Raw genomic sequence first — 144,179 nt, 5'->3', positions numbered from 1 at the left:
ACCTTTAGGACATGCCTTGCTCTTGCTTTGCACATATCAGATGAAACCATCTATAATTCTCCCTGCAAAGGTCACCCAGTTGCACAGGCACTGCCTGAAGTGTGGGGACGGGGTGGGAGGGAGGGTGTTGTACCAATAAGGAAGGGAAACTCTTCCACAAAGGAAAAGCACTGGGCTCAAGACCTTGCACCCCTGACACTTCCTTCCCCAAGCTCACAAACATCTTCCTGTCACAGCGTTACTGGTCTCTCACCAGCTCTGCTCTCTTTCCTCTGAAATACTCCCATGGTGTCCCTACCCAGCCATCTTATCTTGAATGGCATCTAAAAGCTCTTCCCTTCCCCTTCCCTTTCTCCTTCCCCTTCCCCTCAGCCTCTTCATTTCCAACACCACCTACTCTCTAACTTTGCATTTTCTCTGCTTAGCATGGGGATTCTCGGAGATGCCACACAATACATGACATGTCTTCACAGTGTGTGAGAGCCCAAAGGTGCCTCTGGTGTCACAGCTACGCAAGCAGGTGCTGGGATAAGGCACCAAGAACCAAACAAGTCGATCACCCATGTGTGTATATGCCTCTTGGTTTGCATCTTTGCTTAGTATTTTACAGGGAAAAAAGCAAACAGGCTGCCCCTTGCTAATGGTTCCTAAAAAGAGGCTTAAATCACCACCTGAGCCTGTCTCCTTCGCACCAGCACAGGCATTAGGTCATCAGCCTTGTCCTGCCAGTAATGGTTAACTGCCCACGAGCCCCTGCCAAAACAGGTTGGGGAGCTTTAGGAGCTAAATCCTCCACCAGGGTTTCAAACTAGTTTCACAAGACAGTTCAAAGCCTCAGCAGCTGGAACAGTGATACGGTGTCATGTGCTGCAGATGAAGTGCTAATACTTGTCCATAATGGATTTCCTGGGATGTGTTTCACGTTTCCTCCACCTGTTGCCCCTCTCTCATGGAGTCCTCCCTTCCCTGGGCTTTTGTGGGGGTTTTTGTGGGAGTTACATCATAACTCAAGATGTCTGTTTGTGGGGAAGCAGAGCTTGGTTGACCTCGCTTTTTCACCTTATCTTCTTGTCTCATCCTGATACGAGAGCTCAGCAGTTCCCAGGAGTGGGAGGCATGGTCTGGGGAGAAGGAAAACAGCCACAGCCTCCTCTAAGGCTGTTAAGCTACCCAGCTAATTAATGATTGCTGATCACGTTCTTAAAAGAAGTACAGTTAAAGGAGGACACACAGCATATATTTTCTTTGCCTTAAGAGATGGTTGTAAATTAATTTACATATCACAAAGAGGGATTATTTGGCTTGATATGTTATATAATTACCCAGACCAGCCGGTGGGGTAAATCACACCCAAAATTGAGCTCCTGCTCCACTGCACAGATGGGATCTCTCTCCCCATACCCACACGATCAGTCTTGGTCCTGACGTTTTTCTATGTACACAAAGTGGGTATCTTAAATGACATGACCTTCCTGCCAAATACATATGACCTGCTAAAAGTTTACACTTGCAAGGAGAGCAGAATAAAGGTCTGTACCGTATCTAAACAGGAATCCTTCCAAGCATGTGCTCTCAGACAGGCTTGGGGGTGTGGAAGAAAGGTTAAATGGTAGGAACTCAGGAAACCTGGGTCCTCTATTCTGCTTGGGCCACAAATTTCCCAAGAAAGTTTGGCTCCTGACCTCAATTTTTTCCCCTAAGAGCGCGAAAAGGTATCTGACGCTTTGTTCAAAGTGCCCATGTACCACTAAAAACTGTCTGGGATCCTAGGTCCTTAGATTAACTCAGAGTTTGGTACCTGAAACCATATGTAGTCACTTCAGACCAGATTAAAAACCAAACACACACATGTAAGCGATGTGACAAAGCATGTCTCTGGTCAAGTAAGGATCTAAACCCAGGGCTCTAGTTAATGGCCAACTTATTTCTAAAAGGGTCTGTCTGTGCCTACATTTCCCAAGCTATCAAGTGGTGTGAAAAGGACTCTGCCCTCTGACAGGCACGAAGCCAAGCTACACACGCTCAGATATTGCATTGATGTGTCCAGGACCAGGCACTGGTAGCAGTAACAAGAATCACAAATTAGTAATTAAAACTACTTTTAATAGCATAGTAAGCCACAGTACAAGCAGGGCCAAATCTCTTCCAAGTTCAGCTCCGTCACGGCCTGGGTTGCAGTAAGGGCTGCAATAGGAAGGCTTTGGGGACAATTCATTACGGCAGCCAGCAGTGAAATGCAAACAGAACTGGCTCCCACATCAGAGCTGAAGGCCAGCAGACTGCCGGATCACTTAGTCTGACCTCCTGCATGGTGTCAGCTTTAATCTGTCACCCAGTGTTTCCTCTCAAGCCTCACAGCTTGAGACTGACTAAAGCACAACCTCCAGAAAGTCTCAGCTTAATCGGCTGAAGGAGACCCTGCCACCGGCCCCAAAGGTCAGCCCCCCTTCCTGCGGGCGGGGAGGAGGCCTGGCTCAGGTCACCGCACTTGTCACTTGTCACCGGAGGTGGAGGAGGAGGCGAGTGCCTCCACTTTCCAGAGGAAGTCCCACGCTGGGTTTTGCAGCCCGGCTCACATCAGCACCTACGTCGTCTTTGTCACGGCGATGGCAGGGGAGATCCGCCAGCCAGGCGTGTGCAGAAGGCTCCCGACCACAGCATCCCGCATCCCGCAGCATCCCGCATCCCGCAGCATCCCGCAGCGTGGTCAAGGCAGCAGCGTGGCCAAGGCAGCAGCGTGGCCAAGGCAGCACGGCTGGGACTGGTCCAGGAGGATGCACCCACTGCGTCAGACCCTGCGGCTGGTGGAGGGAAACCACATACAGCCCCCGTGAGAGAGGGGCAAGGAAGGCTGCACGCTTCTGTGGCAGGAAAGTGGTCTGTATGATACTACTGACTGATGGGGGGGCTGAGGAATCCGCCTGCCTTTCCTGGCAGCTCAGCACCCCCCTTGCCAGCTCACTGCCTCCCCCTTTGGTTCCCCATCCCCAAAGCACTTTGCTGGGGCAGCTGCAAGCGGTGGTGGGGTCTTGCCCTGAAGCTGATCTGGGTTTGCACACACAAAATTCCATCCAAACCCAAACCAAAGCCTAGGTTTTTTTAGCAGGGCTATGTTCAACCCCCAATGGCACAACAGAGGGTGAAATGACATGCCATGGTGGAGCTGCTGCGACCAAAAGTGGGAAATGCTCTTCCCCTTCCCACCCCTGCTCATCCCTCTCCCTGTTGCTGCTCCTGGGAGAAGTTCCCATCCATCCTTTGTGCTGGCTTTGGGGCTCCTAAGACCTGTTTCAGCTCATTAATCCAGCAGCAAATGATCTGTTTTGACTTGCTAGGTTCTTTCTCTCACTGAGACACTCTGTGAACCCAGGTTAAACCACTCTTCGTAACGTCCTAAAAGAACCCTCCAGTGATTTCAGTGGTTGGGTTCACAGCACAGGCCACCCATGGCTGCCCTGTGTGGGGCAGGGGGACAGCACGCAGCGGGTGGGCAGGATGAGAGCAGGGCTCAGGGCAGCGGGACCCTCTCAAACCAGCTTCATCTCCAAAGGAAAACAGTGGAAACAGCAGCTGGACACAGCACCAGCTGTAATAATTCCAAACAAGGCTGCATGTTCTGCAGTAAATAAGGTGTGTTTGTTTTTTAACAACAGAATAAAACCAGCCAGACCTAGAAGAGCACAGACACAGCAAAGCAACCTGATTCCTAAAAGCCTGCTTAAATTATTCCTAAATGTGTGCATTTAGGTGCTGCATGTGGCTCTCCTGGTAAGTCAGTGATTCTGTCGCTATTTGACCCTAGGGACCTTTGCCAACCTCCAAATTTTCACCAAAACAGACCCCCTTTTCACTTCTAAGTCACTTCTGTGAAAGATCAGAGTCAATGGCGAAAATGCCTGAAAACCTTAATGTTTGAGAGTGGGGTTAAATAATTTGACAAAATTATCTACAGGGAGACTTGCAATGCTGGGAGAAAAGAGGACCTACATTTTCCACAGTTCCCAATGCAACAGTAACATACAGTTTTTCAGAAAGGTCAAGGATAAAGTTCAGACTGACAGTTCAATAACTGACCAGGCCCAGTGCTCTTCACAGCTTGCTCCAGCGGTGAAGTAGTACTGCACACACAGCTGGCATTTGTGCCCTGGCTGTTTTGCACAGAGGAAGCACCAACTGCCCCGATTTCCCTGCTCTGGTGCCCACAGATACCCTGTGGCCCAGCTCAGTTGCCAGAGCAATTACGTCTCCTAATCGTCTGATCATCTCTCTTCGTTATTTCTGAACTGGAGAGCTAAATGTACTCAGCCTTTACGACACATTCACCTGGTTGTCGTATCTCTGCTTGCCCCAGCAGAGCACGTGGCACATACCTGCACTGGAGCACTGCTAGCAGGAAGGCCTGGGCATGGGACCACCCTGGGGGTACCACGCTGGGATGCCCACCGATGCACATTTCAATCTGCTGTAGGTGCCTCCAGGCATTTGGTTTCTGAAAAAAAGGCTAAAATTAGCTGTCCAGGTGAAAGCCCTATTTTTCCACAGATCTTGGTAGTTGATTCTTACTTTGGCTTCTTCTGCACTACAGGGGTCCGTTTGCCCTCCTCCCCCAAACACCATAACGCTTTCTCCATTATGAAGCTGAAACCCCTCTGCGAAACCCTGGTGTTAAGTGCGCTTTAGTTCCATTGATAATTACTGAATAATTAAAAGATAAACCTAAAGAATGTTGAGTACTTTTTTACAACACATTGATAAGATTATTAGCAATCATTTAACATCTGATTTTTGTGTTTATTGTTGCTGTTGCTGTAATATTTTTGCCTTTTAAAATTCCAGTACTTGGCTTTTCAAAAGGTTGTGTGGGAGAGAAGTCTGCATCCTTGCCAGGGCCCCAAGGATACGCTTTATATCTGGACTACTTAAAATCTCCCTAGCTGTCAGGGCTTCTGTTGCAGCTTCCATAATTTCTGTTTTGTCATTGTGTATGACCTTAGTCCAGAAATGTCACTTTAAGACAAGAGTGGTACCGCTTTCTTTCTTTTCCTGTTGGAAAACTTTGTTTAGTAACTTTACTTCAAAGGTATCTTTCTGCATTTGAGAAGTGTGAACTGGGACCAAATTTCCTACGTGAGTCAGACCAGAAAATTTCACCAAGTGGCTAATAACAAAATAAGAAGAGAGGATATAGGATGCACATTGCTGTGACTTTGAGGAGCTCCTGCTTGCGCTTTATTCTAAACACTGGGAAACAGGTTTCCAAGTGCCTGGGCACTGCAGCAACAGCACTCTTCACCCTGCTGCTGCAGAGCATGCCTGGAGTGGTGCTGAACATGATTTGCTGTTCTGAAGGTGCCTTAATGCAAAACAAGAGTATGTTGAGAATCAGCATCTATATATACACCAGACATCAACAGCAAACGCAAGTGTTCAGGCATGATCCTGTCTGAATTCTGTGCTGGGGTGCCCACCTGTCAGTGTCATACTTGGATCATCTGATGACTCACTGAGGTCTTCTTCACACAACAATACCAACTGTCTTTAAGCTCTGTGACGGTCTTTGCTGACGCAGCCACTGCCCAGATGTCTTGGAGACAGACTGCATCGCAGAAAAGCTGCAGAAACTCCAACACCCCCCCTCAAAAACCTGACTGAAAGTCATCTAAAAGCTTGGTACAAGCACAGAGCCTTCCCAGGAATCTGTTCAGGACAGCAATCCTTCTCAGGAGGATTACACTAAACCACTTACTCAGCTATACCAGACTTCATGGCACAGCGCTGTGCTAATCCTCAGAAGACAAACACCTCATGCGATGGGAAGTCACTGTGGTGTAAGTACTCGCATGTAATAAAACCTGCAGTGAAATGATGCTACCAATGCGTTCGTTACAAAGTCCTGTTATGGGGATCAGTCCTACCGCTGCCGCTCAGGTAGACCTGTTAACTAAGGGTGTCGACTTACATTTGAACAAGCTGCCATCAGACACCCGCAGAAGACCAGCTCAGGAACTTTTTTGTTTTTGAAACAGATCCTTCTCTATCTATGCATGGCCAGCATTCACAGAAGTCCTCCACTGCTGTCACTTATTGGCATGTGACGATCTGAAGAGTCCCAGCTATGATGTCCCCAGTGGCGCTGCCCAGGTGATGCAGAGATCCAGTCCCTCTTCATCGTAGTGGGGAGGACTCATGCTGTTCCCCCAGCCAAGCCTGAAAAATCTCACCTTTCATTTTATTATTCAAAACATTTTCAGTTTTGCGGAGGAGGGTTTGCTGATATTTCAGAAATGAGAAGACAACTGCTTCGTGATCTTGTAACTAGGGAGCAAACGAGAGCTTGTTAGAAAATGGGAAAGGATTGCGGGGGAGTTGCACTTTTTCCACCTAACTCCTGTGGTTTTTTGCATTACAATTCAGTAGCTTAAACAAGGCTTCTACTAAAGATCTTGTGATGTATTTTCCAGGAAGCCCATTTTCTCGGGAGTCATAGCAATACCTAAGACCCTCAAGAGTTAATACCAAAAGTAAAAGCACGGGTTTCTAGTTCATAGGACTAAAAAATGTGGGGACTAGGAAGCCTCAAAATTTAGAGCCAGGTCACCCATCAAAAACAACGCACCCTGAAATCTCAGCTTTTTGTTGTTGTTTTTGGAGGGTGTAGCTAAGGGCTTTTTATTGCTTGTGCTTTAACTCCCAAGCACAGTGAGCAGTGTTACTGTGAGTACTAATCAGTTTCCCTGCATGCTGCCTTGGGAAAGAAAACCAGAAATGGTTGTCCCATGTGGGATAAATCAGCATGTACCTCTAAAGATAATGCTTCCTGGTCCGTATATTGTAAGGCCAGACACAAGCATAAAATTCCTGTAGCCATTCTGGCCGAGCTGCGGTTGAGGTATCCAAGTGCTAGCAGACCAGAGAGCCTGCCCACTTCTCCTGCTAACATCAGTGCTTTGCCTGAGCAGCAGTCACAGGGCTCTTTCTCAGGCAGTGGCATCTCCTCCAGGGAAATCCCACTCAACTCTTTATCCTGTTCCTTGCCAAGTGCTGGGTTTTGCTTTGCAGTCCCTCCATCAGCTGAGGGGCCAGCACTTTTGCTGGACCCATTTGGTCTCTTTCAGCTGGGCATAAGGCAGAGTAACAAATAAGTATGCAGATGACATTTTGTGCTAGAATTTAGAGTCTCCTTTCCTCCCCCTTCTCTCAGCATTTTGTATGGAGAAAAGCTGTCAAAGATAGGTACTAGAATCTGGTCACTCCATCCAGCATGTATGGCTCTTTTCTGTTGTAATATTGCTACATTTCATCTACTCAGGGGCTTTGGAAGAACAGGGTGCCTAAAATACTTATTTACACTTGTGGAGCAACAAAAATAAAGTTAAAACCCCAGCTGTAGACAGTTCTCTATGAAGTTTGCTATTGATGCTGCATGTGCTCTTTGCTAGGGAGTTATTTTCCTCTTAAGGGAAGTGTAAGAGAAGCACAAGGCCTGTTAAAGAAACCTTTTGTATCCAACTGTTAAATTGTCTGGGATTTCTCCTAGTGACAAAGCTGCACTAGACTGGTTACAAACTCCATTATAAGGAGACAATTGTGAAGAGTCACCTTGAAAGTAATTAATCTTATCTAAGTCTTTAATTGTAAATGCATGAAATTATAATATGCAAAGCTTAAGGGCGCTTAATTTGCTGCTGAATATTGGTAATAGGCTAGGATTTGTGTCACCTTACTGATCTGTGTTTACACAACACCACCGAGCAGACAGGCTTAAGGAAAGGATCACATTTCCTTTGATAAGGGATATGCCAACTATCTCCTAACAGCCTGACAACAGGGAGGAAGGGAATGAACTTGCTCCCTTCGATTCAGAGGTGTGGGCTGTGCACAGGTCTCCATCCCATTTAAGACAGAAGATTTGCAGGCAATATCCTCCTCTCTGATCTTCTCCCTCAAGAATATCTGGAGGGTGAGAGCCCATCTGAGCAGAGGAGACATGGGTGCCATCTTTTCCTTAGCCCTGGCCACACCTAGCCGTGTTCCTCCCTTCCTCCAGAAGGCAAGCGTATAGGGAATTAATCACCTTTTCCTCATAGCATTACCTCTTTCCCAGCTGTTTCCCAAACTGACTCGCTTTCCAGCCACACCAATGCTAGTGTTGGCTCGAAGGAGGGAGCAAGACCACAGCAACCCTGACTTACATCCACATGCAGTTGCTGTGATGCTGCATGTCCCGTTGCTGTGTCTGTTAAGGCTGTGCCCATTTCAGGTACCCAGATGCCCCAGGACAGATATGAGGAGCTCCTCAGGAGGAAGGGTCTCATTGCCTTACGTGCTTGCATGAGCCAAGTACACTGCAAGCGGCCCAGAAATACGCAACAGAAGCCATCGTTGCTCTGGCTAGCAAACTACGTGCAGAGAGCCAGCCAGTAATTTTTAACTGAACAGTGGGGAGGACCTGCAGTGTAAGCCCATTCATCCACACACACATTCTCCCTCTCCCCCCTCCCTCTCCCAAGAATGTAAATGCCACATCTTTTGTATTTCTTAAAATATCCCTTGTTAACATAATGAAGCCATTGACAGTAACCTCAAGTCAGCATCCTACTGCAGTTCTGACAGTTCAGCAGCATCCTCACTGCTCCAAGGAATTGGAAAACACAAGCAGTGCGGAAAACACAAACATCAATGTGCAAAACAAACACATCTGATGTATCAAAGCAGCAAAAAAAGCCTCCAGAGGCTGCAGGGAAAGCACCAATTTGTTGGGGAGAGCAAACCCAGGGGACATAATGAGCTGGTGAGGCACGGTTCAGCTTCTGGGGATTCAGAAGGTAATTAAAGAAGGCAGAAGTCAGCAGAACAGCATATTACACCGTGACTTTGTTAAAGTCATCAGCACTTACCCCCTACTGAGAAGTCTTCTTTCCCTCTCCCCCCGCCCCCGGCACATTTTATTACCAAAACCCAGGGTGATATCACATAAATAGAGAAGTTAATTTTTAAACTTTCTCAAAATGCAACTTGGAATCTTAGACTTTCTGTGCGGGAAATGCATAGAGGAAATAAAAGAAAATCAAGTAAGAAGGTTCTGAGTCAGACAGTGAAATGAAGTGAAACTTCAGCTGCAAAACTTCATGGATTTGTATGGCTGGGGGAGCCCACAGCAGCATTTTGGTCTCTTGCCAGCATAGGCAGCAGCACGAAACCCACCACCATAGGGTTAGATCAGTTCGTATCGGCCACAAGCTCTGCTGAAAGCAGACCTGATACCTGGCGACTATACAGCTCTGTCCTGAGTTCAAAACAAGTGTTTATTTTAAACATCAATAAAACAAATACCTGTCTACAGTTGCTTGCCACAATATACCGATTGGAATGGAATATACCCGACACTGAAGAGTACGCAAGGCTAAAGGGCTGCTTTCAAGCTAGTATGGTTGTATACTTCCACGTTTTAAGGTCCTTGGAGATGGAGCTTTGGTAGGAGACCTGTTCTCTCTCATTTGCTTTTTCATTTTCACTCATAGCTAAATATCCTGGCCAAAACTGGACAAAAGCCCATCGTTATGAGAAGGAGTGATGTCATGGCATTTCTGAGCAGGCAGGGTACTTGGGCATTGCAGCAGTGTGTTGCCATTACTGCAGTAACCAGAATATTAGGAGACTTTTCCAGAACGATGCAATAAAGAGAACAGCAGGCTTCCCTATGCTGCTTTCCAAGGCCAGCACCACATGGCCCAATACATCATCCCAGATGAGGCCAGACCCTCTTTGCAAGCCTACACTTCCAGAAAAAAGATCAAAGCTGTGGGAGTACTTTTATATATAGACAGAACTGCCTCACTCCATTCTGCTGCATGAGAGAGGGTCTTTGTTGGAGAATTGCTTTTATGTCAAGAGAGTAACCTTCCACTGCCTCCACCCCATTCCCAGCCACGCTGACCTTCGTTACACCTTGACTCTTTCAGCCCATCTGGCTATAAATTAGGACAGACAGGTTACACCCTTTTCTTTTCCTGCAACGCACACGAACATCTCAGCAGTGCTGTTGGCACATAAAAGCTTTTGCCCTTTCTGTTTCCCTCCCTAGATAATGAGCCATCTATTAAGGAGGCAAATGCAGTTTTAGCTGGTGATATCTTATGTAATTATGTGGGTGAACAACACAGACAGAGAGAACAGAAGGTGGTGGAAACCAAGAAAAGCCAAACGGGCAGAATTTCCAGAGCCTCCAAGAACTGTAATGTCACCAGGGCTCTTCCCCTTTGTTATATCCCACCACTCCAAAAAAAGGTTTGCTCCCCACAACTCCAAAGCAGTTTTCTCCTGCACCTGTACCGTATCAGAATAATTTTAAATGATCCTCAAAGTCCAGCCTATCCCACCAGCGTCACATTCTCACATCAACCAGCTTAGGACAGCTGGACATCAACCAGTCCAGTCTTAGACCTCAAATCCCAGAGGAACAGGGGCTTGTCTGAGATCTATGTGTCTCATCAATCTCCCACTCTTAACTGTCAGCCAAATAATAACTTTCCACTCACTTGATTTCTTTGGTATAATGTCCACCATGTGTTTGCGTGCTGTTCCTTAGCTTGTGCCTATACTCACCTGGACTTCCAGATGCACTCTGGTCAAAACTGGTGCGACCAAGGCTTCCACCCTTACTCGGCCAGGAAATATTGCAGAGGCAGTCTTCTGAACAGGAAAACAGTAATCCTGGTAACAAACACAGAACAAGCGTATAAGAAACACAAGAAGTTACAACATTTTTCAGAGCTAGGGAAGTACGAATAGAATGAACATTCACAGTTGGCAGCTGGATTTGGGTCCCAAACATTGCTTTGCCTCAGTGCAGAACTGTGATTTGCTCTAGATGTGGGTGCAAATTTACCCCAAGTCTTATATTTCTGAGGGTAACTGTAAGTTTGGCCTCGGGATGAAAAGAAAAGGTTTTGGGTTAAGTTTTGGGCAAACTGCTACTGATCTTACCACTTTGTTATTTTTACTCCACTTACTCATCCATCCCTACCCTAAAACTGACATAAGCTTGGCTCACAGTCCACTCCTGTGAGATCCACTTGTAGCTGCCAGCCCTGCATGCACACACACATTAAATCTTACCTAATGAATAATTACCAGGGGCCTGGGACATTTCATTCGCCTGATAACAGCACACACCTCGGGGAATGAAATAACGTTTCGAGGCTGGACACAAATGCACGTAACACAGAGATGTCACAGTTTACCCTACATGACAGTCATTGCAAAGCCCAGACACAACATGAGGAAACAGGTAGGAGAAAAAGTGTCCTATGGGGCTGTACTCTGTGTATTAACCTGGGAACAGGCATTTTTTCCTTGGAAGATTTTATAATTTAGGACAACAGTGCATAGATGAGATGAAGTATTGCTATCCTCACCTCACAGATTGGAAATAGATGCACAGAGATGAGAAATTATTTGCACAAGATTGCGCAAGAACTCGGTGGCAGAGCCACAGACCCTTCCTCCTTTGCACCCATTTCTCGATGCTTTACCTACAACATTTTCCCTCTTTCTAGTTGTGTGTGAACCAAAGAAAGTTCAGAGTGGGGAGTTTTGCACAGCAGGAGCACCCAGACTTTCAAACGGAAGCTGGAAATCCTGCATGGATGTGCTGTCTTAGGTCTGGGGCTATGTCCTGGGGCACCCAGCCCCAAGAAAATAGGTGCTTTCCTGGGATGTTCACTCCAGAGAGCTGTTACACTGCCTCCTCTTCTGCAGCAGGAGCGGATACGATCACCTGCCCATTACATAGCCACAGCCTTTACATCCAGTCTGGCTGTCTTCCTCGTTTTTATTTCATGGTGCTGAAAAATATTTGGCTGATGGCACTGGACTCCACTTACCAACATGCTGGAGTGATGCGACCTCTCCTTCACCTCGCCCAGCCAATGCAGGTGCACCAGGATGTCCTGGGACCAGCTTGAGGGCTAGGGAGGCAGTTCGGTTTCCATTGTACACTCCTGTAACAGCCTCTCAGACAAAAATGCAAAGAAAAGGCTGCCAAGTGGAAGAGGGCAGGGAGGCAGGCGCACACTTGTCTAACCGGATTTGCAGTGACCCCGCGTTGCTCACCCACAGGCCAACAAGCACTCTGCTGCTGGTACAGGGTTGGTTTCCCTCCTGCCAAGCGGACCTAGATTTGTGCTGGTAACAGATTTGCATCCAGTAACACGCTGTAGTCTTTGCTTCTAATTTCTTGCATGGCTGACTCCTTCGCCCACCATGTTAGAAGGCAATTTGAGTGCAAAATGTGAAAAAGCATCATGCAGGAGGCAGAATGATACTGGGGAAAATAGCACAGGATCCTGTTAATAAAGACTACATGGGAAGGAGCATTCAGAGAAGGTACTGAATTAATGTTATGGACAGCTTTAACTTTGGATGCAATGTAAATAGGTACACAGAATACAGCAGTGAATATGTTTTCCAATCTCTAAAAGGCATAGTCTATAAATAGACTTAAGTCTACTAAAATATCTTTTAAGACCCATGAAAGCATTCAGTAAAGACATCAAATCGTATTTATCCCCCAAACTCATCACAAAATGGCTACAGCCTTTCCCTTTTTTTCTCCCCCCTTTGAAAAACAATAGGAAACAAACTGGTTTATCTTCCCGTACCTGCTGTAAATACCTCTATGGCAAGGTAATTGCTAAGTGCATTGTGTTGAACAATTCGTTACTTTGTTAGAGGAACATTTGTCATGCCTTTTGGAGATGGCAGAAGATAATTGTCCTGTGACCTTTGGAAAATGAAATCAGTGGCATTACTCAGAAGCCAAAGTCGAGAAGTTTAAAAACAGATTTAAGAAGGGTTCCCATGCCTCCTGAAAAAGACACAATCTGCACTCCCACCGAAGCCAAGCTAGCCTATTCCAGCTCTTTTAGACCATTAATGATTTGTGCCTAACTAGCACTCAGGGTAGGTGATTCACCCATGCAAGCGCTGCAGGGCTCCCTGTCCTGTGCACAGCCCAGCTCTCCTCATTGCAGCAGTACAGGACACAACACCGTGGGCTGCCCGTACTGGAGAGAAGATCATGAGCTCGATTGTGTGCTACAAACAAAAGGAGAGCCATTATCAGACGCTGCCTTGCCAGGCTGCATAAAAAAAACGCCTCTGCAAATTGCATAATGCCCCTGGATGTTCCCAGCAGTGCCATGGCAGGCCCACGGGGCTGGCGCTCGGACAGGGAGGAAGCCGGATCTCCTCCCTCCCTCCCTCCCAGCATGGGAAAGCTCAGGAGAGCTGTTGTGCAGGCAATCCCCCCCCTCACTTATCTCCTGGGAAAGAGCTGTGCGGCTCTGGAGTGACGTCTGATGCACAGAGTTGTCACGGATCAGAGGGAGCCTGGCATGGCAGCAAGATGCAGCACCGAGCTTTGGGGAGCACCGGGCAGGGGAAACAGGAGAGATGCCACATTCATTCTCCTTGTGTGTCTACCACGTCCCTGTCCCTCAGCCTGCGCTCGTCTTGTTCACTGAGACAGCGTACCCCAGTACGATTAGTCCCTCTGTATTACGATGGGAAACTGACTGAAGGACAGGCAAGCACTAAATACAAAGCCTGTGTCGACTGAAGACCCTGTCTCACACTCGGCATGGAAGAGGGGTCGTCTAACAACACAGTAAGGCCGATGCGATACCTTGTTCTTTGCTGTTCAGGAGTCGGATGACTGTGCCTGCACCAAGGAGGGACGGGAAGGAAAGCACAGCTTGGGCAGAGGGAGGGGGCTGCTCAGCTGCCTCAGAGGGACTGTCAAAATGCAGCGTGCGGCTGAAATCTCCAAGGGGCACAAAATTCCCAACGGAATGCCAAATGCCAACATTACCAGCCAATGCTGAGTGGGCAAGATTTCACCATGAGCGACTGTGACTGTGATAAGCAGTGTGTGTGACCTACCTGGCTTCATCTCACTTGCCTGACAGTCCATATGCTTGGAATGCCTCCTTCTCCTTCTCCTCCTCCTCCTCCTCCTCCTCCTCCTCCTCCTCCTCCTCTGCTGTTACTGGTGGCACCAGGGATTTATGAGGCAGCAGGGAGCATTTCCTAATATTGGTTGGGTGTAACTTTCCAGCATGACTGATGGTGCTATTAAATGTGGCAAAGGGAAGAGCACAAGTGGGAAGGCAAGAGAGAGTACTTCAAACCCTGAAGATGAACGATAAGTGATATTAAATAGTTCTATGTATGCAAAATAAATGTTTGAAGCTTGCAAGGCTATTGTTACAGACATTGCTGGCTTATTAGAAAAGGGGAAAGCTATTTGGAAAAGTGGTGCCTATGTAGAAAAAATGATATCTATGTAAACAAGACAGAAAGGAGCTGGGACTTAATGGAGTTAGAGTTGCAGGAGAGTTTTAAATTAAAGACTAAGGGTAAGGGAGAGGTATGGAAGAACACACAGTTTGGATGAAGCTGTCAGATCTCTCTGTTAAGAAAAAGGATAGGACAGAAGGCAATGAAGATAAGTGGTAGCTAGCCCACAACCACATTTAAAACCCTCTCTGTACAAATGGCAGCGATCTGAAAATAAAGGAAGATGAACTAGAATGTCTGGCTGCAAATAGGGATATTGACAACACACGTATCTGGGAAACTTTCTAGAAAGAACTAATTAGTAAAATACTATTATACCAGGTTTAAACAGTATAAATGTCATAACAGTTCATGCCAGGGAGGGAAAGACAATTAAGTGACTCAAGTTCTCAGAAGATCTACATAGATTGAATGTACCAAATTAAATGTTTACCTTTAAAAAGGAGAATCACATAAAAGTGAGGAAATTTCTTGAAATCAGCAGCTAAAACCAGTAAAGCACTTGTTGATGATATAAGATTGTTTAAAGACACTCTACAGCAGGCTCAGCATCAAAGAGAAAATATTCAAAGGAAAAGAAAAAGTAAGCCAACATGATTAAACCATGTAACACTTCTGAGATGTAAAAATTCTTAAAAAAATAGGGAGTAAAGAAAGATGGAAAAGAACATAAAGTCTGACAAAGTGGATGTGAAACTACAATAAAGTACAAGAAAATGAAAAGCAACTTGCTAAATGTGTAAAACGTAATGATAAGACTTTTCCTAGCACAGCAAAAGCGGGAGGCTGCCAGAGAGCTCGTGGGGTACACGGATGATCCATATGTAAAAGGAGCACTTGAGAGAGACAGGCCATAGTAGAAAATCAAAACTAACTCATTGTGTTAGTGTTCCCGGTGGAACTCCCACGCTGGATCACTCATTACGGAGGATCAGTCTTTGGGGGTAGTTTCATGACATCTTCAACAGGACCAGGCTGAGGCCTCCCTTCTCCTTGGTCAGGGTCTCCTGCCCCGTTCCTTGTGTCAGCGCTGGTCATTGCCTAATCGCATGGTGAGCCAGCTCAGGCAGTGAAGGCAGACCAAGGGTATGGGTGATACTGCACGCAGCCTGGGATGCCAGGTAGCAGAGAGAGGCTCCAGCAGCAGGGACTCCCTGCCTTGGTGTCATGAATTACCAGCTTTCCCAGGGAGAAGTTTGATGTGGGACTTCCAAGACTGGGGGATGCAGAAGGAAAAGCCGTCAGCTGGAAGCTCAGCCCAGCACACAACAAAAATACATTCTGAAGGAGCTGTGGGAGAGGCTGAGACCTTGGATATTAATCTAAATATGTTTCTGGGTCTTCTCCTTGCCAGAAAATGAGCATGTGTTGGAGGAACCCTAGGACTATGCCATAGACACATCTGGGTCCCCTGCTGCACCCAGGAGCCAACTGCTCACCCCGCTGAGCGCAGAGCCAGCGCAGCCCATCAGGTTCCTCACCACACTGGGTCTGGGGAGCACCCAGCTGGCAAGGAGGGGTGATGTCTTGAGGATGCCAATATGACATTTCTGAGCTGTGTGGTTCAGAGACAAAGCGGGTGGATGTCAGTCAGCCCGCTGAGGCGATTCATGGCAGCTGCTAAGGGCTGGTATTCTTTACCTGACACAGAACTGACACAAAGCAAAACATTCACTCCATGCCTCATTGAACTCCTACATAAATAAGGAGAAGACCCACCTCATGAGGTTGCTTCAAGAATTGATATGGCCAAAGCTTTGAGATTCTTAAATGCAGGCACAAATTATTTAAACAGCTTTTAAGCAGTTCTTTTTAAATGTGAAACAGACATGGTTACGTCAAGGTCCTTTCAATTGGATATGTGACCAAGATGAAAGTGAGGGTCTGGAGCTGATCATCTTCAAAGTGGAAGCACCTGGGGTGGCTGCTCTGTGAGGATGCCAAGCACTGCACAGGCACTGGAAATTCAAAACATTCCAGCTGGTGATTTGTTACACCAATCTTTTTCATCTAAGCTAGATCGGGCTGTGAATCAACATGGCACAGACTTCCTGCGATGGACAGAACCATGCTGCAGTCATTTAAAGCAGAGACATGCAAAAGTTGTATCCTTTTCCTTTCTGAGCATTTCTGCTTATCCAATAATTAAGCAATTTAAAGCTCCCAGTTTTCCCATAAACATTTGCCACGAGCAGTTACGTTTAGCCATGTCTCGGCAGGTCTTAGTTCCATGAGCAGATTTTTTATGATAATTTCTGTTTTTTTCACGGTAGCTCTCCAAGACTGTATTTGGGACCACGTTGTGCTATCTGAGGGAGAGAGACTTTGTACTTTTTCCAGACACAAGAATAGCTTTCTCTGAAACCAAGCACAGCCAGAAATGCAAATAAATGACTGTCACAGTATCTGACATGGTAACACTAATTAAAACAAAATTAAATGAAGATAACGAGTCTTTGATGATTGCCTCTTTTCCTTAAATTTGGTAATTTGGAATTTCCTAGCCACGTGGATCTTCCAAAATGAATATTCAAGTGTTCCTTTTCCTCTCCAAGTGTCAGCATGCTCTATCTGAGGGCACTAGAGACTTTTCAGGGAGGTGTGGTTGGAAACACTGTCTCCTATCTGTCCCAGCCAAGCTCCTGAGTCACGCTGGTACAGAGGGCAGGAGAGGTTGGTGTTCGGATTCTTCTGAGTGAAGCTGGAAATCTTGGCAAATGCTTTGGATGTGCTTGGTGCTTTACTCCTAACATCCCTCCTGAAACATCACACAGTCCAGGCATGCCATATGGCCCAACAAACAAGCTTAAGGTTTAGGTTGTTGCTGCTTTTTCAATCAGACCTTAGGTCACCATCCATTAGGCCTTAGGCACTTTGAAGCTCATGCATGTAATTAAATCCAGTTAAATAAAAGATAAAATCCATCTTGTCTTTATACTGTCTTGAATGCTGACCTGAAATAAGCCGATGTTGTGTTTGCACTTTTCAGCACTCCACAGTGGAGATCAAACACATCCCATTTCTCATGTTGGGATTAATAAGTGACTCCCAGCTAATTGAACCTCTCAGCTTCCATGATACCAACACATACAACACTCTCATTTCCAAATATTTTAGCCACTTTTGTGGTTGCCATTACTGTGGTCTCTGGTCAGCGTCATAGTCTTGAATGCATATATACCCATCACATCTCTGTGACTGACAGCTGCTCTTTTACCAACAGTACAGATGGACATCTCTGGGCCAGAGAACAGAACATGTCCCACGCTATGACAGACACCTTCCAGCTCCTTGGAGCTCAGCAGGCAGCACAATCACTGCACCAACTTTTCTCTCCCGTTTTGTTTCAAAAGGCACAGGCCAAATCCCACTGGCATCTACAAGCATCTTACCATGGACTTCACAGACCTTCTACTGACTTCAGCAAACTTGGCTCGAACGTAATTGCTCCTGCCAGCCTTCCTGTGCTCCTGGACTTCGCAGGGCAACTGCTAAGGACAGAAATAAATCCTTTGTTTACTCTGGTAACTGGAGAGCTGCTTTAACCTCTGGCTAAAAACAGGTGCCTTTTCCTATCAGGTTTATGAGTCACTCATCCCAGGAAAGACTAGTGAACTTGGAAAGCCCAGGGCTCACTGAACAACAGGAAAGGATGACTTTTTAATTGAGTGGTGGCAAATTTCATCATCTGGTTTTCCTGGGTGGCTTTTTTCTTTTTATGTTATGTTAAGTCATTGGTTTAACACAGCTCAGGCTTGTTCCTCGCAAATTCCTTTTCTGTGTGGTATTTCAGCATCATATCCAGTTTGGGATGGAAAACACTACTGGTGTTAGACTCTTACGGGAAACAGCAGGTGTAATGTGTGACTACATAAAGAGTACAGGCAATTAATACATCTGTAATAGATTTTGTGCTTGGTCTAGAATAGTCAGACCTTTTAGCACAGGGACTTGTATTTCTTTTTTGCTTTTTTTTTTCTTTTTCTCCTTTTTTTCCTTTCTTCCTTTCTTTTTTTTTTTTTTTATGTGAAGTCAAAGTGCTCACTTTCTACAGAGCTGTTTTCAGAGAAAACCACATTGCTTCTCACATACTGTCTGGCCAGGAACAGCTAAGGAATTCTTAAAAGGTGACCTTCAAAGGTGACTTCTTTTTGAAGAATTAAAAAACCCCAACCTGCAATACCTTTCCTCTCCAATATTAACACTAGAAATTCAGGTCTTATCACCCTGTTTTTCCACAACTGAAGAGTTATGACAACATCCTGAGAAGTTGCTCTGGGGGTATTTCTCCACTGTACAGTTAACTCATATTCTGATCCAAATTAAAATCAGTGGCTCTTGTAATACACAGAGGACAAACCTCTGACTGGACCAGGGTGTGCTCCCAGTCCAGACCAGCTTACCTGGCTGGCTGTAGAGGGCAGAACCTGGGACTGGACCTTACCTGTTTTGCACTGTGACTGCAGACAGGAAAATGAAATAAAAATCACTTGAATTGTGGTGGTTCTCCAGTGCATGTTCTTTAGCTCTCCTATGGCAGCCAAGGGGCTGCAAAAAAATCGTACAGCCTTTAAACACCAGAAAAGTCTGGCTTGGTGACCAGATACACACAGATTAGCACAGCATCAGCAAGGTCATAGGAGTACAGGCAGATCTGTGCTTGTAATTGGGCTGGGTCAACTATGCAGTGAAAACAAAGCTTGGTAGGGGAACTGATTTTTGTGTAAAATCTCTGATAGTTTTGCTAGCACCTCACTAAGTTAAGCAGAAGTCACCTGGTCTCTGCGTGGCAGAGATGTTCAAAAGAGCCCTCTCCTCATGTCTGTGTCCTTTGTGGAAGATCAGTGCATAAATGGTGAAGAGAAGGCTTGACATTCTTGGCACTGCAAACGAAGCAGATAACTGTATCTTTGGTGTAATGGAGGAAAACATATATAAACCCTCCTCAACAGAGCTATACAGAGGAACATGTGCAAAGTATCTCCCCCTTGACAAAAATCAAAGGCTTTCTACATTGTTTGATATAATAAACCACAAATATTTCCAGTTCCTGCCTATACCCACCCTGTTCCCTGTACCCCCTGCCCTGCACCGCTTTAGGTTGCTTTGAATGACACTGGCCCTACTTACAAAACCAGCAGAAAGTAAATTACCCACATGTATTATTGCAGGGTTAATTTTTAACCTCTTCCAGCTGCACAGTCAGCTGGCTTGGTGAGACTGTTCCTGCAACCAGTGATCAAGTGACAGCTTTCCATTCCTGTCATGCATGGTTTGGAGGATTCCGAACAGAGTGCTGCAGAGTTGCACCACATCCTGAGCCCACACCACGACCAAAGAACAGGGCCAAAGGGCTGCAGAAGCCACATGTGCCCAGAAGGCTGCAGGGATGGACATAAGAGAGAAGATGAGATGAGTGAGACACATGCATCTGAGAAAAGTGATGTTAATTTGGGTCACTATGAGACTTAGAGGTCTACAGGAAGGGTATCAGTATCACAGCCAGTGCTTATTCACCGTGACCAGCACTGTGTCAACAGGCCTATGGGGAGCAGAGCACTGGCCAGTATCTGTCCACGAGCTCTCGGGGGGCCACAGACCACAGACTTGGTGGAGCAGACAGCAGCACACACTATATACTCGCTCCTTGCTGTCAAAGAGAGGATCTGCAAAGCATAACTAAACCCTGGTGGGCTACCTACCTGAACCAGTTGTTGCTTGGCTCCCGCAGGGACCCACAGCCTCACAGCTGTAGCAGCACAGAGACTGCCACCCACCCAGCTAGGGAGAGGCATGGGGATGAGCATCACGTGGGGCCCCACAACATGGGGCGAGCCCAGACTGAAAGGTTCCTGCTCCTCTCTGCCACATCCTGCAGCTGCAGTGCCCAGCCATATGCTCCAGCTGAACCAGCTTGCTAGCCCCCTGAGACACCCAGCTCAGAAAAATGTGAAATAAAGAATACAGAAAAATATAAAATAAAAAAGATGAGCAGATCATTTCTAGCATAGCAAATTTAACCTACTCATCCAAAGCATTCAAGGAGCACCAGAGCCGTTGTAAATGGTGGGAGAAGGTGGCAAGGAGCAGGATTGTGGGGGAAATAAGATTTTCTCTCTGGTGATGGGTAGCCGCTAAAATGCCTTGCACCATGGCAAGAGCGAGACCTTCGGGCTACGTTGAGGGAACGGCTGCTTGAAACTGCAGATGTCCAAGCTGAAGCAAGACAGGGAGTGTCTGCCTGGCTCCTTCCTTCAGCAGTACCCTGTGTGTCCACGGCCACAGGGCTGCACCAGGACTAGTGCTGGCATGGGGCAGAACAGTCCTACACCAGAGGCAACTGCCTGTGTGGTTATGGCAGGAGTCTAACAGCAACAAGAAAGAAAGATTTACATCTTGCTGAGAAACGTACTATAAAGTCTGCGAAGCTCTGTCAAGCCTCTTCCTGGAGCTACATCCAAGGACTTTTCAATTGAAAAGCTATTTTCTGCTTTTAAATTGAAGAAAAGGTATGACCAGCTCTGTGAAACACCCCTAACTGAGGAAAGCCCCAAGTGCAAATACTTTCCTATAGGCATAGTCTGGAATAGAATAGGATCAGAAAGGCATATGAAAAAACAACCAGGTTGGTGATGCCTGCACAGGCACCGAAGCCTCAGCCTCCAGCCCCGCTTCCAGTGGCCAAGCTTATGCATGACAGTAACGCTCCCAGCTAGATAAGGCTGCAAGGGGAGATTTTAGCAATTAACCTGCCTAAACAACAGTCCCAGCACCGCTAGCCCAAACTGTGTGAGAAGTCAAGAGCAAAATTCAGTAGAGTGGTGAAACACAAGTGGTGAGGGAACCATGCTCAGACATAAAAGTGACCATCTACTTAAAAATAATTATTCTGATCTCAGCTGTCCTTAATACCACTAGTAAGAAAGCTGGTTATGTTAGGCTTTTACTAAAAAAAAAAAAAAAAGTACTACTATACTGAAAATACCTCTACCTCTGTGACAATCCAATCAAGGCTTCTCAACTGTCCTCCACACTCCTGAGCCCTACAGGATTAGACCACCTTTAGGGCAGCCAGTGCAACATGCTATGCAAGCACAAACACAATTATTTCTAGTTGTCTGCTTTGGGACCACTGTACTGAGAAGGCAGATCAGCCTGCTCTGAGTCTGTCCACCACAGAGGACGTAAATCAGGTGTGAGAATCCACTTCTGCTTCCATCACCCTCCCTGTTAAGCCAGCACCATCTCTCCTAATGGCAGAGAAAAGGGTACTGGTCAAAAGCAGGGTGAAAGACAATTTTTCTGCCCTGTCAGCATTACAGGTTGGAAGCACCAGAGAATGGGAAGGTGATGGTTTGGTATGTTTTCATAGCAGAGAGGGGAAGCATGTCAATAATACAGAAAAATGTGCCCTGTAGCTCTCATGGTACCAGTGCTATATCATGTGTGCACTTCTGGGCCACCTAATAATAGCAGAATATTGGTAAACAGAGGGCTGGGACTAGGGTGAAGAGTGAGTGGGGAAAACGATGACGACAAAGGAAAAGCTGTTAGGGGAGGAGGCAGGAATATGAGAATATTAGGAGCACATAGTTAGCTCCACTATCAGCAAGGTGAAGGACATAAGTGGGCAGGCTGGCCAAGGTGACAGCCTGGCTGCAGTGGGGTGGGTACGGAGAGTTCATCACAAGGGAGGGGATACGTCAGGTGAGGGATTGCAGTCTGCTGGGACGCAATGGCTTTTGTTTCTACACTGCTCAGTTTAACCCAAATCAGCCCAAAACAGTGCAGCCCCATGCACCCATCAGATGCTGGGCTGCAATGCAGACCAACCTGATGCTCTGTGGTCCAGCCTCCAGCGGACAGAGAGAGAGAAAACAGTTTTCTCACTGTCACATGCCACCCTCTGCCCCCAACTCTGCATGATAGCCAGGGCCAGGCTTTTACACAAGTATTGATTTAATGGGATTCTCCACCGTTTGCAGGATCTGGTCCTTCAGGGGTCCGCAGGGTGAGGCCATGACATAAGGCAGGACTTTCCAGTGAGAAAGAGAAAATCAGTGATGGGGAATCCGCTTCCCCCCACCCCGCCCCCAACGCAGGAGAAGCAGCATGCCCTCTCTGCATGCCTGTAAGTGCTTCTTCCTAGGAAGTAAATTGCTAGTAAATAAACCAACACGTCTCTCAAGGCTTGGTTTGGTTTTTCCCAATCTTGTCAAGTGCTTGGCAGCTATGAAAAGGGATGGGAAGATATAGTTTTGGTAAGGAGTTAATGAAACTTCGTAGTTCTTGTTTACGTGTCAGGCTTTGAGAAGCCAGAACGGAGCCCAGGCTGTGTCCAGCCATCAGCTGGCCACGAGCAAGCTGTGACTTAACCACCACAGGGGAGAGTGAGCTGGAAAAAATCCCTCATGGATTCCCAAAACAGCTACTGGCTGATCTGGTCCTGAGGTGACTAATAACAAATTGGACTGATTTGACACTCTGTGGCTTTACTGGAAAGTTAATTTTTTTCTTTTTTTTGTCATCCCCACAGCATAAAAAAGCTCCTTCCCCTTGCTGGGTTCCAGGGAAACACAGAGGAAGCTCAAATAAAGTAACAATTTACTTTGATGCTGTAAATGTTACAGCAATGCTTATTTGGGAATTGGGAAATTTCATTTGGTCTGTGCTAAAATGTCCTAACTAAATTGTGTTCAGATCTAGCATCAATAAGAGGCCCCACAATAAAGAGGGCCAAGAGCAGAGAACAAAAACACACATTGAAAAAGAGAAGTTTAAGCCAGTCTCTCTTAAAACATAGTATGAGCTGGGCCTCAGCGCACCTTGCTCTTGTTCAGTTTTGCTAATTATCCTTCCTGGGTCAGTTCGTTGTTTGCTTGGCTTTAAAATATTATTTCCCTGGTCTCTGGTTGAAACTTACTACGCCTGCTCTCCAGGCTTCTCAGAAGCATTATCAGCCTTCAAAACCTCCTGCATTCCTCCTTCGTGCTCCTGTTCCTGCATCCCATCATCCTCGCCAGCCCAGAGGTATCAATTAGAGGATGATCCCAGGGCACTCACACAATGCCATCAAAAAGCCACTGTGTCACCTCCTCACACCACTTCCTCAGCACTCGTTCCTATGATTCCCATGTTGCTGGAAGGGAGAGGCATGAAAACAAACGTGACCTGTGCTTCTCCAGGACACAGTCCCAGCAGCTCTTTCTGTCAAATTAGCAAAAGGAACTGGCAGAAAGGAGCCTGTTATTCTGGTTCTGCTGACCACCTGATGACAGAAGCAATTAATCCCAAATGAAAATAAAAATGTTATGAAATGCATAAGTCAGTTGTCCTTAAAAAAAAATTGCAAGCAGAAAACTGCATTTTTCTTTCCTTAGTAACAAGTTTGGAAACAGAAATAAATTTGTCAGTTGAATCATCTGGAGGTGCTTAGTCTGCAGGTTTCTCGAAACAACACACAGGATGAGATTTTTAAAAGTTGGAGAAGGATATAACCAAGTTGTCCCCTTCTTCCCCTTTTCTAAGCATCCTTACTTGCATTATCAGCAGAGGTACAGAAAACATAACAGAGGGAATTCAAGAAGCTCATAAATGTTACTTTTTTCTATCAAGTTCTGAGTTTTCCAACATGAGACTTTTCAAGTGGGATGAAGAGAAATTTCTATGTTTTTCTTAAGAAACAAATAAACAAAGAAGCCACCCACAAAGCATAACACCAGAAGTCATCCAAGTCGTGGTTTCAAAGTGAGCATTTCGCGTAAACCTAATGTCTAGTTTTGTGAAATTGCTCCTGAGAAAAGCTCTAAGCCTCAAATGTAACTTCTTCAGACCTGAAGTTCTAAGGATTCATACTGCTTTGGGGCATTTGCATTTTCCTCCTCCCTCACTTCTTACTTTGCTACAACAAACATTTCAGGGAAGTGTTTAAGTGCAAGTAAAAATCTGCTTGCAGTGCTGACTTTAATTTTCAAGTACACAGTATTGAATAGGGAGGGCAGGAGAATCTGTCTTGATTTTTTTGTGGCTTTGTCCTGAATCACAAAGACCAGATGGGTAATTTCAAGCAGAATGACTTTTATATCTGAACGGGAAACACACAGAACAAATGACAGCAAAAGTCAAGCCTCCTGTGTAGCAGGTACCTTCTACGGCACTCCTCAGAATGAAACATGAAAAGCACCCCTGCCCCTGCAGACCTCTCAGGGATGGACAGCTTCAAAGCACTGCAACACCTTTTTAGAAGACGCTTCATTTACACCGAATTTATAAAACTGTCTATTCCTTCACAGATGATAAAGGATGGATGCACAGTGAAAAGCAAAGCTCTTTTTCACTCTGTTAGTAGAAACGTGGCCAATTCTTTTCTTACTGTGCAGAGACTCTTGTGTGCATGTACTTTGTGTGCAAATAAGACAGTGCAACATTATTCTGACTTGGTCTTTATCTCTTGCCAAATGGCTGTAACAAAGAATAAACATTTCTGAGTGTATCTTGCTCCGCTCTTGAGTACTTCTTCCCATCCCTTTGCTATGACTTACTTAAACAATTATTTCGACACTTATACAATCCTGATGCGAACTGACTCACCTATACCGATTAAACCATTGTAAAGGGATTATCTCCATTTAATCCTTGTTGTCCTATAGATACAAATTAGAGCAGCATTTGAAATGCACACAAGTGCTCTCAACCTTTGTGTTTAACTTCGTCTTCTTGCTTTTGACTGTCTGTGGCCTCCCTTGCCTTGCCGAATATGTTCCTATTGCTTCTTTTTCCCAAACTCAGACATCACACCCACACCTATACAAGTAATCTCTTCTTGAACTGTGCCACTCCATATTCCCTTCTCCATCTGTGTTTGCTCTTTGACCAGCTCTACAGACTCCACCACCCTTTCAATGTGCAAATACCCCTGCGTATCTCACACACTGAACCCCGGCTGGGTTTGTGCATATCCCTTCAGCATAGCCTGAAGAGCATCCCCGCTCCACAAGCTGCTGCTCTGCTGAACACCCACTCCAGTCAGGGCATAGAGAGGAAACAATCAGCCCACAATGGCAAGGCCTCTTCTGAGTTAAAATTTCTTGCAAATTTACATATTTAGGAAATAGAGACAAGCTTGAAGCTGTATGACATGGCCCCCTCTTCTGTAGCTCTTCCTCTTTAATGTGTTATATGTCATGTATTAGCTTACAAACTCTTTGCTCCTATTATTTGCCCGTAATAAATTTCCACATGCTTACTGGGTATATCTGAAGGATGTAAGCTGCACAACAGCATCCTTGTGATTGCTTGAAACCATCGGGTCTAATGCTCCCAGACTTCTCTAAGCCTGGAAGTAAACAACCTCTCTATGGCACCACCCCATGCTCCACCCACCAACTCTACTTTCCAAAAATAATGGGCAGTGAGTGAAAATGAAAGGGTTAATTTCTCTCTGTCTCTGGTTAACCTTTCCAGGCTATTCAGTTTCCTTTCAGACTCCAGCCCATCAGAGGCATGCAAGTTGAGGGATAGAATTACACACTGGGCATGTTTCCTGTACTTAGTGGGTGGATAGAGCACAACTTCCGTACTAATAATGTCAAGGTAATTAGGACATCCTGCAAAACCTGTAACAGGGAAGAAATAACTATTGTTTATTGTCATTTTCCATTGTTGAGGTGTTGGGCTCCCCTCACAACTCTTCTTGTCTTTCGTTTTGAGCCCATCTCTACATTTGCAGAGACACAACTGAGCCAAATACAAGAACCCCAGGATTTGCAATATGGACTTGGGTTAAAATCTTTTTCTTTTTTTTCCAGCCCCACCAGTCCTCCCAGCCCTGTCTAAGGGCCTGTAGCAATCAGTGAAACCAGCACCTCTGTCCCTCACATAAGCCTCTGAGCCACCGGGCTGCAGAAGCCCATCTCTGGCTCAGCAGTGAATTAGTTTATGCAGTGTGACACACTTCCAACAAGATGGATCAAGAGCACCTCTCACACACCTCCTTCTTCCACAAAGCAGACTCTAGTCTGATGGTTAGGAGAACCCTTGGGCAGATGAGGCAGAGCTCTAGAAAGGCATCTCCCCTCTCGAGAAGAGCCCAGTGTGCAACAGCTGCTTACTGGAGTCACTTCTGGCTCTGCTGGGAAGAAATGCTTCTTGTTCAGCCTTCAAAAGAAAAGGCACCAGCACGGACCTTCAAGCATCATGAAGCCCAGCAGCCTCCTCCCAGGCCACAGGAGCCACAGAATGGGGTAAGATTTAAATAATTATGCTCAGTGTTTCGTACTGGCTCCCTTAAAAAGCTCCTTTCTTTGATGTATGCTTTGGTGGATGCCATCTAGAGGAGTGGAGCTCTTCTTTTGCCCTTCGGGAAGCCAGATTTTGGAGAGAAGCAACACACTTTCCTTGGGGCCAGTGAACGTAGCTGGAAAAAATGTAAACAAGCTGGTAACTGAACCTTTTTTTAGATCTCTGTTTCACAAGATTTTTAGCAGCAGACAACTAACGCTACAGGTTTGCTATGAGCTGCCTCTCCCCTCACTAAAAATATACCAAGGATGATACAGTTGCATGGGCACAATACTGGGAACCAGTTGGACGTGCAGCCCAGGGCTGCACATTCACTGAGGGGGATGGATGAGAAATGAGACAACTGCGAGGCAACACGCAAGCCTCTCAAAAAGAAAAAAGATCCTTCGCTGGTCTTTTCGGGTTGCAGCCATCGCAGCCTGCGCCTGCACACAGATGCCAGCACCACCTGTCCCATATCAGAGGGAGCACCTCCATGGTCAGGTGCAGACAGCTCAGCCTGGCTGGAGAGCTGGGGCCTGCTGGGCTCCAAAGCCATTTAGATGCATTAGCAAGGACCATCTCTTAAGCCTTGGCGAGGGAACGTGACTGTGCAGACATACTCTTGACTGGGGCCGCTAGGTACTAATTCGTGCGTGTGCTGCCCAGCTAAACGGGCTTTATGTCCATAATGGAACACAGATAATGATCTGTTAAATTATTGCTCTTCCCTTTCTAAGGTTTCCTGGCTGCTGGCTGCTGATGTTCATAAGCACTTCAAGGAAACCAACACCGACTTTTCCTCAGGTGGAGGTTTTCAGGATGCCGTGTGTCTCTTGTTTGCTCTGCCAAACATATTTCCGAGAGTCATGGTTTTGCATACATTGCAAGCACAGCCTGCATCAATATCCTGGGGGGAATTGTGATTCTAATTAATGACGGAGTCCTCCTAAAGGTGTCTCTATTAAGCTTGTACATAAGGGTATTCTGCTAGGAAATTTCCCTTCCCTCTCACATGGCACAAGCTGTTGCCATCTGCAAAAGATATTGACAACAATGCTGAGCCTAAATTGTTAAGTGTACTGCTGCCGGGCTTGTGGGGAGATCCACATGTTGTACAAGCCCTGTCTGAAGGGGCTTGTGTGTAATGAAATTCTGCACTTGCTTTTCAGAACTGCCAGGTTTTCACACTGCACTTGCGACTGTCATCAAATTCAGCCTGTAAAAGAAAACTATGCATTTCAGATGTGAGGGAGAGGCAGAGAAAACGGATCTCAGGTCCTGAAATAATTAAAGATGATTCTGAAAGAGTTTGAAAAAATGAAATTGTGAAAGTAAGTTACAGCATAAGTCAACAGAAGACTGCTAGCAATCAGAAGGTCATGGTTGTCTGTAACAATACTTTTAACCCTATAAAATAACACCTGTGTCTGAAGGCTGCTCTCCACTCAAAATTTACTAGCATAATCATACTGCTAAGAACACGCTCTGTTTGGACACACTTCTTTCGAAATAAGAATGTTCATATAGGCTGGAAATATGGGTGTAACATAAAGTATAATTATTCTGGTAAACTTCCCTTCCCTAAGGAAAAAAACCACCTTGTCTGGTTCATTGTGTGCACTGATTTTAGAAGCAACAACTGACCCACAGATGAAAGAGCACACCCACCCAAAAGACAGGTCCCACAGCCCACGTGCTTCCCTATCTGCCAGGCTAGAATCAAAAAGCTGAGACTTACAGAAAAATCCACCTTTCCACAAAAGTCTGGAAGGAGGAGGTTGGTGGCTGAAGTGACTAAGTAACAGCAATGCCTTTGGTCTAGCTCACTGTTTCCTCTTCACTGCTACAACGTGGGAACGAAGCTGTGGGATAACTGGGGGTGGGAGAGCTGCAATGGTTGGTCTGGGCAGTGCCTTTCCCTCAGAGACTGGGAATTTCGTACACAAAGCAGCCTGTGCCTCTCAGCCTCCTGGAGGAGTGCGGGCCAGCAGAGGTTAACAATTGACCCTAACCCTTCTGTGTGGGAGTGGGTTGAACTGAGGCAGAGGCAGCAGAAATTCCTGCTGACGGGTCCAGAAGGGTCACCTAGTGATAGGCTTCAGCTCTACCCAAACTCTGAAGAATGTCCCCGCTTGCCAGTCTCGCTAGGCCACTGAAAAGGTGGGGATTTCATGGGACTGCTCAGCTGCAGGACTTTCCACTCGGTTTTCTTCTGAAAAGGAAGATCCCAGCCATTGGACTTGGACACTGTAATCCTGAAGGTCGTCCTGTGAGCAGCCCATGAGCATTCCCTGCCTCAGCGCTTTGCTCAACCCAGCCTGCAGTGACACAGGTTTTATGGGTTTCAACCACTTCCTTTGCAACGCTGCCTCAGATATCCCACGAGGAATGCCATTTCCTTTTGCTAAGCTTTTCATGCCATTCCTAGTCATGCCCAAGTAGCTATTCTCCTGTCTGACTTACTCAGCCTTTGAAGACACACAGCTCCTAAGAGATGCAGGTGCTAGAAAGTGCTCTTAGGAGTCCAGCATTAGGACATGGACAGTTAACTGCTGCAGGCCTTCAAGTCCTGAGCAAATCCTCTAGTGACTATTAACAGCAATGAAAGAAATTCTGCCTTTTGCCCTAGAGACTCTCTGGTATTTTTGAAAGCAAGCAGAGCTGCCAGGCCAGAGTCAGTTCTGCTCATTGACTGCCTTCTGTTCCTCTTCCTCCCTCGGTCAGCTTTCTAACAGAGACAAGCAGCTGCCCAAGCCTCGGAGTTCTTCAGATGTTGATCTAAACAGTGCCCAGAGCTGTGTCTGCCCACAGGAACTTGGTGATGTCAGATAGGTATAAGGAAGAGCATCTGGTGGAGGGAGTTTGAAGCAGCTCTGCTGTCTGCCCACAGCTGCTGGAAAACAGTGGGGCAGGACACAGTGGGCAAAAGCCTACAAAATAATACTAGTCAGAGTCACTTTGAAGAAAATGTTGTGAATTTACCAGTTCAAACTCTTCAGGAGAGAGATGTATCACCAGAGAGCCTCACAGCAGGCTACAGACATCACCCAGCTCTCAGGGAGGAAGCAAATTCCTTTCACAATGTGGTGCTGTGCAACCAGCACATCTGTATCTGGGCACAAGCATCATGTCAGGAAAGAGCATCCAGAAGGGATCACTGGTGACAAGCAAAGACACTGAGACACCTTGCAAAGACCCTTCTTTAGAGACCATCTCACATTTTGCATGGTTTTATAAAATCCTGAATGGAGCATGTTGCCTCACATGATGCTGTCTGATGGAGAAGAGCAGCTGGAGCACTCAGAAACTACATGGGGGCCTCACTGTGTGGCTGAGGCCAGTGTAGATAACCTGTGCTGGAGTTCCACTGCCAGATGGCATTGGGACTTTCATCAGGCAATCAAAGGTCACAAAATACACGTACATATTTTAAAACAATCATTTGACACTCTCAGAATAGAGGTGAAGAGTCTTCTTTACACACTTACTACAGCTTTGCATACCGCCAGGTGGTAAGAAAACCTTAAAAGTGCTCTCCTCATAAAAGCAACCACAGAAGAAATATTTCTGATCTTAGTTATCAGTCCGCAAACATCATAGAGTTCAGACATTGCTTATGAGACACCCTGGGTGTCAGGAGTGAGGTAAGTCTACCAATTCCACTAAATCATGCCTCCTGGTTCTTCAAAGAAAACAGCAGTTGCCCTAAAGACACATTGCTCACTTTCATTGGCATTTTTCATGAAGAAGAGAAGCAGAGCCATTCCCCATCAGGTGACCCTGTAAGGGACATCCTGTACAGCCATGCTAACAGACCCCTACCCAAGCTCAGCAGACACCTTGAATGATCATGAACGCCACAGGTGCCTCATCCCAGGTCCAAGTGCTTCGAGGATACAGCAGATGGCAGAGATTGTCCCTGCAGCTCTGAAGTCACGTCTGCACTGAAAAGCAGTGTCAGCTGTTCTTTTTCCTTCCTTCCCCCTAAAACAATCCTTCGACCTGACTCTCAAGCAGCCCCACTCCCCTCGGGACCCAGGGATGTCCCAGGGCCACCTAGCCAGCCTGCCTGAGAAACACACAGCAGCACCCGGAGCGCGAAAACCAGCGCAGGCGTCGTCCCTAAAAGCACAAACCTCTCCCCACCAAACCCTTCACCCAAGGTCGCACTGCCAGCTCTGCTCCTGACGTACACCTTGCCTCGGCACGGCTGCCAAAGGCCTCTTGAATTAAGTCGGCCAATAAGTTTAGTGATACCTGGAGGTTGCGTTTCATATGCCTCTGCTCCCAAAAGAAAAAAGCTAACAGGGGAGCTGTCGTGGCTTTGACTAACTTTTGTTTTGAGTTTCGTAGTTCCTTTGAATGAGAAGCAAGAAGTGAAACCTTAGGGTGAGGGTGCAGTGTAAATCCCCAGATAGATCTAATCAGATGAAGACTAGAGTCTTTGTTCAGCTCCACAACGTGGCTTGACCTACACCAAAGCAGGACCTTAGTGAGAGGGAAGACTTTGCAAACAACTCCAAGCATGAAACCCAGCCAGCACTTGGAGGTAGGACGGCTGTGACATGCATAGAAGGAGAACCAGTGCTAACACGGACCAGTAGCTTTCATTAAAGGATCTGGTTTTGTGATCAGCTAAAGCCAGTCTGAGTCCGCTTCCTCCTTGCCATACATTGCCATCAGCTCTCCCATGTGGGCACTGGTCATCACAGCGCCAGGTGCATTGCCAGACTGGCCGGCTGATCTGGATCAAAACCAAAATCCTGAAAAGTCTTCGGACAGGTAGGAGCTAATCCTTCTCCCCATCCCAAGTGCCAGCACCAACAAGGGAAGTGGCAGGAAGCTGCAGCCAGATGTTCAGGGGAGGACAGGACTGCTTCTTTCAGCCACAGTGCAAACCTGAAGCATAAATCCATGCACCTAGCACTCTAGAGAAATCACGTAATTCGTAACAGCTAGGTAGAGTACATGCCCCGTGTCCCACTGAGTATGCTTAACTCAGAGGTGAACTTTCATGTGAAACGTTAGAAGATGACAGAGGAAACCAGAAACTGAACTGCAGTAGGAACATAATAGTACCGCCTGTAAGGCGACAAGTCTGAACGCTGACCTTCTTTACTGAAAGTTCATTCTGCATCCATCACACAGAATAATCAAAATAGATATTTGCTTCATGAATTGCAAACCAACCTGCTTTGTGTGCACTGAGGATCCCCAGCGTTGATACAAATTGAGAAAAAATTCCAAAGTGGAATGGTTTACTTTAAAAAATTAACCAAGTCAATATTACTGGGGGGTTAATATTATATATATACACACATATATATAAATACAAATATACATAAAAAATAAGCAAATCAGTACACTACACAATTCCTTCTAGCCTCACGTGGGTAAAGACCATTAAATTTTAGTGGAAGAAGTTCTGTGACAGCAGATTTTTCCTTTATAGCAAACACTATGGTGGATGTCAGTGCAGGCAGTTCTATAAAGCTGGGCTGATGTGAAGCTCTGACGATCCTAGGAATGAGTTTCTGAGATTATGGATTTGTGAATGCCTAATTTTGGAGAAGGTGGGAGTGGTACCCTTATTCCACTCATCTGAGCAATGTCAAATAATCTCGTGAGTGTTCTGTACTTCTGAAAAGAATTACCAGCCTCAAGTTGGTCCGCCTTGGTTCACCGGTCACCAGAAACTGGCCACAGAAGACTGTAGCTTAAAGCTACAAGTTGAAACGAGACATGTATTTGCTTCCCAAATGAGCAGTTCATCCTCTTTAGAAGGGAAATCTGCAAAGGAAACACAACAGCTACTTCCTCCTGCATTTTGAAATCATAAAGAAACACCGTAAGCACTCAGTTTAGAGGCTTGAGCCTGATGTCTTCTACTTATGGGGTTCCCTGTCCAGCAACACAAGTACCAGCTGAACGTGGGGTGTTCTTTTAGCAGATACCTCAACCCTGATGGAATGATGTCTCCCAGCAGAGACTTCGCCATTCAGACATTTCCCCCCAAGCCTCCAGCACAGACACCAGCCAGTACAAAGGGCACAGGCGGTTCCTGGCAGTGTGGAAATGCAGCTCCCAACTGCCAAGTCATGGGAGAGTGACTTGAAACGGCCAGCTTTGCTTGTCCCTAGGGCCACAATTTCCTCACTGCAGCATGGGGATGAGACTGCTTTTGCCAAACCTCTCTCCAGAGAGACAAGGTAACAGTTCAACTTTCACCCATTGTCCGGTTCACCCCATCCAGAAGACTCACTGGACTGGCAAAAAACAATGGCGTGATATTACTTACTTGCATTATAACCCATCACACATTTAAGAATTTGGCCTTTTGATTTGTAGATTTTTTTGCATTTTCATTTGAAAGGATTTTAGTGCAATTTGGAATCTGTGCTTTCTCAAGCAGTGGAAAAGCAAAAGGCTCAAAGCTTTAGTCCAGGCCTGTCTCCAGGCCAGAACTTGGTGAGGAAACCACTGACAGGACCCAGTATTTCCAGTTTTTCAGATCTAAATGCTGAGAACAAACCTTCCTTCCTTCCTCCCCAGTGTTACATGAACTTTCACACAGCTGCTTCAGCGGGCACAAAGGTGGCGACAGCTGAATTGCAGATTTGTCTGTGTCACTCCTGCATCACCTGTGCCTGCATTAACCACGGTAAGTCTGGACTCCTCATATCTGGATTTTCTAAATGAAAACAAGGACGTACTTTAAAAAAAAATAAATCAAAACCAATGAAGTCAGAAGTCATTGAGCGTAGCACAAAGATAAGCAAGACAAAATTCTCTCTAAAAGCATGTTTTGAGGCTGAACGGTAGTGGATCACTTCTGTGTTATAAACCAGATAACGGGATCACAAATGGGGTTGCTTCTGAAAGTGATCAAAGTTCTTGCCATGGAAGAGAAGTACTGTACGCTGATTTTGCCAGGAACATTGAGTCAATCTGGTCTGCAACACCAAGAGAGCCAGGAAATCTCCCCTGGTCTTACCGACCTCCCCAAATCATCACTTGAGGTAGCAACATGGTAAATGAAGGAGTGATTTGGTGTCACCCAATGAATCTGGTAGAAGTTTATTTAGGAGGCACTTACTCACAAGTAGGCTATGTCAGAGCAAGTCTGTTAGAGCCAGTTATTTGGAAGTTACTAAGAAAGTCACTGAGCTGATGCAGAGAAGGGCTGATATTTGGGCAGATTCTCTCTGTTTAGCAAAGAGAGATACAGAAGACTTGGCCTGGCAGCAGCTTTTTCTATATAATAACATCACAGCAACAAGAAATGCATGCTGTTTTCCAGCACTGAATTTCTAATTCTGGCATCTTGCTTCCCTCAAACAATTTTTGTTGTGTATGTAGCTGCACTAAAGCATTATTACCTTTTGAAAGCCTGGTTTGCAGCTTTCTGTGCTAGTCGAACACAAGCAGTGTTTTGGCTTTGTAAAGAGTAGTATATTATTGCTCCATCGTGGGGGAAAATCAAGAAATCAAAGAGGAGTTACAGAGAGAGAAAAGGAGGAAATATAAGTCTGTAGCTTGTTATGGACTCGATGGAGATGCTCTGCAGTTTTTGTCAGTAGCCCTACAGCTCTTATATAATATTTTTGGGCAATGGCCAGCTCAGACTCAGAGAACTGTTTTGATCAACGGTTTTTTTTGGAAAGTAGGAGAGGATTTGAATATATCTGATATCTATGGGTAATGGAACGAATAAGATGATGCAGTCAAAGCTGCAGCCCACATACACGGCTTCTAAATGTAATCCTTGAGAAAGGGATGTTATCAGCAACTCTTCCCTGGCTATGTATGGTTAAGAGTACAACTGAATGCTGTGATGGTTAAGAATCCTAAAACATACCCAGGGCACCCCTACACAGGGAGATAATACTTTGCATTAATCAGCCACCCAGCACCACTGGAGGAGTCTCACCTGTACCCAGCAGAGAGGCACAGTTTGCAGAGGGGGAAGGGAATAAGCATTGTGTTATAGAAAAAATTCCTCTTACTAGAACAGCAGTATAGTCACAAGAAGCTTTGCAGCCCTCCTACTTAAAAACGAAACAGAAGCAACCCACTCACCTAATCAGCATAGTTACGCTAGTACCACATCTCCCTGCCACCTACAACAGGACACTAGGCTGGGTCAGAGAAGTACCCTCCCCCCAGGGAGACCTGTGATTTGACAAGCCAAACAAAGTATTTGGAAATTACTGGACAGCATGAATCCTGAGCTAAATGTATGCCACCCACCAGAGACAAAAATACCCCAGCATTACACAATACCTACAGCATTATTTATGGTGTACATATTTACCTAGGGGTAAAAGGGAATTTCTTCTATTGTGAAATATTTTTCTTGCTTCAAAGTTACCACTGTTCCAGTAAATGCTGAAAAGCCACTGGAGATGCCTCTGTTGATGCTCTACACTGTTAAACCTGCTCTGGTGTGGTAGCTGTCAGTGTGTGTAAAGGTGGTTACTCCCTTTGCCTGTCCATTCAGGCAAACCAAGCACATGGCACTGTAATTTTGGGCTTGTTGAGCAAATAACTGATTTGAATAGCCTGAAGTCTGTCTCAAATGGCTGCCGCATCAGCATCAAATTATACTACTTCTATGATTGCAGGATACACCTAAAGCAACCAGCTGCTTTCTTGGATGGTCCCTTTCAACTGCACCTTCAAATCAATCCAGTGCACTTGCTGTCATTTCAGCTCCCACATTTGAAGCTGGTGTGCTGATATGTGTGTAGGGATGCAGTGTCATCAGTGACTCCTTGGCCCCTAAAAGTACCAGCTGACATCTGGAAAGAGAAAGGTACTCCTGGTGGCATTAAACCTTGAGACTACATCATGTGAACAAGAACAGCATCATAAACCCCTTTGTGCCTGTCTGGGGACTTGCGATTTCAATTTTTCATTTATGAGCTATGGCCAAATTTAGTTTCAACCTATGACATTCCTCTGTCATATTTGTTCCCATCTATATTCTTGGTTCATCCTAAATTAGCCTATGGCCCAATCTAGACCGTAACAGTCAAGGACACAATTACAACTTGTGTTGCAATCAGGTCTGGGAACAAATTATTTCCGTTTTGTGGTGTTGATGGGAACTGTGCCCATGAAAACTTGAACCCAGAGAAAGCCAGATGGTCCCATCAACTCCCTTGATAGCACAGAGGAGCAGTGCTGGCAGAGCTGCTTTTGCACTGTTTTGGTGGAGTATTATGAGAGCAAATTTCTTTCTCCATCCTTTAACTCAAGCTCACATACATTTTTGGTGGGAGGTACATCTGGCTCTCAAACTTATTGTTTCTCTGAGTGACAGTTGGCAGAGTTTGGCGGGTGATTTTCATGACAAAAAGGCTTTTGTTTGGTGCCCCTTTCCAGCTAGCAGATGAGAAGCAAAGACACACAGTAATATTCAATGAACACAGCACAGCTCTTTCCAGGAATATTCTCTTTTTTAGCCTTTGCTGCAACAAAAATAGCTTTTCCACTGAAGTATATATATAAATATATATATATAAATTGGTGTTACTCCTCCAGAATAAACATAGATATTTTATATTTTAGCCTATCTACTGGGAAGATTATTCAATGTGAACAGGCACCCCCAGAAGAACTCAGAAATGAACTGAACAGATTGAACTCAAGTCTCAACCTCAGATTCCCCTAACCAGTCTAGGCAAATTCAGCTCAGGTCTGAATCTTACAAATGTGAACCCAACAAACTTCCCCATACTGCTCTGAAATAGAGAACAACTGCCTGCATTGTATAAAATTATTTCAGTCTTGCATAGAAACCTGTTTGCCCAAGGTTACAAGAATATTCTGGCAGAGGCAAGAATAAAAACCTTGATTTTCTCCCAGTCTACCCTTTAGGCAACTGAAACCAAGCAAGTACCCTGGGGAAGGAGACAGGCAAGCACCGTGCCAAATTAGGAATAGAAGGGGAAGAAAATTAGATATTGTGACAGTACAAGTACTCTCTTCCTTATGGGAACTGTATCTCTAAGGCCCCTCCAACAGATGCTGGAGCTCAAAGAAAAGGCTGATCTTTGTTCTTGTACCTCGGAAGCACTGGGACCCCACAGACAAGCCGTAAAACCAGATCACCAACATTTCCCATCCCTTCATTAACATCCCAGGAGAGTTCACATCTGACACCAATTACTCCACTCATTCCAGATGGTTTTCAAATACATATCAGCAAATATTTAAGGTGTGTTTTCCCTTTTTAGCAACTGCTTTTCTCTACGGCTGAAAGAAATGCCCATTAATGAATGGATGAGCGAGGAACTCAACAGAGGAGTCAGAGGAGTGTGTGTAATTTGCTCCCACATATCGCTTCACAAATTGCTTCAAGACTTTAACTGTGAAACGATTCCTCAGCACATTAAACTGCACTAAAGCAAAGCGCAGTTCCAGGCTTTAGCTCCCCATTGGCGTCCCCTTGGGTCTCCCAGACTGCCAGGCCCAGCAGCTGGCAGCCACCACCCCAGGTTCTTCCATCATCTCTGGCTGGTGGCACCGCAGTGACTCCCCGTGCCTCCTTCCTTTGATTGCTGTACCCAGCTGTGATACAGGCTGTACTAAAGGGGCTTCATCAGAAGGCCAGGTGAACAGAAGACGGCCTTCTCACCTTTCAAACCCAGGAAGGCAGGCTGCCCCCATGGCACACCTGGCTCTGCACTTCTGGGACAACCCAGCCATCAACTACAATCCATGAATCTTACTTTATGGTGGGGCCCTTGTGTGGCACCAGGCTGACTCCGCTGCCACCGCAGAGTCTGGAAGATTACTTTTTATTTTACCTCCCACTGAGAAAAGCTCCAAGAAATGAACAAGTAGCACCTGGCTGCTGAGAGGATGAGCAGGCTGGTAAACCTTAATAATACTGTGCTCACTCAGAAGCAGCCTTTGACAGAGGACTGACAGGCACTGACAGCACACTGGTTTTCTGAGTCTGAGTTTGGGAGAGGCTGAAGGTATGCAGTGGGAGGAAACAAGTGTCTAAGTGTGGAGAAGGCATATGAACTGTCAGATACCATGCTGTCAGGTGAGTAATCAAGACTGTCCAGGGCTTGCCTGGATTACCACCATTGCAGCAGTGTCTAGAAACACTGGTCATGGGCTGAGCTGCTCCACACTCCTCAACATGGTGCAAACACAGAGCAAAGATTGTCCTTATGCGAAGAGCTTAGCAGAGGAAACCCCAACCCACAGCACCACCAAACCCACTCACCTCCAGTTACTGTCAATGCACTGGCTTATTCAGGTTAGGAAAAAAAAAAAATCTATCTGTAAAAGCCTGTTGGGATCTTCAGACAAGACCCAGAGCCCCTCCTACATGGCATCTGCAAGAAAAAATAGGTTATATTGCGTTGGCCTCTGAGGAAAAGTCCTCATAATAAAGCCTGGGTCTGCTTAACTTCGCAGGCATTAATACTGACAAGAGTTCAAGGTTCATCAGTCAAGCTAATTTGTTGAACATTACCCTGCTGTTGCTTATCTGGGATAATCTTTCCTGCTGGAGCAGGGCAGCAGCAGGCTAACATACTCGGTGCCCCTTTGCACAATCTAGTTTTACCTTCCAGCCAGTGCTCCTGCTCTGTTACAGCATCTCAGTTTAAAGGTGGCCACAAGGACAGAAAAACATGTATCGGTGTGTCCTTTTCCTTTCTTTTTCATGATGTGCCAAGGAGACAAAGAAGCCTCCTGTCATGACAAATACTGTACCTGTGCAGTTTCAGCAGCAGTACCAGAGGGCTATCATGGTAGGGTAAAACAGAGGGTTTAGGAGCAAAATGATTTTGAAAAGCCTCTGTGAAACTTGTTCTTGATAACGCTGATTTTAATTTATTTTCCCAATACACTCTTGGGAGAAAAAGTTGTGTGGGAGATATGCCTGCCTCTTCCACCAGGAGCTGAGAAAACTTTTACTCATCGATTCACTTGTGAAATCCTCCAGCAAAAACAACTGCCTGAAACCTTTCATAAACACAGAACGTGCAATATTAGAAGGAATCCAAAAATAACCCTTCCCTTGACAAAACCTTCAATGAAGGCAGAGTAAATTGTGAGACCAGACTGCTTTAGCAGGGAACTATCAATGGAATGGAGCAGAGGAAGGACTAAGGGACTGCATGTTTGCTGAAGCATATGGTTACCAATTTGCTGGACATATGTTGTATTCCCCACAGGGCACAGAAGGACTTTTGGATTAAAGGGTGTAAATCATTGGTTATCACCACAGAATTAAGTACTATTCTCAATCTATAGAGTCTAAATATACACCTTTTTCCTCCCCAGACATTTCTTCCTCTAGCTGCAGCTCAGAAAAATCTACCAATCACACTCTACATTGCTTTTAAGAAAGAAAATAAAAATACCTGTTCACACAGGCTTCCTTCCCTTTATAAGGATTGGGGTGGGGGGGTGGGCATGGAGGGACAGAAAAGGGCAGGGAGAAAGTAGAAAGATAGAAAAATGTCTTGGGGACATTTTGTCCCATAATTTCCAGAGGGAGCCATTGATCACAGATGTGTTTTTACACCACAGCAGCACCTAATTATTTTTCAGGACTGTTGCAATACATGTTTAGGAATCTCTGAATAATAGAACCATATGGTAACATTGTCAGAAGGAGAAAATAGGAACCCAGTAGGATGGGGGGGGAGAAGGCATTAAAATGCACTGGCTGTAAATAGAAAACTATTTGTCAAACAAAGACTGAGGAAAAAGCAGGAATGTCATTTATTGAAGATAAAGATTTTCTTTGCATTCTTTGAAGAAGATTACAAGAGCCTTGTTCTTTGTTTCCCAGCCTTTTTTTTACAATAATTCCCAGAACATCTGTCCTGTGAGACTGGGTACAGTGCTGTCACAAAATTTTTGGAAGACTGAAGAGGAGCTTGGACAGTTACTTTACACCAGGGCAAGAGACCTGGACATGACATGCATGGGTTGTTCTGGATGTGCCATCGGCTGTGTGAGGTCTGATGCTTCTGTGAAAACTTCTCCTGGTGTCCTGAAAGGTGCTGAAACAGGTACAGAAATATGGGAGGCTTTCCAGTGGAAGCTTTTCACTCGGGACAGTCTGTCTGGGCAGAGGTTGTCCAGGCATTCCTGGTGTCTCCAGCTTCACAACCATATGAACACAGACTTGAGGCACCCACACTTTTTGCTGAAGAAGTTAAGCCAGGACCTACTGAAAGGCTTGGCTCTCACGGGCACACCGAAAGAGCTCCTTTTAGGCTTAAGAACTTCCACCTCTGCCTGGAGTATCTCACAGAGAAACAGATGTGTGCAATGGCTAACACATATGGGAGGGGGTAGTCTGATATGTCCATGATTGTGTCAACTCTATTTTACATACCCTATAGTTACAGTTCACCCAGAGCACAGGACCTTCCGATGCTCCACACTTGCAGATGTGAGACATCCCAAACAAATATCCAAAGTCCTCAAAATCCTCCTGGATAAAATGCTTGCTTAGAAAGAAGAGAGCTGCCTGAGGAAAACCCATGCCTGATAACTAGTAGGACTGTGCTGGAACTTCACCACAGCTGAGCTCCCTTCCTCCAACTTAATCTACATCCTTATTGGAAAGTGGGCAGGTCAGAGTTCAGCCTCAAAAGCAGCCTGGGCACTAATCTGCCTCACCAGATGGACAAGAAAATACACGCTGGAAGCACATGTGCACTGGCACAAGGACTCCTTGTCTAAGGGGTTACAGGATTGAGAGCCAAGGTAAATTTCCAGGATAAACCTACAACGCAGCACCAAACACAGGAGAGACACACACACGCAAGAGGAAGCTTTTTCTACCACGCAGCTTGAGGTGAAATGACTCCACATGCTACTCATCTGGGTGGGCGTTGCAGTGCAGGAAATCCACACAGCTGAAATCAAGACATCAGAAGGTGACTGGGGCTGTGCAGGGTGGTGGAAGGAGCCTCTCCTGAACAAAAGGATGCCACTGCAGTGATCACAACGTCCCCAGCATGAGGCAGGGGCAGCTATAATTGTGCGAAGTGCTCTTTATTCATTACCGTTCCCTGAAGCTGTTCTTGATTGTGCCTCTCAAAAAAAACCTTCAGGGCCACTTCTTTCTTGTCCTCAGCAAGACGCAATTTCCTCTCTCCTCCTGGAGAGTACATTTAGTCATTCTGCAAGGGACCAACAAGTTTAACTGGCCCAATGAGCTAATTTTAGATCGTAATTCCTGACTTCACATTCACTTCAAATACACTTTATGAACAAGAAATACAAATGCTAGCAATTTGAGCCACATTTTTCCAAGGGGTCCAGAAATCCTCATTGCAGCTATGTTCTTTTGCATATAAAAAGTCACAAATGATAATTGTCAATTATCTGCCTAATGTGCAGAGAGCACCAGGTAGCCTGATCTCCAGAGGGCATTCACTGCGATTACAGCCCATTGCAGGAACAAAATTGGAAACTGCTTCCCACGCACAGGCCTATAACATCAGTGAAAGGTTGGAAAGGGCAAGGAAATATGATGACCTGTCTTCCTCCCCTCAAAACCCCCCAAACCTAAAGAACCCAAACACAAGTCAAAAAACCTAAGTACCTAGCTTTTGACAAAACCAAAAATTACTGTCTATTAAAAAATAACTACAGATGACGTTAAGATATGTTGCCATCATCCTTGCTTAAATAAGTAAGTTTCAAAGAAGTAAGAACAAACTCTCTGTGCTTCTTTTATTTTCTGTAGCCAGCTATAAAGGAACTAGTCTAGGCACAGGTAGTAGTCTCCCTACACACGAGGAAACTCTCTACAGGCTGGTTTACTCTTCTAAGACTCAGCTTACTGTTGATGATTAAAGCAGCGTCATGTTTTGCATTGAACGTAAATCCCTCTGGATTGCCTCAGGTGCCAGCTAAGGAAGGTAGTGACCGTGTGTTAGCCAGGCCTAGACTCAACTGTTTCTCCCCCTCAAGACCCAGACCTATCGTTCTTACAAACACTTTCCAATTTGACATTTTCTGCTTTTGCTTACCATTGCCAGCTTACTCTCCCTGTCCCTTGTCTTTCTTTAGCAACTACCATTTCCTAGATTTCTCTTTTTCACAACGGTTTTGGGCTATGTTCTTCCCAGATTCTAGAAGTCTGCCCAACCCAAACCTCAATGTTAACTTCTGCCCAGGTTTTTAATTCTCCTAAATCAATTTGTGTTGTTTTTTGTCAACATTGGTTGTCACAAAACTGCTTCTATCTTGCCATGATCAACTTTTAGGTATTTTGTTAATCTTTTTTGCTCAGGGCAGAAGAGGAACATTTTACATTTCCAGCTTGGCACCAGAAGAGCCCGGCACGCTGCTCAAGGGCCATTGCATTGCACAGGAAATACATTCCCTATAAACATTCCTAAATGATAGAGTGAAAGTTGCAGGTGACAAACCAAACTCTTGTTTTCTTAGTGATTCATAAAGGATTTGCTTCTACAACAGACACCCAACATAACAATAATTACATGCCTAAATCCTCAACAGATGACACCACTGAGAAAGACTTCCCAGGTGCATTTATCAGAAAAAGGTTCAAGTGATAGCTTCTGCTGCTGCTGTGTTTATATACCTGACCTAGAGACACTGCTTCCAAACTAAGATCAGAGTTTCGGTTTTCATGGCTCATTTCACCATTGACTTTTCACTTATTATTTAATGAGGGGATCACAGCAAGAGGGTGTTTTCTATGAATGACCATGGGAAGAAGAAGACCCAGAGCATCCTATAAAAAAAAAAACCCAAAAGTGAATAAAGACTTGTTGCTTCAGACACAATGGGGCTATAAAAAACCAACACTGTAGAATGTATGAAGAGAAATTCATTGGGTATTTCATCTTCTTTAGGCTTCCCTATCTGCTTGCAGATCTATCTCTGAATGGTCAATATACACAAAATTGCTTTAAACTGTGCGGCTACAACACAAACACCTTAGATAAAATGTAAGGCTTCCTGAATGGACAGTAAGCCAGTCAGGGGAAGCTCTATTAATGATGATATGAATTTGACAACACTCATTTCTTAAAATCATGAAGATGACAAGTGGATTCAATCAATTCAGCCTGTAATCTTCTATTAACTGTCGTTGGCCTACACCAGCTATCAAAAATTTCTGGGCAAGAATAGCCTTCAAGGAGCTGAGGCTGAGCGTAAACGCTCCCTTGGGATGATGGTCCTGGAGTCCAATCATCCCTGAACCCACTCTTGTCCAGAACCTTTTGTGGTCCAAGAAGATAATTTGAGGCTCAACTCTAAAAAATGGCCACACAAAACTCTGTAGATGGGATGTATTTTCAGTCTTTGCCGTAAACCTAGTGAGTGATGGGTACGCAGCAACAGGTTCACATTTCCATCAGGTCAGCTCCACTTAGCATCCTTTCACAGACTTTTTTGTTACACTACTAACTAACCTGACAGAGGCTAACATAGAATGAAGCAAGGTGACATGACTGAAAAGCTTGAGAGATATTAAACCAAGTACATTGCAATGAAATTCATACCACTAACTCTTTTCCTTCCCCATTTTCTTTTTTCTAGAGGAGGGCACAGGTGGGGAAAAATGTGGTATTCAAAACCAGAAAAGGCCTTAGAAGCAAATTATGTGAATCCCTTAGTCCAGTAACTTGAAAGCTGGCCTTTGTTTTGGAAAGGTTCCAGCAGTGCCAGTAAGCTGAGAGAGAGGGGAAGAGAGGACCTCGGTCCTAACCAGGGCCTTTCCCATGCTGGTGGCATAGGCATGGCCACTGTCCGGTGGAGAAACCCCACAGCTGACTCAGCGAGCTAGGCAACGCTTATTAGTTACAACCTTCATTTTCTTCTCTTTATTCTAAACCTGAATCTGCTCTCTTCCCAGAACAAGGTCAGAGCTGAGACCTTCCCTTCCTTTCACTTCTTTCCCTGACCCCTATTTTGAATATTGCTGTTAAAATATGATAGCCTAAAAAGCCCTCTTCATTTGTACCCATAAAGCCATCCACATTTTGGGGCACCAGAAGGAAAATGATCCCCTGCCTCTGACACAGGTCACCCAGTGCCATGACTCTCCATTTCTTTCTTGGCTCCTTGGCATCCTTGGGTGCTTTATACCATGTGATGCAACCGAAGAACACCAGTTATGATAGATTTCTGTTTTAAATTACTCCAATTTTCTTAGTAGCCCTTTTGATGAGGAATTGCTAATTCCTTCCATCTTAGTGTCATAATGATACTGTCTCCCTGAAAGAAAGAAACAAAGGAAAGACAGGAAGGATGGAAAGAAAGAAAAAAAAAACCCCACAAACAACTTGTTTAGCACTACCACTAAGATGTACCTCAAAACTACAGGAATGTTCACAAACTCCTGCACCAAAACCTAGCTATGATTACCCCAAACAAAGTAATTAATAACAATAAGGGGTAAAATTACAATCAAGTTTCCACAGATTCCATAGGAACCGCAGTGCCATTACATTAGTATCTTGGTAAAGAAACAGTAGACATCTATTTAAAATGGATTAATTCTTCCACAGAAATACTCTAATGAAATGTCCATAAAATTAGAAAGTAATTAACGTAAGTGTGATACCACTACTTTTTTACTTTTATATAAATGGGGTCTACAATATCCGTTGAGACGCAGAAAATATCAGATTTTGCAATGAGCAAACCTCATTTTTCTCTCTTTATGAAGTGATTTTTTTAACTCAAGATAACAATGTCTTTCTACTTCTTGCTTTTTAGTTAAATTAAAGTTATCACACATGCCTTTAACAACCTGACTTGCCCTGGGCTTTACATGTCTCTTTTGAAGTTTCATCTCAACCTGCTTCCCCACCCCTGATACTTCTGACTCTTTCTGCAGTGTAAAAATACATCTTTTTTGGCACTAGCTGTTGGGAACATCTTCTGGTGTTTATATTGTTTATCCACCTCTTTCAGCCTTGACTCAGCTCTGTGACACCTACTATTATCTGTCCCATCATTTCTAATTCATGCCTTATAGCATTATGATGCGTTTTCCCTTCCACACCGACGGACAGATATGGTTTGAAAGAGAGAAGTGACAGAAAATAAAGGGCTTCCATACTGACATCACATCAGCTGGGTTGCTCCACAATAACACACACTTTTCATCAGAACCCCAACAAAACCAGAGGACACCACCCTTCCCCAAAAATATCAGCTTATCTTTAGCTGGATATCCTTAATCACCTTTTGTTAATTCACTCAATTCCCACTCAGTGCTGTTCTACTCACATTTTTGTATTTGTGACGCTTTAGCGGTTAAAGTTGAGCCATTTCTCTATAAAATGTCTATAAAACATCAGCTTTAAAAAGGTGTTTATATGTAAGGACCTGTATTCCCATTTAACTGCACTTGTTATCAGAAGGCGCACACCCTGCAGATGTGCCCACAGGGACAGGTGCAGCCACACTGGTACAGATGCTGCACATTGACTGGGTGCAAATGTATGACCCACACACACACTTCTGGCCTTCAAGCCCTCCTGGGACAGCATCACCCAGCGTGGATGTCATCCCTCAGAGCTGGAGGCTTTAGGGGTAATTGACCTAATCAAAGAACACAACAAATAGCTACAGTGAGATGTTTGACTGAACCTACCCAGGCCAGTCACTGTCCTTGGTGGTTTCATGGTTTTTGGCAGAAATCTCATGAATACCCACGTTGGAGTGGCTGCTGCCAGAAACCAGACTCACTCAATAGGTTCTGCCTCAAGGAACAGCAAGGCACTAACACAAAGAGTTTCTTTACATGAGAGATGAGTAGATAGCAGGTGGTACTTAACAGACCTGAAACGAGTAGTGAGAGAGTAGGATGTGATAAAAAGGCATTATTTAAGGGCACAGAAGAGACGAATCAGATCATTGACAACAGCAACCTGAGGACAGATAGCCTGCCCAGGAAATACCAACAGGAAACCAACATTTCATGTTGTTACCTACTATTGTCCTGCAATCACCTTATGGCCTCACCTCACTGCCATCAGCAGCGAAGTACGCAGCTATTAGCACTGCTGCTAGCTCAGCAGTTTCCCGCTTCAGTGCGACAAGTACTTCGTGCTCTGATCATAACTCAGCAAGGAGGTATGTTGCTCCCACCAACGCTTCTGATTAAGAGGTCTTTCACAGTTCTCCTGGATATCCTATCTGTGAAAGATATCCTGGATATCATACCCACAGATATAACATTGGAAGAATTCCTGATACAAATCAAATAAAGTCATGGTGACCAACAAAGCAAGCCTGAAGACATCACCCCCACTTCTTGCTGGCTTACAACTCTGGGAAGATAAATCCCTGGCTTTTCCCGTGAACTGCAGCAGCGGCAGCCTCCCAAAGCTAGGGACAACAGTGGAGAGGAAGAGTGGCAATGGCCAGTCCACCCTCACATGGGCTGCAGACCCCTGTGAGAGCAGGTCTGTGATGGGGGATGTTTCTGACCTCCTGTCTCACCCAGGGCATGGTTGGCGAGCACCACCACAAGCCTACATTCCTCAGCTTGACCTGAGTTGATATTTCAGCCACACGTTTGTGTTCTGCTCCATGTCTGGGGACCTGCTTGCTGTTTTGGAAATTTGAGGGCAAGGGAACCAGCAGCCTTTGGATACTGGTCAGCAGTACCAATTCATACACCCAGACAACTGGACTGATCCAAGATAGACCATGTTTGGGTAAGGGAAAGCTGTAGGGAATCAGCCTTGCTTAGCAGCAGGTGATGTAATGTCTCTGGAAAGCAAGATGGGCAGAGAGCTCTGATGCATCCTCTCTCTGTCACAAGAACTGGGGATGGAGGATATTGATACAAACGTGGGAAAAAGCAGAACAGAGGGAGGAAGGAACAAGCAGACGGGGAGGAGGAGGTGCTGAAAACCGGCAGGGGAACAGCTCTTTCTGGGAGAAAGTAGAAAGGGTTTTGCATTGAGGAAAGCTGTCACCAGTTATTTTTGCACAGATTTTAAAGTTCACTGAACCCAGCTCTGGAAGTTGCATGTTGTGTTTTTGGCTGGCAATATCAACATACCATATGGAGAAGCCTCAGTTTGAGCTTTACAATATTGTTTGGATTCGATACTGACGTATTTTCATTACTGAACCTGCCTTGAATTGTATGTTCTTTTCTTTTGATGTACGATGGATGAAACAAACTCATAAAACAAAGAATAAAAAACTAAAAATAACAAAAGAAATGCACAGGGAAATTCCTGTATTTTGAATTAGACCCGAAATACATTGACTTGAGCATCCCGTCTTTAACAGCATCTACCAGACACAGTAGATTCCAGACAAGAGGAAGAGACAAGAGATACTATACTACTGTAGGTATCATGGATGCTGTTTCTCCATCTGTTTGTCCCATTATTATTGGACTGCTTCCCTGTTTTAGGGATTTGCTGAACTAGTGGGGTAAAGGGGGGGAATAGTCTAAAGATAGTCCTTACATTTACTGGTATAATAAGAAATGAAGGTGAACAGCTCCCACCTTCTACAGTCTGAGAAGATCCCTAGCAGAAAATAATCTGGAACAAAAACTTGGAACAGATAAGAGCATAGAGGCTGAAGGGACTGAAACATACACAGGAGAACCAGAGGTCCCAGACACACAGGAGCTGAAACCACTTTCTAGTTTCTCTTCTGGTAAAGCTTTTCTCTTGCAATGTTTTATTCTTCTGCTGAAATTGTGCCACATGTACTTCGAAAAGCTCAGGGCTTTTGTCACTCCAGACCACTGATCACAGCTGCCAAAGGCAAGACTGTCAGTTAATTAAATGCCATGCAGCTAACCTGTTGACCTGATCACAGTGCTTGGCATTGATGCCTGGGGACCTGATTTAAGGTGATGAGAACAACCATAGCCTTTCAAGTCAGCCCAGCTAATGCTGAACGGAGCTACTGAGAAAGTGCAGAAAAAGTCAGAGGGTAGGTACAAGCCACCAGCCATGAGAATCACTGCCAAGAGAAAAGGGCAGTTTACTTTGCAGACCTGGCATGCTGTAAGGATATCGGTTAATTACATGAGGAATATGAGAATCCCAGGAAGCATCCTCTGAGCTGCACAGAGGAACTGCAGGAACATGGGGAAGTCTAAGGGAGACCAGCTTCATGAAGCCAAACCCAGTATTTAGGTATCAAAACCTGGGTGGTGGTGGTGTGTGTTGTTATTGGTTCTGGGGGTTTTGTTTGGGTTTTTTTTTTAATAAAATATTAAGATTGCAAACATTTTAGAACATGAATACTGTTAGACTACATTCTTGTTGTGTTTAACACCTTGTGTCCTCATCCTGGATAGGGTGTCTCATTGCTACCCTAATATGAAATCCAACAGTACCCAGCAAACACCCTGGGCTAGATTTGAACCCGAGGGCTGCGCAGCTCAAGATTATGCATTTTGTAAACCTCTCTTCGGCCAGCCACTGAACTATCCCTAGTTGATACTTTTGCTACAACGTGCATTTTAATGAACTATACCTTCCTCTGCTAATTACCATCAGCAGCGTGAAATCAAGCAGTAGTAAAAAGCCCTCCTACGCATCTCTCCCTCCTCATCACAGCCCATGCTGCACCAAACTGCAGATTTGCATTTTCAGACTGCTTGCCTGAAATGTAATTGAAGACATACAGATCATCTGTTTACAGTAACAAATTACAGTTATTTCAGTGAAGCTTTCATGACAATTTCACTCCTAACACTGCTATTTTTGATATGCAGTTAAAACACAAGAAAGATGATGGTGAGATGAAAGGAAATGGTGAGACTTTGCAGAAAGCCTGCAAAGACATTAGACGAAGAAGGAACACTGTAATATTCTTTGCTAAATATAAGATAGATAAAGACCAGAAAAGGTATACTGAAGAGTGTCTTTTTTTCCTTCCTGGAGCTCCAGATAAGGAAGTTACAGCGACATGATGGCAGCACTTTACTGTGTGATACTACATAGCTGGTGTGGGCTGTGATGCTGAAGGCAGAAGAACCCTGCTAGACATGATTCTGCTCCAAAACCTCTCAAGCATCCCTCCAGCAGCAACTCCTGTATTCCCTTCCCTAGGCGAGGCTGTTCTTTAGCCATTCTACAGGCTACAGAGTACATCCATCTCCCAGGTAGCTGCAGGAGCCGTGCAACACAACTCCAAATTGCTGCTTGATTCAATTCATAAGGGTTTCTACTACTGGTTGTGGCCTGCGGCCTGCCTTTATTAGAACCTGGTGACATGGGGTGCCCAGTACTCTGCTGCAGGGCCAGAAACATGAGAACCTTTGTCACCAGTCTCCTGTCACCACGACTTGCAGAAATCATTGCACCAGTAAAGATTTAGAAAGCAAAGGGACAGAAAAAAAAAAAAAGACAGCAAAAGGACAGCAAAGGGACTTATTCCATTATGTCAGAATCAAGACTCCCAGGAGAAACAGCTTGCCAATTACACTGAGCACTGGCAGAGAAACTTAAAAGAGACCAGTGACCAGCGTCAAACCAGGTCTCCGATCTTGCTGTAGATGTTCACTGGAGGCAAAAAGCAAAGGGAAAAGGCATAGACTCATTTTTAATTTGCACTGAAGGTCACCATTAAAAACTGAAACTATACCTTAGGGAGAAAAAACCCCAACAAACCGACAACCCAAACCACTGCCCTTGATAATACCACGGGTATCACTCACTCAGACTTCGGTTGACATGACTGATATCCAGCTAGCCTGCTTGCTGCTCAGTTCCTAATGCTCTGCTGGCACTTCTGAGAAATTTTTCCGTCTCTGCTTGTGCTGGCATTGGAGCCAGTGGGAAAGAGGAAAAAAAAAATCTGCTGCTGAAAACTGAACACTATCACTGTGTCCTCATTTCTACTTGTAAGAGCATTTGTGCAACACTAACCCAGCTCTGTCACCTCACAGTCTTTACAGGTATTTATTACCACAAGCACTGCTGAGGTACGCAGCAGCTATATTCCCACCATGGAGCAGACTGAACCACTGAGGGATCAGATAACTTGCCTAAAGACACCTGGGGTAACTCATGTCTGCTAAACCCAGGCACAGTACTATGCCACCTTCTGAGTGGCTCAGCTGAACCCTGTTTCTCTGTTTTCCCCCATGCTTTCAGAGTATTCACCAGTTTATTCTCAGTTTTAAAAGAAATTCAAACAAATACTCATTTGCACAAAGAACAGTTTTTCTATCAGAAATCACATCTGAGCAAATTAAATCTTGACAATATTAAAAGTCATTCTGGAACCCAAATTCTCCTTGAATTCCACTAAATGCTTGGTTTAAGTTCTTAAAAAATAGACCATAGTCCAAGTCCTATCAATAGATTACTGTTGTTAGCGAAATTCTCTCCCCCCGCCACCCATCACATAGGGAAGATTATAAAGCAGTGATGAAATTATGCAGATTAACAGGATATAGCAAGTATTACTCAATTGCTCTGACCTTATCGAAGTAGCCCAGTTATTTTTACAAAGCTGTTGGTCAAGCAGAGACAGATAGAAAAGATGGTTGACATTGAACACGTGCATAATTATCAAATACATTAAGATACTGAATATACATATAAATTAGAATTTTTGCAGAAATACAGTTATAACGAACAACAGAAAGTTTTGGTGAAAAAGAAACAGTGGTCTGACAGGACAGAAAAGCGGCATCTCCAAGCAGAAGGCAGTCCTGAAGGAAAGATACTGAATTCTGACACCTGTATTAGAAAGATACAACATCACATTTTTCCTTTTCAAGGAACAACAGGTTATATGCAGATGAGATGTAAGCAGAAAATTTCTATCACAGGCCTGGAGTTTTCCCATTTACAAGACAGATGAATTTACAGAGGAAATTCAGGTCACCAAGAGAGTAAAGCATCTTTGCAAAACTGACTTCATAATTTTCATATTGATAGATTTCAGTTATATTTTTTAAACTTCTTTTACCCCATCTCTGACCTTCTGGTGAAAAATGAAATACTGATTTTCAGGAGAAACAGGTAGGTCAACCCCCTGCTATGCTTTCCCAAACCCACTCAGTGCATGGGAGGAAGGATGGTTCTGTGGTTATGTCAACTGAGACTCAGATTCTGTTCCCAGCTTCCTCTGTGACTGTGGGTGCCTCAGAGCTATAGATCATGCCTCTGATAAAAGAGACGCTGTAGAGGAATGTCATTCACCAGTGTGTGTGCGAGTATGCTCAGATAGTGGAGCATTAGTCTACAACAAAATCTCTAACATGCAAGCTGTCCGCATGTTCTGTAGGTATAGCTACCACTATATTTCAGTGGTATATTATAAATACTATATCGAGTATTTGAGTTCAAGCCATAAAATTTATGCCAGATCTCAGACAGCCCTCATACTCAGGTGTGCTGTTGCAAAGATAGGGTCAATGCACACAATGGGGTACAATGTGGGTTGTACCATTCTGCCACAATTAGTTCCAAAGTTTTCATTGGGCCTTCATACAGGATTTTACTTAAAAAAAAAAAAAAAATTCTCAAGTGAAGAGAGTGTCAAATGGAGGTACCAGCCTCGCAGACAAGGCATCACTTTCTATAGCCAACGATGTCCATTAGAAACGCAGGAAGCAAAAGGCTGTGAAGCCTATATTGCTTCAACTGGTTTTTACCTCTGTTGCCTACAGGCATTTTAGTTTCCTATCTCTCACCTATTTATATTGTGTCTGTGAGCTGGTGGCAAGCTCTGCTATCTGTCATGCTGAAGCTGAAAAGAAATCAGAGATTCTCCTACAACAAATAAGTTGAAGTAGACAAAGCCTTAAGATGAGCTGGCACCTGACAGAGCCAGAAAACTCCCCTTTCTCTGCCGCTAGAAGAGTTCTGCTCCAGTCCACCAGAGTTCAGCAGGAAGACAATGCGCGATGCATTACATGTAGGTGCGTATGGGAAGCAGAGTTCAGAGTTTCACAGTGCATTTTGCAAGTGCTTTTCTATGCATGTGTAATATCATTTACCTCAGCTGTTTAAAACCTTTCATTCAGGGCTCTGCTCACTAGAGTACTTCAAATGACACAAGAGAAATTTAATTAAAGCTTCATAAGTATTTCTATAAAGAAAGCTAAATGAATTATATGCAAGCAAAAGGAACCAAACCTGACATCTCTATGAGCTGAACTCCCTGGTTTACTTACAAAGCAGTCCAAGGGCAAACACAAAGCCAATTTTCCTCCTACACAATATACATCAACCTGAGGAACATTCTAGGAAAGGCAGAAAAGAATGCACCCATTCATTTTTTTTAAGACTACAAGCTAAGGAGGTACAACTGGTGAGGAAAAAAGAAAATTAAAACTCTATATGAGGCAGAATTTGCCTATTACAGGCTTGATAAAGGCCATTGAATTATTTTAAATTATCTTTATAAGAACCAAAACAAACAAAAAACCCCAAAACCAAGAGATATTAAAAAAAAAGCTTTCTAATATGAAAGGATACACACTCCTACCTATCCTGCCCTTAGATACTTCCTTCAAGAAGGGTGATAAAGAACAGCACAAAGAAAACTTACAATACTGCTAGAGCCATACGAACCTTCCCAGTAGCAGGAATGCTTCAACCTCCAGATACATTAGGAGGAAAGTGACATTTATAGCCCTATTGAAAACAGAAATAAAGAAAAGCAATGAAGTAGACCAGTTGTTTCCCCTGTCTTCCTTCCTCTCTAGCCTCCCCCTAACTCATATACCCTCCAGGAAGAAAGATTTGACTCTCCTTTGACTTTTCAGAACAGCTGGTGTGTATCTGACAAATGAGATACCCAGAAGAGGAAGTTTAGGAGTGATTGAGCTGCTGAAGAGACACAGCTGACCTCAGGGCATCACCTCCCCTCTACTGGAGAAACTCAACCCTTCCTAAATGCCAAAGTTGAGGCACTTCCCCACAGCAGTTCAGGGAAGTCTCTGTTTTGCAGGATGTATACTGCTAATACTTCTCATTATTGCTCAGATCCCATTCCCTGTTTCATTTGAGGAATGCAAGGACAACCCAGCCACTGCTGCTTTGACCATTACACCACTGATAACTGTTGTGAGCCTTACACGCACGGGGCTATGACTTTAGGTGGAAATTTTAGAGTTGTTTCTAAATAGCAGTATTTTCTTACTTCCTTACAAGACGTGTCAGTTGCTTAGTTATTTAAGCTGTGTTAGGTTTCTCCTAAGCAAAGGGAAGAAAGAATTTCAGATCAGAACAAGAGCTGATGCATTTCAAACCAGATTAATAAAAAACGCTTTCATGTCAAGTGTTGCAATGAGTGTGGCGAGCCCCACCATTCTGCACAGCCAAGAAAGGCTTTCAGAGCTAACAGAGTAATACTGATAGCAGGCTATCCACAACATTGTTCCACATTAGCAGCAGCGCAAAATGAGAGCTATGATAAATGCCAGGGCAAGCAGAAGGACACTGTGTTCATTAAGGGTTGCTGATGGTAGTTAAAACCTGTCAGCAGAATGCTGCACACATTCGTTAAGCAGCTCAGTTCAAATAGCAAACACAAAACACTACGGGAATTGCGCATTCCTCAAGTCATTTCCAAAGCACTGGCCTCAGCTAAGACCAGGGCACCAAAACCTACTAATGAATGAGCAGATGGGTCTTTGAACGATGCTCCGCACTCATTGTCAAAGGTGGCGTAGGGTCTGCAGCAATACTTGTCAGAAACGTTGCCCAGCAGACTGAATGACAAAGGACAATGCTTTATTACTGACAGCAGCGGCTTTTTTTAAGAGCCCTTAAGCTTCTTGAAATGGTACCCAAAGCCCATAGATTTTCCAAAGAAGCTACTCTCTGGAATGCCTCATCTTGAAGCTCCCAAACATAAATCTGCCTCCATTGTCCCTGCATCCAACTGGACAGCTTGGACATCATTGCATCAAGTCATTGAAGTCCATACCCAGCTCCTGTTAGAGGTGAGCTTGAAGTGGCAAAAAATTTTATCTTCACGCTGCTATAAACTGGCATAGTCAGATGCAAGATCTAAGCCCTGTCTATTTCCAGCAGATGTGTGAAAAAGGTAGCTTGAGAGAGTTAAGTGGTGGCAGTCTTTTAGTTCAAGCATGTGCCGCCATAACATACCATGAAATTATCACCTAGCAATGACTTAATCTGTGACCTGAGAAGTATCCTCTTTCCCAGGAGGGGGAAGCAATACTGCCCAATCAAAGGCTGTCACTCACAAACCAAGTGTAATTAGCCAGAGGCATGGTGCTGCTGATAATAACTATAATGAATTCCAAGCAGAGACACCTTTCCTGGCAGGCTGCTGTTTGGGCTTGAAAAACAGTTACAGAATAAATAAAACAAAAACAGAAGCCATCACATTAGCTACTGATTTTTCACCTCCTACTCAAGCACTCCGTAGAGATCCACTCTGGGCTCTGTCAAAAGCAAGCAATTACTCTCAATCAGAGATATCTGGCATGGAAGGAGCGACTTAGTGCATTCCTTGGGGTGGGTGGGTATTTTTACACTAATTCAGATAATGGAACTGGCTTGCCGAGTGGGAGAGAACTACTCATTTCCAAGACTACCTCCCAGCCCCCCTTCCACTCCATTCCTTGATTTTTAACATACTCCCACTGCTTTATGACTGGTGCATTACACATCGCTAGCTCCTGAGGTGACGACTCGACTCCTGGGTAATAGGAGAGAATTGCTCACATTCCAATGTTGGGCGAGTTGATTTTCTTTTTGTTTCCTGTCCCCCCCCCCCCCTTTTTTTTATTTTATTGCATATAACAACATATATAGTACACTGCACTGCAGCAAACCCACATTCTTTCCCCCACCTCCCCTCAAATCATCACAATTTAGAAAGGTAACTGAGAATGCCAGGAACAAAGAAATCGCACAGTGGTGTGTTGCAGAAAGATCTGGCCACAGCTTGTGCTCAGCTTTGCACAGCTGGTCTCAGAAGGCACCAGACTGGTGACCAGTTCTCTCAGCCAAAACCAGGACAGGAAAAGGACTGATGTCTGACTTCAGACTGACATCTCTGGCCAGGGCTCCAAGCCCATATCCCAGGCTGATGTCTCCTCTGGGCATGTGCTAACTTCTCCTCATTTTGCTAAGCCAGCATTTGTATTTCTGGTCCCTTTCACTTGTTGTCAGAGGATAAAGTGAGTCAAGAGAAAGCCTGTGCTGGCAAGCCAGGACCATTCCAGGCACATTCCAGGCGTACTGCTGGTACAGGCAGCTTATTCCAAAAGTCAAGACCTAGAAACCTCCTTCCCACTTCCAGCTACTTCAAATCTGTTACTCCCTGCTTGGGTCCATTAAATTGTGTGCAAAGTGATGTATCTCTACAGTCTTGTAAGAATTTGATGGTGTTTGTAAAAAGATTTTTTTGTTATGAAGTAATAAAGAGTAGTGCTGTACAAAAAGTAACTGATTTGCTGACAAGTTCTTTTTGTAATCTTGTTAGTACAATCCGGGAAAAGAAATACAAGGGAAATATTTTAACGTTATTCCTTAATAAGGCACTCCCCCGTTGAGCATAGTAGGTCAATGATGCTGTCAGTTATGCCATGTTATCTCTGTCAGCCTCATAGCCTAGATGGCATAGAGGTGCTTTCCTGGAAGATAATTTACTGGACCTATTTTTATTTAACCCAAAGGTTTCACTTCCTTCCACTTTTGAGCAGACATTTTCCAGAACAGAATTAAAGAAGTATTTACCACAGATCATTGAACAACAGTATTAGCGAAATCTCTTTCTAGCTTTAACTGTGCTAGACAGCTGGCAACTGTGCATGTCTGTGGCATCTGGGTAGAGATGTTTTCAGGGGCTGCTACTAGCAGTACACTGCAGCATGAGCCTGCAATGTAACAGCATTGGGGTTTTTAGTACAGAGGATCTCTTGCAAAAAAGCATGTCCCTTGCCAGCATAACGTTGCCTGCTGTATACCAACTGCATAAGAGCAAATGAATTACAGTGGCAAATCCAAATCTCAGGGAAAACTTGTCAGCAGATTTCCCCTATGGGACACATAACATGGTCTTCAAACACATTATCACTAGTAGCAGACAGCTAGAAGTCAAACAGCAGTTAAAAACCCTTTGACTTTGAAAAAAGCAGCAGCACCTTACAAATGAGTATTGTTCAACACCTGTTACATTTCTATCACTTTATTTTCTCCCCCATTATGAATCACACTGATTTTCCTGATATAATGCACACACCAAGCAGGTAAGGTGGCTGGCCAAAGAAAGCAAATTTTAGTTCTGTATAATTCCACAACGAAGGTAATTAGTCACATCTTTGCTCTCATCATTTAAAACAATGCAGAAGAAAGGAAGGACCTACCTAGCACTGAAAGTTTATTTAGATTAAAATAGGTGAGGCTTAAAGATAATAATAATCTTTGAACAATTTGGTGTTCAAACTTAATCCAGAATAAATGCAGGACTGCTGTGATTTACCTTCTTCAAAGATTTGCCTTCCGAATAAATGAAGTTAAACTGAAGAAGGTACAATTTCTCTCAAATATGAAATTATTATTAAACATTAAATTACCATGGAATATTGTGCAGATAAATCCTCAGATTTTCAGAAAAAAACACAACTCTTTATGATGAAAAAGAGAGGAACAGTTATTTCTGAGGTAGCTTGTCAGAACCAACGTGCAAGAGCAGGAGAAAAGGAAGGAAATATAATGGAGAAGGAGAAAAGATTTTAAATTTGGCTATGCGTAAGAAAACAAAAATGACTCACTTCTCTCAAGCTAAACTATGTTGAGTTTTTCTTTCTTCTCTAAAATTAGGCTTCCAATCCAGAGTCAGACCTGCATTAGCATCACAACACAGAGTCACTCAGCTGACTGACGCAGACATACTGAGGTTCTCCAGCTGAAGAACTTAATCTTTTCTCTATTAAAACCAGAAACAGTCTTCCTTTCTTCTCCCCCTCCCCCCACAACATATTTCTCCTCTCAGAAATATCAACAGCTTTAAAATGGTGTAGTCTAGGTGTCGTAACATAGAAATCAAATTATATTCTTGGACAATAACTAAACCTCAGCCTGAAAACAAATATTACCTTCTGTGACAGGCTGATTCATTTAAAGTTCAAAACCTTCTTTACCCCTTTGTGCAACTTCCCGTGAGTAAAGTAGAAGCCTATCCCGTGAACTGTGGTCATGGGAAAAAGCTTCTGTTAAAGTACTGTGATGCCTGAACACTGCACACCAGTTTCAGATTGAAAGATTAAGAAATAATCCCCATTGCGCAAGTGCTCCTGGAACTACTGAAGCCTGAAAGTTAGCTGTGAAAGGCTAATGAATATTGAAGGTACTAATAAAAACAGTATTTTGTAACTCACTTCAAGAAGTTCTGACCACAGTAGTTGCCATGATATGTCATCTTATGTGTATTTCAAATGAAGAGGATTTAAATGAAAAAATGCAACCAATTGCGTATCTCACCGCTGATTAACCAGCAGTTTGTCTCTTAACCCACTATTAATAACCAAAGAGTAGCTCTTTGTCATGCTAGCAGATGAGAGCACTTCTCCATTAAAAAGTCACTTGCCCATAAATCAGAGCTTATCAAAAGCAACCTTTGACGTGCACAAGCAGAGGAGTTAGAGAGGAACTCGGCGAGTGAGCAGCAGGCTGAACAAGTGCACAGAAGCATGCTCTGTGCTGGACCGAATGTGCGCACCACAGAGATTCAGCACAGCTAATGACATCTTTTCTTGCCAGGCATTAAGATCCCATTAACTGGTGAATCATTCTACCATCTGCAAAAAAAGCAGGTCCTTCCTCCCCTCTCCCCTCACTCAGGACAAGTAAAGGGGAAGCCTGAAAACAACTTTCAGCTCTTTTAATTTGTCCTTATGAGCAGTTTCATTGTCTCCCTTGGTGATCTCATTGGTGATACCTCCAGTTCTCTCCCAATGAGATTTTACTACAGCATAACATAACACACAGAGACCAACAGGTTTCCAAGCTGCCATACATTACACCAGCATTCAAAATGACAACCAGAACCGACACCTTTGAAGACAGCTGCATATATAAATAGATGGTTTCATGTGCTTTGCCATTAAGCAAAGCAGCATCCATTTTAGAGCTAGGATTGAAGAAATACAAAATATTGCAACAGAACATTACGTTGGGAGAATAAAATAGAACTGAATGTAGCTACCTGTTAAGCCCCTAGTGATCTTGCAATTTCCAAAGACCACAGGAATCTTCTGTCAGGCCAGATACAAAGGAGGGAAGTTTTGTCTGCAAGTCAGTGTCTGCCACACTAGTTTTACTTAGCAGTTTGATGCTCTGATGCCATACAAAAACACAGACAAAGAAGGAACTCACATCTCCTATCTATCTCAAGCTGCCAGTTGGTAACCACGTGCCAGGAACTGCTTCTCTTCCTTGTTCCAAGGAGGCCAATTAGTCACTCATCAGGATGGCCAGACCCAGGATTGTTACAGTACTGAGTTACTGGTTCAAAAATTACTGTGAATGTGGTTCCCCAAGAACTTCCTCAGTAGCAGTTCGCATCCCACATTGTTCCCACCAGAGCTGGCACGGCTATTTGGACACCCACACTGGCAACCAGACCGGACAACTGATCCAGATGCAAAAAAAAAAGGTATTTTTTGCTGTGCTAGCATCATGGGGAACCTGGCATGAAAGCTGGTTAACATGACCTCAGCATTGCTGTAAAAAGCAAAACCACAGCCAAATGATCTGTTTTAGCAAGGAAGTTGTTTGATTTTGGTTGGTTTTTTTTAAAAAAGCTAATCTTCAGAATAGTTTAAGCTGCAATTCAAACTCTGCGTTAGGCAGTATGTCCTCCCTCACCATCTTTTTTCTTTTTTTTCAACCTCTCATCTGGCTTCCAGATCAAAATATGACTGCCACTAATGGTCTTGAAATCAGCTTAGGGAAAAAAAACAACCCACCAACCAACCAATTCAGACAGTCTAACTGATTTCACAGGCGTTTAGAGAGCCTTTTCCAGACTTACAAACAACAGCCCATAACATGCCATTGCCCCTCAAGTTACCTTTAAATCTCTAAACCCTAGTGTTGCTCCCTCCCCATGCCTGGTCAAGAACAAAGGAAGACGGAGCCAGTTCGAACACCCTCCCATCCTAGTCTGTTGTTCACGTTCAGGCTCCAATTTCTATCAAGATAAAGATATGGGGTTAACAACCCGAACCATTCTATGACTCTACAATTCTAAGAGGAGAGCACCTCTTAGCACAGTGCTTAATACCTAGTTTCTCTAGTCGTTTCCCTTAAGTTCCATATTTAAATAAACAAGAATTGAAACAGGAGAAAGGGGAGGCTCGGGTTGCAGCTGCACCAGTTTCAAGGGCTTCATGCTGAATTGAACACAACACTGGTAAAATTGTTGGTAGCTGCTTGATGCACCTCAAGGATCATGTCTGTCTCAAGAATGACTTCTGCAGACCTTGTATTTTTGAGACTTTGTTTTTCTGTATAGATACAACAACTAACTTAGCAAACTGTAGATACTGTTCAGCTAACGTGCAAGCTTACCCATGCTTCATTATGGCATGAAGCATCTAATCTCGCCTTCATTTCACACTATAAAAAATGCATCCGTGGGTTTTTTGTTTTGGCTTTAAAGAGAGCATCATTAAGTGCTGTGCCAAGAAACCTGATTAAGACACTATTTTAACTTGTAAATTCTTCTAAAACAAACATTCAATTGACAACCTCAAGTACATGACAAATTAACTCCTTTAAAAAAGAACATTTTAAAATCAAAGAGGTAAACCTTCTACTCCGCAAGAAGAAAAAATTACTGATTTGTTAAGACTAGTTTGATACACATTCACTCAACAAAGAAACACAGATTGTCACAGCTGTCTTAAGCAGCAATTACAAATGAGTTATTCAGAAGTAATATCCACTCCTTGATAGGAATTATTTGAGTTATTTTACTACCATCAAGTACGACAGCAGTGCACTGACAGTCTCCTGATTGTTCCCCAACGACCCTGGCAGCTGAAAGTGGCAACTTTGAGCCTTCTGACAAAAAGCTCCTGAGAGCAGGCGGTACTGAGAGCAGGCAGTACTGGGCTACAGTGAGCTATGCTCAGAGAAAAATGACATCCTAAAAATTTACTGAACTCTCCAGGAACCTGGGGGTTCCTTTTTTTTTTTTTTCCTCCCCCCTTCTTTTTTTCTTCTTTCTATTCCCTTATTCTAAGTTTCCATAGATAATCCACGAATAATTTATGCAGTGATTTAAGTTCCCTTTCTTGATCACCACTTCTATATTTCATCACGAGTGCTGCCAGCAGCAGCTGCTCGGGCAACTTAGATGATGCAGTTTGTGCTCTCCGATGGGGTGAGTACCTCAGCACTGCACTTTATGGCAGTCACTGCTGAAGAAGCCTCTGTGTCATTGGTGTGCCACGGACACCACCTTTCCACCGGATTCCTCTTTCCTTCCCTGCCATATCCTCAATTACCTTCAGCTTGTATGCTCACTCTTCTAGTTTCCAAACACTGTCCTCACTGTGGCCACAATAACAGTCGGAGGAATTTAGGGGGGGGAGCAGACATTGCACCATTCTCTCTGCATGTCTGTGCTTCCCTCAAATCACTACTTTGTTAACTGCATAGCAGCTAAGCTAATGCCTCAGTATTAGACTCATGGGATATTAGAATTATAGAGGGGGAAAAGGATATGAGTAGCAAGAGGAAGTGTTAATATGGTGTGTTCAAAGCAGGTCTTTCTGTCGCTTGCATCAGGTAGGTGTCAGTAACCCACAAGATTTTTCATTTGAAAAGAAACAAACAAAAAAAACCCGTATTTTTTTTTAAATTAAAAAACTGTAAACACCACCACAGGGAGCAAACAATCAACTCTGCACAAGTGTATGTGGCGGCTCTCCCTCTGGGAAAAGTTTTATTTTTCTCTTTGTGATTTATCCATCAGTCAGCCCTCCGCATCCTCCCCACTCTTCAGCGGCTGCCAGTTCGCAGAGTTCTGCGATGTGATCGTCACTGATGCAGCTCACGAGGCTTTGTAATGCCACCTTAATTTTCCACTCTGACCAATTCTCTCCCCCTTATACTTCCCACAGGGCAAGAATTTGAAAGAAACAAAAGAGGAGTCAGTCACCTAACTTCACATTTGCAATGACTTGCTGCAGCCCAAGCTGAATCAGAGCCTTTTGAAATTGAGTCATTTCGTCTAGTTTGCTCTAATGTGATAAGCTAGATGGGATAGAAATTCTATATATTATTACACAGAATTATTTCAAAACATGGAGCTAAGATAAAAGCAGAGTCCAGGGAGGGCTAATCTGTGCCTGCCAGCCCACACTTTAATCACATGCCGATTACTTTGTTAGTCATCTCTTCATCAGTGCTCTCAACCCACTCCTGCTCCTCCTGCAGTAAACTTTAATTAACCAAAGAAACACTGGAGTTACTCACTAAGAACAGAGAAACAGAAAAAAATGGAGGAGCTGAATGCCTCTCATCATAGGTGAGAGTGAATCAGTTTGGAGGTAAAGTCAACTCTTTAAACCAAAGCAGCAGGAACACCTGTCTGTGAGGAAACATTTTGAAACAATCCAAAAGGAAGATTTTTGTACCATTGCATTTCCACGTTTCTTTCCTTGGCGTGTGTTTTGGGATAGCAGCTGTTTTTTTACAGTAAATTAAACCAAGAAAAAAGCAAATAGAACACCACATGAGTCACCTGCGTGGAGAGTTCACTAAAATCACTGCTTTTCATCTGCTGTGCATTATCCTTACTCTGATGGGACAATTGTTAGCTAAAAGCCAAAACCAAGCAAGTCACATAATAGCAATGTTTGTACTTTAGGCTGAGCCTTCAGTTCTTTCTAATTTTAGTGAGCTAGCGCCACCCCTACATGTCATGCTGATTACCACAACAGTAACAGCATCTGTCATGCTACCAGCAAGTAACATCTGAGGTGTTATGGTTTTGTTATGCTCTTAGGGATAATAATTAACCATTGATAGAAAGGAAACCACTACAGTAAAGGATGATCCCACTGTACAACTAGCTGAACAAGTTGTCATGACTTGCCAAAGAGAATCCATGACAGGCCGAAGGTGTTATCCTCCTGGATCTCCATCCCCGCACCAGCACTAGCACTCTTCCCTGCCACATCAAGCCAAGCAGCATGAGATCTGAAAGATGATTAAAGGAAAACAAGGCCTTGGCTCTTCAGCTGGGCACATTTCCATATCGATTCTGGAGTGCCGAAAACCTACTAGATAACTTTAACTGTTAGGTAAGTATTGGAGAAACAGCAAGAGTCTGGCAAGTTCCAGACTCTACTGGGTTTTACAGTCACAGCCAGTGCTCTGAGTCACATGCAAGAGCTGCGCTTCGGCCGAAGGCTGCCTATTAGCCTTGCATGCTCATAAGTGATTCTGCATAGCATCCTGCACCCAGCATGCACCTGCCACATTTGCATAATTTGCAGTATTAGAGTAGAAAGAGGATTATGAAAACAATGACTGAGGCAATACTCAGCTCCAAATGGATATGCTGCTACTATCCGGCCATAACAGCTGCTGACAGAACGAGCTTTGGATAGATTTGTCACTTCCTTGGCCTCATTGTCCCTTCATTCTTCTCCTAACCTCTGTATTACTCCTTTAATGCCTCTCCTCTTTCTTCCCACTTCTCACCATGATCTGCATTTTGCCTATCTATAGCGCTCTGCCACCGCACCACTCTCTCCTTTTCTCCCACACACGATGTGATGATGAGATGCCTCTCTTCCTGCCAGCATCTCTGTTTCAGCCACAACAGGCCAAGATCAAATACACCAGATCCTGCTTTTGACAGCGACAACTGGTAGATACCTGAGAAAGACAGTAAGAATCAGCCTCTTCCACTTGTGGAAGCTCTCCACTTCTTCTGCCCCTCACCTTGCTGCCAGTCAGCACTTGCTCTCATGCCTGATCATGTGAGGATACAAAAGATCCTAATAACTAGGTTTGAGAGGAACAACAGCAAAGCTTTACAAGAGCTCGCCATCTGGACAGTGCTTGGTATAAAGCTGTCACTCAGTGCCACATTCACATGCCAAGTCAGATCTATCATTAGAGAGATGCCTGTACGCATCTCCGTACATTCACAGCTGAAGCAGGGCAAATCTCAAAGAATTAATCGCCATTTTTACACGCTTTCTTTCATCTCAGGCAACGCTATAGAAGCAGTGTCCCTGATCTGGCACTTTAAGATGCTATTGCTGCATCCCAAACAGCAAAACAAGCACCAGAGATAATGAGGGATTGCTCCTCCCAAGCACTCTGCGAGAGGCAGGAAATTCTTTCTCACCATTAAGGCTCCTGTTCCCCTGAAACAATTTCAATTTTGCAGCAGCAACCTGCTATCTCCCTCCCCTAATCAAAACCCCACAGCGGTAAGTGCACTTAGCCACCTCTGTATCTCACAGTCTAGAAAAAGAACGACTGTTGTGTTGGCACAGGAAGGATATGCAGGCAGCCGTGCACAAACTTGCTGACCTGGCACACTATTCAGCTGTAATGCAGAACTATTTTCCCATGCAACTCATTGTTAGCATATAATTGCAAACACTGTAGAAAAGGCTAAGGGATTTGGAGAGAGGTTATGGGAAGCAGAGCATGATCTGGAATGCTCTTCTGCAGTCCAGAGAGCAGTCGGGGAAAGACAGCAAAGGCTGCCTGGACAAATAGGGAAGGCTGAGAAAAACTAGCACTGCGCAACAACTCATATTCAAGCACAAATAAGACTGGATTGCCACAGAAATCAAGTTTCATAGCGCTCTCATGCCCATTATAAAAGGTATATAAATCACATCAGTAATATCAGAGTAATAAATCATGTAAGTATTGCATGACTGGATTTGCGGGGGGAAGCAAAAGGAAAACTCAGCACGGTGTTTGCAGGAGGCTGAACTCCCTGACTACAAAGGGGTGCCTTTGGAGCTGAAGGGGCTCATGTTTTCTTGAGTGCTCACTTTGATTACTAACATGCAGATATGCAATTTAAGCATGTAAATACAAGCATGTAAATCAAATGTGAATCAAATTCAAAACTGAATTTCAGGAAATTCACATACCAATGTAAAACGAGCAGAGTATAAATAACTGCTAATTTGTCGTCGAGTTCAGACCCTCTTTGATGTGAAGTTTTCAACTCACATATAGATATGTCTTACATTTGATTTATACTGAGGTCTCATCTCTTCTAGATTGCACAGAGGAGTTTTGATAGTTGAGTAATTACTCACACATTAAAAAAAAATAGACTTCATCATGCCTTCTGTCATGGTGTGTTACAACTTTTAAGCCCAAGTCACTGATAAATGCTGTACCTAGTATGCCTGTAACTGCAGAAACAGAAGAAAAGCTGTATTCCTTATCTGTTCCCTTTCATACACTTGTATACTCTGGTAAGTGTTCTAAAATAATAATACAACCATCAAAGAGGTAGATCAGACAGGAATTTCAAAAGCCCCAGCTCCTCCCCTGTGCAAGAAGATCTTCCAGTCCCTAAGTTCTGCTCATTCCTCTTTGTGCTTGTTTGAAGCCCCACTCATTCCTGGAACTCTAATCTTCTCTTTAGCTAGCATGAGACTTCTTAATAAGGACTGAGGTTCTTTCCCTAAATCTAAGACAGCTTAAATCACTATAAGGTCTGCTGATGGTGGAAATCTGCATCTAGACATTTGTACCTGCCAGCTGGTAGAGAAGCTCCTCTAACACTATGTAGAGGTGTTTTTTTTTAAAAAAAGACTTAACCAAGCTCCACAGTCCCTTTATTACAAATAAACATCATGCTTCACTATACCATCTTGCCCATCACAATCCCCTTCTTTTCAGCTCAGTGGGATCCTTGAGTCCCTTCTGGTACCCAATTCCTACCAGGAGCTGTAACTTACCATGTCACCCAGCTGGAAACCTACTTAAAATTTTAAAAAATAAAAATATATGCTTCTCAACAGCACTCTCTTGATTACCTAATTGATTTTTAGAAATTAGCAATAATGCTAAAACACCCAGCAGTCTAATTATCAGCTGCTTTTCATTTATACTCCCATTAAATTCACAGCTGCTTTACAAAGTGACAGGCTGCTGTATGAAGACTGTCTTGCATGCTCTCACTCAAGCCCCTTCCATTTATTCCATAGAGAATGACGACACAAATAACTCAATGCCTGTTCGGTACTTGGCAGATGCCATCGCATATGACACTATTCAAAAAGTAAACAGCAAGAATGATGTGACGTTCTAAAGGAAAAAACCAGGACATTTTCTTCTTCTCAAGCTAAAAAAACATTTAATTTTCAAGTATCCGCTAATCTCTCTTCACTAGCCAAAGGAATTTTACTTTGAGCCAATCTGCCAGCTTACCTGTCCTATAACAAACCATAGCTGAAAAGTGGATAGGTGTGAACACAGCAACTGCTGTTGAGGGCTGGGGGCAGAAGAACTGACAAGCAAGGTGTTTGCATGACTGGCAGACTCTAGATAGGACCCTAAGGTGTCAAAGTCCCATCTTCCAAAACCCACCCAGCTGGGTTCCTTGGCAGGAACACCTCAAAAAGAAGAAAGAACCTGCAATTACATTTTGTTGGCTTTGAAACGTGCTAAATTGACTGAATATGTGTCTGCTTTGCACAGTGGGATGTTTCAGCATCTTTAAAATGTATTTGCAGGTGTATTTCTAATTTGCCAGGGTATTCTCATGCCAAGCATGCAGGCACTTAACTGACAACACAAATCTAGACCAAAAACAATTCTGCATCATCTCAGCTAAGAGCTTGAGTAGTTTTGCTAGACAGAACTAGGCTGATTTCAGGCTGGTCGTTACAAGGAAGCGCACAGGAATGTATTATACCCATGCATCACATTAAGAACAGCCTTGGTGTAACTCAATCTGCCAGTGCTTTGGCCCCCAAACTATTGTTGCCTGTAAAGTGGTCCATCAAAACTGATGCAGTTTGTACACACATGTTCCTGTCCACTAAGATGCAGGCTGGGATCTGTACCTGTTTCAGGTGCAGCAAAAGCCTCCCATTGTAAAATTTTACCTACTATGTGTTCCAGCTGGAATCATCCAGATGACCTAAGGATAAATAGTCTAAATAATGAACAGATACCCTGAGGCATTTCATTTTCCATGATCAACTAATCACACTCCACCCAATAGCTTAATTCAGTGTCTCCAGCAAAAGTGAGAAGCACAACTGAGACATCTTGAAGTAATTACATTTTCACAGCAACAAATTTTATCACTGTATAAAATGAAGTTATTTCTATCCATTCACATTACCCATAACTAAAAAATCAGGAAAAATACAGAACATGTGAGATGCTGGTTTTAGAGCAGTCATCAAAGGCCAAACACAACCTTTGGACTCAGCTGATATTTGTCTATTCCTGATTTAAAACAGCAAGAAACAGCAAGACAATGGGATATTTGGGCCATATTTGGTTTAAAAGTTCTATTAAACAGACTCCTCAAAGCCAGTCACAGGATAGAGAACAAAACTTATAAGCTAAAACATTAAACATGCTCAATTGCTGGAGACATTGATTGTATTTAAAGAGAAAAGCTTGTCATGAAATAATGAATATGAAGAAAAGGTGCTGAACTCCAGCAGGATACGAAGTAATACACAAAACCAGTTTGGCAGTATCAGTTGACATGAGAGGTCACAATCCCATATTTTAGTCTTTTAAAAGTTGTAAAAAAGCATCATAATTTTAGATCAGAGCTCCTGCACTGACAGCAATTCTCCCTGTATGTTCATCTGGAGCAGAAGTTGCTACATTTTGCGCACAAAGACACTTGGACAGGTGCAGTTGATAAACCACAAAACAACCCCAAAGTAAAGATGCAGCCTTAAGTACTAATTTATAGTAAATGCCACAACCTGTGCTGGAAGGAGGGAGAAAGAGAATTTGCACTTGTTATTTTAGGGGTTGAGTCAGCCAAATAGCCAACAAAACCACCCTGAAACCATGATTTTTGTAAAAACGTTTTTACTAACTCATTTTTGTCTTATAAATGTTATTTTCTAAGACCAATTAAAAAATGACATAATAAAATAGGGAAAAGCATAATAAATCTAATAGCCTTGCAGAAATTTGCGATAGGATCTGAATGCCTTGGTTCATGTTTTAGAAAAAATCAGATGTCAAGTTTGGATTCAGCCTAGAATTTTGCAGGGTTTTTTTATTATGGGGTAATGAAACTGTGAATAACGTACTCATTTTAAGTTCTGTTACCAAGTCTATCAAAAGCTCTCTTATAACTACCTTCAGTCAACATATACACCTTACCAATGATATAAACCTGATCCACAAAGCAGACCAAAAGCACGTTTTTACAAAATAATTTGGGGTCATTTTTACTATAAATGATGTTCCCTCTCTTGCACAGCTATGAACATTTGCGTGGCTTATTTTTGAAGGGGTAAGGAACAGGTGATGGAACTAGATTCAATGATTCTGTTGACTGCAAAACCAAGATTTTTTATTTATTGGTTTATAAGTGAGTGCTCTTGGACTTTTTCTGATAAATGCTTCACTAGCTGAGTTACAGCACATGCAGGATTAGTCATGGCTGTACGAGTGTCTCAAGGTTTCATTTACAGCTTCAGATTTACCTGATGTACGTTAATTTCTTCCGTAAGCTGAAACTCCCTGAAGCTGTGTGCTTCAGAAGCTCCTGGCGCTGTTATCTCCTCCCTGTCACCGCACACTCCACCTGCACAACACGAGGGCCAGGCTGTGACGGCACAGAAGGCAGACGATGCCCGCCGGCACCTTAGGGAAGAGGCTCACAGCTTGTACATCAACATATGTTAAGTGGGCCACAACGGACCAGAGCATGCGTCATGCTGACTTGATACTATTTTAAGCAGCAATGGCTAAACTAAATGACTTAGACGAGCGACCAAGCACCCTCCTTTCATTATATGCTCCAGTGGAGAAGTCTGACTGTCCGGCAGCACTTCTGTGCGTGTTGGCTTCTACCCTGTTGTATTCCCAGCCTGCAGATGGGCAGCAAGGACAAGAGGTAAGTAACTTTGCCCAGGGTTAAACTGCAAATTCCTGACAGAATAAAATCCCTATCAATAATACCACAAGCCTCCAGATTTTAAGTCACCTTCTCCATGTAATCCCTAAAAATCCTCTGTTTGGAAGATCTGATCTAGCAAACCTCTTCCACGAGAGGTTTCAGTAACTGCCTGTGTTGGATCACCAAAAAACCACCGGGCATCTGATCTCAGCTACCTTTCCTCACAAGTTTGAGCAGTCTGAACGCGGGTGCATGCATGAGTTAGCTGTGTGGCCTCTGTTTTGAGAGGCTTGCATGAAGCAGGAGATCATCAAACCTGACCATGCAAGCAACAGCATGGCACCAGAAACACAGGATTCCTCAATGGCTCAGGTGCGCAGCTAGCCTTTGAAACCTGAAGGTACCCAGCTTTACTGCACTTTACATCCAGCTTTCACATACACCTTGAACATGGCACTGTTTAGACATGGAGAGCCCTTCCACTGGTGCCCATATGTTTACGCTACCTGTGAGAACGATGCTGCTTTCTCAATGAGCAGCTCCCTTTCTGCCCAAGGGACCTGTCCTCAGCCAAGTGAACCACTTGAAGTTACCTCAGATAGAAGTATAGACTTAATCGAAAAACATTCGAAACCAGAAAATTGTAAAGTAAAAATTATTCAAAGTGCACTTAAATGGTATGTTGTTAATAGAACAGCCCCTAAACAAACTTACAACCTCCATTAAATAAATTCTTCCACAAAAGCAAATCATGGTGAAGCAGATAGTGAAGTGTAAATGACGGCACTTAGGTGCTCTATTCTGGCTTGTGTTGTTTACAGCTTGGAAGGCAAATAGAAAAGCCAATTTGCCTAATGAAAACAAACAGTTCCACAAGACTATTGCGTTTCTTGTGAATATCCACTTCATTTAGTTTAGCATGTCCATGTGGTATATACTATACATTGACTCAATTTTGCTTTTCTTCCTGCAGCAGAACTCAAACTGTTAACTCTCATCTGTAGGTTAAACCACGCCTAATTTCCTTCCTTCAATTATTCTATATTCTCCTTCCTCCCTTCCTGTTTCTGTGTTAAGGATACTGACATCTACTTACAACAAAATTTTCCTCCTCACTTTCAACGATTTCTCCAATCAACAAATTGCTGTAGAAGGTTCTTAACTGGTCTTACTAGAGACACAGAATCCCTTAGTATCTTGTAAATGCAAGCATACTACCTGAAAGCTTGACCAGCTCCAAAAGAGAAGTGAATCAATATCTACTGAACACTCTGTACTAAAATCACTTATATTAATACAACTGATGATTGGACTAGTCCACAAAGACTTATCCAGTGATTTAGAATTTCAAAAACAATAGTGTTTCCCTGCTCAGATCTATACAGATGCTCCAAAGAAGTCTAGAAGGACTAGAAGCCAGTAGGTTTCACTAAAAAAAAGGATTAATGTAGATGATCCAATATTTCAACCACTCTGTACCACAGTCCCTGAGAACAGCTCCCTCAAGGTTAGCCTTAAAATTATATCACAGCCTAATTTGGCCTTGTTTTACATTAGTCTGAAATCATGTCTATATTTTATTGAACTTTGATTCTGTTACTGGTTTTACATATTATCCAGATTAAATTTTTAAGATCGTTTCATGGTTTGAAAAGCATCATCATCTACTGGTAGGGAGTTTTTAGTGCAGTGGGAAATGGAATTAGGAAAGATCTACTGACTTAATTGAAGACGCCACTAAAAGCTTTGTCAACTGCAAATATCCTGCCCTTCCAATTTCAGCAGTGATCCTGGGAGAACAGTGTGGAGCAAACTACTCTGCACGCACACAGCAACTCTGCTGTGGAGAAGCCTGTGCTACAGAATGGGCCTGCCTATGTACATCAGAGCCAGGGGTGCATTTACTGCCTTTAGACCTGCTAACATTACCAATATGAGTTTCAGATGCGTGATAATTCGATATAATAATTGTGCTATGTTGTGCCTGCTCTCTGGCGCCAAAGGAAACATCATCTCTGGAAAAAACCCATAATTCAACACCACAAGAACCTCTACCTTCTCCACTGCTGCAGTGTATATTCAAATCCCCAAAGTGACTGAAAAAAGCAGAAATGTACTATGAAAACTCATCTAGAAATGCAAATAGTATTTCCTATGCTTGCTATTCTGATTTATCAGGCAGTTACCATCTTCATTCTATTACAATAAAAGGGAGGTGGAGAGCCCAAATGAATGCCCTAAATCTAGAAATATTAACACCATGAGTGTTAGTGAAACAAGCCTGCTTGGAAATATTTCCAAAAAAAGGCAGAAGAAAAAAACGCTATATTTGAGTTTTGCTACTATGCTCCCTGTGGTTTAAGATATCAGTGTCATGACTCACTCCGGGGATTGAATTGCTCCCTGGGTGACATGACCTCCTCATACCAGCTTTGTTCCTCATACAAGCAAAAATTGGTCATCCACAAACACTGAATGAAGAAGCTTCCTTATTAGTCATATCTGGATCTACAAAACTAATACCAGAAAATGATGTTTAAACAAGCCCACTGCCACTTCAGGTATGTGACCCTCCAACATTTCAATGCTAAATAGTTTTGTTAGGTGTGGGAGGGAGGCTAGAAAAAGGGAAAAAAGTTAGACATCTAAGACATCTGCTTTGTGGCTCTAGATAAAGTCTGTGGATCAGCGCTGCTTGCAGCAGTTTGGATTCATATTTAGCTTTTCACGTTTATTTGCTTGACTGGCAAATCCCAAGGAGATTTTGAGGCTGATGCTTAAAAAAAAGTAAACATAAAAACCCATGGAGACTTCAAACTCAGAAGGCTCAGCTCTCAGCTACACTTTAGCCAATTAGCTGTCCATCCCTACTTATGCTGTAAAATACCGTGCCTTCCCATATTAAATTAAAAACTACACATCAAGTCCTCCCACCGAACACAGGAAGAACAGGTGGTTTGTCTACACATGCTCTTGCCCACACCTCTCCTGGAAAAGTTCAGTATATTACCAACACGGCATGACACGAAAAACTCAAGAGGAAAGCAGGCTGCATCTCAGTAATTAGTGAGCTTATAGGGTTAGGTGCCTAATTCAAATGTTACTGCAATAATTTCAACTAATACCCATCACAATGGTCATTGACAGTAAATATCATCTTGCTCCCACTTACATCGGTTGCTTTTTGTTTTAAGCTCTCCCCACTGGTAACAGCACAGGGTTGAATGCCACTGAACAGCATATTTTATTCTATCACCAAATTATGTGAATAGGTGACCAAGATGAGGACAACCATCCCCATAATTTCAGGGGACCCAATCAGAATCCATAACCTAACCCTCCGTCAACACAGTATCAAGCTAAGTTCCAAACACTCCTGCAGCTCTAAAGCTTTGGAAAGACTTTGGATCTGTAACTACACTGAAGAACTGAAACCTTCTCACAAAGGAAGTATAGCATGGGGAATCAAAATCCTCATGCAAAAAACCTCCAGCATATGAAACAGCACAATGTATCAACTATACCTTTTCTCCTTTGTAAGAGAAGGATGTAGATAGCACTCCACTTAAGAAGAGTAAGATGAAATTGCTAAAAAACTTCAGAGAAAAAATAAAAACCCCACCCAACCAAAAACCTCCACAGATTTTTAGCAGATACACAATGAGTAAAAATTGTCCCAGAGCCCAAACATGGTGTTGATACCTCTGCATGAATAAGAATCATACAATTAGACTTCCAAACCTCCTATATCTTACTATACCCTTGGCAACCTGTAATCTTGGTTTCCCCAACACATTAAGATGGATATCACATTTTTTTATATGCAATTTAGCATTTAAAGAAATATCAAGCAGTAGCTCCACATTTTTTTCCTTCAAGTAACAGATAAATAGAAACATTGGTAAAGAGAGTTCACACTGTCCATCTGATACACTCTTCTTTTATTAGTAGCCTCTGCAAAGTGCCATTTGCTGGCCAAGGATCCAAACTGACTTCATCTGGAGACAGCTGCAATGACATGCAAGGCAATTACTGTAAGAGACATTTCAGTTTCATTTTCAGAGGAAACATCTGTAGAAGGACTTTCAGTTTCTCTAAGAATTGGTTCAGACAGTACTCTGATTACCAGGAACAGGATGCTAAACCACGTGAAAGCAGACTCACTGCTCAAGTAGTGACTAACATGATGTAGAAGGGAACATTTAACAAGTTCATTCACGCAACAGGATGGGTGGTTGCCATCTCTCACCGCTACGTGTATACTCCAGAAATTCTCTCACTTAAGGAAAATGTGCCTAAAAGTCTGTCAGTACAATGAAGGATGGAAAAGTTTGGAAGCGATGCACATATTTTGCATTTTATGCAAACTGTACATGTTTATATTGGTAAAGAAAGCATATTGATGCATGTGAATTCTGCAGCTACTATAGCATGGTTAATGTTTTTAAAGGTTCATGTACAGTGCAGTTAGCAAAAATAACCTTATCATAGTTCAGCATTAAAAATGTTAACTGTGGGCAACTTCTAGGTTCGTAGGACATGGCACAATGAAGTCAGAGAGTCCTCGATACTGCTCTGATGCCAGACATTCACAATCTGGTTCTGCAACAGCAGAACTCGCTATTTGCCATGGACTCCTCAAATTATGTTTTAAAGAAAGAATTCTTAATTTTCTTACTGGCTTTCATCTGATATTAATCAATACTCTGTCACGGCATTTTTAAAGTATTCATTTCTACTACAACATAAGGTAGCTTTATTATCCCTTGTTCTCCGAGACAGCAAAGAAACTGAGATACTGAGGTCCACAGGTGTCCGAGTGACTAATTAAAGTTCTGATGTTGTTAACTTCAGAAGAGGAAGCAAATAATCAGAACCCTCTTTACAAATAAGTACCACTGTCTCAAATCGCTTCTTTCTATTTTTGACCAACCCCCCAAAAACCACTCATATGGCCTAAGGAACACTGATCAGGAGTAGCAGCTGTCCCAAGCCAAGATGCTATGATTTTTCAAAACCTAGGAATGTATGACAGTTCCTAAAAGCAATCTAACCAATGCCCACTGGAAGCAAAATCATCTCCAGCTGAATCAGAGCTTCTTTGGTCAGTTTTCAATGACAAGTCCCACAGGGCAATTAGCTCTTAAGTTCACACTCTGAGCTTTCTTTTATTCCATACACAGGTCTACCTCACTCACACTGTCTAGATACTACTACACAGGAGAGTAAATCCGGATCCTTATAGGGGTGTTCTTGCAAAGTTCTGTTCCTCTTCTTTCAGCTCACTTTCCCTTAAAATTCAGCAGACAGAGATACAGGACCTACAAACAACAGCCTGTTTTTAACTACACATCCTTGATTACTGTAAATCCTGTGTTCTGAATAGTGCTTAGACCAGGAGCGTGCAGCTCCCATGTGGGTGGACCACCAAGACTGACGGCCAGCACCAAGCTGCAGCTGCGGGGCACAGCAGAGCGGCCACCCAGCTCTTTGTGGGCGACTGCTAACTGGCTGCCACAAACCCCAGCCAGCGTGTGGCACGTGGCTGGCAGAAACCCGGTCCCAAGGGAAACGTACACAGGCATCACTGCTGTCAGCTGCACCTAATATCCCCCTCCTCCTTCAATGTACTCATGACACAAGTTTCCCTCTCCTTTTGCACGCAATACCCTCCCTTCTGTCTACCCTCACTTCCGCAGGACTTAGGTCTCCTCTCCCCCACAGCAACCCCACAATCCATCACAGCAGTCCTCCTTGTTCCTTACTTCCCAGATCCCTCCCCACACACAGACACAGAATACCCCCACGCTGTTCCCATATTAACCTCAAGTTCCTGCTTCCCCAGCCTCCCACACTGCTGGCTCGCTGCATTAAGCTCCTTTCCTAGTGCTCCCAGGCTCCTCTGCCCTCTGCCATGGCCCTTGCTCCCTCCTTTCCAAACTCCTCTCATCCTCTCTACTTTCCTGCCCTTCAAACCCCTTCTGCACCTAAGGAGTCTCAACAACAGACTTCCCGGCATCCCAAGAAGAAGAACCAGCATCTCTAGCTGCCACCTTCTGAAGTCCCCAGGCCCCCAGCACTGACATGCTCCCTGACGCAGATGGCAGAACACCTCAGAGAAAGAAGTCACACCTTGACTTGGCATATTGCTCTCAAATGAAGACTCACATTAAGGTGAAAATACCATCTGACAAACTGTATGTTGTGTAGGCCTGATTAAGACCCATCAAACGGACCTGCTGCTTGTGCCAATAAAAGTAAATGATCACACTGGCAGGTTGTCATTTCCCACATAAGTCGGCGTTTTGTCAACTCTCACAAGCTGTCAGTTGCAGGGCAATGGAAATCCAAGAGCCTCAGACCCTTCTGAAGTGGATGACGTCCTCATGAACGCAAGCTTTCAGTCCATTCTCCCTAGTTCTGACCTTTTCTCCTTATCTCTGTGCTGCCCCAGCCTGGCTCTTATTCCTCATCCAGTTCTGGTTCACTTTTCCTCCTCAGTTTTAGTCAAGGTGCCTTTTGCACACATTGGGCATAATTACCGTGATCATTCAGAGCACAGACCATGTTTGAGCTCTCAGTTTCTTTGCTTAGTACCACAATCCACTTGATGGTTTGATCTTTGAGCTCTTTGGTTTGAGCTCTCAGTTTCTTTGCTTAGTACCACAATCCATACTGACTACCAGAGCTGTAGAGAGTTAAATTACATTCAGAAACGTGCACATGCTGACCTAACTGACTTCACTTCCACACAGACTTCTGGTATGTCAAAACATTACAATTAGGGCAAAATCAGGGGAGCAGAACAGCAAACAGTGAAGCCTTAAAACAACAACTCCCCTAAGAAGTTTTGTGCCTGTGCTTTAAAACAAACAGGCACTTGAACCTCTCAACAGAACAGCTGTGTATTTTAATCATGTGCCTGGTCAATCAGCATTTATATCTATAACCTGATTTTATGTGCCAGATTGCTGAGGCTTTCCAAAGTCCAGCCAAAGCCAAACAGACAGTGCAGAAAAAAAATCAGCCTATAGAAATAAATTTTGCAGGAGCAACAACCTAAAAATGCCTCATAATGGGAAATACCACATAATCGCAAATATGGATGAAGTTGGGAGCTCTGAACATGATGACAAATGGTAAATAAATTTTAAATATAAAGCCAGTTTTGCTTAGAGGCACAGGTCAACTGAAAGTAAAAAACCCCACCATCTTCAGGAAAACAACCCTCAAAACTGAAGCAGTAATACAGTATTTTCTTGGTGGCTTGATCTTTGATCCAAATGAATACACCAATGACTTCCAAGTCTGACATACTGCCCTACCAACAGGGCAATGCCTGCCAGGCAGGCACCCTACCAGAAAAGCCTCAAAAAATCCAGTGTCTCCATTTGGCCTAGACTGGGATGGCAATTTCTGTCATGAGGACAGACTCTTTTGCTTGCAGAAGCCAAATTTTTGCTAGTGACCAGGTGTGTGTGCTGAACACAACAATCCATCCATCCAAAGCTGAAAAACAGGGACATTTAAACCATTTAGATATAATAACGCCTTTATAGCATCAGTTGCTGCTGAGCACTCCGATCTCTGCCCCTTAGCTGCTTCAGGATTTAACATTAAGAAACGCAGCATATCGCTGATTTAAGTGTACTTACTCATCATAAATCATACATGTTTCAAGAGACTCTATAGTCCCAGCTGTCTTCAAAAATAGCTTCAGATATACGTTCCCATTAACTCTAGCTATAAAAATAACGCAGCCGACTGTAAAAAAAGAGGCATAGTTGTGGATCTACCACAAAGTAAGTTTCCTGCGTTGCTAGTTAAAACGTGGCTACTGATACAGACATCTTGTGCAGCACCACCACCACCTCCTGGACAAGGCAAGCACGGCTGCAGGATGAGCCAGCGTCCCTTCCAACCGCCTTACAGACAGGGAGCCCCTTCACAAGCCCCGAGGCATGCCCGGCTGTACTCATTACCGGAAACCCTGTCCAACAAGCTGTGCCATTCACCACAGAGGGTCACCGCTCCTGCTGCACTAACTGCTGCCCCGCAGCACCAGCGCAGCGAGAAAGTCTCCAGTTACACCACTTTCCCCTAGTTGTTCCCCAACTACAGTCACGTGGACCAGACTGCTTCCCACTAGAAATCACAGCTGAAAGCCTCAATGCTAATGGCAACAGTTTGGCTTAGGTAAAAGCTCACCGAGTTGCCTGTTCTTGCTGTTACTGAGTTAGGGAAACAAATTCTACAGCATTTGTGCCCAAGTAATGTCTTAAATTTACATGTCTTCATTTGGCAATAAACTACACTATAATTCTGTGTATCACGTATGATTGTAAAGGAGAAATTCACACAAATGTGGGTACCACTATGCTTGTTTAATCACAACGCAGAGCTGGGCCACCACCTCAGTGAGTGGCAGAGAACAAAGTGACGCAGCACAGCTTATATACACGTACCAAATCGTTAGTCGATGTCCGAAGTATTTACAAGTTTCTTTAGAAGTCAATTCTGCGAAACCGTCACCTGGCCCTGTCCCAATTGCTTCATCTATTGGGTTCCAGCTGCCTCAGTTCCAAGGTCCTCCTCAGATCATGACCTTCTTTCTGCCTGCTTTAACTCACACAATCCTTCAAGCACACTTTTATAGAAGTAAAATATCTCCTTGTGCTTGCTCCTACTGACGCAACCCCTGAAATACTCTCCTTTTTGCTGTTGTTGCTTTTGGAGACAGCTAGACACTGCATGCCTCCTCAGTCCTTCTCTGTCACTTCAGTCCTGCAGATATGGCCTACATTTCTTGTTCTGAGATGCAAAGCTGAAGTTGGTTGTACTAATGTGCATTTAACTCATAGGTGTGTTCACAAAACCATTAGGATTGCTCTGTATTACTAAATTTGTGCATCTTTTCAACAGTCGCTGAGCTGTCCAGAAAGCATTATCAGAAAATGTTTTCTGTATCTATTTCTAGATTATTAATAAAAATAATAAAAATGTTACTGTTATTATCTCCATTGTTACACTTGGTCTCATCAACCAGTCTGTGAACAGCATCCACTAATTTCTGTATTTGAATTATCAGCTCATACACCAAGAAACAGAAACGTGTTTTATCTTCAGTCAGGATATCATCTGAGGGGACAAACCAGGTGTCCCAGAACAGGGCAGATGTATTATTGCCCCCTTAATACATCAACAAACCCAAAGTGTCAGAGCGAGGCCACCCTCCCGCGAGGCACTGCGTGCTAACGCCAAGGGACGGGATGTCTGCGGCAGACACCGATCCTCCTGGAAACCTTAAGGAATATTTTGGGTGCCTGCTTAATTTGCCTGGCTCACAAGGCTCCAGGCCAAATTTATTACTGGAGTTCCACCAGGAAGTGTTTTTTTTCTTCTTGTGACAGGCTTGAAAAAGCCACTGAGCTTTCCGACCCTCTTTCCTCTCCTGCTGTAGGCCCAAGTATCACAACTTGCTCTCTTCCACCCCGGCTAGCAGCGAGCCTTGCCTGGCTCAGTTCCAGAAGATGTCTGGTGTCGCCCAGAACAGGAGACAGGAGCAAGCGCACCTACCGGGCGCCCGCAGCCGCGGTCCCCCCGCGCTCCCCCGCGGCACCCAGCGCCCAGGCACCAGGGACGGGACATGGCAGCGCTGGGCACAGCGCGGGGCGCCCTGCGCCGGGGAGGGAGACCTCCACACCGGCTGCAGCCTCTGCCGCTGCCCACCCTGTCGGGGCAGCCGCGGGCAAGGCCGGGCCGGGCCAGCCTCCCCGGGTCTCGCTGCAGGGAACCCCGGGCCGCCGGCCTGAGGCGGCGCCGCGGCGCTCTCCTCTCACGGGGCTCGCAGCGGGAGGTGGGAACCGTCGGGTCCGAGGCCCGGCGACCGCGGGCCGCGCAGGCCCAGGCTCAGGCTCAGCGCCAGGCCCCTGCCCCGGCCCCCGCGCCCACCCCGACGACGGCCGCTCCCCCCGGCACGTGACGCGAGGCGGCGGGCGCGTTGCTGGGGCCGACCAGCGCCGCGCGCCGGCAGCACGTGACCGGCGGGGCGCTCTCGCGAGCGCCGGCCCCGCCCCTCCCCCCGGCTGCGGCGAAGGAGACGGAAGCGGCCGCGGCCCGACGGGACCCAGAGCGGAGGCGCGTCTCCCCCCCCCTCCCCCGCTCGCCCCCGGCCCGGGCCCTGCACGCCCGCCGAGGTGAGAACCGGCGGTTGCTCGCCGCGCCCGCGCTCCACGGCCCGGCCCGGCCCGCTCCGCTCCGCTCGGAGGCAGCCCTGGCCTAGGCCGAGGCTGAGGCCTGAGCCTGGGCCTGGCCGCCGGCGCGGGCCCTCGCCCGGGGCCCGGCTCCCAGCCGCGCCCCGAGCCCTCTCCTGAGGGGCGGGTGGGCCCTGGGCCGCTCCGTGCCGGCCGGGTGGCGCCTGGCGTCACCCCGGGAGGGGCCGGTGCCCAGTGCCGCCGAGGGTTTCTCTGCCGTAAGCGCGAACGGCTGGGGCGGGCGGCGGGGGCAGGCCGCGGTGCGCGGGCGCTTTGCGGGGTGCAGGTAATCTCGGGGCTGGCTGGAGACCCCGCGGGTTACCTGCGGTGCGTTCTCCCTGTGCGCGCAGGCAGGCACGTGTTCCAGCTTTCGCTTGTAGAAGTAGCTTGGGAGTAGCCGAACGGTGCAGAAATCGAGGTAAGTGGCTCTCTGTGGCCAAACAGCCCGTTACTGAAGTTTAGCGAGTTGTGTTTTTAATATTTTGGTAATAGCTTGTCTTGCTGTTTATCGGTTTCACCTTACTTGCACCACGAGAGGTCATTAAAAATCAGCGAGCTTATTTTTGATGCATTTTGTGTGTGTTTGTTTCTTGCAGATGTCAGAAGACCTCGCTAAGCAGTTAGCTAGCTACAAAGCTCAGCTTCAGCAAGTTGAGGCTGCCTTATCTGGGAATGCAGAGAATGAAGATTTACTAAAACTGAAGAAAGACTTACAGGTGAGAGAGAACTTGAGGGTATGAGTAGCTGAAACTTTAGGGTTGTTAGGAAGTATTTAATTTCCCAAATATTTGCGTTGCAGCAAAAGTATATACTTAGTGGGTTTGTTACTTTCTTTTTGCATACTTTTGATACAATTATGGTAGGGTTGGTTTGAAAAAAAACCAGCGTGGCCTGTTTTAAACCTGTCTTGTAGATTAGTATAAAAGATGTATTAATTTATATAGCAAACTCTTCAACTTTAGATTTATTTAGATTTTTAGAGTGATGAAAGATATGCCAGTGCTGTCTTTACTGTCTCTCTTTATTTTCTTTTTAAGCATTTATCAGAAAGTCATCATTTTTTGCTGCTTTTATTATGCTGAAGCCTGATGGTTGGGCTTAACATGGTGCCTTTCTGCTTATTTTTGAGATATCAAATCATTTGATCCAGAATCTGTTTATTCATGACATGCATTTGCAATGATAAAAGCTTCAGACTATAGTTTGTATTCCATGTGTATCTAAGCCTTGATTGTGTTAAGGTTTTTATATGAGAAAGGAAAAGAGTAGTGTTCTTTGTTTGCCACCTGTAGTTTTTCAAACATCTGAGAGCATATCACGTTCTTAAGAGCTAATAAACTTGTCTGGGTCTTAGCGTCTTGTTCAGTGACAGGAAGGCCACCAGCCTAATTTTAAGTCAATAAGTGGTCTTTTAGATTCTTGTGCATATGAAGACACATTGGCATATAAAAAAACCTAGCAGTACTGTTAAAATTTGTCATGAGAGTGCAAGATGCTGCTTCATTTCTGTTGTGGATTGCTTTAGCCATCAGGTCTAAAAATATGTAAAACTACCCGGTACAAGATTCAGTAACCACTAATCTGTGGAAGTAACAGCAATAAAAATGATGCTTCAACCAAAATGAGTAGTGCCTCAAATCGGTGATCTTTAGAATTCTTTTTAAATTACAACGGCTTTGTGCCCACAAGGCACTTTATAGATCATCTTAATGTCCTTTGTTGTACACTGTTAAAAGCATGTGTATATTTTTATATTTTTAAAATGCACAGCAAAACCCATATGGGATGATATTTCCGATACCAACACGACCTCGGCTTTGATATGCAGAGATCATTGATGTGAAAGGACAACTTGCAAACTTTTTAATAAAAGCTTTCTGCACAGAATGGGGAAGATCTTTACACTTTCGTCCCCAAAAGGTTTGCTATCCATATGTTCCAACTTGAAAATGACATAATGTTTTGCAGACTTAATATATGCCAACCAAACTATTGTAAAAATGGGTTTGATGCTTCAGTGTTCCAACTCAGCAGCTTTTTGTCTATTCAAAAAGATTGTTACTGTGTAATTGAAACATTTTTTTTTTTTCTGTCTTAAATAGTGATGCACTGGTGCATTTCATACACTTGGCTTATTCTTGAGTAATAAGATTGAAATAAATATTAGAAGAAACTTTTTTAAGTACTTAGCTTTTCACTTTTTGTTTCACTGAAGCACTTCTAGGACAGTGTCTGTGCACCCAAGAACCAAACTTACCTTTTGTATCAAGAATTGATGGCAGCTGTCATCTTTTGTAATTGGAGATAATAACTGTGGGCATTGTGTTCTGGAGTGTAGAGCTCTGTCTGGCTTTGTAAAGACCAGCTGGTCAGGAAAAATCTTGGCAAACTCTAACTAGTATTCTCTGCAGGTCACACCTTCGTGTCACAGGGATGTGGCAGCGAGCCATATTGTTGAACCCATTTGGCTGTACTGAGCTGCTGTGGTAGTCTAAGTTGTGCTCAGAAATTTTCTTTGAATGAGCCAGTCTGTTAAAGACTTTAGAACTATCTCGTGGGTTGTAATAAAAATGTTTCTGTCTTGTGTGCTTAGCACTATGATAGATGGATATCAGATGAAGATTTTTGCCAAAAGTTTGCTATTGTGTAGCCTGGTGTGTAAGTGACTTCATCAAATTCAAAGAATCCTTGGTAGACTTGTCTGAATTTGTTCACATTTGAGTTCTACAATAAGACATCTGTGAATTTGGCAAGAATAAGTCAATAGTTTCATATAACTAGTAGTCTGCGTAACTGAAACGCTCACTTTAAGGTAGCTTGTGCCTGGTGTGATGTATTTGATCTGCTGAGATAAGATACGTATTTCAAACCACAATGCCTCTTGGATTTGTGGAATACAGCTATCTATGTGTTGAGGAATAGTGTGGGATTTTCCATCTGGGAGGAAAAATCAGGCTAATGCTCTGTGTTCTGCGCAGAGCTCTCAAATTAGGTAACTTGATAACTAAAATCTGTTCTGGTTTAGCTGTAGTGTTATGGAAATTGGAGACCAAATTAGTAGAAGTAACTGTAGGCATGTTTCTGTGCTTACAGTCGCTAGTGATTGCGCTTACAGTTGCACTTGTTTTAGAGGAGCTGCTAGTTAACAAAGAGCAGAACTTTGGTTAGGAAAGTGTTGGAAATTAAGAGCTGCAACAGAAACAAACTGTTAGGCCATTCATGCCAGTTGTATAGTTTATCAGATAAAAATGCATGCAAGTTTATATTGTATTAACTTCTTATTCTTGAACTGCTTATGATCCTTTAGGTTCTTGAGGAATGAAGAACAGCTGCTTTACTGTAAAGCTTTTTATTTTTTTACTGCTTTACTGTTTTCCGAAGCTAGTCGTTGTATACACCCATAGCTGAACTAGGATGTGAAGCTGGGAGGAAAGTTCAGGCTCCACCGAGCCTCAGCTGAACATTGTTTGTCTGTAACCCTCCCCTAATATAAATATTCACTGTTACTTAGTAGAGTGACAATGGTTCATGCTGAGATACTCAAAGAACTGAAGAATTTTTCTTCAAGGATTGCAGAGTTGCTTTGCCTTATACAGAAATTTTAAATGGCCTCTTAGGTGCTGGCTCCTTTGACTTTTAACACTAGTGAAAACCAGTGGTCTTGATTGTACAGAATAAGAATATAATATTGACAGGATGTTGGGGAGGGGCTTTTGCATGCTTCTGTCTGTGAATGGGTAATACTTAAAGGAAATGGAAAAATTTGTTACTTTGTTACTTGTCTTGTAGGACTAGCAAGGGAAGGCCTGACCCGAAATGTTAAGGTCAGGGAATGTAGAGAAAAACAAATGCTTACATCAAAATGACTTAAGGAACTCAATTTCTTTAGCATGCACCTGAATGCTCTCTGTAAATGAGAGGGCTATACAAAGTGGCAGTCTTGCAAGGTACTTTCCACCCTGGCTCTGGGTGCTTCAGTTCAGCCAATCCACATGCTTTTGAGTAAACTGAAAAAATGTTTTATCACTTAGAAATGCTGCAGTCATACTTGTAGTTGTGTGTTTGAAAGATTACTATATATAATATAGCCAGCCATTCCCAAAGGGGAAAGAATAGAAGGAACAGCCAGCTACGCAGAGAAGTGTTGTGTTCTTTCACATTTTGCCTTCAGAGCACTGTCCTGCTGAATACTTGCTCTGCTGCCACGTGTGGTTTGCGGTCAACAGCCAACATCACATGTAGCCATGTGTAGTCACACCGTTGATTTTTCCTTTGTTTTTTATTGAGACGGTCTAGCTGTGCCTTTGTGTCTATAGATAAACAATTAATCTAGGAAAAAAATGCTATAATAAGAATAGGCTGCATTTTGAAAATTTGAGGGGGGAATCAACAATACTGCGATACAGTGAGGACCGTACATCTTTTTATCTACGTTGGCAATGAGTAAGTTTAGTTAAATGATTAAAAAAACCAAACTTAGTCCACTCTATATCAGCTATGAATTTAATATAGTAACTTGATAACTTAAAAAAAAAATAATGAAACTAGTGAGCTTGGGGTAAAAATATGCATGGTAACAGAGTTTGAATAATTGTTCTTTGTGGGTTTTTTGTCTTTTTATAGGAAGTCATAGAATTAACCAAAGATCTCCTTTCAACGCAACCTTCGGAAACTCTTGCAAGTTCTGACAGTTCTGCTTCTGCTCTGCCCAGTCACTCCTGGAAGGTTGGGGATAGGTGTATGGCAATATGGAGTGAGGATGGACAGTAAGTGTAGAAAACTTCTCTAACAGTTACATGAAATAGTTCAATGGTAAGAGACTTTCATTCAGTTTGAACTGCCACTAGGGTGTCTAAAACAAAAAATAAATTAGGAAATAAATCTGATATTAGGTATTCTTGTACTGTCTGTATTAAAGATCAGTATTTTAGATAAAAAGAAAAAAGATGTGGAGTCTTTTTAGAAATGCCTTATTTGTCACTAACTTTATAAAAGTAGGGTAGCTTTGGTAAATTACTATTTGTTAATGTAAAAAATGGCAGACTTTCATGAACTGATCTGTCAGGGCGGTCTTTTTGTAAAGGTTTCAGGATGTGTAATTCATAATTTGTCATTGCATTCATGCATATGTAATTGATTACTATTAAGAAGAATCCTTGCTGTATCTCCATTTGTGCCTCTAACCGGAAATCAGTTTTAACTGGAAATGCTGGGTTTGGCTATGAAATAACTAGCCATGTAATGTAATGATAGAACAAATCAACCTTTTGGATTGGACCCTGTTACATTAGCCTGGGAAGCTCTGGGAACCCAAGCAGTTCATTCTGATTTCATAATACTTGAAATAAACATTCTAAAATTCCTTTCCATACTGCAAAACATATAACTGTTGCAGCTTTTTAAAAATTACTATTTACGCAGGACTAATATGCCAATCATTGCCACTTTGAGACGAGCTCTGTTGTTCAGCAAATGTGGTTCTATTAACAATATAGTAACCACATAGAGAGATACTGGTATAGCTGTTGATGTCTTGGGTAGAAAACAAACCTAAAAGTGAGCAGTTTCTCTGTCACAGATTATTAATGACTAAAATGCTTTTGTGTAAGAAAAATTGAATCTTACTGTCTTAGGTCACCGCTGGGTCCTTCTTGCTCTGATCACTGGGTTAGAGGATCAGGGCTTGGGGAAGAATGTCCACTGAAGTGGATCTTATTGGACTTAATTGTATTGTGCTTTTTTTTTTTTTTTTACGCCCCTGCTTCTTTTGCAACATTCCTTAACTGCCCAGTGTCACATGAAGAGCTAGCCAGAGATTAATACTTTTTACCTCATGCAGTTTGGGTTTCCACGTATTTTCATCTAGCTCAACTCAAGATGATGTTAGCCCACTGAAATTGCACAAGAAATTGATTTAGTGTTAACTGAAGCATTGTCTATGAAACATCTCATCTTATTCCTCTATTTGCTTTAGATGTATCCTTTTGCTCCAAATTTAGACTCTTGTCTCTTACTCTTTCCCATTACGAGGTCAGTTTGACCAAAATTTCTGCTAAAATTCCAGAACTGTTATTTTAAATTACTAAGAAAGCTTTTAATTTTGCAAGTGTTGAAGAGAGAATACTTTGAAAGCTTTGGGTTTTCTTAATTCTTTTTCATATGGAGAAAAATGGAACTAAAGCTTTGCTCTTGTGAGGTGACATTTTCTGAAACTCCTCAGTGAATACAGTATTTTGTTGGTGTGGGTGGTTTTTTTTTTCAGTCTCATGACCTGACAGAACTAGAACCAAATGAGGATAGCTGATTAGATTTGCCCCAGCGTTAATCATTAGTCTTGGTAATTGTGACGCTATTGCTTCTTGATGCTAGAGGTCAAATACAGCAGATTCCAGACTTTGTACAGGTGTCCCTTTTGACCTTAAGAAAATGATCTTTTGGTTTGATTTGTGTATCGTCCCTGAAGGCCGGTATTTGAAAATATTTTACTTAATGCCATTAGCTGGCTGACAGTTTAGGTGTTGAAGGGCTGAGTATTAAAGCTTTACTCACATGCTTACAGCCATGATATCTTTACAGGTGTTATGAAGCTGAGATTGAAGAAATAGATGAGGAGAATGGAACAGCTGCGGTCACATTTGCTGGATATGGCAATGCTGAAGTTACGCCTCTGTTCAACCTCAAGCCTGTGGAAGAGGGAAGAAAAGCAAAAGAGGACAGTGGCAACAAACCCATGTCCAAGTAAGTAATACACAGGCAGAAGTCTGAACGCTTTGGGGGGTGTTTTTTTCCTCTCCCAGGTATAAAAATAGGTTAATGAAATAGAACATCTTTTTTTGAGATTTTACATCTCTTTAACACGTTCAAATATTTGCTTGAAAAAGGATCTTAAATCAATCTAGCATGTAATTTTTGGTAGATCACTGTGGCTGGTATCATGTGTGTTATGTATCCTGGCAAGATAACATCATAGGCTTTGGGTTTACTCAGGTGATGCCATTTCAAGATATCAAGTATGTAAGAGGTAGATTAAAAAAAGTTAGTACTTTTTCGTTGACAGCAGAGAGCCTACAGGTTTCAGGGCAGATCTAGTGGAGGATCTGTGATCTGGCAAACTATGATCTGGTGTAAGAAGAAAGACTTCTGCTTCTGCCCCATCCCTGTGTTAGGATAGCTGTGTTGACCCCATCGCAGGGGAGATATGCTTTACTCAGTATCCTGCTGTGTCTAATACAGAAGGGTATTTTTATAGACTGAAAACATTTTAATGGGGGGTGGGGAGAAGGTGGTACAGTTCTGGAGTTTGTTATAGGCAAGGATTCCTTCCTTAAGAGATCATTGTAAGGGATGCAGCATTGTGGCATGGGTCAACTGCTTGAACCTTCCTTATCTTTACCGAAGTAACTTATCTTTGTTCTTTTCCTTCCATCCCTATCCAATGCTTGGTAGCATGAGAGCCCTGCAGACCTCCAAAAAAGTTTGGGCTTTTCACTCTAATGGGCAATTTTAAATTTTCTAAACCCTAGATGTTTCTGCAGTGTAGAAGTGCTGATAGGTACACTTTCAGTTTCAGAAGGGAATTGCATGTAGTCCCATGGGTTGTTGCATTTGGCATGGTCTTAATCGGGTAGCAGTGGTGGTTGTTCTTATGTTCAAATATATAAATAAGCAAGACAGTGCTTATGCATGGAAAGACTAGTTTGCTCTTTTTTTCTAGAAGTGGAGAATATTTACAAGCTTTGTTTTCTGTCATTTACTTTTGGAAAACTTCTGTGCATGTCTGTCTTACAGGGGATTTAGTTTCTTACAGGAAAAGGCACAAGTATAAAATGTCTCTTTTCCTTCTCTCCAGAAAAGAGATGATAGCCCAGCAACGAGAGTATAAAAAGAAGAAAGCTTTGAAAAAAGCTCAGAGAATTAAAGAACTTGAACAGGAACGAGAGGACCAGAAAGTCAAGTGGCAACAGTTTAACAACAGAGCCTATTCTAAGAACAAAAAAGGCCAGGTTGGTTTGGTTTTGTCAGTATGTGAATAACAGGGTGTAGACTTCTATGCAGTACTTCGGGAGAGAGGAGGAAGTGGTTTTTAAAGGGGGTTCATCCTTGGGCTTCTGAAGTGTGCAGTTTGGTATTCTGTAAACTTAAAAGGCCTGGTTTTGTACTGGGTGACTTTGGAGGAGTGCTCTTTTAAGAGACTGAGCTTGCCCTTAGCTTGGAGAGCTGGGCTCACTGTCAGCTGCCAGGTGGTGTTTGTTGGAGCTTAGAACCTGAGGGTCTGTCTAAACCTCCAAGCCTGACTTGTGTTTGTTGACCTGGCAGACAGGGTGCCAAGTAATTGTCCTGGAATAGTAAGCATAATGCAGAAGGGTAGCAAGGACATTTTAAAGCCTTATTTCATTTTTATCGTGGCTTGACAGCTGCCAGACATAGTGGTAAAACTTCAGTCTTCCTTATGAACAATTGTTAGAGATCAACTTATGAAAGAATTTTATTCATTATTGGCCTGACCCAAGGACCTGAGTACCATGATGACATGCAGTACTTAGATGCCAGGAAGTTCCCAGCTCTGTTGTCTCACTTGCTGATAACACGCCACGGATGGGCTAGCCTTTAGAAAGTGTGCCCATCTATAGAGTAAGAAGCTGAGACTACTGAAGCCCTTCAAATGATAATGATTGCTTGTTTTTTTAAGAGCCAGTTAGTAGTTACTCAGAAATGGTGTTTTCTGTTTCATTTGCAGGTAAAAAGGAGTATTTTTGCTTCCCCTGAGAGTGTAACTGGCAAGGTTGGAGTTGGAACATGCGGAATTGCAGACAAACCTATGACACAGTATCAAGATACCTCTAAATATAATGTCAGGCATTTGATGCCTCAGTAACGGGGGAAAAAGGTGGAACTTCATCTCTGCAGGGCTTTACACTTATCTTTTTATCATTATATTTTTCTAAAAGTAAATTATTTGTTGGCACATAGTGAGTAGTCCATTTTGTCACCATCACTTGGCTTCAGCTGATACAAGCCTTAAATCTCCAGCTACTGATTTGACCCCCCCATCGTTAAACTTTTTGTAGTTGCATTAAAATACATTCTGCAGGTAAATGCTTTCATGAACTGCTGTTGCCTGTTATTCTGAAAGCAGCAGTTATCTGCAGCTTTGACCTTCCATTCATATTAGCAGTGAAGGTTTTTTTTTTGTTTTGTTTTTTCCTTAAGAAAAGTGGTGGTATAAAACTGGCACTGTAACAGCCTCCCTCGTTTCTGTAGTCACAGTGCTGCCTGCTGTCTTGGTGACAAGCTCAGCATTACAGAGCTGCTGCAGCTCTGGGAGAGAGAGCTAGATGCCATCGTAGCTCATATGTCACATGGAATTGCTAAGGAAGTTGCAATGACTCCCTTACAAACCCACTGAAGATAGATTTGTACAGCTGTAAATGAGAGCAGAACAGGGCCAATAGGATCTTTATTACTAATGATTCATGTGCTAGGAACAATAAATCTGACTTGAATTCCTGTCTGAATTTCCTGTCCTAGAAGTTAAGCAGAGGAGATCCTGGTTTTGGAGTTTTTGTTGTTTTTTTTTAAATAAAGTTTAAATAGGAAGTTATTGAAAGGTTATTGGAATGTAACCAGTCATAGGACAAGGTATCTAGACTCCCAGTTCCAAAGTAGAGAACTGTACTTAAGAATATCCACCCCTCCCGAAGGATCAGAGAGTTGGAGAACATAAATGGTTGTGCTTTGGAAAGGAGCCATCATTTCCCCACTTGTAGATCTTGTAGGTTTGGTACGGTCACAGACCTGGAATATGCAGTAACAGCTGGTGTCTGGGCCTCTTCCATCCTGTCAAGTAGAACTGCAGCACAGCAGATACAAATGCCTAGATCCCACTTAGTTGTGAGTGAGTAAAGGTTAGTCTGAAGTCTTTGTCCTTAAGTAATTGACTGGCTCCAGTGTTCATTGTATCTTCAGCTGTATTACAGTGCTGCTGAACCCCTTCAATTTTATTCAGGAAACCATGTGTAAAAGCTCTCGCTTTTCTTGTATTTTATGTGATTTGCTTTCCTCTGTTACTTGTCTCTCACTTACGGTAGTGGTGCCATCTCTGAACCCGTAACGTGTTTAAAAAAGTTAATGGGTAGCCCTGTATACAATGTAGATATTATTTTTGTAAAATCTAGGGCTGAGTTAATGGACAAGAGTACATCAGCTATTTCCCTCCTTAAATAATTAAAGGGTGTTTCTTGTCCATTAACCCTGACCATTATTTCCCTGTATATTATGTTAATGTAGCTCATTTTGTAATTTGTTAACTAGATCAGGTCACGTCAGCAATTGTTGATGCACTGATTGGTGGAAATGTCCATCAGTTACCTGAGTCACAACTCAAGCTAAACTCTACAACTGGTAGTTTAGAATCCATACATAGAAAAAAGTTCTCCCTATAATGGGAGAAGGTGATTTTTATGAATACAAAGTGTGTTAATTTCAGTTTTGTATGTTTAACTTTTATTAAATAAAGTGTTTAAAATCTGCTGGATATATTTGACAAAGTGTAAGTGTATGTGGTGGTGGTGGGGGAACAGCAAACGATCAGGAAAGCACTAAGTATACAATCTGCTGCACGGCAAAAGCGAATCAGGAGCACTTCACACTTCCTGCAAGATGAAGTAATGTTGCCCAATTCCTGAACTTCACTAGTAGCAGGAAAGGGGTTACATTTTCTTTTCTGTAGAAAAGCTTGTAACTTAAAATAATCTGACCACTGCTTTTCAGAAAGGGTGTTTGTAGTGTGGACTGTACCCTACAGAGACACATCTCAGCCGTGATGTTAACCAGGTAGTAGTCCTGCTAGGTGGACAGCTAACTCATTAAGGAAGGTCACTTCTCTTCCACTGTATCGCTGCTGTGATACAGCTGTAGTGTATCCCTTTCACTATCCAGAAAAAAGTTCAGACTTCTTGAAAACACACAGCACTGGAGTTTCCAGGAAGCCATGAGCTCTTCCTTAACAACACCTGTTCTTTTTGAAAAAACAAAAGTCTTTGGAGAAAGACAATTAATCCATACCTGATACATACTATGTGTGCTCATCTGTTTGATGGATTCCTTGTTCACTAGTCCTGAAGAGAACTTAAGGTACGGTGAGTCACCAGAATGCAACAGGTGCGGGAGCCTCCCTCATGATAATGTCCAGTCCAGCCCAAGTTAAAACTAGTTGGTCTCATGGACTTCTTTTTGCTGAGCCTTTCCAAAAAGATTTAGCAAAACCAGTATATTTCCTTTGACGAACTTACTGTTCACCTCTCTTAAAACACGGGCTGGCTAATGAATTTTGTGGTAACTCTTCCATTGGGCACTGCAAAGAAATACTGACTGTTAGTTTTTATACCCTTTGTCCTTAAATGCCTTACCTGGAATGCACAGGGACCCTGCGATACCACTGTGGCTGGGGTGGTCTGATCTATGGAAGAGACAGCATTTCAAAGACAGCTTGTATAAATAAAAAAAACCCCAACCACCAATACTTCAATCTTGGCCACACAACCATTCCTTGTGGCACTTCCTTGTGGTGGTGGTTTTTTTTTTTTTTAAATCCTGTTTCCTCATCTGCAGGATGGGGCCAGTTCATGTGCAGTCTGGCTTTGGGGCACTGCCTTCATAAAGTGTTTTGGACTTTATTCACATTGGACTTCTATTCACATGGGAAAAAATAAATCACGAGCAAAGCAATGCTGGTAATTTGCAAAACAGACAAACAAAATTTGCAAATGCTGAAGTGACCTGAAATGTGCACGGCTGTTTTGGCACTAGTTTGTTGAGGTTTTTTCATAATTTATTTTCCAGTTTTATTAGCTGATCTAAACAAGAAACCTGGTTTTTCAACACTCATGCTCTCCATTCACTTCTGGGCCTCTCAGCAGGCAGAGTTAAGTACCTGCCCCAGTGCTAGCAAATCCTACTGTAAAGCAGAAATACTGAAATGACAGTTACGTGTAAAGGAGTGCAAAACTACTCAGCTAGAGCCATTGGGGAAAAGATACTTCTCAGAGAACAGTATCCTCACGATGCAAAATGACCAGCATGGGCTACATATTTCCTCTTGAAACTAAGTTACTACAGGAAATGTTTACCTAGTACAGCCTCAAACTACAAAGTGTGATCTATTGCGGAAATTAAACCAGCACAAATCTGACTCAAAAATCTGGGACCGCTTCAGTCAGTTTAAGTATTTAGAAGAGTAAGTTTTGATGGTTGCGGCAATCCATTTGTCTTTTGCTTTCCCTTATGCCAGAGTGAGAGTGGTGTGTTGCTTATTTCTGTAGGTGCTTGGTCTCAGAGGTTTGTAAGTACAAAAAAAGGACTTTAACTTAGAAGACTGCAATTCAACACAGATGTTTAGAAATCAGAAACGATAGCAAAATTCTGTACTTCCCATCGCTGTCCCACTTGCCCGAATCAGCTCTGTGGCAGCGTTTTGTGAAACAGCCACCACTTGCATGTCTTGCAACGGTTAGACTACGCGTGAAATGATGGAAAATGTTCTTGGGCCAGGCCCCAGAGAAGGATGGCTACCTTGCAGCTGGTGCTCCTCTGCTTTGCAGTTTGTCCAATCTTTGTCTATGCTGTAAAATGCTTCACTTAGATTGCAAAATAAGGAGGGTCATCAGGACTATGGTAAACATCCGTGCCACATACCCATGGCTAGCAACCTGTTAACGTACGACCTGATTAAGCAATTTCACTGACATGTCAAGACTATGGCCTTTGAGCTGAAGGCTCTGCTACACAGAAGCACATTTTTACCTTTCGTAAAGCAATGACCTTTCTGTGCTGAAGTCACCTTGCAACAATTCCTTGGTCTGTATGGATGTGCAAAGCTTTCCCATGATGGATGCTGACGGAAAATCTCTCTCACCTAGGCTGAAAGGTGGTGTTACTTCCCAAAGAGACATTCTCTGTGAGGAACACAAGCGATGCTAAGTCTAGCTTTACATTTTTAGCTGACCTGCTGAAGCTGGTATTCCTCAGGGCAACGAGTGCTATTTTGTACAGTTGTCCACCACTCCAGGAAAGTAAAAAGCTTTTGTACTTCCCCATCAAGCCTTCCAGGAGGAGATCCAAAACTATGAATTGTTTTGAGACAAGCATTTTTGAAAACTGATTAAATGGAAAGAATTTCCCAGCTTTAGCTAAACTGAGCAGTAGCTAGAGTACTGATAGCCCAAGTCAAATTATGAACTAGGGCCGTGTACATTCTCATAACGTTAAGCCCACCATAAAATGTTTTAAATTCCTTCATGTTCTATCCTGCTTTGCTGCAGTGTCCCTCAAGATGAGTATTAATCCTTGCTGAAACACAGCCCTGCGGCAACATTCATGACCTTGATGAGACCTTATGGAAGGGGTGAGTTTGGCCCAAAGCTGATTGCACATGCACAGCGTGGCTTTCTGGCTCACTAGCATTTCCTTCAGTGGAAATCACAGGGAGTGGAGGGAGGTAAGAACAGATGAACGCTAATTCTGCCGTCTCTCAAACCACCCCTGTAACTATCACATTGTGGAGGAGGCATGCTAGAGCTATTGCTTGCTGGAAGGCAACAAGAAATGCCAGTGTCCTCCAGCCCCATACAGCCATCTGTATGACTAAACATCCCAGAGGACCTTACTGCAGAAAATCCCCACCTGGGAGCATCCCCTGAGGTGAGGTTAGCATCGTTACTGGTGCTTAGAGCCACTTACTCATTATTCCTCTTTGCCCAATTTCTCTGAATCACCGCACTTCCAGTGCGTGAATGTGTTTCGCAGCCTCAAAAGCACTGGCTGGGGCCACGCTGCGCTCTCCGGGAACACATGGAAGCAGCCTGCCTTTCCTTGACTTGCTGAAGACCAACATTAGTCCTCTGCAGCACTTTGTCCCCTCTGATTAAATGCTATCTCACAATAAAACTTCAGTGCATGACTGTAGCACAGCAGACTACAAGGAAAGATGTGGAATGACTTGTTAAAAGCCAAACTAACCAGCTCACCCCACCAGCTTGCTCTGGGCCTCAGCGGGGTACTACAAACTAAAAGGCTGATTTTTTTTCCAGTGTGGTAAAAGTAAGTTAAACTATTACCCATAGCCCTTACAGCATGGTCAACATTGAAGATCTTGCCAAAAGAAAATGACATTTCACACCTTTGGCCAGTGGACATCAGGCCAGTGGCACACAGCGACTCAACTGTTCAGCTCCGTCAGCTCCGTGCAAGCGCACACCTCGTAGGATATAACTACCCTTCCCCGAGGCAGCTCAGCAATTCCTGACCCTTGACATTATAAGGGCCCTCAACACAAGCCTCCCTCCTTGTGAGACAATTCTAGTTTTAGTCAAACACAGCAACAGCCCGAACAGAAACCCTGAATACTACATATTTAGTACAACAGCCATAGCACCAATACCCAGAGACCCCTTAATTCTGCTTCTGCCTAATAATTAAAGGGATGAGTCCTCTTTTCAGGAGGAAATGAGCAGAGAAGCTGGGGTCAGTGCTGATGTATTACCCAGTTAAACAACCTGCCTTTCTGTAACAGGTCGCTCCAAAGGAAAACATTGTGTACACAGACAACCACTCTCCTCTGCTGTGTTCATCCTCCCAAACATCACTCAGATCTACTGGCCAATTTCAAGCAAATTTGACAGCACATTAGTATTTTCTAGGTATTTTGTGCAGACTGGTGAACAGAGAGGAAGAAGGACATACTCCTCTTCCCCGAGGGTCCCACAGGACAATTCAGAGACTGTATCACAGATGCAGAGGAGTTTCAGTCACCATCAGGTCACAGAATTTATCACTCACCGGAGTATCTGTCCACAGGACAAAGCTTCAGGAAAAAACATCAGACTTCACTCTGTTATTTACAGACTCCTCTTTCATTGTTATCACCTCCCTAACCTCAGAATGAAGTCCTGGTTTTTAACATTCTCTTCCAGGAAGTGACCCCAGCTTCTCTTTCCAATGACGCATGGCTTGCGCCAGAAAACGTGCAACAAGAAAAGTTTATGATCCTGGGGGAGAAACAAAACAAAACAAACAAACAAAAAAATAACAGCCATCTCCATTTAGTGCACATGACAGATCCCATTTCCACTGAAGCCAAACATTTCATCCATCTCAACAGGGCAACACAGAAACACAGACTACAAACGAAGCAGCAAGTACAAGAGAACAAAGAGCAGAAAAGCAGGAGGCTGGAGCTTACAGGCCAGAAACAGATGGTAGCAAACAAACAAAAGGAAAACACAACCACAAGACCCAGAAAATGATAGGTCTGTATAGCTAACCCCTTTTCTATTGACCTACAGACTTCTTGAGACAGACAGACTTCTTGAGACCACCTTTGTCACTGCCATGCCCCTAATGGAACAGACATTACAGTGACCTTGAAGTGACAATGCACCACAGGATAACATGACAAATGCAGCCAGATAGTCACCTCCACCTTGTCGCCAGACATGAGATGACATACTGTAATATGCTTGTGTCAAAAGAAGGAAAATGCTAGGTGTTCTTCTGAATGGGTTTGTCCATAGCAAAAGGGCCCACCAGGGACCTAAGTTACAGAGGGAGGGCTTGACAGAATGAGCTTATGAAAGAACTGTGCATGCATGTCTCTCTACTGTGTGGGCAAGATGCCTAAGGAAAGTACATCCAATTCTGTTTGTACAAGAAAAGTCACTGTATTCTTGTAAAATTAAGCAGAAAATAGATATAGGACTCGTGTTACTCTACAAACAAAAAATAAAGCAAAACCACAATGGCACCCATAAAGCAAACCATGAAAAAAACCCCTCACATAACTTTGCAACGATGAAAGGAAAACATGATTCCACGCTATTCTGTGCTCAAATTACTATGTGGCAAGAATAAGTTATCATTCTGGATGAAACTAGAGTTAATGTGATGGGCAGAACCTAGGGCCATAGAGGAGAAGACTGGGAGTTAATTTTTCACTTTACTCTCTACTTGCAGAGAAGTAAAACGAGGCCTGGGCAGCAGCACAAATCCCACACAGCTGTGCATTAAAAAACACTAGAGTTGGGAAGCCAAGCAGCAGCGTGGTTTCAGCGTCTTTATCCTTATGATGAATGAAAGTAACTTTTTTTGTAAGGGCAGTATAGACAAAACAGTCAGCTTCTGTGAGCACTTTTCTGGGGGAAAACCAGTAAATTTGACTTGCTCTATTGGATCTCTTAGAGTTCGGTAGTGTGAGAGACTATCTCAGGTTCCAAGGGTTAAGAAAGACTTGACCCTCAAGGGTTTGGAGCTGCACCTTTGGATACTCACTTTGTTTTTCAAGATTTCAGGGTGGCTAGTAGAAACTTTGATGGTACTTTGAAAAGTAATATAACCATAAAGCAGTTCTGGCACACAGGACTACTAATGAGCATCTAACTGATGTCCTGCATAACCATATGAATTGGCCTGTACAAACATCCAGAAGTAATTTACAGCATCTTCTCTGAGCAAGTTAGTCACCTTGAACATTTTGATGCAACAGACCAGACCAGCCAAAGGGAGATGTGAGGAGTGTGTGACAGACTGTGCGAGGTGCAAGCACGTAGAAAAGGCCAGAGTCCACAATGCAGTAATAGAACAGTGCAGAACAACCTCAAAAAGCCAGATAAATGTTTCTGTCATGTAAGAAACTATCCAAACTCTAGCTGAAATCTGCTAAGACCTGCCACAAAGAACACCCCAGCACCAGAACACCAACCCCATGTCTTCAGCTGTTATTATAAAGCCTCTTAATTTTGTTTCATCGCTGGTCATCTTCCTGGCTGGACCACTGCACTGAGTGGTCAGGCAAGTGGCTGCTCATCTCCTGCTTCACTTCCCACATTGTATTTGCACTTGGTATCAAGACCCCTTCAAGTCCACAATGCTAGAAAAAGGCAGGAGATACCAAACTGGCCCTGGAGCGTACAAACAAACATTTCAGACACGTTTATTCCAACCATAGACATGTCACTATTTTATACTGACTAGGAAAGCAAAGCCATCCCCCATGCCCCCCTTGAACTTCAGTATTCCTCAGCTGTGATATTTCTTTCCCAAGTGGCCATTTAAAACAAACAGGAATAGCAGGAAGGAGGAGATGCTAGGACAGTGACAGAAAAAGGGTCATAAATAAATAAACCCCACTAGTATCCCACTGCTCAGTACCAGTGCTATCTGTGGTCAACACTTTCAAGGAGAATAATAATGAATAAATAAATAAGGTCTTGCTAGATCTAAAGTTTCCCACTTTCTACCACTCAGAAGACTGTCCCAAACCTTGTGTCATCCAGAGATTACACGGACCTCACACATAAATTGAAACAGCATTTCTTCTTTGAAAACCCTTGAGTTCCATTTGTTAACCTAGAGCCCAATTCAGTCTGTGGCAGACTCCTGCTCCTGCCAGGTCATCTCCCAGAAGGAAGCAAAACAGATGTTCCGAGCCACTGGATTACATACACACAAGTGAAAACAGATTTACCAACAGCAACCTGATCCAGACTTAGTAAGCAAATTAATTTAAAAAACCCAAAACACACAGAAATTGTTCATTACAGCCACAGAAACATAATTTCTCTACTCAAGCATGTGTGTTGTGCCTCTTACAGGGGATGACACATTTTGGGGAGAGTGGGGGAAACGATATTTAAACACAGGCAACTTATTGTAACGCAAAAGTCTACAGCAGACTTGCTCGGGATCTTCTCATCACAGGATCGAAGGGCACAAGAAGAACAGTTCAGCTAAAGTGATACGAATGACCAAGATGGAAGAACACGACTCATTTCAGATACAGAAATGTTTAATGGCGTTAAAGTGCTACTTTAATGGGGACCATATGCTAACATTTAAACACAATTCCACTGCACTGCTAAATATGGTTGTCTTTATTTTTTTTATTTTACCTCTTTTTGCCCAACCCTACCTAAAACAATAAAATAAAATCTAAAGGACTGAAATTAACAACCCATTCAAATCAGCAATAAGTTATGAATTTTATAAAGCATTTTTTCCTTTTTTTTTTCTTAGTAATGAGGGGTAGTTAAATTACTTAAGGATATACAAAGTTTCAAACAATGCCATAGGTGAGGACTCTATTAAGGTTTTTAAAACTTGGAAAACAAAATAATCCTGGCCATTAAAAAGACAAAAATAAAAAAAGCAAAGCCCTCAAAGTGCAGGTTAGAATGCTCATCTCTTGAGAAAATTAGAAAACATTTGCTATAATAGCTCTTAACAGCACCTGCAAAGATAAGGTGGCAAGGCCCTTGGGAACAGGACGTGCAGTCAAAATGTTACATTAACATGAGAGACGTGCTGAGCTTAACTAGGTTAACTACTGGACTGGAACTTCAAAAGTCAAAGGGAATGATTCTAAAAAGAAAACCGAAGAAACCCCCACCGAACCTGGCCTCTTCCAGCTAGCACAGCCTTCATCCATTGTGTGCATGGCAAAAAGCATCTTTGCATTTCATTGGGTCAAGTGCTTCATCAAAACGGAGATCCTTTCATGGCATAAATTCATATAAAAGACATCTAAGGTTTTGTATGGACAAGCTCTAAAAAGACGCATCAGACTTGGGGTGTTTTCCCTCCCAACACATTTACAAATGTTTATCAAAAAATCTCTTCAAATAAAAAGGTCATAGTGGCTCAGTATCTGGGCATGACTTTCTGGCATATCACCTCTCATATGTGCTGGTTTCTTTCTGTCCTCAGCTGGTTGTGTGTGTGCATATGAGCACGCATCTACAGGAAGATCTGCTGTCAGTGTCACCGCCCGAGGCGTGACACAGCCCATGATGTGCTGGTAGATTACAAGTGTGTACCTCTTGCTTTAGCCACGCATCAGAGGTACTTGCTTTTTAAATGATGTCCAACAGAAAGCTGAGCTGAATGGTGTTCTTTCCTGAACATCTCTCCTTTGCTGCCCCGCTCTCTCTCTCTGGGCACAGAATGAGACCTTAATCATTATCAACATCGTTATTCTTAGGCTACGTAAGCCTTCTTAGATTTCCTAGTACATTATGACAGCATTGGATTGTGATAAACTGTAGGACATGGTCCTTTTAGGACCACAGAAGCTCTTCAGAAGGGCCTAAAATAGGTTGTTCAACCTGAATGCAATATAGGAAATTCTGACATTTCTCAGATCTCATGACAGAAAGAGAGGGATGAGTTTCTAGTATCCTCTTTCAAACAAATAAATTCAAAACAAAGTGTTTCATCACTAAGGTCTAGATCCAGGTCCCACAGAAACAAATGGATTTCACTGACTTCAAAGGGACTAGTATTTGGTCTAACTTTTTGCCAGCAGGAATTGGGATTGGTAACATGACCAAATGAACACATGTGGGTTTCTGTGGAGGCTTCCTTTACCCAAAAAGCTTTATATACAGGTCTCTCCAGGACTAGCTGTCAATATATCATTTCTGAAAGAGGATACTGGCATCTAGGACCCAGTTTGATCACCCCAGTGAAATCATTCGCCCTGCACTGTTGTCTCACTTGGTTCTAGGAAGCAAACGAGAGCTTGACACTGGCGCTGGAGTAACCCTCGTCACTCCCAATACTCTGCAAGCTGCTGTGATCATCAATGTCACTGATGCTGGTTGTGCTGATATTGTCCACTTCTCCATGGGAGAACTCTGTGCTTTCAACGTCCACTTCAATCTCTTCTAAAAAGGAAAATGACAGAAATGCACACAGGTTAGCACCACAGACCCAGCTGTTCCCTTCAAGCCAGTGAGCTGCTGGGACTCCCCCAGTCACAGATGAAGCAGCAGTCTGGCAGGAAGGCTTTCAGTGTTCTCCTGGAACAGGATGGGCTATAAAGACTAGATGCCAGCTTGGAGTGTTGCTTAGGGACTTGGCAAAAGGGTCTGACTCCTCCAGCATGCAGGCCACACTAACAGCATAGGTTGGCCAGCCCACACACTGAACTTGTTCCACTGCATCCTTCTTTGGAGCTCTACTACCCCAGTTTTGAAAACAAAACCGAACAGATAAAACAGAGGGCAACAGAGAAAACTGAGCGTAAGTTACCCTGAAACATGCTACTTGCTTGATATTACATTGATGAAACCGGATCACTTATATAGGTATGCATTACATATGCATTACCATGGGAATCTGGATTACTCGATTACTCTCAAAGATGCTCCGTGGACTTCCGAAGATAAATCTTATTTTTAAGAAAGACCTAGAAAGCAGAGATCTAGTTAACCAGATATCTTCGTTCCCATAGAATTTTAAAAAAAAAAAAAATCCTGGAAAATTCCTAAACTACAGACACACACCCAAACTGTACAGCATTTTGGGGTCTGTCAGTAAATATCAAACCATCTACTGTGCCTAAACATCTCTCCACAGCACAGGTACTTAAAAAAAGAAAGTTATCTTAATTCAGTTAACCATTCAGATCATCTCTATCCAGAGGAGATGAACTTTATGGAAAGATTGGAGAAAAAAAAAAAAAAGGTGGGTACGCATAGAATGACTCTGGGCATTTTAAGAGGCAGTTTGCTTGGTACCTTGGTTATACTGTGGCCCAAATACAGAATCAGAAGCTGGATGCTGCTTTGCAATATCCATTCCAGTACCACTAATGTCTTCCTAGATTTTCCTCTGTGTTGCTGAGAGATTCAGTAGACCAAAGAGCACAATGGGTATCTCAACTTTACCGTCAGGTATTTAGCTATCATCTTGTCATCACATTATCTTTATTAACTAATGCTCTGGCATTTTAGAGAACTTTTCAGAGAAACAGGTCACTTTAAATGCCACAGAAATCAGCTCAAGTTGACAATAACAACACTCCTTCCAGACTTAATGAGAACTCATGCAAAATACAAAACTCTTTGTATATAAATATCTGTGTCTGTGTGCGTGCATATGCCTGCGTGTGAGCAAAAATCTGTAGCCTAAATACCAAAGGCCATAAGAAGGGGGTAACTGAGGGACAAAAAATGGATGAATAGTCCTGGGGATTCAGTGCTAGTTCAGTGACACTCACCTCGCTCCGAGTCTGAGTGATCCGAGGAAATGGTAGATCCAATGCTGTCCATTCGTATTCGCTCTATCTCCTGAGGACCCTGTAGCTGTTCCAGTCTTCTCTTTAGGAATCTTTGTTCTCGTTCCAGGTTCTCAAGCTGGTGTTGGCTTCTCCTGTCAGCCTCTTCAAGTTTCTGACATGGTCAAATATGACTCAAGAATTAGTTTCATCCTTTTCTCCTTCCGTCCCACTTCCACTGCTTTGTGCCCATCCACCTGCTTTGTGCAGACCTTCCCAAGTCCCAGAACAATTTAAGCTGCAAAAGAGCCCTGAACCAAGCTGCCTTGCAGTCTCCAAGAACAATGTCATGTCCTCATGTCTTTTCCATCTCTAAAGTCCTGATAAATCATACACATCAGTATAAAAAGTCTCTGAGGACAGAGCCTCTCCTGGGGAAATGATTTGTATTGTAGCATTTTGTGGGTCATTCCACGCGGGTTCGGCCACTTGCATTACCGAATCAGTCCACGAAGGGGCCTCAATTCCCTTAACCAAACCATTTCAGGGTTTGTTATGATCCACTGTAACATAAAAACGTGCCCTGGGAGTTCTGTGTTCCTTGCTGCATGGTTTAGTAGGATTTCTCAGAAACAGTTTTCTATTCAGCAAGCAATTTACATAACCTACTACAGATTTCTTTGATCACAGCTGGGAAATCTACCAGGGCACTGTTCTTTGTTTCCTACGACAAGCACATTGCGTAAGGAGTCATTTCAGGCTAACTCTGTCCCTTTGGCAGTGCTTTTTCTCCTTCACCACCCATCCTCCCTCCCGCTATCCTGACCTGCAACAAAGTATTTCAGCCTCTTCCAGATAGGGACAATGCTGCATTTTCTTTTCATGCTTCACTTTGCAAAAAGTTAATCTAGAAGAGCGCTGGCAGGTTCATACATGAAACCCCAGCAAACAAACTCCGTCTCACACTTTTGTGGTTTGTGCTAATGCTTCAGCAGTGGAAACTAACTAGCACACCAGAAAAAAAAGCTGCATTTCCCATCAAAATGCAGTCATTCAATAGTAGGTATGTTTTTCTTTAGAGAGACACAGCTGTCAACAAACTATCACAACAGAGAACAAGACCCCTGCTCCCTAGATCAATCATTTCCGTAGTTAACAGACTTCATTATGGACTCTTCTAACAATGTGCCTTATAGCGATGATAAATGATTAACCAAGGGGGCAAGGCTTGCTCGCCTTTTTTTTTAATAAAAAAAAGGGTGTTAGTCTCCTTCAACAGAGTTACCTCTAGGCAGCAAGAGTGAGCGACCGACTTCCCAACAGCCCAGACTGAAAGCAGCAGGGAAAAGCATCTTACCTTGATATGTGCTTTGGCTTTGTTGAGCAGCCCAAGCGTTGTGTGCCTGGTGCAGTCTGGTCCTAGAGGTATCAGAACTTTTAAGCGTTCTAGACACAGGCGGAGGTGAGCTCGGCTGCAAGAGGAGAAAAGGAGGATCAGAGCTAATCTTTCAGAAAGGGAATGTCATTTCCTTCTCTACTTCCCCCCTACAAGGCAGCTTTCATGTTTCCCTCTTTCCACACATCACAAAATTCCCCACAGGTACCAGAACAGACTGGCACTAAACTATTTACATTGCAAACAGCTGCTCACCAATACTTGCATTATTGCTAACCTCTGACAGACACTGTTTATTTTCTTGCTGTCTGAACTGATAATCTGACTCATCAGGATGAACTTTGTGCAGAGGCAAGGCACACAGGCAAACGGTACAAGTATCTCGTGGGTCTCCTCTCTCTCTCAGCTATTTACTGTCTGTTTTGCTGAGTTTTGTATGACTGCTACCCCCTGCACGCTTGTGTGTTGCTGGCTTGGGGACATTTGCTATGAACTGATCTAAGCACCGCCTTTTTGCACAAAATTAAGATGACCAGTGAGAAAAGCAGTCAGCCCAAAACATCCAAACAATCGCTGCTGGCAGTTAAAGGAGCTAGAGGGATGGTAGTTACCAAGCATTGCACTTTTACTCCTTCCTGGGCCCAGGTCTGAAATGCTGCTGGGGGTGCAAGGTCTGCGGGAACAAGAGAACCCAAGACCTCCCCTGGGCAGGCTTCTGACCTTGGCTCACATCTACAAAGACATGCTCAAGCACAACAGTATTGGTGATGATTATGAGCCACTTTCTGCAGAATATGGAAACACGTTCTGGGGAAAATGGTTCAGGCAGCAGCGGAAAAGCATGTCAATCTCAGGCTGCACAGGAAAACTGTTCCCACTGTCTCCTCCTCTGTATCACGTATGCAGCAATGAACAGCAGATTTATGGAAAACTATCAAGTGTGGGTTGCCTTTTCCCCTCCCTCTCTCTTTCCCAGACATTAATGATTTATGTCCAAACTTGTCATCCCAATCAATAACACAATGACATCAGCTCCACCATTCACATGCAAGAAACAGTGGTGCAAAAGAGTCCTGAAAGCCTATCCCAGCCCCTGCTCACGCATAAAGAAACTGAATCTTAGCCTGATCCATCTCAATGCAGGGGAAGAGGGTGAAGAGAAAAAAAAAGAAAAAAAAAAAAAGAGCACGGACAGTTCATTTCCATTTGTTTTTCAAATTCACTATTGCACCCAGTTTGAAAGGGGTGGGGGAGAGGAGTCTGTAATCAGGCAATTATGTCAGTGACAAGCAAGGATGATTAAGGGTGGAAGGGTCAGGGGTTTTGCTGATGAACTGTCAGCACAGGGGAATGTTCACTAGCAGTGCTGTAGCTGTGAGCTCCTCACTGTTTCTATTATAAATCTCTTTATGAAGGGTCCATCATTCTGTCTCAAGAACAGCCACAGGACCACATATGACCAGCAAGGCCCTTGAAGAACACATGTTTTTCATTAAATATTAACAACTGGAGGGGTGGGGAAAGGGAAATCATAATCCAAATAATAATCACATCAATGTCGTCATTTACTTCTCAGCTTGCTCTAGGGCAAACCATGCTGCCATTAAACCCACATGGCTGACATGGCGGCTTTTTCTGCCTGGAAGCCCGTTTTCAACACAGAGATTGATCAACAGGAGTTCTGTGCACCCACTACAGGGGTTTACTCAACATCCCATGATGACCTGTAGGGCTAGCAATGAAAAAGCATCGCTGGTTCATGCTGGCACTGTAGTTCATGCCATCCCACAGCAGACTGGACACTGACTTCTTGCAGCTAGAGAAAGGAAGAGGAGGAGGAAGACCTTGTGGTTTAAGACATTCTGGGGTTTGAGCCCATTTTTGGCTATACCACACATTTCCTGAACGGCCACAGGGGCAATTCAGCAAGTCAGAGCTGTCAAGAGCACAGCCGTCATGCTGCAGCACAGAGCAGCATGTGTCTCTTTACAGCACGAGGACGAGCACCAGCCGTACACTTCACCCACAGGATCAGTCCATGTTAAAAATGCAGCTCAAGCAGAGCTAAAGATGCATGCACAGATCAGGGGGCTGAGGAGCCTGGCCAGTTCCACCTGACAGGGGACTTGCTTCATTGCACCTGCTACAGGTAAGGACTGCAGGCTCCTCTCTGCCCTGCTGGGCAAGCACAGCTCCCAGCTCATGGTGGAAACAGAATTATTTGTGCAACAGAAAACAAAAAGTTTGGGGAATAAACATCCAATCACTGTCAAACATATCACAGGTCACTCCTGAGTGCCCAGCAAAATGCACAACACATCTACTGCCTGAGCTTTGGGCTGAGTCTTAGCACTGGAGGTTTTACCAGGAACCAGGGAAGGTGCTGCACCAGGAACTGCAATTCCTGGAACCAGCGATCAGCTTTGGGCAGCACGGAGCACTGGCTGGACTGCTGAGACAGTGGTTAAAAAAACGGCACTGATCTGCTACATCAAAAGCTAGGTTACATGCAGACTCAATGAGATCAACTGTGTTAAGCACCTGAAAGCTATATGCAAAGATCCAGCCATGTAGTAAAACTCTGGACACTGAAACACATCCTGTTGTGCCCCAGGACCACGGTGGACTGAAGAAGGTTACTGCGCTCTGCAGGCCCTGACAAGGGCAGGGAGAGGACAAAGCAGTCAGAGGGTCTGCTCTCATAAGGACACTGGAAAAGCTGGCAGTTCCAGTTTCTTAGCACATGTGGCCCCAAAGGGGACATTACCCTGTTCTGGACGCCCACATTGGCTCTCGAAGCCCAGAAGATTAGCCCAGACTCACACAGACAGTTTTCAGAGAAGCCACTCCCAGCGGTGGCTCTGCTGGACAGTGGCCAAAGGCTGTGGCCCACAGTAGGGGTGATGGCCTCTGCCAGCACACCAGGCATCAGGAGGGGACACCTGCCTGTAACAGAGGGTGTGAGCATGAGCTGATAAGCTCACAACGGCACATAGCACAGCTCAGGCAATGAGCATGCTGCAAGGGCAGGTGGTGGTGGCTGAGCTGAGGCAGGTTTGGAAGAGGTTTGGCCAAAGCTATCACTTCCTGCTGCCGTTGGATTTTCCCCTTATTTTGCAGCCAGAGCTGAGCTACGCTGAGTTTTGACGCCACTGCAAACGTAAATGCATTTGCACCTCCAACCACAGCCTAACTGAGGGAAATGCACAGAGCTTTACTTAGCATACAGCAGCGGGCAAGCCTCGGTGTGCACGTTGGTGCAGATGGGTGACAGCCAGGCCCTTCAGCCCCAGCAGTCACCTCCTGCTGCTGGGGATGACACTGCTGGAGCCACTCGGGAGCTCCCTGGCCCAGTACAGCTGGGATAGCAAAGAGCAACCAAGGCTGCAAACTGTCCTGGCACATAAGCATGTTGCTTTTCTTCAGAGAGACAAAAACATACAGTTTCCCCAGCTCTCTCTCCCCTCTGCAGTGTTCAGTACATTGCCTCTTTATCTTCAAAATCTAACCCGGTCAGAGACCCTGACCTCTCTCAACTTCCAAGAGCCCGAGCAGACCACGCTGGGTTCTTAAACCACAGACCATGCAGGCAGGTCTGAAACCCAGCAATTAAACTCCAGAGCTCAAAAGTATCACAGCAAACTTAGCTGACAGACCATCCCAGAGAGAAAGCAATCACAGACATATTAATCTTCCTTATCAAGTCCTGGAGCTGTAATCCCACAGGTCAGGCCGTGCAACGAATGTCTTTTCCGCTTGTTTACCTGGACTCCGTTGCAACGTGGCTTCGACAATGCTGCAGGCTCTTGTATTCAATGAAAATTCCAGTATTGTGCAGGCTCCAGACAGAGCCAGACGGCTTTCCATGTAAACCACTGGATTATGCCAATATTTGACGCATCTGCCAATATCTGGAAAAACAAGTCTAAATGCCCATATTGTTATATAACAGAGAAACAACTTGGGCTTGGCGCTAAGGGCTGCTGCCTCTCACTGCCTTGATCCTGGGGAAGACAGAGGATGACAGAAGGAGAATTCTGTTTCAGCCAAGGCCAAAGCCTTCGTACACTAGCTGCGAGGGAGACGGGAGAAGCTGGAGCCCTTTCTCCTTCCTGTGGCACCGGAAAAAATCAGGCTCTCACAGCAGCATCCTGAGCACACTGTAGGTGCTGGACGTGCTGAAGAAGGAATTCATGGAGGATTTGAAAGGAAAGGGCTCTGCTCTTCCCCAAGAGATCAGCCCGGTGCCCCATTTCTGCTCAGCCTGATGGGGGGGAAGACGACTCATGTTTGAGATCCCCATGAGGGGCATCAGGGTGGCCAGAAAAGGAGCAAAGCACCCGAGATGCCTCAGAAAACCAGAATGTAACATGCACCACAAAGAGCTGAGGACAACCTTTTTATCTTGTTCCACTTGGCAATTCTGGCTAGGACAGAGCCCCTCTGCCACTTCTGCTTCCTCCCCTGTGCAGGGCCAGGAGGAGCCTAGAAAGCAAATTCCTCTGGGATGTGGGGGGCAAGCTGAGCAAGGATGCCCTCTATACTCTGTCAGGAACTACTGTGGGAAAAGGTACATCAGATCCTACACAGATGGGCCACAGAGTGAAGCAGAAGAGGGATGAGTAAGCTCAGCAGCCCCATAGCCCTCCCAGATGATCCACAACAAGCTATAGGTAGCTACATGTGGAAGAATGGGGTGCTGGCCCCTAAAATGGCAGCCCCACTGCTGCCTACCAGGCACATGCTGTTCTACCCCCTTTCCCTTTGTGCCTGTGCGAGAGCTTCTAACTGTATTTGGATTGTCTACTTTTGCCCTCCGAGCTGCCTCCTGGCCCTCTGGTCCTGAGCCTCTATCAGAGAGGAGCCTGGCCCCTGCTCTGTGCAGCCCCTCCTTGCACTTGGCTCTGCCTGGCTGCAGAGGGCTGTACTTTCACAGCCTGCTCTCCTCTCCAGCTCCCAATGACATCATCCACTCTGATTATATAAAGCATGGGGAGGAAGCCTTTATTTATGCGTGCTTTTTGCTCACAGCTTCAGCTGTCTCACTGTACAGCACGCACCGAAATCCCACTGCAGGAACTGGGCTCTGTTTTGCCTAGATCAAAACTGCAGTGCAGAAAAAGGTGTGCGTGCAAAAAAAAAATTTCCCCATTTCCATCCCTCACTCCTCTGAGGACATTTTTGAGGGGTTTGGGTAGGAATCAACCTACCCCACTACTCTGCACCACAGCAAGCTGGGCACAAAGTCACCAGCCTCCTCCCTGCCTGGGAAGTCCCCAGAGAGCCGAGGGACCTGTGGTGGCAGCTCCAAGCCTTGTGTCTGCTGGTCACAAAGCAGCCAGAAACCAACCTACCTCCAGCACCTGTGGAGCCCCCTGCGAGGGCCAGCCCAGGGCTGCAAGGCCACCAGCAGTTTCCCTCCCTGGGCCCTGGTGGGTTCAGCCAAACCCGTGTGCACCTGTGCTGAGTGGGCGACTCCCCCCCCCCCTGCTCGGGTCCATCCTCCTCTTGTGACTGCTGCAGCAATGGCTGCGGGCACAGCCCTCAAGGAGCCATCCCTGAATGTAAACATCCCTGGAGAGACTGCAGAGCTTCGTCGCTAGGACAGCCTTTGGGCTTGTGGTTTTTTTTCCATGGGCAGAAGCAATGGAAACTGAGAAACAAACTTTGCTGAGGAGTCAGTCACACATACGTGCACGCTCAGCTCTGAAGCAGCAGGTTTAACAGATTCAGCACTACCCCCTAGTCAGACACTGCTGATCAAGGCCCAAACATCTGCAAAATACACACATGCCACAGACACACACACACACACACACACACACTTTCTTCCCATCTTTAAAAGATCAAGCCTCCCTCCCAGCAGGAAATGACCAACTCGCCTCCAGCAGCATTTCAAAATGCCAAATTCTGATTTTTGTACGTTGAAAGCAGGGAGCATCTGAGGGAAAAGAAAAGCATTTCCTGGATATTTTTGTAGGATGCCTGCAGGTCTATAGGGCTTGAATTCAACAGTGGATTTAAGCATGTGCTCAACATTAGGAATATGCTTAAGTCCCACTGAGGCCAAATCAAACACTTCATCTCCAGAAGATGTTAAAAAACCAGAACCAAACCAAATGAAGCATCAAAAGAACCAGGAGAAGGAAGATCCTAACATGGAAAATGACATTATCATCCTTCCCCTCTGCCCTCCTCCTCTTCCCTCTACACCTTTTCAAAGTTGAATCTAATTTAACCCTGAAATCAGAAACCGCCAACTTTTGTTTGGATTTCAGAGCTAATAGATTGCTTAAAAAATTCAGGAGGGATCACTGGTTAAAGAAAGCAATTCCTGGAGAAACGCAAGTGACCCCACATCAATAATTCACTGGACGAGAATGATTCTGAGATAAAAGTAATGAGAAACACATGCAAAAGCCACAGGGCAGGGAAAATGGGGGACAACATGGTTTCCTTCTAAAAGCAATTCACAGGTCAGAGGCATGCTGATCTCTAACAGCCATTGTAAGACTTGATGTTTTTTCCTTGCTCTCATCTCTAACCCCCAGCCCAGTCCTCTCTGCAACAGTATCTGCCCCCCGCTTTGCTGAACACTCGTCTTCAGTGAAGGAAGAGGTTTTGCCAAGCACCTGGATCAGGAATGGGGAGGCAGCTGGGGACTGGGGGCCGAGCCGTGCTTTCCTTGCTGCAGAGCGTTATGCAATTGCTGCAAGCCCTCCAGCCACGCACAATAAAGTTGCGGTGGCATCTATCCAGCCTGCAATAAACACACTCACACCTGCTCACCCCAATTCCACAGGACACCAGAGACGAGACACATGTTTTAGAAGGAAATCTGGCTCAGAAATACGCAGTTAAAAGTTAATATTCTCCACCTGAGCTGTGAAATCATTCAGAACAAGCCTTGCTTTCTGATTTTAAATCAGGTCTCTTCTCACGATTATTTGTTTTCCTGCATTTGCTCCCAGTTGAAGGGGATACTTGCTCATTTGCTTCTTTGTTTCCAGTTGATTTCTACCAATGGCTCCCTGGCATGTAGCAGTATTTGTATTCCAAATGCTAATAAAACGTACCATGAAAAAGTAATTGATAAAAAGGCCTTTAGATCACATTTTTTTAAGCCTTTCTACTGTTTAAAATAAACGAACAAAAATTTAGGACAAACAAGACAAAGATGTGACAATGTATTATAAATAGGAATTTAAATGAACAAGAGTTCTATAGGCAACATTTCCAGCCTGATCTTAACTGTATCAGATCTGTCTGTAAAAGTTAAAAATGAACATGCACCCAACTGTATTCTCAAATCATGGGCAGATGGAAAACAAACCACAAATTAAGAGACCTATGACTAAACAATAGTAAGAACAATAATAGTAACAAGAGCAAAAACCCAAGGCAATGCAGCTTTTCAAAGTCACATATCAATGCACCTGCCTGGTGACAAGCTGCGTAACAGGGAGATAACGGGTAGCACAGTGCTCAGGACAGCAGCATCCTGATTCAAGCCTATAAGCAGACAGGAAATACAAACAGCAATGTATCAATGCACTCTGCAACAGCAGCGTTTTGTCCAAAGGCCACCACAGTCACAAAACCAAGACAAGGTACACTGGGAAAGGAAGCATCTTACCAAACAACTGAAATATGTGGGAAAACCCCTTCACAACTGCAAAAGAAGCTGCAAGTCTTAAGGTAAGCATAAAGCAAGGATTTTTAAGTTAAAATACACTGCCCGCTATCTGCATCGTAAACTTTGAAAGAGGCTGCCCTACAAACCCTGCCCTGACTGTCCCTGAGCCCTGCATGGCCTTCTACCACAGAGCTAGCACGTGGCCAAATGAACCCCTGTAGGCACACAGAAATTATTTCTACCTCCAACTCTTCTAGACAGGAAGACTTGTCACTGATTTAAACTCTGGAAGAGCTTCAGGCCCTTAGCAAACAGAGGCTGCAAGACCAACAAAGCCTGCACCAAGTGGTCTGTTGCCACCCCTGGTCCATTCCAGCATGAGTCTTTCTAGGCTACTACTGCAGTCTGGGGAGAGACATGCTCTCCCCACCTCTCTCCATGTCACACAACTGTCAAGGTCTCTCCCTTTCCTGAGATCCTTCTAGGTATAAACCTGAACATTATTGAGAGGGCTCTCCCTATTTTGTTAAGATTTTGAAGGCAAATGAATTACTTCAAGGATTTCCAAAATCAAAAAAGGCTAAGAGAAGGATGGAGGGAAGGGAAATCAGGCCAGCCTCAAATCCCTTAGTGTAATATGGGGGATCTGACTGATTGGCTTTCCTGCAGCACAGGAGTCTCCTGGGCTGCAATATGGAGGGATAATAGACACTTCTAGCTGCAACTCCCAAAGGCTGATCAGTCTGTTCACACTGTGCAGACCTTCAGTGTAAACCATGTTGTTCAGAGGGTGAAGGGGTTGGCCTACAAACACCTCGAGTTATATGGACACATGAGAGAGCTTCTACTTTTAGGATTCAAGGCCACAGCACTGTAGACATGGCTATAAACAGGACACTTCTGGAACTCAGGGTCCTACTCTCATCTCAGAAGGCACTTCAGGCAGTAGGATTGCTCTCACCTCCCGCTGAGCCTCTATTAGCTTTCTTTTCACTCTGTTCTCTGACCAGCACTGCAAAGGCTGGACTGTTTGCTCAACTTTGCTATCACCAGCTGTCACCCTTCAGCCTGCCCAGGTTTTTGTTTCTGTCCTCTTCTCTGACAGTCTACTGGATTGGAAACTTGGAACAAGAATACAGTTGCCAAACACACGGATGTTTAAACAGAATCCCGTGCCTGCACTCAGAAATCCTAAATCAAGCAGATCCCAAACGAATAGACTACAGCAACATTATGATTCTGAAGCTGAAGTGATCTATCTGGGGCTATTTTTACTCACACAATAACTTCTGGGCCTTTGGGTCCTATTCGTTGCATATCTTGAAGTTTTTCCTCTTTGAACTAGAGGGCTAGAATACAGAAGCTTCATATAAAGGCATAAAATAATAACAATAAAAAAAGAGACCATTTGTAATCCCATGACTTCCAAACCTAGGATGCTTAAAGGGATGGCAAAAAAATCTGAATACTAATGCTCATAGTAATAAAAATGATACCATTTTGGAAGGTGCCTCCTCCAGAATGAACTTGCAGCTGTTTGGTAACATCACTGCGCATCCTTTCCTAACCTCTTTGATCTTCAGAGGCACCAATGAGACAGACTACTTCAACTCAGTAGAAAAAGATCAAATATAACAGCCTGTACTTCACAATGAAAAGGTGATGAGAGCAGTATAGGTGGTCATCTGCCCAGCAGAGGAATGGAGTCAATCAATGCCTGGCATTTTCTCTCACCCCTTCATTTTCATCCAGATCTAGCACTGAGCTCTCAGTGCCCACTCATCAGTTTCTTTTCCCTTCTCCCAGCCCCTCTATGCCTTTCTTTGAAAGCAATTTGGACAGTTGTTAAGAGATGTCAAATAGCAACAGATGCTCTGGAGCAGAGTCTAATATTATTTATCAAAGTTAATCCTCCCTAAAATTATATATTGAGGATCTACTGTTATTGATCTTGGCCATTAGTCATGAAGCATTTTAATCCCTGGTGAATGTAATTAACTGAACTTTACTGCAGCACAGTACACGATATTACCAGCTAAACTCCTTTTAGGCTGAGCTGTGCTTACAACAGCATGCTAAACCCTATAGCCATCACAGGCCATAAATGCTGTACGTCACATTCTCCTTCTGACTTTAAAACACAGCCTAGTTGCCACCAATATGGTCACATCCAGGTGCCTCTTGCTCAAGATCGTGTGGCACCAACTTCTCAATCATGCTCACTGTTGACCATTCAGGTATCACAGTTTTGCTACCCTGGCAGTAAGATAGGGTTACAATCCTGCATTTGACTATCAGGAAGCATGTAAAGCAAGTTGTAAACATCAACGTGCAACCCAGGCCAGTTAATTATAAAGTCCCGACTAGCCTAGTCTAATAAAAACTCCATCTTTGTTAAAAGGTGGTTAAAAATAGACCTGCTCTTTAAATAGCCAATGGTGTCCTGTGCCCTCATTCTCACTAATACCATTATAATTATCCTTCTAGGGATGTGCAGTGTGCTCACAGCCGCAAAGTCTGGTGACGCTGCTCCAACCAGCGCAGCATCCTCCTCCACACCACCAACATACCAGCAAAGCAGCTGTGCCATTCATCAGAAACCTGCCTCACTGAAAAGGCAGTAACCTGCTTTGCTGTGACCTATGGATTTTCAGCTTTACTGTTAGAATTAGGTCACTGGCAAAGATAGCCAAGATTTTCCAAACTCGCCAGCTATTCTTGATTATTCTGTTCAGAGGTTTCCTGGCTAAGCACCATGCCTTTGAAAAGAAATGAGGAGCTATTTCAGGCTCCTGCAAGGCTTCTGCAGTCACACACTGAGAAGCAGGGATGCTCTCACCCCATGACCCTTAACTGCCTCTAAACTGCCAGGCAATGAGAAGAACTCTCCAGTTCAGATCTACTACCACCGAGTCCTTGCAGTCTCTCCAGGAGAAATCAAAGGTGGTGCGCACCAGGAAACAGATGAATTAGCACGGATCTGCAGAGGCCCTGGAAGGCCACCTGTCTGCACTGAGACTGGAAGAACCCAAGGTATCAGGCAACTTCCCACCAGGCATCTGGAGAGTGCCCCTGGACTGGTCTCCTGGCTACAGCAGAAAAGCTACCCATGGTCCACAGCGTGTCATAGCAGTGAAGGCACAGGCAGTACCTCAAATCAGAGCCTCTCTTTCTTCATAATACTACTGAAAGAGACCCTGGACTTTCGTGCCTACTAAATACAGTCATGTTTTAAACTAGTCATGTCACTTAACCAGTGAAAAGAAGCAAGCACATGCTTCGTTAAACATTCATCCATCAGCAAAAGAGTAAAGGACGCTACCAACTTGTTATTTGGGAAAACTTATTTCCTGTTTTCAAAATAATGAGCAGGGAATATGCCGATACCAAGAATACATTCTGATTTGGCACCATGTTACTTTTGCCATTAACATGATTTTTTAAATCATACAGATAAGCTATAGCTACTAAAACATATTTTTACTGTTCGCTAAGTTAGGACAGAGTTTTCCACCCCATATATTTCTTTTCCAAAGCTATATTCCAGTTTCCTCACCTCATGGAAGAGAATCATAATTTCTAATGAAAAAATATTCTAAGTATGTGACCATCTGGAATACTTGTTTACACAAAATCTTTTATGCCAGAAGGAAAGCACGTGCTCTTCATCTAATACCTCTTCATACTGTCAGAAATATTTAAGGAGTCATCAAATATCTACTGTACCTTTCAGGTATAGAGGGCATGCATCTGGAACAGAGGAAGCAGTGCATGTAATTTCACCTTGTAAAATTATTTTAAATTTAACCTCAAACTTCCCAGGAAAAAGGACTTGTCAGCCAAGGTCGCTATCAGATGTAATTTTGGATAAAAGCACTAGGAAGGAGAACTTAAGAGATCCTAGCACTATTTTTCCTATGGGATACGGATTTTTGCACACAAAGAACAGTAATACTGTATTTCAAAGTCTAGGTGTTAGCTAACTTTAAGTGACAAACAGTTTTAACTCAAGTTAACTATACATGTTACTCAGCAGGGGAACCTGAACAGAGAAGCGTACCTCCCAGCACTGACAGCAGATGAGTCACCTGTTTTCATACATAGGGAGGTACCAGGAAAGAAACGATTTTTTGAAAGGAAGTACCACAGAATGTGAAAACACACCTTGCGTCTGCTTAACTGGTGTGATGTGCTAATACAAACTCATTGTCAATACAGTTCTCCCAAGAAGGAGCAGGGTTTATCACCTAGAAAATTAAAACAATGTAAACTTCAGCAGAAAAAAAACACCACCACCAAAACAAATTCCCTGTCTTGCCCTCCTTTATCTACCCTTGACACCTTCCTTGCATTTTCTTTCTCTTCTCCAGGCATGTGTGAAGGCCAAGAGATGTAAGACAGCTCAAACCTCAAACAAGGAAAAAGCTTGGAAACCATTTCCTTGGGCAGGAAGCAAGACAAAATGTATCCATAAGATATGAAAATTGCTGGACTTTTCTAGGCTCAACTACAAAACTCCTAGTGCTTCCAACAGGGCTCAAAAAGCCATTCTATTAAGCACAGGACATTCTACCTAGTCAACTTGTGATCAGCTGGAGATGATCATTATAACCCCTGCCTGGGTCAGCAATGCCAGGAACGGATATGACTTTAATTTCCCCAAATCAAGAACAGCTGTAGTTGAGTAAACTAGCATTTGTGGAAGGATTAGCTGCCTTACGCTAGCTCCGTATTCTCCCAGCAGGAAAAGGGTTAGGATCCCACCGGGAACAAACCAGACACTGAAAGGTTCACGGTTTGTTTTGGAAAGAAAAATAATATTTAAAAAAAAAAAAAAGTGAGAGGAGCTGGAACACCTAGTCCTCTGGTTTGGTGTTTCCATTTTTTTGGTTTCTATTGGCTGAACTATCAGGACAATATTAAGAAAATAATCACACAAGCTTACAGAAGTACCTACAGTGGCACTGCATTATAAACACAATCACACCCATCCTTCCCTGTTATTTTGTGGTGCTCATGTCACTCACAGGGCCTCACTAATTTAGGCAAGATAAATTACTGCTTCATTACCAGGCATTTTCTATACAGCATCCCATCGCAGGATCACTCCTGGTCGGTTTCAAAAGTCACTGATGTTAAAAAGAACAATAAATAAACCCCAAGAAAAACAACAACAAAAAGGATAGCTTTCACTGCAAACCATTCACCTGGGGAGAGGCTGCAGTGGGTTTGCTCATCATGAGAGACAAATGGCAAACCAGAAGCACAGTTCTCTTGACTTTCCTAGTGTTGTGCTAGCCAAGAGCTCGCAGAGTTTGCATGTGCTTTCAGGAAGGACGAAGCAGCAACCAAATGGAGCTGACATTTCAACTCACGCCACAAGCAAGAAAGGGTTATGCAGCAGGCAAGACCTTTAAGTGAGAGTCAGGAGACCTGTCTGCAGACAGCTTGCATGACCTCAGGTAAATCCCTTGAGGAACTGAAGCATGCACCGCTTATCCACAAAATGGAGCTAATCCTAATTCCTTCACAGAGTACTGCACAGCTAAATCCACTCTTGGTTTTCAGGTGCTCATGTAGCTCAGCAATGACACTGGTATGTTAAGTGCCTAAAGAGCAGGACACTTTGGGAAGCTAATTCATTCAGCTTTCTCTGCTAGTTAACAATGCCCAGAGTACAAGATGACCATATTTCTCAAAATGGATCAATAACCCCTCACTGCTCCCCCATATATGCAGCAAAACCTACCTGAGGTCTCCTTTTACCTCTGTCCCAAGAAATTCCCAAGATGGAATCTCAGCAAAGTTCAAAGGAGTTCAGTCAGAACCAAGATGAAGGCTGTATTGTTGACTTTGCAACCAGGCAGTCATAAAGCTTTTTATTTCTTTAAAACCTTCAGTTTCTGATGTCCTACTCTTAATCCCATGCATCCAAAAGATGGTGATTTTGGTGCCATTAAAAAAAAAATACACATAGTCGCTCAGACATCACATGATTTTAAAAAGCAAACATAAACACCTATATAGGATTCTTCCCCTTCTTTCTGTTTTTTAAATACATACGTTACACTGGCTCATACAGTGGTTTTACAGGGGGGATAGAAAATGCTTAACTCCAGGTGCTGGGATTTGAGAATCACAGAAAATCACAAGAATTGCAGTGGAGATTACAAAAGCTGGCAAGATTAATAATATTTTTCATTTTAAATATCAAATTTATTTAACAAATGCTCCTTAAAAAAAAAAAAAGCCTTTAAGAAACTAACGCAATTTGCTTTCCCTGGATGGCTGAGGGGAAGTACAAGGCAGCATTGTCTGCACAGACCTGAGAGCCAGCTTGGAGGGCTTATGGGAGTCCCCTACTTCTGTATAACAGCCTTCCACTCTGACTACTGCTACCCATTTACAATGTGCCCAACCCACACTATAACCCCCTTCCCACTCTGCTCTTTCCCCATCAAGTGTATTTTTCTCAGAGATCACTAAAAAAAAACCCTAAACCACAATGCAAAGAAACTCAAGAGACACTCATGACTCCAGGGGGCCTTTGCATGTTTTCCTAAAGTATACGACACCAGATGTAAGATTCCTCTTCTTCTCCCCCTTTGCAATCCCTTCACTGAAACACATCCCCATATGTGCTTTTTCCAGTGAACACCAAGCCTGTAAGCTGCTTTTCCAAGCCAAGAAATGTTTAAAAGAGGTCAGGCCACAGAGAACAGGCTCTGCGCATTTCCTAAGAGGGTCATATTACGTAGAATATCCACTGGAGATGAAGTGTTCCCATCCGGTTTCCCACTTCTTTTGGCATCAAAGTTGCTTTGGTGGGTAGGTGAAGTGGCAAACACATGCATTGGGAAAAAGAAAGATGAATTTATTTTTTTTCCCCTTATTTGCTTATCTCAGCCAGAATTTCTCAGCATACTTCTAGGGTCTAACAGACTGATTCTTGCTATGAAAGCCAATTACTATATTCAGCATTTGGGACTCTCCCCTTCACAAACACAGAGGCACTCGACTTTGGACAGCTTTTTTTTCCCTCCCCTAGAACAATGCTGACATAATTTTCTTCTTAGTTAGACATTAGGAAAAACTTCCTAGTGTTAACAACAATTAATCAGGGCAATAGGTTGCACTGCTTATCCTGCCTTGGGGCGAGGGGACAGACCAAACGAGTGCTGCAGGCCCCTCTCAGCCCCATCTTCAGCAGCTTCACAGAACTCCACATCAGTCTGGAGAGTGCAGTTTCTTGCCCACCTTTAGGGCACAGGGCCCGAGCCAGCTGCAGGGGTAGAGTGCCAAACCTCTGGAAAGCAAGGGGGAATTTTGCCCCTCTGAGCTTCAGCCTTGGTGACAGAACAAAAGATCTGTTCCAGAGTGGCAGCTGTAGCTGCTGCATGCAGTGGAAAGGGGAATTAATGACACACATGTGGGAGCAGGTAGGCAAGGTAAAAGGGAGGATCCTAAGGCATCTGCAAGACAGTTTCCACTTGCAGAATGAGACAATCCCCTGCTGTGCGGGTTGGCAAGAAAAGGACAGGAGCAAAGCAAACAACAGGAGGGGTTTGCAGGGAAGAGTAACTGCCACCCCAAGCTGCTGAAACCAGTTACAACCCAATCACCCCAGCAAGCTTCTCTGTATGCAGTTATGCAGCTGCAAACATGGAAAAGAGCAGCCAGCTCTGAGAAGCACCAGGATCCAGTCTATGAGAAACACTGGAAACAAACACAGATCAAAGGGAAGCACCAAACTGTATACACAGCTGGGACTGTCTTCCCGTGTTAAAAAAGAGAGGGGCATGTCGATTTTAACTGCAAGCTCTTTGTGTGTGCTTGCATATAACTCTGTGCATCTGAGCAAACGTGAGCACTCACCTCACTTTGGCCCCTTGATGTTACCAAAGTGTAGCTAATGACTGGTATTTTCCAAGCTGTATGGAAGATCCCCATACAGCTGGGCAAATTCTGACTGAGCAACCCACAACTCAATCCAGCCCAGGGAACAAGGCCAAATAGGTGGGAATGAAAGACATGAGAGATCCAAAGCAACCTCTTTTCAGCTTCTGATTTCTACAATAAACTTGCTACAACAACTCCCCTTTCAGAATAACTCATTTGAAGAATTTCACTGAGTTTCCAGAAGGAGCAGAACACTTCCCATCTAAGGACTGGACTTTGCCCATGTGGAATTACAGTGAATTACCCCAAGTCAACAGGTTGTGCCTTTAAGTAGCATTGGAAACTCCCTCCTGAGAGGACAACTGGAGGACACATCACTCAGCACTTTCTGGGAGAGCCAGAGCGATCCCTCCTGCACAATCCAGCTCTGAGTGGAAAGAGAAGAGGAACACACTGCAGTAGCAGATGGAAATGCTGGTTGTGACCTGTTCTCGGGTCCTGAGACACTCTCGGCTGACCAGGCTCTTCTTCAAGGCTAGGGACAGCAGCAGTGAGCTCCTCAGGACTGATCTCACCTCTGAACCCTCCTCTTCTGTTCCTTTTCTCTCTTGGGCTGCTCACAGGGAGATCTACTCATACACAAATAAGCAGCAAAATTGAGTCTGGCATCAACTTTCCTTTTCCTTTCCACATATGCCCTCTGATGGGTGTGTGGCTTTGCCAGCCTTTGCCCTTTCTCTACAAACAAATACACTCACTCGCATGAAGAGCGGTGTCTATCAAATGTCCTCCTTTTGTTGTTCACTGTCCTGGACAGTAAGTCGTCTGGTACAGGAACCCTTGGCACCGCTCTCCAAATGCCTAGGCATAACTACAGCACAGGGAGGAGCAACAACGGCCCAAGTGAAGGAGCAAGTAGCAAGTATTCATCTGAGAGTTACTAGGAGCTGTGCTTCTAAATCATTCAAATGCTTTTGGATATTCCACTCTAGCTCAGCAACCAGTCAACTTGAGACAGCAGCCTGCACTTGACTTTATAAGCATGACTAAGTTTTGTGCAGCTGTTTACTACCTACCACGATAAAGACCACACCCTTATCATACAAACTGTTATCAGCCTGGACCATGCGTGAATCCACTGATGCCATTAAAAGTCTATTTCTATGAAAGTAACGCAGCATTTCAAGCTCATGTCCTGTTTTCACTGGAGGTGTCAAGTGCGTAAGCATTTTTGCATTAGTTTGTTATGCCTTCTTTTTTCCGTCAGCCCTTTCTGGGCAGAAACCCTTGCACAGGCGGTTACAAGATCACTGCGTAACTGCTACATCCCCTTTCCTGCCCCACCTTCTGTGGGCTGAACATGCTCATTTGCCATGCATGGCAATCCCTTCTTCATCGTGAGCCTTAAGGTACTCTACTTAGTAAACTCCTGGGCAAAAATTCAGAGCAAAAAGCATCCATCCTTTGCAAAAGCTTTTCATTTTTCCCCTAAATAAGTCATGTTTCTTTATGAATGCACTCTCAAAGATAAATAATTAACAGGCAAGAGGGACAGAAAATCTTATTACAGAGCTAATGGAAAGTGATGCTCAGGCAGCAGTGTACACATACCTTCAAAAGACAGCCCTTATTTTTTTTTAATGGAACATCGGGCAGAAGACCTGACTCATCCCATTGCTCTGGGATCCAGGAATTCATCTGCATTCCTCCAGACTTGAACAAATTCAAAACCTTTATAGGAGATTCAACCTGCCTCTGATAGACACAAGTGCCACTTCTGAAAAAAGGGGATACTCCAGTTTTGCAGAGGCACTGTAAGGATTTACCAAAGAGCAAACACCAAGAGTGCTAGGTAGAAATTATCTGTATTTCTACACAAATTCAAACTCCTAAGGCACACAGAAAGGGAAGCAGGTATATGATACCATCTACTGCTATGTTCTGCCATGGCCCTGACTTAGCCCTGTCCACGTTACCCGATGGTTTCACAGGTGGAGAATTCCTGCCCCTTGGTTGCACATTGCCCATTTAATTGTTTTATGGTTATCACATGCACTGCTTGGGAGGAAGCCTGCCTGGTCTGTTTGCCCACAGCTTTGCAAACTGCTTGGGGTGATCAGCACCATTTGCAGTCAGGGAACAACCACAGCAACTGTGAGATGAAGCCCTTTGCTTTCATTTTCCAGACAAGGCTATGAATGCCTGCATTACCCACCACAGCACCCAAAACAAGGGGCTAGGCCACACTGCCTAGCCCCACCAGCCACCCACAGCAGCAAAGGTACCTTCACTTTGTGCCCTTTTTCTCTTCTCCAATGGGAAAAGGTACAACAGTGCCAAGACAGTGTCATGCAGCACAGCCTGGCCCTGGGCAACACTGACAGGGAGGATGTCAAAGGGGACACAAGGAGTAAGCATCAAGTTCTGAAGGAATCCCAGGTGGGACAGGGAAAAACTTTTGTGATGGAGAGAAAAAGCAAGCAACTGGCTGGAGATGTGGATCAATGAAGCAAAGGAGTGGGTCAACGCAAACTTGTTTCCGCATGCCTATTAGTCCAGGCACTGGATCCATGTATGTTTCTGCTCCACAGCTGTTAAATAGGGGTGTTTCACTCTTCCCATTCTCCCTCCTTGGCATATCATAAGGTTCCAGGTTCTCAAAGTTGTGATACTCTAGTAAAAATGGGCCACATACAGAAAGGAGGAGGAGGAAGTTTCTTGCCTGTATTTCCTATCCTACGCTGTATTTCCTCTGGTTATCACAGGTCTGCATGGGCTATGTTGCTATAGCACCCCCAATGCATGTGCCAGATCTAGATCAGCACATATAACTCCAGCTTCTGCCCCAAGAGTAAAAAGTCTTGAAACTTGTAGTTAACAGGTAATCTGTCTCAAAAATTATATTCCTATTACCTCATCTTCTCTAAGGCAGAAACTCCCCAAGTGGCTTTCAGCTAGTAATGCTTTCAGGCCCATGAGCAACGTTAAATCACTTGATCAAGAAAAGTTATTGCATTAGAATTTCTGGCTCTCGGCACTTCAAACAGCACCCCAGGAAAGGGGGGGGAGGGCCAAACCCCCCACCCCCCGCAAAGTCTCCAGAAATGAATTTGGGAGAGATATGACAAGGGCAGAGCCCTGACATGACTGAAAACTGAGCCAGGAATGCTGAATGCTTGACTTCCTACTTGGGGCCAGATTCTTCCCTCGTCCAAGCTCACTGATTACAGAGGGAATTTATCCATTCTTTTATTTTTTTTCAGGACAGCCATAAATATACAGAACCTGAGAGGGTTGAGCCTCAAAGTAAACTGCAGTAACACACCTAAGTAGAAATCTGAGGATGCAAGGAAGAGATTCAAGAACCAAAGCTGGCAACTGATGCACTCCAAATCAGATACCATCTAAGTACATAGGACTGCTTTCATTACACATCCACAGCAGCTACCAGACCCCCTCCTGGCTCCCTGAAAGCAGTAAATAACCAGTAACACACCATTTGATACCTCTTCTATTCATAGCTCTGGAAATCTTAAGTACAGGATGCTGAATAAAGGAACTCAGCCAGTAAGTGGGGAGGCCTGACTGCAGAGTGTTTCTTTCCAAGATGGGGGTTTCCTCTAAAGTTTTCCTTCTGGGAGGCAAGACGATGAAAGGATTCTTAGCATCAGATCATTATGTCAGGGCCAAGCAGACTGCACTGACAGTTTTCTACACTATGGGAGAAAAACACATCAGACAGCGTCCCTAAAACACATCTTAAGTTGAGAAGGGCTTTGTGATAAGTATCTGTTTCTGAAAACTGCCTTATAACAGTGATTTTATTGTGCAACATTGTTGAGACAAAAACATTTTGCTTTGTGACAGTTTATCCAAAACAGTAGTATTGTTCTTTTTCTTCTTCTTTCTCCAACTGCTATTGGATTCATAAGGGAGGTGCAGAGATCTGGGAGCAGAAAAGAAGGCAGGCAGGCATTCATTCTTCACTGTATCAGTTTGAATAAAAAACCAACTATCATATTGAAACTATCAATTCCAATACAAGCAGTACTAAAGAACTCCCAACAAAGTGAGGATCATTTTGTTTCCTTTGAATTTTGGCATGGAGACTAACTGTCCCTTTTCAGCAGCTTTACTCAGAGTTCAAAATGTTCTGCTGCCCAGCCAACGTGAAACAAAGCCTTTGTAGACTTTCAGTTGTAAGTGAATCGAAACGCTACTTCTGCACGAGGAGGCACTTCGCATGAACAAGTGTGGTGGTGTCAGCCAGAGACCAATCCCAGTTTTATGGCATCTGACTGGCAAGTTCCCAGAGCAATGCAAAGAAATAAGTGCAATATAGCAAAAGGCAGACTTACACTAAATGACAATGACTGAGCCTGAACATATCCGGAAAGAACACCTCTCCGAGAGCTTTACTGCACAAACTACAGGCTTTACTCTCTCCACGTTAAGCAAAAACAGGCACAGCAGCATAGTAAGTTATCCAGATCTAAACCAGAGGAACATGCTTCAGCCCTGCTGAAAATCGTTAGACCCAGCAGAAAATGGAGACATCTGTCATCCAAGCAACAGCTGAAGACAGCTAGCTACCTCCAGCTCTTTTTCTGTACTGGCCATGGAGACAAGGAGTGTTTAGCTACAATTCCCACAAGGAGCAAGTTGGATCAGTGCATGCTCTGACCTTTGGATGTGTCAAAGAAAGATACATGGACACTGACTGCTGCAGGGAACATCACAGGTTCCAAGTTTTATTAATGAGGAAAACAATATGTACTGTCAATGTTTGCTACATGAAGTTAACATGAAAACAAAGCCTACTCCAAAGACCAAATGAAATTTACTGGAATAGTTTCTTGTTCCAGCTCTCCTGATGAATAGCACTGAACTCAACACCACATTGATTAGTTGGTTCAAGACAAACACTGACCAGATTGCCTTGGCAAGTACACATAGCGCTACAAAAAGCACAATCATCCAGATCTATTCAGAGTAGCAAGGATTCACTACACCTTCATTTCCCTTCCCGCTACCTTTCTCAGCCTAGACAGCATGTCTGCACTATTTAAATGCCCTTTGTTAACTGCTTTCCCCTCCCTCTTCTCTTGCATTTTGCAAAAGAAAGTTCTGTTCTAAAGAAACAGAACCAAACTGTGCAATTGCTGCAGAGCCTCAAAAGGCCCCATGTTTTAGTGCAAGCTGACCCAGGTCATGGTTTTCTCCTAAATGTTCAGTAGAGTTTTTCCTTTATCTCACCTGCTACCTCAAATATGCAACCTAGCATAACAGCTCTTCATGAGAAACTGTTTTGGAGAAACACTATTGCAATAAAGTCATGTTAAAGAGAGAATGGGTGGGGAATCACAGGAGATAGACGGCGATTCCTGGTAACAGTCAGAAAGGCTGAAAAACACAGTACTTGACCATTGCTATCTGTTCTTCATTTTGCTTCTGATCATCTCAAAAGTTATCAGAGAAAAAGGATCTTACACCACTCTGTGCTTTTACACTAAACACAACTCTTTAGCAACTTGGTTTAGAAGGAGTTTTGTATCCTTTAGATTTCGTCCATTTTCATTTCAATTTTTTTTTTTGCAGAGCCACAAATTCTGTGAGATCTTCAGAAAATTCTAATTTCAGTGATCCTCCCACGGTCTCTTTCCCTCCTTGAGTCTATCTATTCTTTGAACTAAATTATTGTTACCATAAGAAAAATCTGCCCTAATAACTCATTCTTTACCCATTTATTCAGCTTTGTCTTCCTTCTGCTGTATTACAATGCAATCATCACCAAAACCAAATGGATCAATCTAGGATATACAGAAAACCATATATTTTTTAACCTCATCAACAGCTTTACAAACATCTATCGTGTTCTATCAGGAGATACAACTTTTCTGACAGACACCACCACCATATTGGCCTAACAGAACTGCCACTTCACAGAGCAGCAGGAAAGTTATCTCAGTGCTGTGTACCTTCTCTTAATACCACACTGACAACATCCTTCCAAAACTGGTATGTGTCCAAAACGTTCACAGACAACAGTTAATTCTGATATCCGTATATCACACATCTCTTAACTTCAGCCTGAATTTTATTTATTATCCTTTTTTGAGGAAAATATTACGCTAGCAAAGTTCATCTTTCAGCCACTTTTCAGTCACTTTATCATGTTTTCTTTTAAAAAATGATGGGGTGTTGCTTAAGTTTTTTGGTAGGTGTGTTAAAAGACTAAAAAGTTCTGGTTTAGTTACACCTTGCAGCAGATGAGAAGCAGAATACTGGTTTCTTGTTTAAATGCAAGCTATGACTCATTCTGGGCAGAGATAAACTGAAACACATACCCATTAAATAAAAAACACAAACAATTTTCCAACATGAGGATTAGTGACAGATAATAACTATAAATTAACTTTAATCTTTTATAAATCAAACAAAGCCCCTTATATAAATGTCACTGCAATCTTTTCAGATTAAAAAAACCCAAACAAATCAAAGCAGAAAGTCACTTAAATATTACAGCTAATATTTGGTACCAAATCAAACTGCTCCTTAGCAGAACCACTGGAGTGTTCATGAAATATTTCAAGACTAAATAAAGGAGTGGAGCTTAAAACATTGTTTTAATTTTTTTCAGTGTATTTTTAGTTACTTTTTTACATCAAAGGGGTACAAGATTCTTAATCTTGATACTTTGAAACATCATCAGCTCCGCAATATTTAGTTCAAGTTAAATTGCATATTCAAAAAGGAGGAGAAGAACATTTTGGTTTTCTAGTATTCTCTTGCTACTGCTTGAAAGAAACTGTGTAATTGTTGAATGGGTTAAAACAAAATTTAACTGAACATAAGGCGGCTGCTGTTCACAGACGAGAACGGAAAACCCAGAGTCAGAGACCTAATAGTGGACAATTTTGAAAATTATACTGTATGTCAATAATGGAGATAACAGTGAGATTCAAAAGGAATAATCTCAAATAATAGGGAAAATGAGCACCTGCCAGCCACAAAGCTATTAGTATCACGGCTTTTATCTTTGCAACAGTTAAGTCTGGAGACACCGACAACCTTAACGACACAGCAAATAAAACATGGTGAAAATCTAACTGGGAAGCAATCCCCTTCACTCAGAAAACACTGCTGTGGAGTTTGAAAATAAATGCTTCTGGTATGAAACTCACTGTCCAAATCGTCGGTAACAAACACTGCAAACCTAGCATAGTCACTACAGGGTCTAGCTGGGTCTGCAGATGTGCATAGCTGATCAGGCCATAGTACCTGCATTAAGACACAAACAATCCCAAACCAGAAGCAGCAGGCTCCCTATCAAAGATCCCAGATACAGCATTTTTTTCTGTACAGACCACCCAATGTCATCCAGTGTGTGCCCTTCCCAGAAGGATGAAAACCAAGGGCTTGTAAAACCATGTCTGAGACTCAGACCTGGAATACAGTGCCTCAGAATGGGAAGCCCTGGAGGAAAGACCTTGCTGAGAAGGCTGATGGTTAGGAGTCTCCAATCTGGAGCAGGTAGGGACTAGGGAGAATAAATAAGATGGAAGGAGAGGATGAGTGAGCTATCACATCAACTGGGAATGCAAAGACAAATTCTGTAGCAAGCAAACGGCTTGTCAACATTGAGAAGAAGGTGGCGTAAGGGGAAGCACAGGTAGCAATGCTCCTCTCACTAGTAATGTGTACATATCTCAAAGGGCTAGTCAATCCTCACGATATCCCCACCCAAGGTAGCATTACTGCCCTCAGTTAAAGACAGGGAATCAGGGCAGAAGCTTCCTCGACTCACACAAATAGCCAGTATCAGGCATATCCTAAACCCATCAATACTTGCCAGTCCTTAGCTGGACAATAAGTATGTAACGCTAGCTGCTGAGATCTCACCCACAGAGAGTTTGAAACTTTACTGCCTGCTCCACAAGCCTGAGGGTAGAAAAAGATGGTCACATATCCATGCAAACCTGGCCAACGTGAGAAGACCAGTTGGTACAGGGAAAGATGGAGACAGCTCTGCTTTAAGGCTGTACTGAGGGCAAGCAGTGTTTGCAGTAACAATTAGATATGCAAACAAGCACATTGAAAATTAGTGATGGTTTACTGTTGTCATGGAGAAAAAAGCACCATCCGTTCTGGATCAGTCCCAAGCACTGCATTTTCTTTCCCTCATCAGTAAATAAAACTGTAGAGCGCACTGGAAAACCCAGGAGCCAAAACTTTTCAACACAGCTCAACCTGGGACTGGAAAGGTTGAGACTCAGGGAGCAACATAACCCAAATAAAAAAAATGTCCCTGCATCACCCCAGAAAGACACGACCATGACAACTCTGTAGATCCTCAAAGCTACCAGGAGGTAAAAGCACAGCCTCGAAGAAAACACCCACACCATGCAAAGGCAAAGCTGCTTCCCAGCACTGCTGCTGCCAGGGGGAGGCAGGTATGGGGGAAACTTGGGGGCAACGTGATGCATGAGGTACTCTGCTCTGATTCCCTTGAAGCTACATGGGAAGATCTTGCCTGAATGGTAATACACACTTGGCTTGAAGCCTCCTTGTATCTTTGGCCATCCTTGTAGTCCTTCCTTGTTAAATGATGGCTGCTAAGAGGAGGTGATCAAACTATTTGATTTGAAAACTCAGTTTTCCCATCCTGGGGGTTTCTTCATAGGAGTAGCTGGCCAGAGCACTGCCTTTGTTCCATCAGCTACAAAATACACAGACACCACCAACCCCAGCCCCCCTAAAATCCCACAGAAGAGCCAAGATAAGGTTGTGTCAGGGTTTTCATTATAAACTTAACTACAGCATCCTGAATGGAAGGTGATAATCTGATCTGTGTGTGAACTAGCTCCCCTGTCTCAATGGTATTTATCTTACTTTAACTCCTGTTACAAAAGGGTTGAGTCATATAGAAGAGCTAGCCAAGCAACAAAACTGCAAGGCTTGCTAAAACTTCAGATTCAAGGATAAACAGGCACAATCCTAAAACAGGTTAGAAGACAGTCTCCACAGGAGCGCTGCTAGCCAGACCTCTGAGCCTCTAGACAATGGCATTTTCTTCTGTGCTGCAGACTATCAGAGCCCAGCAGCGGGGTGGGAGGGAGAGGGTGTACAGCACAGGGCTCTGCCCTTTGGATCATGGTAACACGTATTACCCAGGGCCCAAGAAACCTGATCCCGTAGCAACCTCATGTATGGAAAGTGCCCCAATCAGATTTCACTGTGTCAGGAGAAGAACAGTATTTACTCCGCATACAGATTAGTCCAAAACTGGGTCACTTCTTGCCTTTTCAGAGAGAGAAAAAAACCCAACCAAAAACAAAGCTTCTTTTCCAGATCTTTTTGTGTCTTCCCCCCCCCCCCCCCCCCCCGAACTTATAGAACTACGTGATGCAGTGTGGTCTTTCACAGCTCTCTAAGCTGATCAAACGGCACCTGCATGTGTAAGGTTAAAGCACATTACACTCACTAGGCTTGCATTTCTTAGAATTCAGCTCATTAGCTACTTACCGGTTCTTTTCTAGTTCATTGTGCGTAGACCTGGAAGATAAACAAAAATTTGGATTAGCCACCTTTGACCTTTCAGCACCAAAGTTCAATTGCTGCAAGCTGTACACAGCTCCAGCTGTGTATCACAGCATAAAGACGACCAACACCATACATTAAACTCTATAGCTATAACTTCAGCCTCCCTGCTGAATAGCAATTCCTCCCCTCCGTTATTTACCTGCTATGTGCAAAGCTGGTACGCTTACTAGTGCTACAGAAAAAGTTTCCTAGAAACTTCAACACACAAAAAATCCCGAGGAGAGGCAATGACTACAAGAGACCAGAGTCAGCCATTTCCAGACTACTTCTGGCCCTGCTACCAACCCATTACAGGACTGCAGTTAGGTTTCTTTGTGCTTTGGTTTCTCCGTTCACCCTGTAAAAATATTGGTATCATCTGCTAACACAGGAGCTCATGGAGTATTAATTTATGCACCTCAAATCCACAGGAACCTTCCAGAAGAACTGGCTCTGTAAGGACAACCCCTGAAGCCTTTCAGCGGTCATGTGCTAGATTTAACAGACTTAGTAGAACCAGATATGCCTAGCACTTGGGCACAAAACAGGATGGCCAGTACTGCCATGTTTGCAAACATTGGTGGCACTTCCAGGATGCCGGAAAACCCTCAGGGACTGAAACAGCATCACCACAGCACCAGCTTGCAGCAAAGCAAGTGACCCATAAAGTGGCACTGTGACCACTTGACAAAGGAGAGAGCTTTGTCTTTATACCTGCCCACCACACCGAGCACACTGCCAGCACTCCCTCATTCAGAGCTCGCAGCTTGAAAATGAGACTAACTAGAAACAAAAGGGAAACAGGCAAGTTCATTCTCCTTGCCTCTGTGATGACAGCACAAGTGGCAAAAAAAGCTTAAATCCTTTCAGAATTTCTAGTCTAACGATGTTATTAGTAACCCAGGTAAGGTTGTTGAGGATTATTTAAAAAGGATAGCTATTTATCCAACATTTCTCTTTAACAGAAGGTCACCTTAAAATAAGAGTAAAAGGAGCCCAAGAGCTTAATAAAAAGGATCTATTTTCTGTAATTTGGCATCACATTTCTTCCGGAGCTCTGAGAAGATTATCCTCTATCCCCCATCTGGAGAATCCCACAGAGAATTCTACAATTAGGGAACTGAATGGAGGATGTGCTCCAAGGGAAACCCTGTCATAATTAAACGCTTCTCCAAAAAAAGGGAGGAGGAGCGCTTAACAGGTGTTAGAACCTCATTGAAGATGACGAATAAACCACAGATGTCTGCAAAAAACAAGGTAAATGAGTCTTAGCTAGCCATGGCTGAGAGCTGTGGGTGGCCAGAGGAAAAACAAAATGTTACCGTACGTCTGTGCAAGGTACCCTGTGCAGGAGGATATGGGATACTCTACAGCCAAGACACACTATGGCCAAACTCCTAAAGCTGAGCAAACTCCCAAAGTAAATCCTTCCCTCCTGATAAGCGAGGATGTCTTAATTCTGGTTCCCAGGAATCAGACACATGAACATAACATGTAGTCCAGAAAAATCTCCAAATCAAACCCACATTCCCCATGGAGTCTAAATCAACAAAATCCATTTGTCCAGGCAACCTGGATGCAAATTAACCCAACAGGGCTGAGCTGAGGCCCTTTAAAGCTACTGCCCGTATGTTCTTTGGAACATACTTATTGTTCTTATTTACTGTATGTTTCTGCAGGAGACTTTGCACTCTTCTTGGCTATGACATTAGCAGTTATAAAGCCAGACATATGCAATGGCTTGAATTGCTATATTATATCGAGCCAATTATAAAGGCCAGCAATGAAAGAACAAAGTTTGGCCCACTGCTGTGCACAAAATTAAAACAGCAGGTTCTCCCTACTCCTCTCACACAGGAGACTCTTTATTACCTATCTGCCTTCTGATGAACAAGACAACTGAGAGGGGTCACAGGCTTTTCACCAAGTCAGGAAATTTACGCTGTGACTTTTAACTATATCTGTGGGAAGGAAAAAAACAAACCCCAATGCTGCTGCCCCCCCCCCCGAAGCTGAAGGCAAAGGAAAGAATCTCAGAAATGCTGAATGAATCCTGTGGGATGTTATTTCTCTTACCTACCACCTATGCTTTTCTTAATCTTACTGGGGATATTTGGAAAAGTTTTTATTTTTGCTTTCATCTAAATATAGGAACAAAACTTGAGCACCACTACCACCATTCACAAACTCATTTTCTGTGCCAGTTTCCCTTTGCTTGGACAACAGATACAGAAAAAATCCCCTCCCTCTTCTGTTCATAATTCATTTCATTTTCTGTAGCTCCTGATCTAGAGATTAATTTTCTCCCCTTGTCTTTGTGTTGCACACGTTACTAAGATTTATTTGGAGTTAAACAAGGACAATGCTGTCAGTGAAGTGGAAAAAAGTACAGGAACCTCTATTGATACTACATTCAGGAAAAAAAATACAATCTTTTAAACAGGTACAGAAACAAATGTAACTGGACCTCTTTAACTGAGCTGGTCTTATCATCAAGTGAAAACCTAGAGAGAATCACCAGACTGAAATCAAAGCTCCATCCTTGTACGCCATCACCAGCTTTTTATGGGTACAGGATGAACACCACAGCTGTAACTATTGCAGCAGTAAGGGAACATTTCAGGGTTACTTGTAATACTCTGCTTTTACAACAGTAAGGATCGGTGCATTCAGTGTGATGTTGCTTTGCTGCTGTTGATAGTCACAGCCTGTGTCGACCAGTGAAATCAGGACACTACTGCTGAGCACGGACCACAAACCAGAGGAACTCACATCCCCACTGTCAGGCAGACAGGGCAAGCAGGACCTTGTCCCCATCTGCAAAGCTGAAATGACAGCCACACAGGTATAGACATGTTCAGAAAAGAAAACAAAAACCCAAGCACTGCTCAAAACCTCAGCTGCAATTTAAAAGGAGCTCAAGCACAAGCCATCTGCAGGGTTCTCATTTAAAAAATAAGGTTTCTATAGCAGTCAGTTCTTTAACAATAAATGTAACACACCCAAACTGATAACTACTCCTAAAATCTGGGTTTTTAGATTTTAGGAGGAGGAGCCTGCTGACTACATTTTGAGAACAGCTTGGGAAAAGATCAAGAAATTTTTAGAAGCTTAACATAAAAGAGCCAAGCAAACAACAAAAACAGCAGAGCAGTCCCCATCAAGATTTTAAACAACAAAAAACTGAAAAAGAAGAAACTGAAGTTTATCACTCTTTACCCCAGATACCTGAAACTGCATACAAAATAGGAAGGAACAGGGAAGTAGCAATTGTCAGTCACTTTAAGGTCAGATGCAACAACCTTTTTGCGCCAGTTACTGTTTTTCTCCCTGCAACCTTGCCATCCAACACTGTAACAAGATGTTGCTGAAGCATTAAGCTACACCAAATTCCCCCAGAGACTGAGACATTGTAACTAATTTGTCACTTCATCCCATTTGTTTAAATAAAATCTCTCCTACCATGGCAGAGGCAGCCAAACTTTGCTTGAGCACAGGTAAGCCAACAAAACAAACTGCATCAGGAAGGAACAAGCTCTAAAGAGCACTGAATTCATTTGTCATTGGGTTTTTTATTGTAATTAAAAATCACAAAGTTGCCACATGACATTAAACACTACTGACCTTTCTGGTTTACACATTTAATATTGATAAATAGTCAAACAAATGCATTTGCAGCATATCTGCATTTTGGTTTGACTGTTTAGTGAGGTAACTATTTTCTATTGGGAAAACACAGCAATCGGAGTCCTTGTCCTGTGTGATACAAGATGGCATTTAGATCCAGTGAGCCTCTCATCTCCTTGTAGCTGGTCACCCTCCTGTCTGTATCTGGCACCAGTTCCTGACTCCAGAGGAGCCCAGGACGCCAAGAGCTCCATCTCCATCACAACAGAAATACTGGTGGGTCAGGTGATGCTGCTGGCCATAAACTGCCAGGTAAAGGGGACAGGGGAAATAAAAATTACTTCTTCCAATATATGTCTTAGATGCAAACACAGAGCCAGTATTTCTCCTTCAAATTCACTCACCCCACTCTGCTTTAACAAGAGATTACTCAAAAAAGAAATATTCCATTAGCTTGTGCAAACTAATGCGCAGTTACCTGTATCAAGTATAGCAAAACAGCGAGAACATCCAGCCACAGACCCAAGTCAACTGCTTTCTGTCTTACTTGACTCAGGTTCAGCCCCCTCTGCTGCTTAAGCATTATGATACCACATACAATCTCATTCTTCTTCATTTTACAGACCATTCCCACCTTCCGGCTCTGTTGACACCCATTCACTTGGCCACCAAATTCCCCTGCAGGAAACGCCTTCTTCCATTCCCCAAGCCAAGATCAATCAACGCTCCTGGAACCAGTGAACTACATTACTGCTTGCTCTTTTATGCAAGTTCTTCCTCAGGAATCACTCCCATTGGAAAGAGACGACCCACAAAACAAAACAAATGAAAAGGAAGCTTTTTTCAATTTTAAATCCACCTCTGTCCACAAAACAAAACTTACTGGCTGAAGAGCCCCAGTGTTCTGCCAGGTTTTCAAGTAGCAGTAGATCAACACCCTAAGTAGTCTATGAAACCAACTGCACAAGCCATAGTCTGGGAAGCCTATGGAGAAGCTCTACCAGTAGCACCGTATGAGGCTTTCAGCCCAATGGCAAGACAAATGATAGCTATGCAAGAGTCAAATCTTTCTGCCCAGATGGAGATGCTCAAGGGCTGAGTTTCTAAAGGAGTTGTGAACCCACCTGGTCTCTGGGAGGCCTAGGAGCCTGGCTTTCAGAGGGCTGCACAGAGGCCATAGCAGTACAGCAGCTTATGGTACTCAACATTGCCAAGAGCTCCTGCAGTGAGGAGCAGGATGCAGCTGAAAAGGAGATTGCATAGCTGGAGCAGAAGCTCTTCTGCTGCTGTTCCTATGCCCTTTGCAAGTACCAGCCTCAAGTCTAACAAGAGCCTCACCTCAGCCTTGCATATCAGCTGATCTAACAAAAGGTTTCCTTCCAAGTGATACTAGACACAAAAGTTATCGTAGTCATTACTATTCCATGATCTCCCCTACACTGTCTGGCCCCAAGATCCAGAATAAATGCTTCTCCATGAGGAACTGAAGTGGGGAGACAGAACAGACTGTTCTACCTTCTCATTGATGTCAACAGAGATGCAACAGATTAACCTGGCCCCAAGCTCTGGCTAGTTTTTCTGTTGTTCTTAGATGGACATGGTATCAATTCCTCCCAAGGCTCTGGCCAAAGCTGGTTTCCCAGGATAATCCAGACCTTTTCCAAAGTTCACATTCTCCACCTTCAACAGAGAAGTGGACACAGCCATACTGGCATCTGTTTGTGTTTCATCTTTGGGAAAGACGAAATGGCCGTAGTCTGGGGTTTTTTTGTTTGGTTTTTTTTTTTTTTTTTTTTTTAATGAGGGGAACAGAGCTCCTTCATGCAGTTCACAGCTGCAGAAAGTTACCTACCCCTGGGGGGTTTCTACACAGCATCCTGAAAGCCTCCTGCAAAACTCAGTCAAAAACAACTTTAAAAGATACACTGCACACATCCACTGAAGAAGTAGACGTCTTCAAAGCCACCTACAGCATTTACACAGCCCCTTTCAGTTTCGTACCTGCTCCTCATAATCATTATTTCTGTTTGCAACACTTTAGGAATTAACTCTTCCCTAAGACTTTTTATGCAGGGCAGGGGGCAACACCAACACAGAGAAATTCTAAATTATTTTCGCAAGATCACACAAAAAGCCTGTGCCAGAGCAGGGTACTTAACTTGGGTTCCCTGAACACCAGGAATAAGGCTTGTCTCAGTGGGTTGCTCTTCTCAGACATCCCAGAAAGACATCTAACAAGGACATTTGTGCCACATGATTCTTGGGTGAAAGACAGAAAAAATGACATAATCATTGTAAGCTGCAAGTGGGAAAGTGGAAAAAGACAACCAACCAACAACAGCCCAAACCTAAACCAGTCCTCATATCTTGCCCACTGTCTGCCAAGTGGGCCAACCCTACTCTCAGACACCACTGTATGAGGTGCCAGAGAAGAATCTAAAACGGCAGCCAAGAGCAAAGTAGTATTAATTTACTGATAAAACTCATCTGATAGATGCAGCTGGTATACCCCTCAGGTGGGGAAGGAACTGCAACCTGGGGATAGCAAAGAAGTCCCCAGCTGGCTCTGCTCTCCACCGTACAGGCTGGGAGCAAGTGTGCTGGTGTGGGCTTCCCCCTGTACCACCTGAGACCCTACGTATAGAGGCTGGTCCTAGACCCCAGCGCTAAGGGAAAACTGCCCCACCTCATATACTCCCTCACGCAGGGCCCTGCATGGCCAAGAGGAACTGGGTTTGCTGAACAAGCAGCTATTCAATATTTTGTTTTCTCCTCATTGTTCAACGTGTGGCCTCAAGCCAAGCCCTGCTCGGAATACAGAGCTGGTGGTTTCCATACAGGCTCTTCGACAGGCTCACAGAGAGCAGTGGCTAGGCAGTTCACAAGCACATTTATTGTCAAGCATCCTTGCTTTCCAAACTGGAAGCTAAGAAACATGGAAATCAAGAGTTGCAGCTTCTTGTACCTCTGAGTGCCTCTGTTAGGACCCCCAAGGGCCTGGTTTTCTGGGCCACTTTACATGTTCAAAGCACAACTCCCACTGGCACCCTGTGCATCATCAGCACTTCTGCAGCTCAGATCCCAGGCTCATCTCTTGGAAAAAAAAATAATCACAATATGAGGAATAGATATTTGGGGATCTCCTATGACAAGCCAGGCTGAAAGCGACTTGCTGAATGCACACAGGGCTGCTGACAGGGGCTAGGAGTGAAGTGAGTTCTCCAATATGCTACTCACTGCTCCATTCGTCTGCCTTCTACTTCTGTGACAAGTGAGCAAAGGTCCCTCAGAAACCACCTCCTTCCCTTCACAGCCCACAGTTAACCACATCAGAAGGTGCTCGTCCACACAGATCAAACACAAAGGCCAACGTATGTACATTTTGGGAGGTATCTTAGCCACTTCAATAGAGAAACCCTAGCCCACCTCCCTCGGACATGCAGCAGCTGCTATCTTCTATAATTATTTAGAATTTGGCTGAATTCAGGCAAATTCTCACATGTCAGGAAAGAGTATATTATTTGCCTCAACCAAGGCAAGATTCCTGTCTATGATCTGTGATGCAAGGGAGTTTGAGCTTCTCGTAGATAGATTCTTGACATTTTTTTATTTTTTTTTTTAATGCATTGACAAAACCATGTTTTCCATGACCTGGTGAGGAGAAATGTCAGGTAGCTTCACCATGGCACCCTCCAAGCTCCCCCATGAACAGAGAAGAGCATGGCACAGAATGAGGACAGCAAAATACAGACACTTCCTCACACTAATGTCAGGTATGCAATATTCCCCAGGTCTCTCCCAAGTGCTACTTGGGAAGGACAACCTGCCTACATGAGCATCATAAGCAGATCATTCGAAGCAAAATGAATTAAGTAAAATGAGGCACAAACTTCATTCATCCCCTGCTATCACCTTAATATCTCCGCTAATGGAATTTTCACTGTTGAATATTCAGGCATATGACAGAGCAGGGTAACGCCTGACACTGCAGAAAGCTCTGTGCAGTCCCTGCCCCACTGACTTCCAGCATGCTCCATGAGTCTCACTGCATGGTCAGGGACTCGGTCTCTTCCAAGGCCACACCAATAACCAGTATCATAGTTGCTGGTACCTGCACAGCAGAGAGACTGCAGTGACTCACAGGAAGACAATAAAGCCAGAGAAGGCAATTTTCAAATCTGCCTAGAAAACGTAGGATCCTAAGTCTCATCATCTTTAAAACTGCCACAAGCTCCAAAACACCGATTCTGCTTCCTGAAAACAGGATTAGAAAAGCATGCACATTACCCCAATGTACAGATGGTGAGAACCATGTAATGTACAGATGGTAGGACCCATGTAGGTCATCTGACATGCCCAGATCTTGCAGCCTTTCGGCAGCAGACTCAAGAAATGATCCAAGGGCTCAGCATGCCAGCCCTTTGCCCTATACCATGCTTCTTCCCACACATAACATTACCCTTTCAAGGAAGATGGTCATATCCAGAAATAGCCTTAGCAATGTCATCTGCAGAGCAGCAGTCTGCTTGGGGAACACGTACTTCTCTGCAACACACATCTTCTGACCTGAAGAAACTGCCTTCATATGCACTGGAGAAAATGAGGCTTTTTGAGTAAACACCACCTGACTGAAACCCACTTTGTTTAAAAAGAAACTGATGGCATTTGTATGGCTGTGGGCCAGCCCAGACTTTCTTCACTTCTATTTAGACTTGTTAGTTATCTCTCATGTTACAACTATATTGCTGCAATACTGTGCCTGGAGATAAAGGGAGGGGAAATATACTTGAAAGCAGGAAAATACATTAACACTACTGTTAGCAACACACTGTATTAGGGAAACTGAGGCACAAAGACTTACACGGGCTGAAAGAACATCAGGAAAAGAACCCAGATGTCCAATTGTCTTGGGTTTTATTTTGTGAACAGGGACACACTCATCTAGCACCTGGGAGATCTGTGAAAAATGGAAGAACTCCGATTTCTTCTGTTCGTACATTTCTGGCTCACAAGCAGTAGCAACTAACATGAAGGCAGTGAGGTGGCTACCTCCCACCGCTCCCAGATGGCCAAACTACTTCTGAAGCAGTTCACGAACTGCTGCAGTTTGTAGCCTAACTGTTAAAGACAAACCTGAACTAGTGCCATGTTACCTCACCATGTTTATCCATTGCTTTACAGCTGCCCAAGCACCTGGGCAATGACCACTGGAGTAACAGTTTCAACTGCAATCCCAGTGTCATTTGTCCTTTCCCGTAACTTCTCCCTTCTTGACAGTGTAACAGATGGAAAGAGATGAATGAGAAGTGCTCAGAAAATAATCGACTATTTTATGCAGAGGAACTTTAATCAAAACTGAGGGGAAAAAACTGCTCTCAGTCCACATGCTTGCTCTGTGACAAGCAAGCAACCAAGTATAAACAAGTAATTAAGATGATGTTGGAAATCATTTAGGCTACTTCAAACTGGATTCATAAAGCAACAGAACTGAAGTGAAATCACTTTCATATCAAAGAATGGAAGTACAGTAGGGAGCAAAGAAATGAGATGGGAATATATCCAGCACAATGGAAAAAGCAGGCCTGTTCCCTCTGAGCTGATCAACAAGACAGTGCCTCATAGAGAAGAGATCCAGGCAAAGGCCAGCCAAGTGCACAGCCCCAGAGACCCACAGCCTCTGATCAAGAGAGCCCAAAATAAGTCAACAAAAACAAATCCTATCTTTGTTGTTTCAAAGCGGGTAGGGAGTAGAGGCCAACACTCTCAAGAGGAGAACAAACAGAAGCCAGTCTTTGAATTTGGGCAGAAGTTTGTCAGAAGAGATCAGGAGATGATCAACAGCAGGAGCTCCAAAAAGCAAGACAATTAACTCACCAGCATGAGATGAACTGGTCTGTTTGGGTCAGAAAGAGAAAAGGATTTAAAAACTCAGCCAGGAGCGAGAAAGGAAAAAGTCAGTCTTACCTACAAACAGGGGAGCAGATGGAAACAACATTACAGATGACAACCAATTCACTGTCAAGCAAAAGATCAGGTCAGGTTAAACAAAAGCATGAAGGATAAATCACTGCATATGTTGTGGATGAGGCATTACACAGAAAAGATACAAAGGTGGTGAGAAGTGAAAGAAAACAAAACACCTGACAGATGAGGAATACTACTTAAACCAGAGAACTGGCTGTACGCTGAATATGATGGGAAGAGAAAATGAGGGAATTCCAAGAAGAGATGACCAGGTCTGGCCCAAGTATCCTCCCCACCATCCCAGGGCACCAAATCTCTCTAGAAGGTGGGACTAACAACTTAAGAATCAAAATCTGAAGTTTCTTGTCACTGCGCCAACGCTGCTATCAGTGATGTAAATCAGCCCGGGGCAGCTGCAGTACAGCTCTACCTGGACAGAGTGCTGCAACATGAAAAGCATAAGCCCTGACTAACAGTCCCACTGCTGCATAACAGCATGCTCCTGTAGAGGCTTCCTCCAAATCCAGGAGGACAGAAGGATCATGAGCCTTCAGCCACAGAGAGTGACAATTCACAGCAGACAGATGCTGCAGCAGTGAATTATAGCTAAGTTGCAGATAACATCAACAACTGGGCCTGCTTCTGGTTTACACAAAAGCCTCTCTGCACAACTCAGACAGTCTAAAGAGACCACAAATTGCATTTTACACTTCCCAAAGGCATCCAAGTATAAATTCAGCCCAGAATCATGGGTTTCTGCAGACTCCCTGCCACTCAGGTCTCCCTATGCGTGGCTGTATTACTAATACACAAAGGAAAGCAGGAACTGCAGTTCTGCAGGATCATTTCACTTGGAGGGCTATAAAATAAACAGGGTGACAAAGGGGAACACAGTGTGTTCCCCCATGGAAACTGCTACCTCAGTCCTAGCACTTCTGGAGGCCTCATTCCTCCCCAGGGAGCCGGGTTTATGCTTCTCATGCCATTTGCCAGGTTCACCCTCACTGCCTGTGTCTTGCCTGGTAACCTGCCAGTTGTCCTGCAAAGCCAAGCATCACCAAGAAGACACTGCATACAAAACCTCGCCTACATGGGGTATACTTTTTTTGCCCAAATCATTGGCATGATATCAGCTTCCGACATAGATCAGCAGAGACAAGAAGAGGCACAACTTAGTGCCAGCAGGTTCAGAAATTCCAGCATCACTGCAACTTGCTTGTCTACACTTGCAGAATGCATTGGGGCCAATTCCATCAAATGGGCAGATGGGATATGCTGAGGCCAAACAGTTATTTAAGTACAGCCCTACCTGTCAACTTGCTCTGATCAACTGTATTCCAGTACAAACCTATAGAAGATAGTGGGATTTTAACCCAGGCTGATATACCTCTCATGCATGAACCAGCAATCCATTTTCCCAGTTTAACACTCCAATTGTCATTATGCTTTCTCAAAGAGAAGTCATGCTCACATCTAACTATAGTCATTACTGCTGACCAGTCCCTCTCAACATCCCTAACAAAGAAGCAATCTTTAACAGCTCAGCCTTGTCCAGTTTTCCTCTCTTGAAAAATTAACTAGTATATCTGTATATACTCTGTAGTGGAAGGCAAGATCTCCTCTCCAACTATTTCTAGTCAAAAACTCAGCAGCAGCATGAAGATTCCAGATAGTAATCACACTGTTTGTACATTATCAAAACGTGGCATAAATCAAAACATGGCACAGCAAATCTCATCCATTCTCTGTTTTACACATGTGGATTTGTACTCTATGAAGCAAAGCCAAGCCCTGAGCCATGAATAGAGCTCCCTGGCACTACAAGGCTTGAGACAGAAAGCAGTCTCTATCCCCAGCATATTACATACACAAGGGCCAGATTCTAATCCACCTACACACAGCAAGTCAAAACTCAACTCCCACTAGCTGTGGAGTAAGGTGTGATCCAGTGTGAGAGCAAGCAGAAAAAAACAAAACAAAACAAAACAAAAAGCCCACAAGCAAACAAAGTATCATCCAGAAACAAGTAACAACTGAGAGAGGCTAAGAAGCAGCAAAGCTGTCAACAAGCAGCCTCAGAGACCAGCTCTCTGGGACATGAAGAAAGGGGTAAGGGCGTTGTGCAGACAAGTAGACCAACACAGGCTGACACAGTGATTTGCTCTTTCAGGAATTCCTGACAGAAAATAGGCAAAGCATTCAACCTCCTGCACCTCCTCTTCCCCAATAAAATCAGAATTACATCACTGTCCTAACCCCAGAGGCCGTAGAAAGGACTGAAAATTGCCAGGTACTGTTATCAGCACAATGGGGGAACAGTGAACTTCCTCTGACAGAAAAGATATATTTAAAACTGTGCTTAAGCAAGTGTTCACCAGCCCCCCTACTCCTCCCCTGCACAGTGAAGTACAGCTGCACAGCACTGCTGTTCTGGTAAATCAGGCCTTCTTGTGCACCAGCCAGCCAAGGCTGACTTGCAGCTACGCATGCCACATCCTTTCAGCTTCTGCACCAGTGTCTGTGAACCTGTGGCACATGAAGCCATCACTTAAAGCACATGAGGTACCTAATGCACACCCACCTGTCGTTCCCCCCACCCCACCCCCTTAATCCTTGCTCAGGGACACTGGGAGCAAATTAAGCTTAAAGCCGAGAGTACCGGAGGGTTTAATAGCACAGTCCGCGTCCCGACCCTCAAGAAACAACTTCAAGGGTTATGAGAATGGAGGGCTACAGAGAAGATTCAGCACCAAACCATGGGATGGGGTTTAGAAGTGGGGAAAAAAAAGTTTCAAATGGGGCAGAGGACACTGCAACAGAGAAGATGAGGAGCTGCATCACTAGAATAGCCAGAAGGGCAAAGAAACCCAGATTTTCAAGATACCATGTCCAAAATGCCTTACCATGCCCATTACAGCTGCTGATTCCAAGCTCTGCAGGCAACCTGCTACCAGACTGTAGATGTCTGAAAGGCCCTTGGGAAGCAGCCTCAGACACAAGGGAGGATAATGGGAAGACAGGAAAATGAAAGGAAAAAGAAACTGGACAGAAATCAAACCCTCCCCCATGGAACTAAGCAATAGATTCTTTGAGTGCCCTTAACAACACAGGCCTCCCGGGAGAGCTGAGGGCTCCTAGCACCACCGGGAGGGTGCCTGGCATATTCCCAGGATCACACCAAAAAATCACAGGCTTTTCTACATGCCTGAGAGTCTAAACAAAAACAAAACACAAATGACAATCTAATATTGCAACCTCATTTCAGATTCCATTATAAATCTTAACTTCATTAAACTGACTGTATTGGGGGGGGGGGGGGGATCATTTAACATCTCTGTTGTTCATTTTATTTCCTGCTGACACAACAATTTAAATTGATTAAAAAGTCTTCTCAATTATTTCCAAAACATATAAATATCAAACCAGTCTAATCCTAATAAACAATAATGAACCTTTCAAATAACTGGGTCTATTTAGAACTGCGTATGTAGAGTCCGTAAGAGCAGTTTCCAGTGACATCACATGCAACAACGTACCCACGGAACTGTACTACCAGCATGGACTACTTCACTTCTCTAGTAAGTTCTCAGAACTCAGCTTCTGTCCCAGAAATGTCTTCAGAAGGAATGAACATTAAACAAACGATACTGTATGTTACAATAAATCTCTACTAATTTTTCACCCCAGTCCAAAACCCAGAAGATACTTTTGTCAAGAGCGAATTAAAAGAAGAGGCAAAATTAAATTCTAATTTAATACGGGTTGGCTAATTGATTTGCTTGGGTTTTTGCTTTTAGCTATGCGTTAAATGAGATTTTTTTAAAAAAAAAAAAAGTTTCACTTGCTTATTATGAACTCCAGGTCACAATGACTACGATTTTCCACATATTTTTGCAGGTGGGTGATTTTCAGTACCTAAATATCCCTGACTAAAGCAAGACTACATATTTTTAAATATATTCAGGTTTTAACTCACAGCTTGTAATACTAGGTCTTCAAAATACCCAGGCGAAACACTACACATACACACAGATAACGCCCTGAGGATTGCACAGGGGAACCCTCTGCAGCAATCTTAATGCTGTTGGTTGCACAAGTGCGACAGACGTAAGAACAGAGAACCTTAGCCAAAATACTGTTCTTTAAAAATACATCATGTAAACTAGAAATAATGAAGCAATGTTTTCCCTCTTATCTGCACACCCCTGTTTTGGGTAGAAAAAAATTATTTTGCTGGGACTAGGTGATCATCATAGTTCTATAAGAATAAGACTTGCTCCACCATTGCCACCCAGAGCTGGGCAGCCTGTTCCTCAGAACTTTCTGGGTGTCTGTGCCATGACAGCACAGAGCCTGTTAGGAATAAATAGCTGTCATGTCTGGGCTGCAAATGCTGAAGGGAAATGCCTGAATTTAAACTACAAATTAATGAGCATCTAGGCTCTTTAAATACCCTGCACCACAGAATCATGGATTATTTGGTCCAGTAAGGTCCAGCAACAAGGCACACCTGTCAATTTCTAAAAATATATGAGTAAAAGAAAAAAAAATAAACAAAACTGTGCTTTGTCAGGGTTGCTTGAGAGACAATTTTAAAGGCTTTTAAACAAGATCTGCTCAAGATCTAAATGCATAATTTCTCTACACTAATGAAACAGTTTGAAACAAAAGCAACCCAAGAAAATCTCTTGTCCACACATGAAATGTAAGTTTTGCCCCTCATCAAGGGTTTGATATTTAATTCAAAGTCCATTCAAACTCCACTAGACAGGACTTACTGAATTGTTCCTTTGATTTTAACAGGAAGGGATGATACAGAGCCTTCCTTAAACAAGGCTGATGCTATACTCAGCATCACACAAAACACACTGCAGTGAATTTGGAGGCACCCTGAACTTCACAGTTGTCACTTCCCAGCACTGCAGCCATCTGGAAGGCCTGCTATCTCCTACAGCAAGTACAAGCTGCTATGACTCGTGTTAAGAGAAACTTCCATTTCCAACCGTGCACGTAAGGTCTGAGCACCCCAAAAGACCTGCTCTGGTCTCTGCCTGGAGCCAACCTGACACTGGTCACTCCCTGAGTCCAAAACAAGCATGGGAGGCAACGCACTAGCTAACACACTCACTCTAAAGATTCAGTTTGGCCTCAGTATTCCTTGTATAACAAAGGTTTTAAATGAGACTAGAAAGTACCTTTTCTGCTTCTGTTGCCATTCCCTTCACATCAATATATTCAGCCTGTCATGCTAAATGGCCCAGCAGGCTGGTCTCAGCACAGAAAGGTGCCCCGTGAGAGCTGTGCCTGGGGGCTCTGTGCCAGCAGGGCATGCTGAGCACCTAGGCCCCAGGGACAGGGAGTGCTCTGCATCCCTCTCTAGCCTACAGGCTGCTGGATTCGGTGTTAAGGAGCTCCTGAGGGGGATGTGCTTCCAGCACTCCTCTGGAGAAGGGCAGGTTGCCATGACAAAGGCCTTTGAGAGAAAGAGGTGTGGGATGGAAAAATAGTATGTGAGAAACCTAGAGGGAAAAATACAAATCACAATTCAGCATTTGCCATCACTTCCCAACACAAAGTCACTGGTATTTGGGACTTTGGTTCATGGGAAACAGTAAAGGGCTATAACTGCCCTGAAATCAGGAGAGGCTGGATGAAGGAGGGAAACAAATACAAATATGCAGCATACAAACAGCTCAGGATATGCTGATCCTGATGAAGAAAACTTCCCCACAGCAAGGTGTCCTAACATCTCTTCAAACAACCTTTATTATCAAATGCTGCCGAAGCAGAATCACTGCAAGCAAAGGCACCTTTCCCTTAGGCCTTTACAGGTCCTTCCCAATGGCCTTAAGAAAGCTTTAATCACCTGAGCCACCTGCCACCATTTTATGGATTGCACAGGCCTTGGTGCAGTAAAAACAAGATTGCCATTGCTTTTTCAAAGTTATACTTCATGTTTCTGAAGTTTTTCTATCCCAGGTCTCAACAAGGTCTGAACAATTCTACAGAAGGCAACAAAAACAAAACAAAAAAAACAGGAATGAGAGGGGAGAAGCAGATTCTACCACAGCACCAAGCGATAGGTTTAATCCTGTTGTCTCTTCTAGATTTAAGAAACCAAGAAACATGTCATTGTATAGTAAGATAGGTGTCAAAACCATGAAGTTCTACAATTACCAAGCAATCAGAAATCTGGGAAATCCCGCTGCCCTGGAAGGCAGAGTGAAAGACAGCTTCGTTTTCTGAACTGAATTTTTAACACGTTGTACATAGCAGCCAGTCATCTCCCTCTCTCCCATTTGTTGTAGGGGATCAGTTTCAAAACATCATTTCCTTGCTTCAAATCATGCCTGTCATTACAATCCCAAAGCACCCAGGCTGCATGTGCACTGTCCCTTAAAAGCAGTGACTTCTGGGTTGCAAAGACATCAGCTGTATACAATGGAAATAGCTATTGCCTACCTCCTCCCTAACCCCTATGAACAGATCTCCCTATTCCCCTTCCCTCTGCAGCATCTGAGCCTTGGCACAGAGTCAGCTGGCAGTGTCACTTCAGATACAGCTCCCCTGTGTCCCTTCTGCTCTCAGGGCTACGGATCCAGAATGGACGCTGTACTTTTATGTCCCAGCTCTGAATCCCCCTGTGCTGGCTCTTCCCATTTTCCCCACGGGGTAATTTTCACTCCTCTGCCTCCAGCTTTCTTCCCCAGCTTCATCCTCCCGGCCAGCCCTGCATCCCACGCTTTCCTGTCCGCATCATACCTGTTGGCAATACTTGCATTGCTGCCACTGCCGCTGTGTTTTCTTGCCCGGCTCAGCCTCCGTGTGGGCTTTGGGTCTTGTAGTCCAGGACCTGGAACTGAGGGGAAGGTCGAGGCATAGCCATGTTCGCACTCTGCATGAGAATCAACAGGCAGGGCATTAAGAAAAAAGGGGTTATTAAAAAAAAAAAGAAAAAAAAAGAAAAAAAGAAGTAGTCTGCAGGCAGGCCTCACCAACCACTAACTCGTCAGCCTAGCTGGGGAGGCCCTTAACCACAACAGCTCAGGGAAATGACTGAGGGTGTATTCAGAGGGAAGTGGACTGGGAGGTGGAGAAAAGAGAGGAAGGGGAGTAAAAAGGCTCTGCCAGCCTTGGAAGAAGGCCACCACCACTCAAACACCTGGAAATATCAAAAAAACCACCATGACAGCCCAGAGAGCACCTCATCTCTCACCTCCTGCCCCAGCTATCTGAACCAGGCAAACCAGGTGTATTTCACTGTGCCATCGAGGTCTCTGCAAAGCCAGAACCACCCGCCACCATCCTTCTTGCCCAGTGGGAAACTTTCACACCGATGCCCACTTTTCCTTCCAGAAATCGCATTCACCTCAGTCTCCCCCTCACTGCAGACACCTTCCACGTCGGCCACCGCCTCCAGGAGGCCCCACCAGCCCTGTCCCTCACCAAACCTCTCACTGCCGGGGGTTTACCGCTAGCCCACCTGCCAGGACTCGCTCTGATCCCCTTCTCCAGGGTCATCTCCCCTCCGCGGGGACCTCTGACCCCAGCCCAGCTCCCCCCACGGAGGGCCGCTATTCCAGCACCCTTCCTCCCCCCATTACCTCTCTCCCTTCGCTCCAGATACTCAGCCGCCTCCAGCAGCCGCTGGATGTTGATCATCTGGACCTGCTCCATGGCCCCCTGGCCGGCAGCCGGGGCACTCCGCAGCCCCGGGCCCCCCCTCCGTCCCCACGCTCCCAGCTCCGCCGCTGGAAACGGGGGCGGCTGCGGGGGGGGAGGAGCGAGGGATCGCCGTCTCTCCCCAGCCCCCGGGCCTCCTCGCACCGACAGCCCCCTCGTCCCGGGGGGGCGGCTCTCCTGGGAGGGCGAGGGGTGGGCGCACGGAGGCGGCAAGGGAACGCGCGAGGAAACGCCGGAGGAAGGACCGGGATCCTCCCCCCGGCGGGGCAGCGAGGCGGCAGCGACTCCTGACCCAGGCCCGGCCGAGCGCTGCCCCCACCTGCAACCCTCGCTGCGGCCCGCGGCCCGCCCCCGGTCCCGGCCCGGATTTACCCACACTTGGGGCCCTGCCAGGTTCCTCCAACCCCCTCGGCCCCCGCCTGGGCTCGGCCCCCGCCCGGCCGGCCCCTCAGCCCCGCGGCAAGACCGGTCCCTCAGGCCGCCCCGCCCCGCGCCCGCCGCCGCGCACCACTTTGTTTACCTCTGCCCGGCGCTCGCGGGGGGGGCGCGGGAGCGCAGCCGCGGGGCGGGCTGGGAAATGTAGTTCCCCGGCTGCCGCCCAGCGCTGAGGGACGGCGGCTGTCTGGGGTCACCACCCGGTAACAGCCACCCTCGCCGGCCGGGGCTGCGAGCGCCCTCCGGGCCCCACGCGTGGGGACCCAAAGCCCCCCCGGGGAAATGGCTGCGTGCCCTCACGCCCGAGGTGATGGCTCTGTGCCCACCCAGCCCCTGAAGGAGCGATGGCCAGGCCCTGAGGCGACAGCTCTAAGCCCACCCAGCCCCTGAGGTGGCAGTAGCCAGGCCCTGAAGTGATGGCTCTGTGCCCACCCAGGCACCGAGGTGACGATGGTTTGCCCTTGTACTTCACTTCCAGCTCACAGCCCCTGGTCAATCAGTGGCACAAACGCAGCAGCGTGCACAGTCCACACGCCCAGCTATAAATGGTGGGGTGAGGAGTGGGCACAGCTTCCCCCTAGGCCACTGCAGGCTGGGGAAGCCAGGCAACAGCCGCTGCCACACCATAGTAGCCTGCAGGTCAGAGCTCCACCAGCATGCTAGGGGTGAGACAGACATCGCCTAGGAGGCTGGAGGGACCTGCAGCCACTTCACCCCCTTCCTTGCAAACATCTGGGCTTTCCACACCTGGAAGAGCCAGGACTGTGGCAAGAATAAAGCAGAGAGGCTGCAAAAGAAAAAGCTGCAGCCACAGCATGGGAGCTTTCCACACCTCACGTGTGGAGATGTAACCAAAAACAAGGCGCTGGGCTCTGGGCATTCACATCTGGAGTGACTGGTACCCGCGTTTCTGATGGGAGACAGATGTGCAAGACC

The 144,179-nt window shown here is 44.2% G+C and overlaps 2 protein-coding genes and 3 long non-coding RNA genes across 19 annotated transcripts; 1 reads left to right on the top strand and 4 right to left on the bottom strand.

Moving 5' to 3' along the window:
• Positions 1-2,082: 2,082 nt before the first annotated feature.
• On the bottom strand, positions 2,083-52,471 carry LOC114012680 (uncharacterized). Of its 14 annotated transcripts, none has more exons than XR_008749984.1 (6): positions 52,200-52,471; positions 37,889-38,000; positions 18,806-18,909; positions 17,754-17,852; positions 10,539-10,713; positions 5,203-6,315 (listed from the first exon to the last, which is right to left on the bottom strand). It is a non-coding gene; the product is annotated as an uncharacterized LOC114012680 (long non-coding RNA). The 14 variants fall into 14 exon arrangements; XR_008749990.1 differs by having other exon boundaries at positions 17,754-17,849; XR_008750008.1 differs by lacking the exons at positions 17,754-17,852; positions 18,806-18,909; positions 37,889-38,000 and adding an exon at positions 2,083-2,801 and having other exon boundaries at positions 5,747-5,852; positions 5,960-6,315; positions 52,200-52,458.
• A 25,307-nt stretch (positions 52,472-77,778) lies between these two features.
• Positions 77,779-88,506, top strand: SMNDC1 (survival motor neuron domain containing 1). 2 transcript variants are annotated; one of them, XM_055793623.1, is made up of 6 exons: positions 77,779-77,915; positions 78,569-78,688; positions 82,596-82,738; positions 84,549-84,710; positions 85,822-85,975; positions 86,710-88,506. In XM_055793623.1, exons 2-6 carry the CDS (start codon positions 78,569-78,571, stop codon positions 86,845-86,847), a joined length of 717 nt encoding a protein of 238 aa, XP_055649598.1. In that variant the 5' UTR covers positions 77,779-77,915; the 3' UTR covers positions 86,848-88,506. The 2 variants fall into 2 exon arrangements, with proteins under 2 accessions (XP_055649598.1, XP_005239309.1); XM_005239252.4 differs by lacking the exon at positions 77,779-77,915 and adding an exon at positions 78,185-78,390.
• LOC106112621 (uncharacterized) lies at positions 83,698-84,612 on the bottom strand. The gene is made up of 2 exons (XR_001227021.3): positions 84,522-84,612; positions 83,698-83,863 (listed from the first exon to the last, which is right to left on the bottom strand). It is a non-coding gene; the product is annotated as an uncharacterized LOC106112621 (long non-coding RNA).
• Positions 88,507-95,798: 7,292 nt separating the features above from the next.
• MXI1 (MAX interactor 1, dimerization protein) lies at positions 95,799-143,182 on the bottom strand. Its single transcript, XM_005239253.4, has 6 exons — positions 142,730-143,182; positions 141,888-142,020; positions 125,478-125,507; positions 100,379-100,493; positions 99,025-99,196; positions 95,799-97,687 (listed from the first exon to the last, which is right to left on the bottom strand). The coding sequence occupies exons 1-6, from the start codon at positions 142,800-142,802 to the stop codon at positions 97,524-97,526; spliced, it is 687 nt and encodes a 228-aa protein (XP_005239310.2). The 5' UTR covers positions 142,803-143,182; the 3' UTR covers positions 95,799-97,523.
• Positions 129,087-133,613, bottom strand: LOC129783653 (uncharacterized). Its single transcript, XR_008745421.1, has 2 exons — positions 130,286-133,613; positions 129,087-129,466 (listed from the first exon to the last, which is right to left on the bottom strand). It is a non-coding gene; the product is annotated as an uncharacterized LOC129783653 (long non-coding RNA).
• Positions 143,183-144,179: the final 997 nt, after the last annotated feature.

This window comes from Falco peregrinus, chromosome 1, assembly GCF_023634155.1.
Source record: "Falco peregrinus isolate bFalPer1 chromosome 1, bFalPer1.pri, whole genome shotgun sequence".
NCBI classification, from domain to species: Eukaryota; Metazoa; Chordata; class Aves; order Falconiformes; family Falconidae; genus Falco; species Falco peregrinus.
The sequence above is the reverse complement of the archived record's forward strand: the minus strand, read 5'-3'. Positions and strand labels throughout refer to the sequence as shown.

Coding starts and splice junctions, on each gene's coding strand:
- SMNDC1 (XM_055793623.1), top strand. CDS start 78,569: ATGTCAGAAGACCTCGCTAAGCAGTTAGCTAGCTACAAAGCTCAGCTT. Junction 78,689..82,595: donor AACTGAAGAAAGACTTACAG/GTGAGAGAGAAC, acceptor GTCTTTTTATAG/GAAGTCATAGAATTAACCAA. Junction 84,711..85,821: donor GGCAACAAACCCATGTCCAA/GTAAGTAATACA, acceptor CCTTCTCTCCAG/AAAAGAGATGATAGCCCAGC.
- MXI1 (XM_005239253.4), bottom strand. CDS start 142,802: ATGGAGCAGGTCCAGATGATCAACATCCAGCGGCTGCTGGAGGCGGCT. Junction 142,021..142,729: donor TCTGGAGCGAAGGGAGAGAG/GTAATGGGGGGA, acceptor ATTCTCATGCAG/AGTGCGAACATGGCTATGCC. Junction 97,688..99,024: donor TCACTCAGACTCGGAGCGAG/GTGAGTGTCACT, acceptor TTTCCTTTTTAG/AAGAGATTGAAGTGGACGTT.